General features: G+C 47.8%; 3 protein-coding genes across 6 annotated transcripts in view; 1 reads left to right on the top strand and 2 right to left on the bottom strand.

Annotated features, from left to right (window-relative positions):
* The window catches only part of Slc36a2 (solute carrier family 36 member 2), a 12,570-nt gene extending 5,040 nt beyond the window's left edge, over nt 1–7,530 (bottom strand). For 2 of the 3 annotated variants that reach the window (XM_041664971.1, XM_041664970.1), the window contains exons 1-4: nt 7,240–7,530; nt 4,402–4,620; nt 2,786–2,884; nt 568–734 (exon numbers count right to left, since the gene is read on the bottom strand). In XM_041664971.1, coding sequence (XP_041520905.1) covers nt 568–734; nt 2,786–2,884; nt 4,402–4,620; nt 7,240–7,383 — 629 coding nt within the window. In that variant the 5' untranslated portion in view covers nt 7,384–7,530. The remainder of the gene's footprint in view (nt 1–567; nt 735–2,785; nt 2,885–4,401; nt 4,621–7,239) is intronic. The other variant, XM_041664972.1, reaches the window with a different exon arrangement.
* A 31,649-nt stretch (nt 7,531–39,179) lies between these two features.
* Nucleotides 39,180–73,363, top strand: LOC121456411 (proton-coupled amino acid transporter 1). 2 transcript variants are annotated; one of them, XM_041664523.1, is made up of 11 exons: nt 39,180–39,315; nt 50,519–50,663; nt 56,654–56,744; nt 57,207–57,295; nt 58,099–58,194; nt 59,781–59,865; nt 61,101–61,319; nt 63,055–63,153; nt 64,084–64,250; nt 66,167–66,336; nt 69,676–73,363. In XM_041664523.1, the coding sequence occupies exons 2-11, from the start codon at nt 50,524–50,526 to the stop codon at nt 69,945–69,947; spliced, it is 1,428 nt and encodes a 475-aa protein (XP_041520457.1). In that variant the 5' UTR covers nt 39,180–39,315; nt 50,519–50,523; the 3' UTR covers nt 69,948–73,363. The 2 variants fall into 2 exon arrangements, with proteins under 2 accessions (XP_041520457.1, XP_041520458.1); XM_041664524.1 differs by lacking the exons at nt 39,180–39,315; nt 50,519–50,663 and having other exon boundaries at nt 56,654–56,803.
* Nucleotides 73,364–79,826: 6,463 nt separating this feature from the next.
* Nucleotides 79,827–141,825, bottom strand: Fat2 (FAT atypical cadherin 2). The gene is made up of 23 exons (XM_041665178.1): nt 138,567–141,825; nt 130,047–130,361; nt 125,933–125,991; nt 123,870–124,181; nt 121,816–122,026; nt 121,000–121,139; nt 119,118–119,399; nt 117,603–117,813; nt 110,501–114,559; nt 108,401–108,597; nt 105,520–105,673; nt 103,367–103,600; nt 100,602–100,985; nt 99,741–99,955; nt 98,420–98,557; nt 97,822–97,965; nt 96,742–96,939; nt 93,435–94,245; nt 90,337–90,482; nt 86,164–86,605; nt 85,772–85,925; nt 82,734–83,191; nt 79,827–81,738 (listed from the first exon to the last, which is right to left on the bottom strand). The coding sequence occupies exons 1-23, from the start codon at nt 141,823–141,825 to the stop codon at nt 81,206–81,208; spliced, it is 13,056 nt and encodes a 4,351-aa protein (XP_041521112.1). The 3' UTR covers nt 79,827–81,205.
* Between the last annotated feature and the right edge of the window lie 948 nt (nt 141,826–142,773).

Here is a 142,773-nt window from a genome sequence, read left to right as displayed (position 1 = left end):
TTCTGGTTCTACCTTCCCAGCGCTAGGATTATGGGCACTTGCCACATGCCTAGCTTTTGGGGGGAGTGTTGCAATCAGATTCAGGGTGCTCCTGCTTGTGTATCAATTCTCTTACCTGCTGAACCTTCTCCATAGCACTGCCTCAAGTTTTCAACACTAGTTCCCCTGACGTGTGTGTGTGCGTGCGCGCGCAGGTGTGTGCGTGGTGGGGTGGCAGCAGAGACTTACTCGTGAGCCTGGGAAGGGGAACAAGAAGGTTCCGAACCACAGATAGAATCCTATGCTTTCTCCCAGCACTCCCTTCTCCTCCCCTGAGGTGACCAAGGACTCTGCCTCACTGCTGTCCCTTTCCTTTTAGTTGTGAGGCCTTCATGCTAAGATACCAAGACCCGACTCAACCTGGAGGCGGCTGCTGACACATCTCTATAGCCCACGGTTCCAGAGCTGGCTCCACCTCTCCCAGTGGGAGTGTCTCTAGACCTGGGCCTCCCTGCTCTGATGGGCAGAGGAAGAGACACACATATCTACACATCTCTCCATCCTGACCACCCAGAGCCGTGAAGGTACCAACAGTTGGGCAGGTTAAGCGTGATGCTGGCTTTGATGTCATCTCCAAACCGCAGGTAGCCCAAGGTCCCGATGGCAATGTACAGGGTGGTGATGATGGACATCCCCAGAGACAGAATGGTTGGGAAGCGGCGGGCATCCTTCATCTGGTTTTCCAGAGGCAGCACCTGAAGGAGCATCCCATTGTAAGGAGCAGGATAACAACAGCGATAGCAGTAACAGCATCGACACAGCACAAACAAGAGAAAATCTTGCTGCCTCTGACGTGTTCATCAATGAATCAAAGAAGGGACTTGAAAAAGTGTTTGTATGCCCTTGCTCTTGTCAATATTAGTCATGATCAAAAGGTGGGAGGCAGACAAATGTCCATCCTTAGAAAATGAGTAAACAAAATGTCATACATTCATGCAATGGAATATTATACAGCCTTTAAAAAGAAGAAAATTCGGGGACTCAGTGGTGAAGAACACTGGTGCTCTTGTAGGGGACCAGACTCAGTTCCCAGAGGCTAGATCAGACAGCTCACAACTACCTGTAACTCCAGCTCCATGTGATCTGACATCCTCTTCTGGCCTCTGCTGGACATAGACATGCATGCAGTGTATGTGTGTGTGTGTGTGTGTGTGTGTGTGTGTAGGCAAAACACTCATACTCTTAGAATAAAAATAAATAAATCTGTTTTAAAACTAAGGAAATTCTGAGTCATTGCAGTGCCTGTGGAGGCCAGAAGAGGATGATGGATCTCCTGGAGCTGGAGTTATAAGCTGATGTGGATGCTGGGAGCTGAATCTTGATTCCCTCCAAGAGCAGCCAGTGCTCTGAACTGCAGAGCCGTCTTTACGCTTCTGATTTAGGACAACAGCCATTTGGACAGGGGTGAGGAGATCCCTCACTGTGATGCACCCAATGGCTAACGAGAAGGTGCAGATTCTCATATACTTGTTGGTCATTTGTAGTTTTTCTCGAAGAAGTCTCCACTTGGGTCATTCACCCATTTTGCAACTGGATTACTTTGCTGTTGTTTGCCGGGTTCCTTAAACATCCTGGGTGTCAGCCCTCATCCCAAGTGTCAGCCCTCATCCCGGGTGTCAGCCCTCATCCCGAGTGTCAGCCCTCATCCCGAGTGTCAGCCCTCATCCCGGGTGTCAGCCCTCATCCCGGGTGTCGTCAGCTCTCATCCCGGGTATCGTCAGCCCTCATCCCGGGTGTCGTCAGCCCTCATCCTGGGTGTCAGCCCTCATCCTGGGTGTCAGCCCTCATCCCGGGTGTCAGCCCTCCCTGGTGTCAGCCCTCTCACCCGTGAGCACATGCCTCCCTTTCTGAAGGCTGTCTCTCCTCCGCTTCCTTGCTTTGCCTTACAGATGCTCTTTAGTTAGAGAAGCCCCATTTCTCAGTTTGCTTTTGTTCTCTATGCCTTTGGAGTCCTATCCAGAGAAATCATTCCCTGGACCTACCGCTGTGTCTAACCATCCTGCACATCATTCTCTTCTAGAAGTTTGAGGGTTTCGAGTCTTCCATTACATTTATTTCTTATTTGTTTGTTTCATATGTGTGCAGAGATCGGAGGACAATCTGGCAGGCCCACAGAAAGCTGGGCATGGTGGCATACGTCTGTAATCCTGGCACTCCTAAGGTGAGATGGGAGGCAGAGCAGGAGAACTTGCAGAAAGCTCACAGGCCAGCTAGCCTGAAGGTCCGAGAGCAGCCAAAGCAGTAAGAGAGACACCTCAAAAGGTGAAGGGAGAACTGAGTCCTGACTCCACAGAGTAGGTTTCTTCTGACAAGGTTCTTAAAACAGGGTTTCTCTGTAGCTTTGAAGCCTGTCCTGGAACTCACTCTGTAGACCAAGCTGACCTCAAACTCGTAGAGATCCTCCTAGCTTTGCCACTAGAGTTCTGAAATTAAAGGCATGCACCACCACTACCTGATTATTTTTGTTGTTGTTTTTTGACTAGTCTTGATTTTAAAAAGACTAGGAAACTCATATTGCTCAGAAGATAAACACTGGATAGAGACATTGACAAACATAATCTGCTGATTGCTTCTCTGCCATAGCCTACTTTTTATCTGCTGGTGGCAACTGATCCAGATGAGACCAGATGTTGCTTTATCCCACGTGTAATTCCCACAGGTCTAACCCAATAGCCAAGAGTTCTTAGCTCCGTCCCAGAAACTGGTTCACAGGTCCATGGAAAGGCCACCTTCATCCCAACCTTACCACGCCGATGCTTTCAAACGAGAAAATGGCTGTTCCAAAGAAGAGAGGGTAGGTCTTCCAGCTTGCTACCAGTGGCAACTGGCTAGGGTCTGGGATTCCCTACAGAAGAGAGAAATACAAGATTGTCACTCCATGTGAACACTTGAGCTCCTCCAAGCAAGAAGGACTCTGAGAGGAGAGCTGGATTTGAGAACACTGAATGTTAAAAAGTTCAGCAAGCCTTTCGAATGAGGTAAACATGATAAATATTGACTTTAATATTGCACATTACCAACAAGTCAGAGGGCAGGAGCATGCAGGTATTGTTAAAAAAATGGAAGATCTGTGTCTCTTGAAGGGAGCGGGTTTACCAGAAGTCTCTAAATGATGGAGGAGGGTCATCTGTCTATTTGTTATTTTCATTGGTTAATAAAGAAACTGCCTTGGCTTTTTGATAGGGCAGGATTTAGATAGGTGGAGTAGACAGAACAGAATTCTGGGAGAAAGAAAGCTGAGTCAAGCAGACGCTATAGCTCTCCTCTCCAAGATGGACGCAGGTTAAGAATCTTCCTGGTAAGCCACCACCTCATGGTGCTACACAGATTAATAGAAATGGGTTAATCAAGATGTAAGAGTTAGCCAATAAGAGGCTAGAGCTAATGGGCCAAGCAGTGTTTAAAAGAATACAATTTGTGTGTTGTTATTTTGGGTATAAAGCTAGTCGTGCGGGAGCTGGGCGGGAACGCAGCCCGCTGCTCCTACAACATCTAAAAGCATACTGTATGTATCACAGATTAGTGACATCCAACAGCACCCAAGAACCTCTATGAGTGGAGAGTGAGCATGAGTTTTAGAAGTTATTGTAATATAGTTATAGAATATCCTAGGGAGCCCAACATAGTTGAATGTACATATCTGCTTTTCCCTTCCTGAGCTGTAGATTAAAGGGGAGAACAGAACAGGTGGAGTAGATACTCTACTTAGCCCGTGGTCCAGAACGTTAAAAGAAACAGGATTGTTTTTATGATGGAAGATTCCTGGAACAGCCCCCACATAAAGAAGAAGTAGCATATGTGTGTACAGGAGTGCATGCACATGTGTGGGCGCATGTGGAGGCCAAAGGTCAATGTGAAGGGTCTTCATTGGTCCCTCTCCACTTTAATTTTCGACTCAGGGTCTCTCATTAAACCTGGAGCCCATCAATTTGGCTAGACTGGTTGTCAGGCAGCTTCGGAATCCTCCTGTTTGCTGCTCTGCTTACTCTAACTCCCCCACTCAGTGTTGGAATCACAAGCATGTTCTACAGTACCCTGGCTCTTACACAATAGGTTCTGGGGTCTCAACTCAGGTCTTCATGCTTGTGGGGCAAATGGTTTCCTAATGGAGCTGTCTTTACAACCCTAAAAACATAGCTTTTTAAAAATCCGGATTTGATATTTAAAACAGTCATTTGGCGACACAGAAGGAATGAGGCAGCTAAAAAAAAAGATGAGCTGGAACAAAGAGGGAACATTACAGCAAGATGGGTCCTAGGCTGAAGGGTGAGGAGCATACCCACCCTAGGACTTGGGACCTGATGCCTCATGTGGATACCAGTGTCCTGTCTCCTGGGGAGTCAGTGGATGCTATGCACCAACCTGGATGATGTACTGGGCAATGATGACCAGGCTGACAAACATGCTGATGTTGGCCAACATGGAGAAGATGGTAAGGATACGGAGGTTCCAAATGAAGACCAGAAGCCCCAGAATGGGCAGGAAGGCGAGCATGTAGAGTCGTGAATCCATGGTGGGTGTCAGATCTATGGTCTCGTTGTAGTGGCAGCTGATGGTTGTGCCATTAACAGCTTCTACTACCTAAGGAGGAAATGGGAAAGCAAGAGGAGGAAGACATTTGAGCATGTGGTAGACTGGGTGCTTTTCCCAGAATCAGACTGTAACTTGAAGGTGTGAGCTAAAATACACTCATTCTCCTTTGTTTCCTTTTGTCGAGGTATCTTATCACAACAACAAAAATGGAACTACAACAATCTCCTAACACACAGTATACACGTCCCTTCCCTACAAGGTCAGGGTGGACGAATGGTCAACCCTATGTTTAAAATCAGCATAACTCTAATACAAGCAATACCATTGTTCAGACAATAGGATTCATGGCAGAACAATTAGAATCTAGAATCATGTAAGAAGAAAATATAAAGCTGTTACTGACATCAGCACTGGTGGAGAAAGCATGGACTCCTCTCTAATATATTCGTCCATGTATTTTCTACTCAACATCACAAGTTACACGATGAAGATGCATTTTATTTTGTAAGATGGCAATCACTGTATCCATTCTTATCTTGAAACCTTATTTTCACTTAAGCACACATTGTGGATACATAAATATGAGTTGTTTCCTCTACTTCGTGTGTGTGTGTGTGTGTGTGTGTGTGTGTGTGTGTGTTGCTGGGCTGAAACCCTGGGGCTCAAGCAAGCAGAGCAAGCCCTGTGCCACTGAGTTTCTTAGCTTGCTTTTTTTTTTTTTTTTTTTTTTTTTTTTGGTGAGGCAAGATCTCACCATATAGCTCAGATTGGCCTCAAACTTTCTATGTGGCTAAGGATAACCTTGAACTTCTGATCCTCCTGCCTCCATCTTCCCCATTTGTGAGGTGCTGGAGACTGAACCCAGAGACTTGGGAATGTTAGGCAATCAATTGGCCAACTGAGCTACATCCCAGCTCTTTGACCTTTTATTTGTTTGTTTATTTAATGATTCCTTCCTACAGTAGAAAACATCCCCAGATGATTAGTGTGGTAGTTTGAATGTAACTGCCCCCTTAAGCTCATAGAGAGTGGTACTATTAGAGCTGTGGCCTTGTTGGAGGAAGTGTCTTACCATGGGGGCGGGCTTTGAGGTATCCTATGCTCAAGCTACATCTAGCTCAGTTCAACTTCCTGTTGCCTGTGGATCAAGATGTAAGACTCTCAGCTCTTTCTCCAGCACCATGTCTGCCTGCACAGCTCCATATCCTGCTATGATGATAATGGACTAAACCTCTGAATTTTAAGCCACCCCAATTAAACATTTTCCTTTATAAGAGTTGCCATGGTTGGACTGGAAAGATGTTTCAGTGGTTAGGAGCACTGTCTGCTCTTCCAGAGGACCTGAGTTCAATTCCCAGTACCCACATGGTGGCTCACAACCATCTGTAATGAGATCTGATGCCCTCTTCTGGCCTTCAGGCATAAGTATATTAAAAAAAAAAAAGAGTTGCCATGGTCATGGTGTCTCTTCACAGCAATAGAAGCCCTAACTAAGAAAATTAGCCAGGTACTCAGAAACCTCCATAAAAGGTCTTTGTCCAGTGGTCAGGATTTTTCCTCAATGCAACCACCGTTGTCTTCCATGACCAGTAGAATTGCTTCTCTAGGGACAGTCCATGTTTTCCTGCCTGGAAGGTTTTTCAAGGTCTTTCTCCCTAGTTTGGATGCTACCACTCTGCAAGGCTGCCCAAGCATGCCCAGCTCACATATGGCTCCTAGAGGAAGCCTTCTGTGATGCCAGGGGCTACACAATGATGCTACTAGACCACAGTGCGCATTCCCGACACCTGAGCTGCCTCCTAGATGTCACATGGAAATTTGCCCGCTGTGTTTTAGAACCACCCACTTAGCTTGCAACCCACTCAAGACAGTGCATGTGCTTGCCCTAATAGGCAGCAGATAAAAATGCAGACCATGAGCAACAGATCATAAATAGAGGTTTGCCAGATAGCAGCTTGCTTTCTGAAGAGCCTCTATACAGTGAGCTTGAGGCTAGCTCGGGCTATATGAGAGTCTACCTCCAACAATAAAATAAAGATAATATAAACAATAACATCGTTGGCCCGGGAATATGGCTTAGCTAGTAGAGTGCTTACTGGCCACACATGAAGTTCTGGATTTGATTTCAAGCATTGCATAAACCAGGCGTTCTGGAAGACACCTGAAATCCCAACACTTGGTGGGAATAAAATTCAGCAGCAGAATTCAGATCATGTTATGATCATTCTTAGTGATAAACTGCTTCGAGCTATTTGAAATGTGAGAACCTGGCAAAATGTGAATCAGTTATGAGAGCCAGGTTTTCATTGCTATAAATAAATATTATAACATATAAATTATAATATAATAAAACACCTGAGATGATAAACTTTTTAAGAGAAAAAGTATGGGCTCCGAAGATGGCCTGGACAGGTACACACACACACACACACACACACACACACACATACACACACACACACACACACACACACACACACACGGTAATGTAGACATCTGTAGCTATATGAAGGGTGGGGGAGGCTAAGCTACCCGATAGCATGGTTTTCCCTTCCCGTGTTGTACTAATGAGCTTTTGAGGACTCAGATGAAGCAATGTAGGTGAACAACCTGGTAGAGAAGCTTCCTTCTGTGTCTTCCCCTTCCCATCCACCTTGTCTAAAGTACCTGTTTTAAATTGTCCGCCAGAAACACAATGTACACACAACAGAAGCCCAGTTGGGTGACAATGAGGAAGAAGATCACGATGTACCTGGTGGAAGGAGGAGGAGAGAGAGACTTGTTATAAAAGGCATTGACTTTTCTGTTCATTTCCTGCCATTCTACCCTCTGTCCCCAAGGGCTGGTGGCCTTGTACCAGCCCCCTGCATCTTTCTGCCACTCTCAAGAGGGCAGGAAGGAGGGAGGTGACAACAGTTCTTTGTGAACAGCTGTTGTGTGGAGGCCCACAGACGTGAGTCCTGTTCCACCTTGACTGGAGGTCAGAGAGTGTGAGTTTATTTTTGCTCTTTCAAAGTTGTTGACAACAGGCGTGGCTACAAACAAGAGATCCTGACCTTGGGTGTGGTTAATTAGTATTTTGAGTATAGAGGTGAATCCACTCCACCTTGCTATTCCTGCTCCTTCAAAGGAGATTAGCAGGAGGTTCCAGGGAGTAGCTGCCTGCAGGACACTTGGTCTATTCCTTATATTATGTTAATGAAGACTGTTGCCTCCCCCCACCCCTTTTGGAGTGGAGTATATAAGCATGTGGAAAATAACTGTGGTCAGGTTCAGTATTCACTGAGTGTCCCGCCTGGTGTTGTTCTGTGTCTCTCTCTTTTATTTCTCTCATATCTCTGTCCCCTCTGCTTAATAATTCTAATTCTCACGCTCCTACCCTGGAACATGCTCATTTCATCAAGGCTGGACCTCTATACTGTTGAACACTCACAGCCTGCTGTGGTCAAGTTCCCAGGATGGAACCCTGTGCCCCACCCGACTCCATGGCATTCTTCATCCCTGCCTCTCACTATAACTGATAACAAACACACAGCGTTTATCAGCTGCCCAGAACACACAGAGTGTTTTTCCTAACAGGTGTCAGACACTTCATTAGGTATTGAAGATACACAGACAACCCGGGGCCTCTTGTTCTGGTAGTTTATAATTGAATGGTTTGTAACAAGGGCAGAAATTAGCATTACAGGGGCTGAAGAAATGATGCTATTTCTCACTTGCTCACAAGCAAGAGGACCTGTATTCAGATCCCTAGCATCTATGTAAAAGTCAGGTGTGGTGGGGCACATTTGTAACCATAGCACTGGGAAGGTGGAGACGGAAGTGTTCCTGGAGCTTGCTGCCTGGCCAATGTAGCCAAATCAGTGAGTTCTAGGTTCAATGAGAGACCCTGCATATGTGTGTGTATGTGTGTATGTATGTATATTTATATACATATACATATATATGCATAAAGAAAATGAGAAAAACACCAGATATTGACCTCTGGCCTCCACATGCACAAGTATATACACATACATGTTCATGAACATTCACACCACAGACATGTGCATGCGCACATAAACATTCACTCACACATATGCACAGAAAGAAATTAACATTATACTGTGGCTCTAGGGGCCATGGTGAAAACAGACATAGTGTTATGAAAACCATTATTTCGTATAAATATGCACTCAAGAATATTCACATCAAAGGTAAGAAGTCTAAATAAATGTACAAATTCCAATAATTTATCCCTAATCTGTCTTCATTCCCTTAACATGGTTATCTTTAATCCTAAAGGGGAGAGAATAAGGGGGGGGTGGGAGAGAGAGAGAGAAAGAGAGAGAGAGAGAGAGAGAGAGAGAGAGAGAGAGAGAGCTGGAGAGATGGCTCAGTAGTCAAAGTGCCGTCCAGATCCCCAGAATCCACATGAATGCCAGGTGTGCATGTTGTTCTTCCAGCCTTGAAAGATGGAGATGGGATCGCCATAGCAAGATGGTTAATGAAATTAGCCATATCAGCAAGCTCTGGGTTTGATTGAGAGACCCTGCCCCAAGAGTGATGGAGGATGATGCTGACATCAACCTCAGGCTTCCACATGCGTGAGCACACATGCACTACATGTACTACTTGCCTGAAAATCAGAGTGCAGAGCTAAGCCACTAGAGGCCAGGCAGTGGTGGCACCCACTTTTAATCCATCCCAGGACTTGGGAGACAGACAGACAGATCTTGGTGAGTTCAAAGCCACCCTGGGCTACAGGAGATTGATCCAGTTTCAGAGAGAAACAGAGCTCACACAAAGGTGATCCCAGCACTTGGGATCCCACGCCTTTAATCCCAGCATTAAGGAGGTGGAGACAGGAGTGATATGGCTGGGCAGAGAGAGGAATATAAGGCAGGAGGAGACGGGTTCATTGCAGTCTGAGGCAGTCAGTCTGAGGACGCAGTCTGAGGACAGGATCACCCCTTTGGTCTGAGCATTGGTAGAGGTAAGAGCTCTAGCGGCTGGCTACTCTGTTTCTCTGGTCCTTCAGCTTTCACTGACAGCTGACTTTGATTTTTTATTATTAAGACCAATTAGAATACGTGTTACATCAATGTGTGTATGAATGTTCAATGTGTGTGAGTATACGCATGTTCACTGTGTGTATGCACTGCGTATGCATGTTTACTGTGTATATGTGTGTTCACTCTGTGTGTGTGTGTGTGCACTGTGTGTGTATGTGTGTGTAGAGGGTAGAGGTTGATGTCACGTGTCCTCCTCCACCACTTTCCACTTTATATTTTCAAGGAAAGGTTTGTCACTGAACCTAAAATTCAGTAATTCCTCTAATCTGGTTACACCAGCTCCCCCCAGCGAATCCGTATATGCCTCCCAAATACATTCCTGGTGGGCTACCTTGCCGGTCTGGCTTTTATATGGCAAGCTCTCTATCCACTGAGCCATCTCCCCAGTCCTTGGCCCAGTCTTATGAAGCCAGACAGTCAAGCCCCAAGCAGTGGTACACACCAGGTTCAAAATGTGGATGCAATGTTGAAAGTACCACCTGACCCTCTGCAGGTACACTGGAGGTCTTGTGTGTTAACTCGACACAAGCTAGAGTCACCAAGGAAGGAGCCTCAGTTGAGGAAATGCCTCGAAGAGACCCAGCTGCAGGAATTTTCTCATTTAGTGATCAATGTGGGAGGCCCCAGCCCATTGTGGGTGGTGTCATCCCTGGGCAGGTGGTCCTGAGTTCTACAAGATGGTAGACTGAGCAAGACAGGGGAAGCAAGCTAATACGCAGCATCCTCCATGGCCTCTGCATCAGCTTCTGCCTCTAAGATCCTGCCCTGTTGAGTTCTTGTCTTGATTTCCTTCAATGCTGAACAGCAATGCCCAAGTGTAAGCCAAATAAACCCTTTCCTCCCCAACTTGCTTTCTGGTTATGGTGTTTTGTCCCAGCAATAGAAACACCAACTAAGACAAATTGGTACCAGTATCGTGTGGTATTGCTTTGACAGACATGGCCATCTTTGGGGAGGATTGTGGAAGGACTTTGGAACTTTGGGCTAGAAGAGCCATTGAGTATTGAGACCTCAGTGGGATGTTCTGTGGGAACTTGGAAAGATAAGAATATTGAGTGAAGTGTAGACGATGGAGGCCTGGCTCGCAAAGTTTCAGAGGAAAGCTTAAAGACTCTATCAGGGCCATTTGCTATTTGGAATTAAGATCCTGTGGTTCTGGTTAGCTGGGGCTGAAGAATCAGCTGTGTTTAATAAGATCCCAGAACTACTGAGGTGAAACCTTGATGTCGCTGGGACAACTGATTCTGGTCAGCAGGAGCTAAGAAATTAGCGGTGATTAAGAGGAGACCGGTACCCCTGGTGAAATCTTCTGCAAGTGTTTCCTGAGAGCACAGAGAAGCTGTGTTCTGGAGGCAGCCAAGGCTGTACCTTGTGATGGCAGCCGGACTTGGTAATGTGGAAGACTTGCAAAGAAGCTGAGGCTTGGGACCATGAGGAGAGCCTATGAGAGGCTGTTGGTGAAAGTACAGCCCGGCTGAAGCAGAAGACCCCCCGTTTTTGAGATGCCAGTACCATGGGATGACCGCCAAGAACAGCAGTAACCATGGAGTGAGACCAGCCGGAGCCCAGCAATGTCACAGCAGTGGAAACCCCACGACAGCATTTGGCAGCTATCCTGTGGATAACTCTGTATCAAGTGCTCAGATTGTGGCTATGTGACACGCTGAAGTCTACAAAGGTTGATTCATCAGTTTCATTATTGGTAAGGAAGCGATACAAGGCCACAGTAGGTGTCGAGAATGGGCCCCCACCAGTGAGCCTGCAAATAGAAGAGGAGCAAGTGGTTGGTGCTGAGCAAACAGACGGCAGATGGGGTGAAATAGGCCCAGAGGCAGAAGCAGAGGCGTGAACTTAAATTCGGGCAGCAGACAGGCGTGTCATCCCTGAGAGCTAACAGCTGGGCCTTAGGGAGGAACTGCTCAGCGCAACCAAGTGTCCTAAAATCTGGGTCTTTCTGTTCTTTTTGTTTTCCGTTCTTTCCTCAAGACTTCCTTTCTCCCTGGCCTCGTGACTGCTGGCTTTAGTCTGTAAGACTGGCATTTCTACCCAGTGCAGTCTCCCCTCAAATGTCACCGCAGACCCAGGTTGTCCAAAACAGAAGTGGGTAGAAGTTTGAGCCGTTCTGTCTCTTTCCTGTTTTCATTCATCCGTGTGTGCACGCGTGAATATGCACGCGCATGTGTACATGCATGTGGCACATGAGCGGCCCGTGGGTGTGGAGACAGAATCATTCTCCGATGCTCTCCCACCTAATTCATTGAGTTAGGGTCGCTCAATCAAACCTAGAGCTCCCTGATAGTCCTGCTAGCCAGTCTGCTCTTGGGAATCCCGCCTCCTCTTTCTGAGGCTGGAACTATATAGGTGGCCCACCACCCACACCCGCATGCACGTGGGTTCTGGAGATCTGAACTCTGGTCCTCACGCTTGCACAACAAATGCGTTGGCTGATGAGCCACGCCCCCAGCCCCAACTCTTCCCTTGGCTTTCAGCTACCCTCTTGCTGAGACACCTTTCTTCATTTCCCGTTGTCACCATCAGAGTGGACATCATCTGCTCCGAAACCTCTTCAGGGCTCGGAAAGTCTGCCCTTGGCTCCCTTATCATCTCCTCTCACAGAAGCTCGATGACCCTTTCAGGAACGTACATTAAAGAATGCTTTAAAATGAAAAGCTCTCTTGGCTTTCTGCTTTCTTAAGAAAGGGGCTGACAAGGTCGCTCCATGGTTAAGAGCATAAACTGCTTTTGCAGAGGACCAGAGTTTGGCTCCCAGCCCCTGCATCATAACCACCTGTAACTGTAGCTCCAGAGGATCCAATGTTTCTGGCCTTTTGGGGCATTTGCACTCATATGCCATACCCCACCCATATATAATTAAAAGTATTACAAATAAATGTTGTTTTTAAAAACATAACAAAATCTTAGAGAGGGTCTAGAACACACAATGTGGGCCAGTGAGACGGTTCAGTAAACAATGATGCTCACCGCCAGACCCAATGACCTGAGTTCCATCCTTGGGACCCACGTGGTAGGAGGAGAGAACTGACTCCTGGGCTGTCTTCTGGCCTCGACATAAACCCCTCCCCCCAAACGATTAACTACATATTAAATCAATAAAAATAAACTAGACGATGTGACTGGGCACCTTCCTCAGTTTCCACACCCTGACTCTGCCTTCATGCCACCTGGACTTTCTGTAGCGTGAACCTGTCACATCCCCGTGTGGCCTGCACCCCAGCTCGGCCCCCTTCCCAGAAGGCCCTTCAGGCCTGGCCTTCTCTGCCCTAAGTAACTCCTCAGCCTTCAAGGCTACGTCGTGCAGCATCCATCTCAGCGTTCCAGTGAAGCCACCCTGGCCCTGACACGCCCCTCTTCCCCCGGTCCCCGGTAACCCTCTACCCGTTTGGTAGTAGCCAGAACCTCTTTCATGTGTGTCCCATGTGGATTGCATAATCAAGCCATAGACGGCTGCCCTTCCCAGTGGACCATGGGTAGTGAAAGAGCAAAGCCTTGCTGCCTGCTTCCTTCCCTGTGCTGTCTACAGTGATAAGGGGGGTTTCCTAAGAACGTATGGTAAATGAACACCTATCACAAGAGTTACACGAGAACTGGAAAACTGATGTTGGCAGTGACCCTCCTCCCTGCGGAAAGTCTGACTTTGGAGCTACCTTGGCAGGGAAGAAGAAATTCCCTGACAGTATGTTTTCTCCTTCCATAGCCTAACCCATTGTAAACAAAGGGAGAACAAGGTACCTCCCCCAGTGGGCGTGGTTTTGCAGCCAGGCATTGGGACTAGCTTCCAGTCCATGCATCACTGTGTCCCCATAGTCCATGAAGGGCTTGTTGAGTCTGTAGGACAAAGCACATACATTGTAAGAGACAAAGGAATCTAAGATTATGACTTTGGGGAGATGAGAAGCCAAACTGGGCAGATGCCATATAACATGAGGACCTGAGTTCAAATCCCAGAAACCACATAAAAGCCAGGTCTGTAATTCCTGCAGAATGAAAGGCAGGAACAGGAGGATCCTTGAATCCCTGGCATTGTGTTGGCTGTATAGCCTGGAATATACAGCAGCAGACAAGACACCTTTTTTTTTCAAACAAGGTGGAAGGCCAGGACTCACAGCTAGACTGTCCTCTGACCTCCCCTGTGTGCTGTGTCACTTGTACACATGCATGCATGCACGCATACACTTCCCGCCATGCTCTGCACTGCTCCAGGGATTGACCTAACTGGGATGATGGGGGAAAAGGACAGAGCCATGTTCAGAAAAGCCGGGATCCAGTGGGCTGTGCTTACTCGGATGTGTGGCATCAGCCACAGCAGCCCAGAAACCCAGAGCATGTATCGTAGACAACTGAGGAGCCAGGCTTCGCATGCACAGCTGTACAGGAGGCAGGTTTCCCTACTCTGGGTAGGTGGTCCCTGTAGGGGAGCAGCCTCAGGCTGCAGTCATCCCAGAAGAGGAAGCTGTGCTTGGCAGTTGCTACACACACTGTCAACAGGCCCATTTGGAGCAGAGGAAGGTTTTGTTATCTCTTTGAGCCTCACCTTGGGAAGGCTGTGGGGACATTGGGGAACTCGACATGGCTGTCCTCATGTTGAAATGACACACCCACTCAGGGCTTCCTCCACTCCTTACACACCTACTCAAGGATGCCTCCACCGCCCACAGCTCACAGGTTAAAAAAAAAAAAAAACAAGTCCAGAGATCCAGACCAAAGCCTCACAGATAAAAGGTAGAGAGAACATTGAGCCAACACAGCAGGTTCTCATGGACGCTGTGAGGTCTGGTTGTAATGCCACTGTGCCTTGTTCTCCCCTGTAAACTGAGGAGCTGTCACACAACATGAGTAACAACACAGCCTGGTGTGGGTATAGTGGTGCCTAAACCCATGGCCCTCACTGAACTGGGTTCTACTCTTAGAGGCAGGAGCAGGCAAAGGTTATTTATACCCACTCTACAGGTGGGCTGACCAGACAAGCTAAAAAAATAAAAAGCCAGATTGAGGTCACCTAAGCAGCCGTGTGTCCTGACCTCCCCTGAAGTCTCCCCAACCCTGAAGCTCTTTTTCTTGGCAATCATGGGAACCATGGAGAAGGAAGCTCTTCTAATGTAAGATGTTTGGGGGAATGTCCCCGAGAACCCACGCATGGGACATTACTCACCTGTGACAGAAGCGCTGGGCACACCTGACCAGGATGTGCATACAGTGGCAGGCGATGAGGCCCATCACCAGCAGACTGAGCGGGCCCATCTGCAGGCAGGGCAGACATGAGCGAGGCAGGAGAGAAGACAACTTAGTAGTGCAAATACTGCTGAGGACTCAAGAGTCTCTCTCTCTCTCTCTCTCTCTCTCTCTCTCTCTCTCTCTCTCAGTTACTATTTGGGGATGCAGGCTCCAGGATGCCACAGTATGTGCAGGTTAGAGGACAGAAGTCAGGAGTTCTTTCTCTCTCTTTCTATCATGTGGGTCCCAGGGATCAAACTCGGTTCCTTGGACATGGCTGCCAGCGCCTTTATCTACTGAACCATTTGCTAGTTCTGAAATAACTTTCTAGAAAACTGAGTGGAAAGGCATTTTGCTAATCTTTCCAAAAGCAATCTATGTAATGCCCCAAAAGTACATGAAGCAATCATGATGAAGTTTGTGATGGGAGTAAGGGACCCAATGTCTTGACTACATATCCCTCTAGTGGCCTCTGAGGTATCCTCAAGGACACGTAGGCTCTGTAAAGCCAGACTGGATAACTGGTCCAGCTCCAACCTTACATTCTATAAAAGAGGAAGCTGAGGCCTGAGAGTGGATAAAAAGGACCCCTGGAACATGTGGCCAAGGCAGAACTGAGACTCAGACTTGATGTTTAGATTCTAGGTCCATTTTGGGTTCAGTTACCATCCCAGGAAACACTTCTCTTAACCCATTACCGTCTCCTCCCGCACCCCACAGATCTTACCAAGATGCCTGCATTCTTCACAGCCAAGGGGAGTCCCAGGATCCCCGTGCCCATGTTGCCTTTGACCAGGTGAACCAATGTCTGGAACCCTCTGCAGGAGGAGAAGGACGTAAGAGGCCATGGAAGTGGGGAAGGGAAAGAATCTAGAAACCATTCCCTCATCGCCTGTCAACACCTCAATTAAACTGGGCAGGTAAGTTCATGGCCACCTTGATGCTCCTATATCCTTGCTTGGCACACGTGGGTCTCCTGGAAGGTGACTACCCATCTCAAGTTGTCCAGAATTGTCCTGGCATTAGCAACTCTGTGCCATGAAGCACTAACTGTATGAGACACTGTACTAAAAGTTTATATATAACATCTTATTTGATCTTTTTGGCAAGACAATAAAGTAGGCACTGATGGGGGTTTTAGTTTACAGATAGGAAGTGGAGGCACAAAAGTACCTAAATGATTTGTCCACAGCTACACTGGGAAGCTGGGGCTGGAAGCCAAGCCGCTTCACAGTCGTCTTTCACTGTTGCTGAACTCTAAGAGGCGGATCCAAGGCAAGGGAAGAAAGGCAGCCCAGAGTCATCACGGAGGAAACTGAGGCCCAGAGACCAACCTGGCTTCCCAAGTTGTGGCAGAGACAGGATTGCACTCCAAGAATGGGGGAAAGGCAGATAGGAAAAATAAAGGTCCCTGTGACTTCTTAGTAATAGGTCAGGGGACCTGGGTCATCTGAGGATTGATCTCCAGAGAGGTTTTCTTTTTCTTCTTAGTCCAGGACATTAAGCCTGGGGAATGGCATGACCCCTAACCCAGTAAAACCCAAACTAAAGCAAAGGACTCCCTCTCTTTTTGTTATTGCTTACTTATGGTGTTCAGGATCACACCAGGGCCTTGTATATGTTAAGCAAGTGTTCTGCTACTGGGAGGTGCCCTCAGCAATCACCCATGATTTCTTCTTTCTTTTTCTTTCTTTCCTTCCCTTCCTTCTACTCTTTCTCCTCCTCCATTTCTCCTCCTCCTCTCTTTCTCGAGACAGAGTCTCATGTAGCACAGGCTGACCTCAAACTCACTATGTAGCCATGGGTGACCTTGAATTTCTGATTGTCCATCCTCCACCTCTCCAGGGCCATAGGTGTGTGCCACCATGCCCACTTCATGAAGTACTGGGGATCAAACCCAGGGCCTCGTGCCCTCTCCACAGGAATTCTACCAACTGAGTTGTGTCCATAGCCCTGCTTTGCTATTTCTTTAGGAGAGATGTGAAGTTGATTTGGAGAACAAGGTCATTAAGGGAGAAAAATTCCAAGTTGGGACTTTCTCTCTCAGTGAATTTCAAACCCAGCATTCTTCTAGATGCCTCTGTATCCTGACCTTGTGAAACAGAGTCCTTGGCTTTTATCTAATCCTTCAGAAGCCTTAGAAATTCCCCCAAAAGCCCTTGCAGCCAGCCCGTCGTCTTAAGCCAGTGACAGGAGCCTGGAAGGAGCCTGGGTTTTGGAATCGCACAAACCAGGATTACAACCCAAGGCTGCTACTTATCCAGCTCTGTCATTTTGTGGGAGCACATGTCTGACTCTGGAGAGCCTCTGAAAATGTTAAGAAGAACAAAGCTATTCTGAAAGACTTCACCCAACTCCCAGTCTCTGCATTAACCCCCAGGTCCTCTAGCATCGGAAGAACTCCTCGTGGATTGGTAGGAGTTAAAGAACAATTGGAGGAGAAAGGGGGTGGAGAGCCCTGCATGCCTTTCCCTTTCCCTGTGGGTGTCAACATTGCTGACAGAGAACTATACCCCCTGGCCCCCATGATGGGCTTGTTTTGCAACTGGGAAGGGGTCAGCGGGTCACTTAGGAAATTTCTAACTAGAGGACTTAGGAAATCAGAATTTAGCTTGCAGCCGTTCTGCCAGGTCGCAGTGTGTTAAGCCATGCAACGTGTTGGATCAGGAGCCAGGAGGCCTGGGTTCCATCTCTGACTGCTGTGGTGACCTGGAGCCACCATCAGAGATGAGAGTACACTGGTACTACGCTTGGGGGCTTCATGCTCACATCGAAGGCACAGCCATCCTGGGAGGAGCAAGCCATGGTTTATAGACTCTATCACTTTCTCCAGCTGGTAAGTGGGGACTGAACCCAGGAGGCCAGACTCCATCACCTGCATGCCTACCCAGCCTGTGTGACTTGTCTCCAAGCCCCACAGGTCCTCTCTGGCTAGTGCTTGCTTTATTCTCTCGAGTTTTAAGTAACTGAAATTGCCACCTCAACCACCCAGGACACAGATGAGAGTCAGCTGGTTCTCAAAAGTTGAGAAATACCCCTGCTCTTCTGCAGGTGACCTGCGGGCCTTGACAGCTTGCTCTAATGATCTCTAGCACGTAGAAGGCCCAGGACCAGTTCCAGAGACAAAGGATCCACGTCATCCTGCCAGCAACCATTGAGTCCATTCCTGCAGTGTCTTGTGGGTGGTGTGGAGAAACTGAGTCTATCCCTTCAGCACCTTCTCCCCTTCTGCCACACATTCTCTTCCTCCACATTCACCTTTAGTTTACACACACACACACACACACACACACACACACACACACACACTTCTTTAATGTCCTGGGTCATACCTGCTCCTCCCTGCTTTACATATGAGGAAAGATGATTTGTAGGAGAGAAGGGCAGGCTTCCACCTGAACCCAGTCCTTCTGGTCCTCTGTGAAGTGCCATACTATACGGATGATGTCACACTTGACTCTTACAGCCTGAGCCTAAGCTAAGCTAGCTGGACTGCTGTATTGGTGAAGTTAAAGGAGGGAGAAAATGCCGGAGCACTGCAGCTTGTCATGTTCTGAAAACCTTTGCCAATGTCCCCTGCTCCAGACTCCATCTTTCAGGAACTGGAAGAAGCTAGCTAGAATCTTCTACATGTTCTTCTTTGAGCAGTACCATTGCAACCTTAGTGGCAGCAAAGGCCAGGCTTGCTGCAGGGAGAGGCTTGCTTGTGGGTTGGTGAGGACACTGTGGTCTTATGTGCTGATCCCAACTTCCTTCCAAGTTCTGCCTCCCTTCTTAGACACCAAAAGCCCCAAATGGCACTATATTCTAGCCTCGTCTCTGTCTGTAAACCTAAGCATGTGGCTTAAAGCCGTTGGGCCTCAGTTTCCCTCTCAGGGCTTTTCAAATTCTAAACCTGGCTTCAGTGAGATTTCCTATTTGACACAGCCCATGGCTGCCACTTTTTCCTCTTTAGTGTTCCTGGTGGCATAGTAGGTTGAGGGTCAGACACACCCACCTCGAGGTCCAGACTGGAAGCTGATGGGAGCAGACATGGGGTGGCAGGGAGCGGCACTCACGTTATGCCCTTGGTCTTCTTTGATGACTCTGAGGCGCTCCCATTCCCAAGACTAGGATCCTGGCTCTGCACCTTCTTGGTACTCTCAAGAGACGACACGTGGTCCAGCTTGATAGTGGTGGCTACCTGGGGATCCCCAGCACTCTTGGTCACAGACATGACAGCTTCAGAAAGGGCAAGCTCAGGATAGAGAAGGGGCAGTTGGGGAGGTGTGGATGCAGGTGCAAGCTGGGCTCAGTGGATCTGGCCTCAGAGCTTGCTCTGGCTGGGCTGGAATGAGACCACGCCCACCTGCCTGGGTGCCCCGCCTCCTCTTGCCTGAAGAAACTGGGTAGGAGAGAAAGGCGGGATTCGGGGAGGGAGTTGTGAGCTGTGTTGGTATTGCCCAATCCCAGGAAAGGAGACAACAACGGCGGCGCAGCTGCCTTGCCTTTTTTTTTTTTTTTTTTTTTTTTTAATTTTATTTTATTTTGTGAGACAGGGTCCCCTGTAGCCCAGAGTGGCCTCCCTTACCTGGTAGCCAAGGATCACCTTGAACTTTTGACCCCTTTGCCTCTACTTCCCGAGTGCTGGGATTACAGACTTGTACACTGCCACCTCGTGTGCCCCATCTCAAGGCAGGCTTCCCACATCCTGCCAGCCTGCTGTCTGCGCTAAGACCAGAGGGACAACCAGCCCCTCACCTAGAGCTGTGATTCACAACTTCCTATGCTGCGACTCTTGATACAGTTCCTCACGTTGTGATGACCCCGCAACCATAAAATCATGCTGTTGCTACTTCATAACTGTGGTAATTTTACCTCTGTCACGAATCACAGTGTAACTATCTGATATGCGACCCATAGGGCGAGAATCCCTGAAGAGGCTTTTTTGCTTTCAGGAGACTCCATGAAAGGACAGAGCTTCCTTGGAGATGAGAAGAGCCAAATGCTGCACGATCCCCAGGAACGTTTTCCTGGGCAGGCCTTGGCTCAGGGATGGGGTGTGATTTGCTTAAGGTTACATGTGGCTTTCAGATTAGAGCTCTGGGGACTGAGGACCGTCTAAGGAGTTTCTTGGGATTCCATTCTCTGTCATTATCTCTGCTTGGTGCAGATGAAGCAGCCAACTCTCCTCCGTCTACAAATTACAGCATTGTTCTCAGGCCGGGCCCATCTCCCCACCATCGTCTCATCTCCAGAAAGCAGCACCGACTGAGGCCTTACTATGTGCCAACGGTGCAATTTAACGTAATTTAAAACACCTCACGGGTAACAGGAACACTGGAAACAGATTCTGAAGGGCAGGTCCCTTCCCAGGTCCCGTGTGGATTTGTGGTGTGTCTGTGTGTTGTATGTATGTAAGCATGGTGTGTGCCTGTGGAAGGAAGAGGTGGATTTTCATCAAGCATTCTTCATTTTTTTTTTTTTGAGACACTATGGAACCCTGACTGTACTGGAACTCTGTAGATCAGGCTGGCCTTCAGCTCACAGAGATCCACCTGCCTCTGCCTCCCAAGTGCTGGGGTTAAAGACCTGCACCACTACACCTGGTTCCACCTTGTGGTATTTTGACCCTGGAGTTTAGCAAATCCAGCTGGTCATTGAGCTCCAGCATCCCACACGTCTCTGACGTCTCTGCCTCCCACACCCCGCTCCCAACAGTGGGGTAACGTCCATGTGCAGCTGGGCCTGGCTCTTCTGTGGGTCCTGGGGGTCCAAATCAAGACCTCTTGTTTACACAGCAAACACTTCACTGATGAGTCATCTTCCCAGCTCCTGGTTTTGTTTTGTTTTCCCCTTTCCTAAGGAGTCTCACCCCAGGCTGGGAGATGGCTCCTCAGTAAAGGTGCTAGCTGCCAAGCCTGATAACCAGAATTTGATCCCTAGGGCCCACTTGGTAGAAGGAGAAAATTGATTCATTCCTGTAAGCTGTCCTCTGACCTCCATGTTTATCCCAGGCACAAACAAATAAACAAATGTAATTTTAAAAACTCCAAAGAGGGTCACCCAACCCCTTACTCTCCTTCCTCCATCCCCAGTGGTGTGTGTCGGACTCCACAAAGCCTGGCTACTTCTCTGGGGAGCATCATTGCTTTGCTTTTTGGAAACTGAGGCTCTGAAAGACAAAGAGCAGTTTGACGGAGGTCACATCCCTTGGCTGAGTCCCTGCTGTACCCCAGCCAGGTCCTTGTGTGTCTGCTGCCTGAAGCTTTGATCACAGCACAGACCCTTGGGTGAATGCTGGCCCCACCCTTAACGTTCTTGCCCTGAGTCCACTGTGGCCCTGGCTGTGGCTTGCAAAATGTCCTTTCTTCTCTTGTCTGGCACCAACACACTGTGCTATTCCTGGTCTGTGGAGTAGCAGGCTGTATTCTGGGGCCTGCAATTGAAATTCCACAGTTCGACTCTAATTTTAGATTTCATCTTGCCGATAGAGCTCGGCTCCCTCCAGACAACGGGATCTGTACATTCAGAGTGTCAGGGATTTGGGGTGAAATCGGTTTTGCTTTCCACCCCAGATTGATTAAGAATCTGGGATTAATCTTCAGACCTTTTGGATAGGGGTGAGTAGAATAGTGGTGTTTGACACAGGGTCTTTCATGGACATCACAGCCCAAAGAAACTTTGCTGGGTGGGGTGAAGTTGTACGCTCCTAACTTGCAACACCACTGGTCAGACAAGAGTTGAGCCACCAGGAGCCAGCATTTGTTGAGCTGGATTCCAATGTTTCACCACCATGAAGCCTTTGGGACCCTGAGAAGGACACTTTCCCACTCGGAGCCTCCCCTCACCTCATGAAGTAGATACTAGAGCACAGGTGACTTCTAAAGGCCTGGGGACCAGAGGGACATCGGTGGGGTCTCTGTAAGCTGACCAACAGGTCTAGCTCCTCATGGCCACTGTACTCTGTATGAGTACAGTGTGCCCAGCTGAGAGCTGTGTAGAGGGTGGGAGAAGTGAATATAACTTAATTACACTTTAAAAAAATTTATGTGTGTGTGTGTGTGTGTGTGTGTGTGTGTGTGTGTATGCATGCACAGGAGTATGCCTCGGCTTCAGTGTGGAAGTCAGAGGACAACTTGCAGGAACTGGTTCTATATTTCCACATGCGGGCTACCACTCTTATCTTCTAGCTTGGAGCCAGGTGCCTTTACTCTCTGAAGTATCTTGCTGACCCCAAGTGCAATTTAAATGATGATAATATATATAGTTTTGTGACTCTGGAGAGTTGAGAGGGTGTGGGGGACTTCTTTCATTCTCGTATGGCAGTTTGATGCATAGGGTCTTGAGGTGTACCAAATAGTCTAGGGAGATAGTGAGGAAAATGGGCATGGGTGCTTAAAGGGGTTGAGGATATGGGCTGCGTGTGTGTCTCCTAAATTCTCTGGACTGTTTTGAATCTGTCCCTGGAGCTGCACTGCTCAACAGGGCAAGAGTTATCTCTCTACCTTTTAAACAAACATAACAGCATCTTCATGGGTACAGTGTGGTGTTCTTCGGTATGAATAGATTCCAATTGAGCAACTCAGGGCACGTAGATTGTTCACCATTTCAAACATCTATTATTTCTTTGCGACAAGACATTAGAAATATTCTGGCCTGATGTGATAAAGCACGCCTTTAACTCCAGCCCTTGTGGATGCAGAGGAAGGTGGATCTCTGAGCTGGAGGCCATAGGGAGTCCCAGGCCAGCTAGGGCTACCTAATGAAACCCTTTCATTTTTTTTTATAGGTATCCTCTTGTAACTATTTTACATGATACAAGATGGCTGACCACAAGCAGCCTTCTGTAACAGTCAGAAGTCTACTCCTCTGCTGTTACATTGTTACCTGCTGTATTTCTCTGTGGTTACACTGTTACCTGTTAACCAGTGTTCTTTGCCCAGCCTCCCTACGCTTCCTGGCCTCCAGTGACTTCTCCTATGTTCTCTAGTTTAGGATTCCTGTGTCTGATTTGATCCCCATGTTGTCACAAATGACACAATGCATTCCTTCAAATGGCTCAGTGGTACTCTCCATATTTATGACCTTATATATAGAATTGTCCATTCATTCTTTGATCACCTTGCGTGACTCCATACCTTGCCTGTGTGAACAATGCTATAATAAGTAGCTTCCTAGTGTATTAAAAAACTGAGACGAGGACCTGGGAGTGGCTCACCTGTGATCGAGTAATCTGGTCCAAACATTAGTACTCCTTTGGGTTAGAAGATGGTGACTTACCTAAAAGGGAATTCATTGCCTCATCCATATTCCACTGGGAACTTCCTCCAGCCTGTGGGTTCAGACCTAGGATATCACTTGAGGTAGGTAGTATTATTATCTCCAATTTGACAGATGAGAAAACTGAGCCCAGAGGAATCATTTTATGGTTAAAGTGACCAAGTTGGGGCTACAGGCGGAGTTTTGGTGTGAGTGCAGAACTCTTGAGATGTGTCTCTGAAGCAACTCTTTCATTATCTCCATGCCTGCCTGGCACCTTATAGAAACTCAGCAACTCAGCCATAACTAAAACTCCTCCTGAAGGAATAGCCTATGCAGTCCAAAGCTTTGGGGCTTGGGGTATTACCCAATTCTCCAAATAAAGTTTAAGAGCAGCATAAATGGCCAAGTTCTCATTGCTTTCTCTAAGAACCTTTTCATTTTTTTTTGTTCTTTCTCCTCCTCCCCTTTCTCCTCTTCCTCTTCTTCTTGGCAGGGTTTTGTGGAGCCCAGGCTGGCCTCCACCTTGCTATGCAGTCAATACTGGCCTTGAACTCCCGAAGCTATCACTCCCAAGTGCTGAGATCACAGCCATATACCACTGTGCTGGGTTTATTTTTTATTTTTATTTTTATGGCTATGGATGTATCTGTGTGTCTGCCATGTGCCGGAAGAGTGCACTGGATTCCTTGGAACTGGAGCTATAGGTGACATGAGCTGCCCTTGGTGCTGGTGTCTTAGCAAGAGTTCCTATTTCTGTGAAGAGACAACATGATGATGGCAACTCTAATAAAGAAAAAGACATTTAATTGGGGTGGCTTACATTTTCAGAGGTTCAGACCATTATCACCATGGTGGGGAGCATGGCAGCATACAGGCAGACATGGTGTTGGCTAAATCTTGATATGCAGGTAACCTGAAGGGATTTGAGACACTGAGTGTGGTTTGAGCATATCTGAGACCTCAGAGCCTGCCTCCACAGTGACACATTTCCTCCAGCGAGACCACATCTCCTAATAGTGCCATTCCTTTTGGCACTATTTTCCTTTCAAACTACCATGGCTGGGGTCTGAACCCTGGAAGAGCAGCCAGAGTGCTCAGCTGCTGAGCCATTTCTCCAGTCTCACTATTATTATTTCTTAAAAGGAAGGTTGTTTCAGTCTCCCAAAGCTGGGAGGGCAGGGTAGAGGAGGGGCATAGGGAGGGCGAAGTGACACCAAAGAATGATACTCTCAGCCACTAGTGTCCCTCCTTTGGGGGTCACCACGTGCCATGCCAGTTATAAAATAATGATGGGCAAGCCTATCAGCAGGTGTGAGATGGGTGTGACATTGGTTTTCTGCCCAGAGAGGTCATCAGGGTTTGCGTGTTTGTTTTATGATTTGTTTTTCCATTTTCACGTGTGTGTGTGTGTGTGTGTGTGTGTAATGTGAATGTGTGTATACATGTTTGCCTGTGTGTATGCATGAAAAGGGCTGAGACTGATGTTGAAATCAGTCTTGATCACTCTTCTGCCTTTTTCACCGAGGCAGGGTCTCTCCATCTAACCTAGAGCTGGTCAGTATGACCAGTCTCTACAGTCAGCTTGTTCTGGTGATCCCTCTTGATCTGGAATCACAGGAGGGCCTCCATGCCCACTTGGCACTTACATGGTTTCTGCAGCTCAGGTCTCCAGTCTTCATGCTTATACAGCCAGGGCTTAGCCACTGAGCTACATCCTCACCCAGCAACAACATATATGTGATCACTTGTGACTGGAGAGAACTTGGGGTCGTTTTGTTGAGTTGTACTGTGCTGGGGAAACTGAGGCCCAGAGACGGAAAGGGATGCAGTGACCGAAGAGTGATTCTATGGTGTGTCAGTGGTGCTGGGATAACAACAGCTCACAGCAACAATAATCTGCTGTGTTCTTTTCAGAGACCGCCACACAGTTGAAATAGGTTTGTGTCTTCAACGAGAAGAGCTCCAAGGCTAGCCAAACAAAGCACAGTTTGGTTTTGTTAAGAATAGAGAGAAAGGGACTCAGAAAAGAGGCTCCGAGAACACAGGTGTCATGGCTGTGGTCTCTCAAGGGAGAGTTACAATGAGGTCTCACTCTTTTTAAAAATTATTTACTTTTATTTTATGTGCATTGGTGTCTTGCCTGCAAGTATGTCTGTGTAAGGGTGTTGAGTCCCCTGGAACTGGAGTAATAGACAGCTGTGAACTGCCATGTGGGTTCTGGGGATTGAACCCAGGTCTTCTGAACGAATAGCCAGTGCTCTCAACCACAGATCCCTCTCTCCAACCCCATGATGTCTCTATATAAGGGTTTTTTGCAGCTCTTAAGTTATATCTTCAGAGGTGGCTAAGTATCCCCTTCTTCTTCTTCTTCTTCTTCTTCTTCTTCTTCTTCTTCTTCTCCTTCTCCTTCTCCTTCTTCTCCTTCTCCTCCTCCTCCTCCTTCTTTTCTTCTTCTTCTTCTTCTTCTTCTTCTTCTTCTTCTTCTTCTTCCTCTTCTTCCTCTTCCTCCTCTTCCTCCTCCTCCTCCTCCTCCTCCTCCTCCTCCTCCTCCTCTTCTTCTTCTTCTTCTTCTTCTTCTTCTTCTTCTTCTTCTTCTCTCTACTCCCTCTCTTAGTTGAAAAGAGATTTTTCTCCATACAATACGTCCTGACTATAGTCTACTCCTCCCAGCTGTCCCCACCTCTCCTCTCCCGCAGATCCACTCCCCTTCCATTTCCCTTCAGAAAACAGCAGGCCTCCAAGAGAAAACAACCAAACATGATAAAACAAGATACAATAAAATGGGGCAAAAGCCCTCATATTGAGGCTGGACAAGGCAACCCAATAGGAAGAAAAGATTCCCAAAAGCAGGCAAAAGAGTCAGAGACACACCCACCCCCACAAAGGGAGCTAGGAGTTAGGAGTCCCACGAAACCATCAAGCTAACAGTCATAACATACATGTAGAGGACCTGGCACAGACCTCTGTGGGCCCTGGGCTAGCTGTTTCAGTCTCTGTGAGCCCATGTGAGCCCTGCAGAGTTGATTCAGCGGGCCATGTTCTCCTGGTGTTCTCCATCTCCTCTAACTCCTACAATCTTTCCTCCCCCTTTTCCCTGGGGTTGCCCCGAGCTCTGAGGGGAGGGACCCGATGGAGACCTCCAATTTAGACTCTCTCTGCATAATGTCTGGCTGTGGGCTTTTGCATCTGCTCCCACCCGAAAGCATTTTCTTTTGTAGACAACATGTTAGGGGGGTATTGTTTAGGTTTCGGAAAGGGCTAGAAGCTCAGGATTCTACATCATTTGGGCACCAAGTGAGTTCAGATGTCTTCTGGGAAAGATACACTATCACCTTGTATAATTAGGGCATTATCATCAGTGTCAAAAATCTTCTGCCTTTCTCAACAGAAAAGCCCCACAGGGATGAAGGGCTATTCTCTTTCCCATGCTTTCCTTCACATGTCCATAGGGTTTTCTGTCTTTCTACCCTGGGAATTGTGACCCCGCCCTGGGCCCATTCCTACTACCCAAGCAAATGAGGATACATGGTTGCCTTGTGACTTGCTGCAGGGATGAGAAGAGACATTCTTCCATCTAGGACTGACCAAGTCTTCCTCAGCCTGGAGTAGGGGAAGGAGTCATGTGGCTGTCTCTTCTTGCTTTCTTCAATTTAGCTTTCCATATTTCCATATTTAGCCTGATATCACCTGGATTCCTCAGGTCTGGTGGGGGTAGTTTGGGGTCTGGATAGGGTTCTGTGGGCAAAGATTGCTGGAGGAGCAGCTGGCGCTGTGCCCTCCTTGCTCTGTTTCTGCTTTTGTGTCGACGTGCCTTGTCTTCTCTCATGGGTAGACAGGCACCAAGGGTTACGTCACAGTTCTGCAACAACCACTGCTGAGGCAATGTCTGTGTGCTCAAGCCCAGGTACAAAAGCTCATCCCAGAGAAAAGCCAGTGCCCCAAAATCCAAGGGACAAACACTGGGGTCCAAAAGGCCTTTATTCGCTGGGCGATGGTAGCGCACAACTTTAATCCCAGCACTTGGGAGGCAGAGGCAGACAGATCTCTGTGAGTTCAAGACCAACCTGGTCTACAAGAGCTAGTTCCAGGACAGGCTCCAAAGCTACAGAGAAACCCTGAAACCCTGTCAAAAAAAAAAAAAGTAGAACAGGGGTGGGATATGGGGATGGGGCTTGCTTAGGAGTTAACTTCTAAGCCAGCAGTTTGGGGAGTTACAGACAGGGTAAGAATAGGGTCAGGGCAGGCTAGTGAAGGGGAGGGATGTGTATGCTCGCTCCTTCTGGGAAGAGGTGGAGACCTTCCAGAAAGTGGACACTACCTTTCCTTGCTTTCTTCCTGGTGTTTACAGTCACAGTGGCCTATAAGTGGTTTGAGCCTTGGAGGGAAGGAGGTAAGAAGTTAGACAAGTCTAGGTGGAGTTAACCCTGTATTATACTTCGGGACAAAATATTTCTCAAATGGCCAACATGTCTACAGGCGAGGCTGAGTGGGCGCTAATGTGATGTTCAAGGTCGATGAGACAGATACAACATGATATGTGTTATTTTCTTGTTTTGTTTCCTCGGGCTTCTGCAGGCCAAAATATAAAGTTGTTATTTAAGCAAAAATGGCCTTCAAGACTCCAAAGAACAAACTAGATGATTGTTATTTCCATAAGCTACATGCCAGGGCTAGTGAGATGGCTCAGCGGATAAAGGCGCTTGCTGCCAAGCCCAAAGACCTCTGATTTGCAAGATGGCTCAGCAGATAAATGGGCCCGCCATGCCAGCCCAACAACCTGAGTTTGATCTCCAGAGTGGAAGGAAGAGAATCATTTCTGTGAAGCTGTCCTCTGACCTGCGCATGTGCTCTGCAGCAAGCTTCTGCAACTCACGCGCACGCACGTGGATGTGCGCACACACACATACAAATGAAAACTAAAAACAAGAAAAACCATGCCTGTGAAGAATCACTAGCTCAATACAAATACACACGGGTGTATCAGTTATGCACATAAACACAGCAGTATATCAATTATGTACATAAACACACCAGTGTATCAATTACACACATAAACACACCAGTGTATCAATGATTCACATAAACACACTGGTGTATCAATTACACACATACATATATGCCCTGAAGAAGCAGGAGACTTCATGGAGGGCTAGGCTGAAATTTCACATTAACTTTGACACTTTCGACTTTTGAAGTCACGTGGAGTTTTTTGTTACACAACCAAAACCTTTAAAGGACAGATTGAGAATACAGGGAAGCCCAACAAAAGACTGTGGGAGAAAGAGACGGGCTGGAAGGGCTTCTGTTCTCAGCCCCCCCCCCCCCCCCGGGGGAGCCACTGATGTTTGCGGGAGGTGAAATATGTTTTGATCACCTTCGCTTATTTCTTTTGCTACACACTCCTCCCCTTGAGGCCCCTCTTCTTTCCTACCCTTTACTTTTTGAGACTGAATCTCATGTAGCCCAAGCTATCTTGAACTCCCCTGCAGCGGAAGATGGCTTAAGTTTTTGATCCTCCTGCCTCAGCCTCACTGGTAGAAGGTTTTTAGGAAGCTGAGGATGTAACCCAGGGTTTCATGTGTGCTAGGCAGACACTACCCACTGAGTTCCATCCCCAGCCCTCCTTTTCCTTCTCGGTGTTGTGTCTGGCGCACACTGTGCCTTTAATGTGCTGTGTTATTCTCCTGAATTGACTCTTTCAAGAACTGGTTGTCGTTCTGAAGTCTACAGAGGAGAATGTCAAACACTGAAGCCCAGATTTGAGCCCCACCCTCCCACCCACTCCCAGAGACAGAGATGGAAGGAGTTCAGAAAATCCTCCCACGTCTAAGTTCAAGGCTAAGAAGCATGTAGTTGGACAGAGAGCTCCACGAAGTCAAGCAAGGGATAGGAAGCTGGAGGCATTTCCCCCTCACCTTTAAGCACAGACCGCATCTTTCCTTTTATTTCGAGTTTCTTTGTTCAAAGATGCAGACCAAATAAGGGAAGGGGGGGAGAGAGAGGTTATTTGGGATCTAAGGAAAACAGCAGACAGACTGTGCCTGTGGGTGCTTGGCTACTTCGGTCCCCAGTGTCTCCAGGTGTGCAAGTCACCCAGAGTCCCATGGACATCCACCCTAGGAAGAAGACAGGTAGGGAGTGTGGTTTTCCCGATACAGATGAGGACCATGAAGCCAGGGAGGTGTGACGGCATGCCCAAGAGAGGTGGGGAAAACCTGGCAAACGGGTATGCTCAATGCTGGTCCATCTGACTCAGGATGCTGCCCAGGTATCCGGTGCTGTGTCTCTGCACTTACGGCATCTTCAGCCAGGATGCTAACATTCCTCTCAAGAAGCTGGCTCATTGAGCTGAAGCCTGGAAGGAAGCTAGCTAGCACTGGCCCAACAGACCACGGCCAGGTTAACCTCCCGCTAAGAAGTGCTGGAGACTAGAAAAGCAGAGGTGGTGGGACACACGCACACACTCACACACTCACATATGCACACATAGGCACACACAAACAAATGAACGTAAAAAAAAAATAAAGGGAAAAGACAACTGAGATTGTGCAAGCCTCCTTGCAGGGGTTGCACTTTGTGCTCAGCCCAACAGAGGGCGCACCCTCAGGGTTAAGGCTCAAGGTGACTCGGCAAGCATTGTGTGGAGAGACTATCTTAGCCACGAGACGCTGTAACGTCTCTCTATCAATGCATGGAGAAGCAGCAGAAGCTACCCTGACCCAAAGACTGATGCAAACCTTCCAGTCCTTATTTGTGATGTTGGCTGTTTAGAAAACTCACCAAGCTCGTCTTTGTTCCTGGGTGCCTGCTGTCTGTGCACAAGTTTCTAAGAGGTGATGTGGAGCATGAGTCTGGCTCACCTCCTGCTGCCAAAGGAGGACCAAAGGAAGCTGTTGAAAAGGAGCGTGAGGGGCGGACACTGCAGAGCACAGAGCACTTGCCACACGTGCGTAGGATCCTAGGCCCAGCCCCCTGTCAGACCTTAGAAGGAGCAAGAAGAGGATGGGAGGACCTGCCAAGGCCAGCATGCGGCCCGCACCCAGACAGTGGGACTGTAATTCCTGATTTTGGAACTGAACAGCTTTGTTGTCTTAGACAGTGCTTCGCTTAGAGTTATTTATGCGTAGATGGGGTGGCCTCCAGGGGCCACGGTTCTGACACAGCGCTGGATCCTACATTCCCACTGTCAGCACTCAATTGTTTCTGTGGGTATGCATTTTAATGTACGTTGCTATTACATATGTTCATATATATTAATACATATTCTCACACATATTTTCTGTGCCTAGCATTTTTTTTTCTTTTTGTTTTGTTTTGGTTTTTTGAGACAGGGTTTCTCAGTGTAGCCTTGGCGGTCCTAGAACTTGCTTTGTAGACCAGGCTGGCCTTGAACTCACAGAAATCCGCCTGCCTCTGCCTCCTGAGTGCTGGGATGAAAGGCATGTGCCACCACCACCTGGCGTGTCTAGTATTTTTTGAGTCATGTAAGAACACCTCTGATGAGTTTTATTACTTATTAATTTACTATTATTCTAAAACCTATTTGTATTTTTACTTGCATGTATGTGTGTGTGGATATGCACATGACTGCGGGTTCCTGCAGAGGCAGGAGAGGGCATCAGATTCCCCTGGAGCTGGAGTTACAGACGGCTGTGGACACTGATGTGGGTGCTGGAAACTGAGCTCAGGTCTCTAGAGAAGCTGAGAGCTCTCAACTACGGAATCAGTTCTCTAAGCTCCTCTCCACTGTTACTTTTAATCTTTTATTTATTCTTTGATAATTTCATATATGTATACAATGTATTTTTATCATACTCCCACTCTTAACTCCTAAACCTCCTGACCCTTCAACATGATACCCTTTAATTTCATGTTCTCTCCTCTCTCCCATTTTTTTTTTTTTGTAATCCACTGAGTCCAGTTAGTACTGTCTGCTGGCATGTTGACTGATCTCATGCAGGTAGCCAGAGATGCAATGTGGTCATGGTGCAATGGCCTGTCATGTCTGGAAGGCAAGGTTTCATAGCACCTCTCCCCCTTCTGGCTCTTACACGCTTCCCGTTATGTTGACTAAGGTTTCTGTCCTGCCCCATCCCACAGTCATTAAGTCCCAAAGAAATCACACAGAGGTCTACATTAGTTATAAACTGATTGGCCCATTAGCTCAGTCTTCTTATTAACTCTTATACCTTATATTAGTCCATAATCCTTGTCTGAGTTATGATGGGGGAGAGTCTTCTGTTTTGTGTTAACTTCATTGGTTAAATAAAGAGACTGGCTTGACCCTTTAATAGGACATAAAATTAGGTAGGCGGAGCAAACAGAACAGAATGCTGGGAGAAAGAAGCTGAGTCAAGGAGTTGCCATGATTCTCCTACTGGACACAGATGCAGGTTAAGATCTTCCCTGGTAAGACACCTCGTGGTGTTACAGGGATATTAGAAATGGGTTAGATCGATATGTAAAAGCTAGCCAATAAGAGGCTGGAACTAATGGGCCAGGCAATGTTTAAAAGAATACAGTTTCCATGTAATTATTTCCGGTATAAAGCTAGCCGTGCGGGTGGCTGGGTGGCCGGACACAGCCCTGCTGCTCCTATTACAACAGAGTTAGCCACGTGACTTGGTACCTTATTCAGCAAGGCAGTCACATCTTGCTTCTTCTGTGGCTGGGTCACGACTGCAGAATTAGCTTTCCTCTTCCCAGAATTCTCCTGTTTTTGTCCCCCCCCCACCTCTACTTCCTGCCTGGTTGTCCCACCTATACTTCCTGCCTGGCTACTACTGGCCAATCAGCATTTTTATTAAAATACGATTGACAAGGTACAAGCCATCGTCCCACAGCACCGTTATACTTTCATTCAAAAGGTTTGTAGATGAGAAAGACTTGAAGCTGATTTTGGACTGCCTTCCAGTGCTGACTTCTTAATTAACGTTCTCATGCCAGTGTCCACATATGCCAGTTGAAGATGTTCCAAAGTCTATAGAAACTTAGTTTGAATACCATGGTTCTGGAATTACCACACAAGGCCTTTCCATTCTCCTGATCCACAAATGGATAAAAAGACCACTAAGAGATGTTCCCAGCATCCCACAGCTTTCTCTTACTTTATTATTAATGCCCCACTAATCATAAAAGTTATTAGGGTTCACTGTCTTTACACACACACACACACACACACTCACGCACAGCATGTGCGGATCCTGTCCATTCATTCCTCCACCCTCATCTCCCCTTTCCCTCCCCTCCCTGCCAGCATCCTCCCTAGTCTCTAGAAGTCTGTGCTACTTTGTGCTGTTGTGATGAAATGCCACGACACCTACACACGTGGCAGAGGGAAAGATAAGACCCACACAATGTGTCATAGTGTGTCCTGATTACTCAGCCAATGAGGAGATGGAGGGAGGGGCTTGTATTAGGGCTGTAGAAACTGCTCTCTGTGCTAAATCAATGCCTATCATTCCGGCCTGACTCCTGGCCTTGCTAAGATAGACAGCCCCAGTGTCGCTTCTCTGAGTCCTCAGTCACTTCTTATGAAGTCAATGTCTTTGTCACCATTATGAGGTAATGCCAGGTCTGCCAAACCCACAGCTGGGGATTTAGGGCTTGCTCTACATTTCATAACCCGCCTGGACCCGACCCCTGGAATAGTCCTCTTCACCAGTATTTTTTTTTCCTGCTAGTTGGCCCAGAAGACTGAGAGTCAGGAAGCCGTGGGCTGAGTAAGAGGTGAGGGAATTGGAGGGACAGAGGGAGGGACTAAGCGTGTAAACATTTTCAGCTATGGTGTGTCTAGACCAGGGGAGATCCTGAGACACACAATATGCTCTTGGAGATGTGCCCAGCACAGCCTGACTTTAAAGACGTATTTTATTATTCAGGTGTCTGTGCACATGAAGTGCAGGTGCCCTTGGGGCAGAGGGGCAAGTTGGATCCCTGGAGTTAAGGATGGATGATTGTGAGCCTTCATACATGAGTTCTGGGAACTGATCGTGGGCCCTCTGCACACATACTTGAAAGCGGAGCATCTCTCCTGTGCCCAAACTTGTAATAAATAGAACTTGTTCGGATTTCCTACTCTTTCTATCATAACTACACGCAGATTTTGTTTATTTATTTATTTTTGAGGCAGGGTCTTTTTGTGACTTGTTTTTTTTATTGTTTTTATTGTGCTATACACTTTTCTCCACTCCCTTCCTCCCCTCTCCCCTTCTACCTCTCCCGTGACCTCCACACTTCCAATTTACTCAGGAGGTCTTGTCTTTTTCTCCTTCCTATTTAGATCCATGTACGTCTCTCTCAGGGTCCTGTTTGTTGTCTAGGTTCTCTGGGGCAGCTACGCACAGATTTCTAAAACACAAGTTTATTCACTCACAGTGCCAGAAGTTGGGCGTCCAAAAGCCATGGTGTCCTCGGGACTCAGTCATTCTGAGACTTTAAGGAAGATGCCACTGCTCTTCAGCTTTGAAGGCTCCCGTAGACACTAGGCTCATGGCTCCTCCTCCTAGCCTCCCAACTGGTAGGAGACCATCTTCCTATTCCACACTCCTCCCTCCTATACGCCTAGATAGTTCTGGATAGTCTCACTACAAACTCTTTAACTGAGTCATATCCACAAAGCCCCTTTGCCATCTAAGAGAGAACCTAGAAGGTTCTGAGGTTAGGAGCCAACTCTGGAGGCCATCTTGTCTACGTTAGAGTTTCTTTTTTTTTTTTTTTTTTAAAGATTTATTTATTTATTTTTATTATGTATACAACCTTCTGCCTCCATATATGCCTGTGTTCCAGAAGAGGGCGCCAGATCTCCTTACAGATGGTTGTGAGCCACCATGTGGTTGCTGGGAATTGAACTCAGGACCTCTGGAAGAGCAGCCTGTGCTCTTAACCACTGAGCCATCTCTCCAGCCCTACGTTAGAGTTTCTTAAACTTCGTGTCAACTCTGACCCTCTAATGGCTTTCTGCCCGTGAAAGGTTTTGTGTGTGTGTGTGTGTGTGTGTGTGTGTGTGTGTCAACGTGGGTATACAGGCATCTAAAGTAGATATAAGCATCAAATGTTTACTAGTAACAAATTATAAACACATTTACTTTAAAACTGTTCTGTCTCTGGGCATGGTGGCTCATGCCTTTAATCCCAGCACCCAGGAGGCAGGGATAGGTGAATCTCTGTGGGTTTGAGGCCAGCCTGGGCTACAGAGTGAGTTCCAGGACAGTCAGTACTACGCAAAGCATTGCTTCTCAACCTGTGGGTCCCAACCCCTTTAGGGGCCCGAATAACCCTCTCACAGGGATTGTATATCAGATATCCTGCATATCAGATATTTACATTACAATTCATAACAGTAGCAAAATTACAGTTATGAAGTAGCAACAAAAAGAATTTTATGGTTGAGGGTCACCACAACATGAGGAACTGTATTCAATGTTTGAAGCATTAGCAAGGTTGAGAAATGACACAGAGAAACCATCTTAAAAAAACAAAACAAAACAAAATTGTTCTGCCAATCTTACAATCGTCAATTCTGAGAATGTTGCTTTGGATGAATCCATAGTATGAAATGGTAGAAGTATGTGTAGGGTCACTTCAGAAATTGTTAGAAAATTTGTTTTATCTCAAGTCAAGATATTTAATGCTTTTTAAAGATGACACTTATGTCAGCAACTAAATCAGTTTGAGACGTTAGAAAGAATTACATGTATGTGTGTGTTTGCTTGCCTATATATGCACCACACGTGTGTGTAGGAGCCATGGAGTGTTGCAGGCTTTCTTGGACCACCAGGCCCCAAATCATAACACAGAGACTTATTAAATATGAATGCTTAGCCTTAGCTTAGACTTGTTTTAGCTAGCTCTTAAAAAAACAACAACCTTAAATTAGCTCATTTCTATAATCTGTGTGCTGCCCCGAGCACATTTGCCTCATCTGTATACTGTCCATCCCGCCTTCCTGCTTCCTCCGTGTCTGTCTGTCTGGCCCTCATCTGGCTAGCTGACTCCTCCTTTCTCTCTGGTCACCAACCCTGCCTATCCCTCCTTTGCTTAGCTTTTGGCTGTTGAGCTTTTCATTAGACCAATCAGGTGCCTTAGGCAGGCAAGGTAAAACAGCAACACATCTTTACATAGTTCAACAAATGCAGCATCAACAAAAGCAGCACATCTTTACACAACGAAACAAATATTCTATTCCACAACAATGGAGGGCAGAAAAGAGCATGGGGTCCCCTGGGACCGAAATTAGTGGTAACTGTGAGCTGCTGTGGAGGTGTCGGGAACTGAGCCTGGGTTCCTTTCGAGAACAGAAAGAACTTTTCTTAGCTATTTCTCCAGTCCTGAAAACCCAATTTTAAAAATTAGATCTCCTAGTCCAATCCAATTGAAAGACAGACTGATCTGACACTCACATACTGAGGAATGATCCTAGGGAAATATTAAAAGTCTTTTCTTTTTTTTAACTGTTAGTATTTTTTTATTGATTTTTATTGAGGTCTACATTTTTCTATGTTCCCTCCCTGCCTCTCCCCTCCCCCTTCAACCCTCTCCCAAGGTCCCCATGCTCCCAATTTACTCAAGAGATCTTGTCTTTTTCTACTTGTCTCTCTTAGGGTCCTCATTGTTGTCTAGGTTTTCTGGGATTGTGATTTGTGGGCTGGTTTTCTTTGCTTTCTGTTTAAAAACCACCTATGAGTGAGTACATGTGTTAATTGTCTTTCTGTGTCTGGGTTACCTCACTCAAAATGATGTTCTTTTCATAATTCACCTTTATGATTCTGTAAGAGCAGTAACTGAATGCACAGTAAAAACATTGCTGTTTATGACATACACCACAAACACGTGAGCTATAACTGAGCTGTTTCAGGCTATGCGCAGTGATGTTGTGTACCATGACCAGGGGCACGACAGGCATGTCACGTGCTCAGAGCTCATCCGTTCGATATGGCTATGGGAAGCACTCACAGAAGTGCTCCAGATTCAGCATAAATTTGATTTTGAAGTAATTTTTTTTTGTCACTGCACACTTAGAAACCTTTGACCAGTTCTAAGTTTTCACAACCCCCACAGTTAGTTACATGATGTCATACAGGGCCACAACCCACAGTTTAGGTAGCTGTGCTTTCCCCCATACATGCCTGATTACCTATGACAATTCCATTATAATCCTGATGGCCACACAGCCTCTTTGATTCTCATGTCGCCACTTGAACAAAACATACTTAGGATACTTCTCTTACACAGGGCTTTCCTGATTTGTCAACATCTCAGCAGGCAGTAAATGACAATGTTTTGAGAGCTCTTGATGTAAAAGAACAAGGCTGATGTTGGCTAGGCATAACTGTCTCAGGAGCTCCAGCTACCTTAGGACCTGTCAATTGTGCCAACCTTGGTTTGGTGCCAAGGACAGGATGGTGCCTCACCTAGGTCCACGTGCTCTGACACTCCTGTCATTTGATGCCTGCCCCTTGGCATTTTGGCATCATGCTCCCTACCCCAGGCCTCTGCTCCTACAGGATTCTTCTTCATATTAAGTGGGGGAGTGTTGGGGTTACTGCCAGGACAGGCTGATTTAACCCCAGAACAAATGGAATCTTGAATAGTTGGCATTTTTCCTAGGACCTTGATTGCTATGTCTGCAACTTTAATAGCTTAAAAAGAAAAAAAAAAACCGGCACTAGAACCCAGGTGCTTCTAGTGACAATCAGCTGTGTTGTATCACATGACATGGTGCTGCACACACACACACACACACACACACACACACACACACACACACACCAGGCAGACTCTCAGTCCTTGAGTGGCAGCCCCAGCCTTGACTGTGTCTTTTATACTTTGCCATAATGTATCCTCAAATACTTTGCTGCAAAAATATTAGTGGCAGTCCTTTTTTAAAAATTGCATTGTCTCCTTTCATGGTCTCAAAAACCATAAGAAAAGAGTCAGAACAGGTTAGGGAGATGGCTCGGCTGAGAAAGTGCTTATTGTGCAAGTTTGAAGCCCATAGGGGCACTGGTTTGTAACCCAGTACTGGAAAGGTGAAGATGGGCTCCCTGGACACCCAATCTAGTTTACTTTGTGAGTTCCAGGCCGAGAGACCCTCTGAAGGCTGACGGAAGGGTTGACCGGGTAACTGGGGGCAGACACCCCCCGGTCCTGCCGCTCTGGCACCAGTCCTTCCTGAAGTTTGCTCCTCGGGTGTCGTTCTTGCTTCTAAGGCCATCTTCATTTCCTCAGTACCGCTGCTCGCTTGCTTTGAGGCAGAGTCCCGCCATGTCACCAGCTCACAACGTCCTCATGGTGCCTGGCCTTCTCCATGACCATTTTATCTTTTCTCATTGTTGTTCCCAAATGAAAGTGTGTCTACTTCATTCACATCACGTAATGAGCTTTTGAACCGTGTTGTTGTGGCTTCCAAGTATTTGAAACTCGAGCAGTGCTGAGTGCTCCTGCTATAGCAGAGTTCCATGAGTGTTAACAGTGACTCCGCTCTTGGGACTCTGATAAAGGGCCTGGACGTCTGTGTCCCGGCCACAGCGGTTACTGTCCTGCAATAGCAGCAAAGTGTTCACTGCCGCCAGGGCCTGGAAGCTTGCTCTGGGAAAGTGGACGCTGGATTGACCTCTGCCAGTGTTCTGGCATGTATCATGAGGGTCCACACGGTGATCAAATCAGTTAATGTACAAGGAAACTTTGCACGGGCCCAGGCCACTGTGAGATACAAGACCTTCAGCGGAGAGGATGGAAGCAGAGTGTACCCAGATAGACCAGAGAACCATGGACCTGCAAAGGAGAGCGGATCTGAGTAGAGTTCATATGATATTTCAGGACGCATTGCCCTTGAGGGTGGGGTTTGGGGGAGAACAGAAGTGATCCCCTACTGTTAGGGGCAGAAGGGGTTATCTCCAAAATCTCTCTGTAGCATGACCCCTTTAGGTGACAGATCTTATGTGACCAGCAAACCACCAGGGGAGGGGAAGAACTGAGCAATGCTTCCATCTGAGCTTTCTAGATGGGGAACCCAAAGGGAGTTCTGAAGCCACTCAGCGCGAAGTGAAGGGGATCAGGCCTCGGGGTTACTCTCTGCCACACTGTAGGAGTGCTAGACAACATATAACACATCAAGCCAGTCCTGTGATGTGGGGCTCTCAGCAGAAGGGGAATCCCAATCTCCCCATGTCTTTGCGGATATCACTCCTGGGTGATATCCAGCAAGTGTGAAGAGGGACTCTGGAAGTTGTATTGCTTTTTCTTTTCCTTTCTTAAAAATAGTATTTCCCATTTATTTATTAAATACTGAGTGTGTAGGGAGTATATGCATTTATGTATCTCTGTGTGGCGTATGGAGCATATGCTTGTGTGTATGGTGTATGGAGTGTATGCTTGTGTGTGTATGGTGTGTATAGTATATGCATGCATGTGTATGTCTGTGCATCTGTGTGTATGGTGTATGTAGTATATGCATGTGTGTATGTATGTATCTCTGTGTATGGTGTATGGAGCATATGCTTGTGTGTGGTGTACAGAGTGTATACTTGTGTGTATATGGTGTGTGGAGTATATGCATGCATGTGTATGTGTGTGTATCTCTATGTACATGTGTGGTGCATGGGGTAAAAATGCATGTCTATGTGTGTGTCTGTATGGACTAAATGTATGTGAGTGTGTACGTAAGGGTAGGGCAGAGAAAAGTCAGACAGTGACATTCTTTGTCTCCTGGAGTCGCCCCCTCCATCTTATTGTTTTCAGACAAGGTCTCTCTCTCACTGAACCTGGAGCCCACTGTTTTAGCTAGATCAGTTAGTTGCTGAAGAGGCACAGAGATCTTTCTGCCTCGGGTCCCAAACCCTGGTGTTATGGTATACATTGTCATGCCTGACTTTTTTTTTTTTTTTTTAATGTGGCTACTTTGCAAAAATGGGGACAGCCCATCCCAAGTCAAGGTCGCCTTTGCTGTGGCGGTCCCAGAGGGCAGCCTTTTCTGCAGCTTTTCTGCAGCGGCAGCTGAAGGCCGCTAGGTGACGCTGCGGAACAAGGATCTGGGAGGAGGAGCGTGGAGCGCGACAGCACATGACTTGGGCTGGGGAGCCGGCGTCACGTGACGGGGTCCGGAAGCGGCTGTCCAGCAGACTTAAAAAGGATGGCTAGGGGTCGGCGCTGAGGCTGCGCGGGGTGGGTTGAGCTGGAGCCGGAGCCTGGGCTGGACAGGGTCGAGCCACCGGTGAGTAGTGCACGCCCTGCGCTGCAGTCCGGAGACAAGTCCTGCTGTAGCGCCAGGCGCCCGGTCCTCCCGCTAAGCGAACGCTGCTGCTCAGGGACCGGTCACCCGTGGGGTGGGGTTTCCCGAGCCCTTTTGACAGGTGTGCAGTCGCGGTTTCCAGGTGGAGAGGGTCTCACGGATGCCCTGCTCTGGTCAACCCCATGTTTCCTAATGCGGCTGGACAAGCCATGCCCTTGCCTTGGGTCACAGGATACCAAACTGCAACTCCCCTCCTCCGATAGGAGGGGAAACAGGCTCGGGGCTGTACGGGGGGCTTCTGAGATATTCTCGCCGCAGGGTGTCAGCTCCGGCAGCTGTTAGCCTCCTGCCACGTCGTCTTCTGCGGGGAAACTCGCCCTGCGAAGGGCCACTTGTCCCTTCCGCTGTGGGTCGCGTCCTTGTTTAGCTCTGCTCTGCCTGGGTTCTCCACGCCAGTCTTGGGCTCTGGGTGTGGTTCTGTTCGCTGACGGTTTTTCTTTTTTGCACACTCATCACTCTGTAGGCTTCGTTTCTAACCGTTCTCCTGTTTTGTGGAAGTCACACAGAAAAATGAAATAGGAGCTGGAATAGGCTAGAGGGGCCAGGGCGTGGAGAAGCCCTGATGTGATCTTGAAGACCATTTGCTTTGTTTTGTTTCCCATAATTAGATTTTGGTAGCGACTGCTTATGTGGATGGATTTTTTTGGCGCGGGGGTGTGTGTGGGGGGACCTGGGGCGGGAGCTTGTTGGTACAGGATAGCAACATAGTGTCCTGTAAGGAACTGACTGACCCTTGGGAATCGCCTAGTGTTTTAGCTTTTGCCTCTTGCTTGACGCCTAAGGAGACTGGGAATCCTCAGCTGGGTTTACATTTTTCAGTGTATGGCAATAGGGCTGATTGAGTCCCCGGGCGTCCTTTTGTTCTGACATTCTCATCATTGGGGTCTGTTTGCTGTTATTCGGAGAGATTTCTCACTCCTTGTGTACAAGGGCTAGATCTCGTTCTGGAAGGAGTTTTACCTATACTTATTCCTGATTGTCTTGAATGCACAAGCCCCGCCCCCCTACGGCCCCCATTATGGCTAAGTAGACAACTGGCAACTTATCTTTCTCAGGACCAAGACCTCTTTTGGCTCTTGCTTGCATTCTAATTTACTAATTAACAGGTATATTTAGCATATAGGGTTTTTGTTTGGATGGATGGAACCCGGGCCCTTGGACATACTGAGCAAGCACTCTTCCAGTAGTCTGCATCCCATACCTTAATTTTCGACTATGGACCATGTTTCTTTAAAGATGTTCTTGAGGTTGAAAGTAGGAGGTGCCGCTGGCTCTCAGCACTTAGCGCTAACTTGAGGCTGTGTGATGTATGTGCTCGCTGCAGCCTCTTTGTTTTTGTCTCTACGTTCTCTTTAACCCCGTGGCTGTTCGTTTGGCCTCATCCATGTTTTGCTGTCTTTGTCTAGCCCTGAGTCTAGGAGAGAGGGCATTTGTTTATTTTATTATTCTGGAGACTACAGTTGAGATCAGTGCAGTCCGGGAAGTGGTTTGAGTATGAAAACTTTCAAGGAATCAGTTCTCTTTTGTGTTAGACACAGTGTGGAGTTCCTTGTCGCCACATGGAATTATCATTGGGCATTTAATTGATTACCTTGGTTTCTTTGCAGGTGAATCTCTAGTTGGCTAGAGAACTGACCTAAATACAGCTGTGTTTTCCTTACCTCTCCTCTCCTCTCCTTTTCCCTCTTTCTCAACCCCTTTTCCCCTCCTGCCCTCTCTTCCCCTTTCCCTTTCCTTCCATCCTCCCTCTTCCTTTCTCTGTGTGTTTGTGCACATGCATGAGTGTGTGCATGTGTGTGTGTGTGAAATCAGAACACAACCTGAGGTGATGTTCCCCAGGCGCTATCTACCTTTGCTGAGACAGTCTCCTTGGCCTGTAGCTGGCTGATTGTTTAGGTTGGGTTGGCCGTGAGCCCGGTGGATTCACCTGTCTCCATCTCCCAAGCACCTGAATTATGAGGAAATCATTGTGCTGGCTTTTCCCCTTGGATTCGGGAATTGAACTCAGGCCCTTGTGTTTGCAAGGCAAGATTTTGCTGACAGCTAACTTGCCAGCACCTCGTTTCCTTCCTTTTGCCTCAGCTCCCACCTCATGAGGGTCTCGGCTCTTTAGAGCCGGCTTCTTGTTGCTCCTTCCCTGTCTTGAAGCCAGACCCTGGGCTGGGCTGGTGAATTTTTTTTTTCTGCTTTCACCTGCCCCAAAGCTGCTGCTAACCATTTCTAGAACCATGTTCCTGAAGTGATTTTTCTTTTTCCTGTGAAGGAGAGTCCCATTTCGTCTGTTGACCTGAGCCCAGGCCTTGAGAGTCTCATGCCTCCTTCCTTTGGCCAGATGCAAAATGCAGACCTCCGCCTCATGGTTTGGCATGTAAGCTGCTTAGCATGGAAGCCACAGGATGCTGTTTGTGAGGCTACCCCAAATACATTGCTCTTGGAAGCCTAGACATCCAAGCCAGGACTCAATGACCTGCTTGTGTGTGTGTGTGTGTGTGTGTGTGTGTGTGTGTGTATGTGTGTGTATGCGTGGCAGGGTCTCCTCTGTGCTGCCTTTCTCTGTGAATTCAGCAGTCTGTCTGTGCAGGGCATTGCAGGCCTTTGGTATTAGCTCAACATTTTCAAGTTAGGGACCCATCTCAGTCCTTGTCCTTGTTTGCTCTCTGTTGCTGTGATAAACATCACAGCCCAAAGCAACTTGGGGAGGAAAGGCTTTGTTACATCTTATAGCTTATGATGAAGGGCATAAATGGGGCAGGAACTCAGTGAGGGAGGACCTGAAGCCGAGGCCATGGAGGAACACTGCTTATGGGCTTGGTCCCCATGATTGCCCAGCCTGCTTCCTTACACCAACCAGGACCACCTGCTCATGGGTGGCACCACCTCCTGTGAACCGGGCCCTCCCACATCAATCATTAATCAAGGAAATGCTTCACATTCACAGACTTGCCTGCAGGAATCGGATGTAGGCATTTTCTCCATTGAGATTCCCTTCTCCCGGCGGTGTGCTGGCCATTCTTGGTTGTCTACGTGACTACAACGGAAATTAACCAAAACTAAACAGCTGGGTACACCCGTGAGGGATTTTCTTCTCTTAATTAAATCATTTGAAATGGCAAGCCCTACTTTTCACCCAGATCTTTTGAGATGGGAAGATCTGCCTTTAATCTGGGTCACACCTGCTGGCAGCCTGTATAAAGGACATGGAAGAAGGAAGAGCTCTCTGCCTGCTTGCTCTTGCTAGGAAGTCCATTCCTTCACTGTAATGAAAGCCTGCTTCTTCGGGATTCTGGCATATACCGAAGACCAGCCGAGACATTCCACCTTGTGGGCTGAACAATGACTGGATCCTTGTCAGTTCTGCCCCTCTAGAGAATTCCGGCTAATGCAGTGACCCTGGCTTAAGGTGCCGAGTTGACAGAAACCTGGCCAGTCCTGTAGAGTGTTAACCAGCACTACAAAGTTTGTGTAAAGAATCTTTCTCTGGTCCAGGGTGTCTCCATGGTAACAGTCACTACCATCACTGAGTGTCAGGCAAAGCACCTGGGCTTTATCTTATCTTCCTAATAGTACTACGTACTGGGGACCGTCTCTCAGGTGAAGGAGTTCAGATAGAAGCAGAGAGAGTAACTTTGCTGGAGTTCCTTCCTGATGCTAGCCTGTATATATCATGCTCTAGGACCAATTTGGGGCTAGGCATTTTAGAGCCTGTACCATCTGGTGGTAGAAGGTTATTGGTCTGGAACTGTGGTTTGCTGACCTGGAATTGCAGGTAACCTTTCTGCATCTGGCAGTTGGATGGGGCCTTCTCTGCATAGGCTATGATTTGCCTCTGGATGTAGGTTCTTGTAAAGTCACGCCTGGCCCTGGCACTTGGTGTGTGTGGGTAAAAACTAACCAAGCTTGCCTGTCCCTTAGTCACCGTACACTGCTGACAACAGCAGCTGTCCCGTGGCTGCCCCAGCATGGGACTCCTTCGGGCACGAGGCTGGATTGCAGAATACACTGTGGTGGCTTTGGTGGAGCGCCTCCCAGTGCTGTTTCTAACTGTTCTTGTAGATGGAAGAAATTTTCACTTCCCTCCCGCTAGACCACATTGGGCAACCCAGTCTGTGTCTTCTGTTCTTTTCTATAGAATTTTAGTACCAGAGAAAAGAATGTACTGCTTGCTCTGGGTTCTAGAATCCAACTCATGGCCTTAAAATAATAGACCACTTAGTTTGCAAGTACTCACCATAGTGGACTGGAGAGATGGCTCAGAGGTTAAGTGCATTTGCTCCTCTGCCCAGAGGGCCAAGCTTGGTTCCCAGCCCTTATGCGGGAGGGACATAGCTGCGTGGAACTCCAGCTCCAGGGACTCTGATGCCCTTTTCTGACATATATTCACACAAAATGCACGCGCATACACATCAGTAAAATAAGTCTTAAAAGCTGTTTTTAAAAATTACTACCGGTTCCTAACTGTGGTGGGAGGTGAGTCCGGAAGTATAGGCATCATGATAAGATTATATATTTTGAAGTGCTTTGTGTAAATGATTGTAATCAGGGTCACTCGGGAAGCCCAATAAAACCAAAGCTGCTGAGTGTTGGGGTGCTGTAACCCAGTACTTGGGTGGCTGACACAGTGGAGAGAGACCTGTCTGAGTTACAGAGAGAGGAGAGCCTGAGTCCAGAAGAAAAAAATAAAAATAAAACAAGGCTTCCTAGCCTTGGCTGAGCAGAGCCGCTAGGTAGCATGCACATTCTCTCTGCTTTCTAAATATAATGTAATAACATTAAAATCTAGAAAATTTTTTTTGCAGTTTCTACATCTGATCTTAGCCAAAACGCCAAATAGCATTCTTTGCATTTTATTTTTATTTTTTAAATATTTATTTATTTATTTATTATGTATACAATATTCTGTCTGTGTGTATGCCTGCAGGCCAGGAGAGGGCACCAGACCTCATTACAGATAGTTGTGAGCCACCATGTGGTTGCTGGGAATTGAACTCAGGACCTTTGGAAGAGCAGGCAATGCTCTTAACCTCTGAGCCATCTCTCCAGCCCCCATTCTTTGCATTTTAATATTTAACTGAATATATTCCAAAGTAATATCACTGTAACACATAGACCACATAAAAATTTAAATTCACGAGGTATTGCGTCATTTTTATTCTAGTGTGTTCAGGGTTCAGCTTTGATCCCTGGGTTTGTTTTGTCTCACTTTGTAGCCCGTCCTGGTAATTCTGCCTTAACTTCCCTATGGGTCCTGTTGAGTGGAGACTTCGCCTTGTGTTGACGGACCACACATAATCCATAAACTGTTGCTGTCCTCAAGAACCTGAAAGACAAGCCTGCTTCAACTTTCTCGCATTACATAACCCCCATTTCACGTTAACAGGTCCCATTAAATCTCCCAAGGGGGCAGGGGTTGGCAGTTGCTGGAGTTGACGTGGATGACAGGCTTCCTCAAGGGAGCCTAGGGGGTGGGTGGCACAGCAGGGGAGCAGGAAAAGGAAGAGGAAGGAGAGGCCTTGTGTAGAATGGGGTGACTGTGTCCACCCTCCCCAGTGTGCCAACTGGGAGTGGGGTATTGCCTAGCCTTGCCGGAGATGAATCTCTCTGTTCTCCCTCCCTTTCTCAAACAGGGTCTCCTGTAGCCCAGGCCAGCCTTGGAGGACCTTGAGTTTGTGAGCCTTCTTGTCTGCATCTCCTGAGTGCTGGATTGCAGACCTGCACTCCATACTGGTGCTGAAGAGGGAGCCAGGGCCTTGTGCATGCTGTGCCAGGCAAACTGCCTACCAGCTGGGCCCCATCCCGAGCCCTGGGAAACATGCCTTCTCCCAGACTGGTCTTGTCTGTTTGGACAACTGTGCAAATATAATAGAAAGTTCTTCCTGAACAACCAAGTCTCTTTGGGCTCTTTGCTCTTTTGATAGCCCACCACCCAGCTCCAAATAAGCACATGGAAGCTTATTATTACTTATAAATGCCTGACCTTAGCTTGGCTTATTTCTAGCCAGCTTTCCTTAACTTAAATTATCCCATCCACCTTTTGCCTCTGGGCCTTTTCCTTTTCTTACTTCTGTTTATGACTTTCGCTCTTACTCTATGACTGCCTGGGTGGCTGGCCCCTAGCGTCCCCCTCTCCTTGTTCTTTTGCTCCTTGATCCTCCTCCTCTTTATTCTCTCTGCCTGCCGACCCCACCTATCTTCTCTCCTGCCTTGCTATTGGCCTTTTAGCTCTTTATTAGATCAGTCAGGTGTTTTATACAGGCCAAGTAACGCAGCTTCACAGAGTTAAACAAATGCAACATAAAAGAACGCAAGACATCTTTGCATCATTAAACAAATGTTCCACGGCATGAACACATCTTAAAATAATATTCTACAATAACCAGGTACCTCCCTCCTCCTTCCCAACTGCCAGTCTCTGCGCTAAAGGATCCTCAAGGTTCCAAAGGAAATGTCTAATGCTTGTGGCAGCCCTTTGACTTTCAGTGGCCTGGCCTGAGGGTATAGGCCTGTAATCCCAGCTACTTGGGAGGCTGAGGCCAGAAAATCTCAAGAGTGAGTTCAAGGGCAAGACTCTGTCTCATCAACAACAACAACAAAATGGGGGTAAGAGGGATGCTTGTGGTACAACCCAGTGGTAGAGCGCTTCTTAGCCTGTGTGATTCTGTCACTTTGATCCCCACCCCCAAAACAAAAACAAGCCCAAAACAAAACAAGTGTTGTAGTTCTTAAGTCATAAGGGTGGACGTTCTCATGGCCTCCTTTATCAGATTTCCACCCCTTTCCTGCTCCTGGCCCTGAGCCCTGGATATATATACAGTGTGTTCTAACTTCATGATTCTTTCAGTGGGTTGCCTGGTACACAATGCAATGCCCAAGCCTCTGCAACTCTTTGCCTGCTTCCCTTCCCATCCTGGTGTAGCCTGGAATCACCCGTTTCTGTAGCATGTATTATTATGTTATTCATTTAAGTTTATCATTAACCAGTGCCTATAAACGGCATCTCCCCCATCATCACTATGCACACCGTTGCTAAGCCACATCCCCCGTATCAGTAGCCACTCATTAGACCTCAGATCTAGAGATTTCAGGTTAGTTTTGAGCAGTTGCCTTCGCTTCATTCTGCTGTGGGGAACTTCACTTTTGACACATGGCATAGAGAAACCTCTTTACAGTGTCAGGGACAAACTGAGAATCTGTGCCACAGCAGACTCTTTAACATAAATTTCCTGTATTTTATTATTAAATGAAATTAATTATTATTATTTTTTTAGACAATGTCTCAATATGTACCCCTGGCTAGCCTGGAACTCGCTGAGATCCATCTGCCTTTGTCTCCCAAGTGCTGGCATTAAAGGCGTGAGTCACCATATCCAGTTTAATTAGGTTTGAGACAGGGTCTTACTGTATTGCCCAGGCTGGCCTTGAATTTGTAACCTGTCTCCTGACTGCTGGGATTATAGGTTGAGTCACCACACCCTGGCCACACTTGGTTTGTGCTGGGTTGGTCTTGGGGAATTTATCATCATCCTGTTTTGCCTCTGCCTTCAGTAATATTCACAGCTCGCATACAGGTTCTATTTAGATGCGTGGGGTGTGCTGGAAGAGACTAAAAATAAGTTGCTATTCACATAGGCAGTTCCATCCTTTGATTGACACCTCAGAGCTACAGGGGGCCCCGGTCTGTGTCCCACTCTCCTTTTTATGTTTGCAAACTAAGATCATAGGGAAGAAAATTGTTCGGTTACCAAGCAAATTGGTGACAGAGGCCAGCTTCCCACCCAGGCCTCCTGGGTAATCATTGACTCATTATTAGCTTTTGCTCGTATGACAAAGGTTTTCCGCTTTCTACATCAATGTAGGCTTTTGCTTCCCCCAGATGTGCTTGAGTCTCTGTGTCCCATGAGTCAATGCAATCCTTGGGCTCTCAGTGGGAGCCGGTGACAGTAGAGCAGGGGGTTCCTCCCTGGGGTTACAGGCACTGTGTGGAGTCAATGTGCTTTATCCACACCAAACATCATGTTGAGGCTCCATCCCCAAGGTGATGGTGTTGAGGAATGTTGGGGTCTCTAACAGACCCACGGGACACTACTGTCATGGAGGGGTTGATGTAGTTGCCCAGTGAGTGGGTTAGTAACCTTGGGAACAGTTAGGAAGTGAGCATGACTCTTCCCTTTGGTCTCTTCTCACCTTGTGATCTTGCCTCCTCACTCTTGTGACAGTTCTTCCTCACTTCCTATGGGTTTCTGGTTTTCTGCCATGAATAAAGCAGGGTGAGACCCTTGAGGGAAGCAATAGATACTTGAACACTCAGAACTGTGAGCTCTTTCCTTCCTTCCTTCCTTCCTTCCTTCCTCCCTTCCTCTCCCCTCCCTCCCTTCCCTCTCTCCCTCCCTCCCTTCCTTCTAAAAGATTTATTTTATGCAGTGTGCTCTATCTGCATGTACATCTTTATGCCAGAAGAGGGCACCAGATCCCACTAGAGATGGTTGCGATGTGGTTGCTGGGAATTGAACTCAGGACCTCTGGAAGATTAGCCAGTGCTCTCAACCACTGAGCCATCTTTCCAGCCCCTGCTCATTTATTAATAAATCACCTAGCTTCAGATAGTTTGTTAAAGCGACAGAAAATGGAGTAAGAGCCCTTCACTGGCTTTCCACTATGCAGTTCCCTTGTGAGGATGTGCGGCTCCTTTCCTGGCTCACAGTTGGTAGAAGATGATGTGTCCCTGGATCACTCTTGTGCTGGAGGTAGGGCTGGTTTTCAGGCGTCCGCAGAGGGGAGCCCTGAGCAGAGAGACATCCTCTGGGCAGCTGGTGTTGGGGTGGCAGTTGGAGAGCCAGCTTCTCACCCAAGCCAGGCTGGTGTCTGCTTGCTGGGGGAGAGCCTGGTGGAGAAGGAATGGGTTTTCTTGATCATTTTTTATTGCTAATGTACTTTCCCACCCTTATTAGACTGCGGATCCTTGAAGAATAGGGACCTGACTGTTTTCTGTTTAGATCCCACAGCACCTGGTACTGTTACCAGGACACATTTCCACACCAACAGGCAGCCAGGAGGGAGATACACTTCTGGCCTTGCTACTGCTTGGCAGTTTGGGGGAGAGCCTTCCTCTATGCAATGAGTAGTTTAAGGTGAAGGCTCCTTAGCACCGGGCTAGGGTTCTGGGGGCTTCCACGACTTTCCCCTGGCTGAGAAAAGCCCTTCCCTCTGTTCTTCTTCCCTCTTCTCTTCCCCAGAGCCATGTGGAGAGGACACAGCCTCACCATCCCTCATCAGCACACAGCAGGGAGGGTTACTTCTTTCACCAGCCGTTAAACATGAGCAAATTCATAAACATTTAAGAGAAGGCATGGGGCTGGAAAGGTGTCACACTGTCCTCCCTGTCATGAAGGTTATGATCAATGTTCCTGTAAGAAGATGGCTTTAATGAGGGTGTGAGTATTTATTTAGTCAACATTTTATGTGACATGGGAGCCTTCTAAGGAAAATATGGAAGGGCCCAGGGGGTTCCGTTCACTTTGAGCTCACATTCCCGATTATACGTTCCAATTTGCTGAAGTATGGGCAGTTGTGTGGAAAAACTGGCCACAGTGTGTGGTAGAGGAAGCCAACTGAGCTACACCCCACCCGTCTGACCATTCAGATTCTGTCTGCCTCTGTGTGGAACTTTCCCTCCTTCCAGGACAGGACAAAGAAAACAGAAGGGGTAGAATGGCCATTTTAGGTCTCATGGCTGCTTGGCAGAGAGGGGAAGAATTCTGGTGTCTGAGATTCACTTCGGGGACAGAGGTTGGGAGGAAGGCATGGAGCAGGAGAAGGTCACCGGACTTGTTGTTGGGGCAGCTCCTGTGCCCTTCAGGCCTCCTCCTTTAGTTCACACTGCTTGGTTGCCAAAGCTGTGCCTTTTATATTGGACTTTGGGAACCATTTTATGAGCCCCCAACATAGCATCATGGAGAGGAGCTACTGAGACAAAGATGGGGTAGGTATCTCATGGTCTTTCCTGCTCGCATTCCTCTTCCTCTGAGCTGTGGTCAGCCACCATATTCCAACACTCAGGTTAGTGGCAAGAAGAGCCCAGGGTGAGGACATGAGTCTTTCTGATCACCCCGACCTAGTTTCATCCCTGTTGCTCTGATGAAGGCGCCCATGCGAACAAACTGGAGGAGAAAGGGTTAATTTTAACTCAGAATTTCAGGTTCTAGTCATTTGTTTCAGGGATGTCAAAGTGGCAGAAACTTGAAACAGTTAACTGTATCCACAGTCAAGAGCAAAGAGAAATGAATGCGGACATGCTCCCACGCTTGTTTGTGCTCAGCTTGATTTTCCTAAGGAATGGTGTTGCCCATAGTGGGCAGTGTCTTCCCACATCAGTTAACTTAAGACGGTTCCCCTATAGACGTTCCCCGCAGGCCAACCTGACCTAGACAGACCTTCACTGAGATTCTCTTTTTAAGGGGATTGTAGGATGTGTCAAGGTGTCGATTAAAATTAACCATTACAGCTTCCAAAGAGTAGGAGATGGGCGGAGCTCATGGTGGGAAAGAGAGAGTTGTTTGTGGTCTGGGACCCTGTGGAGCTGGAGGAGAATTGGATGGCCCTGAGGGATCTCATGACTAACACCATGCTGTCTGCTCAAGGCAGAGGATTAAAAAGGACACCCGAAGAAACATCTAGGTTCATGTCATCTGAGAGCTCGCTCTTGGGGAAGGCGTGTGATTTAACTACTGTTTGAGGTCCAAGAGATAAGCTCAGAGGAGGGTGGGGGTGAACCCAGCCAGAAGACCAGGGAAGGCTCCTTGGAAGTGCACACTTGCATTACCCCACCCTGCCCAGCGACTTTACTTATTCATTGCCCAGGTGCCCTAGAATTAATTTAGAAATTTATGAGCATGGCACCATGTGGGAAGGTGGGGAGGCAGAGGCCACACAGGCCCAGCCTGCCCTGTGGACTTCGTGCCTCTTGCGTTCTCCTTGGTTGGGACTGGCCACTCCAGTCAGACTCACTCTGTGATGCATCTGTCACTGGGAACAGCTGTGACAATGGCTACCGCAGTGTCTGAGCCCACCCCACACCTGGAGATGAAGGCCCCAGCTACTGGAGGTCTTAACGCCGCCTCTGTCCCCACAGCTACCATGTCCACGCAGAGACTTCGGAACGAAGATTATCACGACTATAGTTCCACAGACGTGAGCCCTGAGGAGACCCCATCTGAAGGCCTTGGTAACTTCTCCCCTGGCTCCTACCAGCGCTTAGGGGAGAGCAATAGCACAACGTGAGTACTTGTGACCCCTGCCATGGAGTGGGTTTTCCTGTCCCCAAGTCTCCCCGGGAACGAACTGTGCCTCCATCTTCCCATTGGACATCATACCCAGCTTGACAGAGGAAAGGGCTCTGCCCTTCCTGGTCATTTCTCATTCCTTGTTAGTTCCAGAAGGCTGGTGGCCAGGAAGAGCGTTGACTTAAAAGCCTCTAGAGGCATAATCTCTTGGGCTAGAACCAAGTGTCAGATGCGCCTGGCCCCATTAACGCCTCCTTGGCAGAGCCTCATGGGACTCCTGTCCCATCACCAGGCGGCAGACGTGAGGAAAGGGAGTGGCAGCGGTTTTTAAGAACCCTCCAGAGTAGGTAGGGAAGAGAGATCCACTTTGCCTTCCTTAAGGAGGCTGCAGTCTTGAGCCTGGAAGCTGTACTGCTCTCATCGGGGCCAAATTTGGCCTTCTTTGGTCCTCAGTTTCTCCAGATATAAGGACCGGTTGAGAAGCACACTGGGCAACTGGGCTGGCTGTGTGAGGTTCGAACTGCAAACTTCAGAGGGAGGGGTTCTGTTCTCAGTTTCCCAGCATGTCCCTGGCCCTTTTCAAAGTCCCAGGATCCTGTCCTTGGCAGCCCTGTCATTTATCCCCAATCTCAGCTGTCACCCTTCCTGGGTTCCATTGTGGGTTGGATGTAACTTCCCGAGGGCTGCTTGTGCCTACATGTTCCCACTCTCTGTGACTGCTCAAGAGAATGTGGACGTTGTGGGGACATGCCCTCTGCCTGCAGTCTCTCCTGGGAGGGACGTTTTCCACTGAGAACTGAGGTGGGCATGGAAAATAGCCTGTTCACATGGGCTGGCTCCTTGCCACAGCTAACACAAAGGTTTTGGCTTTTAGCTTATCACCCATACAAGATACTGCTATAGATTCCCAATTGATTTGCAATTTAGCTGGAGGAAAAGATTGCCTAAGGTGCTGCTGCTGGCAGCCAGGACCTCCTTCCTGTCTTTCCTCTGACCTCATCCACCCCATCAGTGTCTCCCAGGGAGGAGGAAGTCCCTTCAGGGGTTGTGAAAGGCTTCTAATCATCAACTTGTTTGCACAGAACTTTCTGTGCTCACTCTAAATTTTCACTTTTAGAGAGACCTTTCTGAAACTCGACCTGTGGCTGGCCTTTCCAGGTCACCATTCAAGGGTGCATGCCTGGACTGCCCTCCATGCTGCTTTTATCACTGTCCGTGGTTTCTTGGATGAAGCCAAGCAGATAGCACCTTCCATTGGCTTGTGTTAGGACATTTTCTAAGGGGAAAGTATTTATTTGGTCACTCCAGCCTGGGGACAGGACCTACCCAGGCATTTATTCAGGAAGCATGCCAGGTGGGCCAAGGCTGATTGAGGACTCTTGTTAATCTCTCCTAGGTAGTGTGAGGGAGTGATTTAAAGCCTTTTACCCTTCCTCGTTATCTACTTTAGTAGGGAGCAAAGGACCTTGGAAGAGCTGCTTAACCACACCCGGCTCTTCTAGCCTTTAAAAGATCATTAAAAGCCCAAAATATTGAGTACAATAAAGTAGAGACCTTAGGCATTTCTGTGACAGAGTAGGGCACATTTCCCTTCTTTTTGCCCTGTTGAGTAGTAGTAACCGCTCTCTACCCCACCTCAGTGGTGCTTCCCCAGACCAGCAGGCTGAGCACCAGCTAGCTGCCTGCTGGCCTTTGTTAACTTGGAACAGACATTTGCCGAATATGGTCTGCAGAGCTTTTGGGGTCCCAAGAACCTTTCTCTTCCTAAAAGTGCTAAGATGTCATTTACCTTTCATTCTGTTCACATGTGCACGAGGATGCAGGAGCAGTGTGTGTGCAGCTTCCTCCCCCTCAACCCCCACACACCTGCATTATCCTAGTCACTTGTGAGTAGCAGGAAGAGGTCATTTCTGCTTAAGATTGTCCTTGACGGGGCTGGAGAGATGGCTCAGAGGTTAAGAGCAGTGCCTGCTCTTCCAAAGGTCCTGAGTTCAATTCCCAGCAACCACATGGTGGCTCACAACCATCTGTAATGGGGTCTGGTGCCCTCTTCTGGCCTGCGGTCATACACACAGACAGAATATTGTATACATAATAAATAAATAAACAAATAAATAAATAAATATTTTTTAAAAAAAAGATTGTCCTTGGCAATGGCTGGGGCTGAGTGCTTGCCTAGCATGCCCTGGGCCCCTGGGTCTCATTCCCAGCAACACACACACACTCAGTGTGGTGGCACTTGGGAGTCGGAGGCCAGAGGATCAGAAGTTCAGAGTCATCCTGGACTGCATAGGGAGTTCAAGGCCAGCCTGGGATGCATGAGAGCCTATCTCCAATAACCAAAAAGTCCTTGATGAGATAGTGAGACCATTAATTCTTACTAAATTGCAACCTTTAGCGTGGGTCTCTCAGTTGTCACTATAAAAAAATACCAGATACCATAGTGTGAGTATTGGCAGTTGTCAACTTAACTAACTGGAGTTCTTGTTCATTATTTTTTTTAATAGAAAAGGTTTGTTTTACTAGAAAGAGCAACCAGCTAACTAGGTTTTCAGACCCTAGTGTTTGCATTTCCTTTGAAAATGAAAGAAACGGACTTATTAATTCAAGAAAAACCACCAACAGTGTTTTTGTGGCTCACATGAAATTTGAGCTTTCAAGCAAAATTAAAGAAAAACAAAAAACAAAAAGCCAAACAAACAAACAAGCCGAACATCCAACCCACTCTCATGTCTGGCACCGTGTGCTCACAAATACTTTCTGGTGAGGTCAAAGCTTTGCTTTGAGCTGATATAATGCAAGAGGTTAGTATTCAGATCCTCCACAAATGTGAGGGATTGTGCGTGAGTGACAGGTTCCTGCCAACAGCTGCAACAGTGGTTAAGGGAACGGGGCATGGGAGGGACAGAGTCCATGCTGCAGCTAACAGATGCATTTTGGAGTGATGTTAGAGAAGAATTGCCACAGTTGAAATGTTCCTTCTTTTTCCAGTATACGTCTAGGGAGAGCACACTTTCTCATAGTCTTTCACCAAAGCAATTCAACTGAATGTTGAAACAGAGACCCAGCTGGCTTCTGTAGGATGAGACATTTAGGAGGTGTTTTAAACAGTGATGGAGGAGGCGGTGCTGGAACCTGGATCGCAGGCTCTATGGTGATGGAGGAGGTGGTGCTGGAATGTAGGCCCTGTGGTGATGGAGGAGAAGGTGCTGGAGCACAGGCTCCGTGGTGATGGAGGAGGTGGTGCTGGAGCCCAGGCCTTGTGGTGATGGAGGAGGCGGTGCTGGAGCCCAGGCCCTGTGGTGATGGAGGAGGCGGTGCTGGAGCCCAGGCTCTGTGGTGAAGAGCATTTGTTGCCCTTGCAGAGGACCTGAGCTCTGGTTCCAACACCCATACTGGGCAGCTCACAATTACCTATAACTCCAGCTTTAGGGAATCCCATACCTTCTTCTGGCCTTTGAGGGCATTCTCACTCATACACACACACACACACACACACACACACACACACACACACATGCACGTGTGTGCACACACACAGAGGGGGGAATACAAGCACACATGTGCATACATGTGTGCAAAAAAATTTTTTTTTAAAAGGAGTGGCTGGAGATCTAGATGGTTGCTGCTCCTTCAGGGGACCAGGTTTGATACTCAACACCCAAATGGTGGCTCAAACGTCCATAACTCCAGTCCCAGGAGACCCAACACTCTCTCTGGTCTCTGAGGGCAGTACACTTCTGTGGGTCAAAGACATGCATGCTAACAAAACACCCATACACATAAATTAAAAATTAATTCCCATATTTAACTTCAATCATTAAACTATTAGTATCTATTAAATTTACTGTTATTTTAAATTGTAAATTGTAAAATTTGAGTTTTAGTAATACAACTTTTCTGCAGATTGAACCTACATAAGCAAAGATATTAGGGTCCTTAATTCATCAGAGAATGCAGAAGAAGACGGGGGGCGGGTGGAGCCTAAGAGCTACTGATAGCACAAATGAAAACTAGATGGATCTGGTTGGTGTCTCTCCCTTCTGTCTTCAGAAACTAACCCACCCTGTGGTATGGCTAAAATGTCACAGCCATGGGTGATACTGTGATGCCTACCTGGTGTTGGGGTGACATCACCTTGGGCAATTTTGACCCTGGGCCTAGAAGCTTGATGTTTCTGAACTGAAGGGACTTGAGGATTACCTGCCCTGGTCCCGTTACTTCACAGTTCAGGTGAGATAACAGTTTCCAGAACGGGAGGGAATGGCCACGCAGAGTGACAGTCAGCCAAGTCGGAAGCCCAGCACAGGGGCATTTTGGGAAGACTTTGGGAAGGAGGGAGGATGTAATACAAGCTTACCTTTGCACTTTAGTGGGTTAAACATTTGTTTGCCAAGGTAGAGATTTAACAGGCCCGTTGTCCTCCTGGCTACTGGCTGCTGATAATGCGGTTGGACCCTTGCAGGACTCTGGGCTGTGGCTCGGAGCATAGGCACACATCTCTCCTGGGAGTCAAAGGCCTTTTTCTTGATGGTCCATCCTACAGATCCAGACTGGCCCGATGACCTTCCTGGTAGACTGGAGGGAATGGCCTTTGTGGGCAGCAAGTGCTGTTGGCTTTCGGTTTCTGCCAAATGCAGATTTGTGTGTGAGCACCCGTTTTGAGGGATCCTGAGGGCTGTTTGTGCAAAAGGATTTTTATGTCCAGGGTCAAGTCTTGAGTGATTGGAGGCACCTCACTTGAGCTGTTTCTTACTCTGTCACGGGGAACAAAAGACAAAAGAGAGGCCACAACAGCACACTCCTCTGTAGTCTGGGATGAATCTGCTGCCTTCCTGTGGCAGTGGCATCCCCCTCACCTTCTGGCCTCAGGTTTCTGCCCTCCACTCTCATGCCTCAGTTCTCCCTGGCAGTGTCCCCCACCCTTAATCTCGTGTTTCCCTCCAGATAGTACATGTCCGCAGAGGCTGGCATCCATGTCTGACTCATCCAGACCCGCCCAAGTATTTGTTGAGTGAAAAAAAAAATGAATGAGAACACATGAGAGGCTTTATATGAAGTCATGAAATAATGGGGACAATCCGTACAAATTTAGAGGGACCGCTGTCCTTAAGGTATGGGGTAAACCAGGGATCCCCTGAAGAGGGCTTCTCTGGTCCTGGGACTGGAGAAGCAGCTGGCCTCTATTTTTTTCAAACACAAAATCCAATAGCAACTCTTTGTTGTTGCTGTTTTGAGACAGGGTCTCTCTATTTAACCTTGGCCCTTCTGGAACTTATGTAGACCAGGGCTGGCCCTGAACTCACAGAGATTCTTCTGCCTCTGCCTTCCAAGTGCTGGGATTAAAGGCATGCACCACCATGCCTGGCCTAGTAGGAATGTTGAGACCCACCGGGTATTGTGTAGTAGAGGGGCTGGACTTTATTTTATTCATTTATTTAGTGGGTTTTTTTTGTTTGTTTATTTGGTTTTTGTTTTTAAGACAGAGACTCACTATATTGTTAGTCCTGGCTGGCCTGGCACTGGGTGTGTGAATCAGGCTAGCCTTGGACTCTTGAAGATTGACCTATCTCTGCCTCCTAGGTGCTGGTATTAAGTGTTACCACCACATCTAGCTTGGACTTTATTTTTTGGTTACCCCTGTTTTCCCACACATCCTACATCTTGTTATCCTCTGTGTCATTTCGGGAGGCATCAGTCATCACTCAGTGGTCTAATCTAGCTCTGAATGCAGCCGGAAAAGATAGAATGCCATCATCCCTCTGTACTGGCTTCTAAGAGAGGAGAGTCAGGAAGTACTGTCATTGAGCACACATTCAAAGTGTGCTCTTTGAACTCTTTGGTCCCTCATGTATGAAATCAAATGTCGTAAGACTGTTTGGGAAATTAGGTAAAATATTGTGAGGGCTCTTCATGTTGGGGCCTTGCAGATAGGCATTGGCCACATTGTAACTGATGCTTCCCTCTTGGCCTTCCTACCTCAGATGGTTCCAGACCTTGATCCACCTACTAAAAGGCAACATTGGCACCGGACTCCTGGGGCTGCCACTGGCAGTGAAGAATGCAGGCCTCTTGGTAAGGGTTTCAGAAATCCATGCATCGAAAGTTATGCATTAGGGCCCTCTGTGTACCAGGCACTTCCTAGGCCCTGAGATTGGCTCAGTGACTTTAGCTGGCAGTCCTGCCCTCCCTTTGACTCTCCACACATAATCTGCTTGCCCAGCGCCATCACGGATTCAGTGATGTTGACCATCCAAGTGTTGACTTTGCTGATCACCCGCAGGATAACTTCCCTCCTACATCCCAGAGCCCACCGGGAACTTCTGCTCTGTGGATCCATTGTCCGCAAGATTAACTGTCTGGACCAGGTCTGAGGGCACACAGATCCAATCTCCTGAACCATCTCTCTCTGTTGGTCAGAGCTATGTCCCTAGAAGTGCCTCAGTAGCATTTTATCACCTGTGCATCCGATCCCTCTTGGACTTTCTCCTAATTCTGCCTGCTTCTTTTTCTTTTGTCTGCAACCTCGGTCACTAGTTGGGTCCTCTCAGTCTGCTGGTGATTGGCATCGTGGCTGTGCACTGCATGGGGATTCTGGTGAAGTGTGCTCATCACTTATGCCGCAGGTAAGAGCCCTGAGTCATTTCCTGAGGGACATAGATTGCTAGCATGGGTCCTTTGTCAGTCTGAAAGTGGGTTGTACAGCTCCTCTGGGCTTGTCACCTAGCTGGGGATGGCTGCTGTCACTGTGGTGTTGCCTTCCCCTGCTTAATATTAATATTATTATTATTATTATTATTATTATTAGGTTTGTCTATTAAATTTATACTTGTCCAACAAACAGAGAGCACATCCTAACTTCTGTGCTTGCTCATTATTGCCCTGAAATACTTACCTCTACCAGGTGCTTCTGGATTGCGATGAAGATTCCATGTCATTTGCTTAATACCTGTGACCCAGGAGTTGGAAGAGGGCTCATTTGGTAAAATGCGTAATGTGTAGGAAGGGCATCTGAGTTCAGAAACCCAGTAACCATGTTAAAACAAGCAAACAAAACCAAAAAGACGCTGGGTGCAGAGGTGAGCTCCTGCAGCGCTGCACTGGAGAAGCAGAGACAGGAAGTTCCTGAGGCTTCCTGGACAGCCATTCTAATAGTAGGCAAACTCCAAGCCCAGGAAGAAGGCCTGTCTCAAAAGTAAATGGGAGAGAGTGATTGGGGAAGACATCCAGTCTTCCTCGTATGGCCTCCATGTATGTGCACCTATACATACGTGAACATGTATGCATGTACATACACAGATGTACATGCACCCCACATGTGAACCTTGCAGGGCTCAAAGGTCCCCTAGGGTGTCTCCATTTGTTCTTTTACTGTCGTTGTCTAACCCATCCATTCTGCTTTTCCTGTATCCCACCCCTCCCCCCCCAGACTGAACAAACCCTTTTTGGACTATGGGGACACAGTGATGTATGGACTGGAATGCAACCCCAGCGCCTGGGTCCGGAGCCACTCCCACTGGGGAAGGTAACTGACTGCCCTTGTTCCTCTTGGCCACAGCTCCCAACGTGGGGACCAGAGACAAGCGGGCATGATGTGGGGACAGTGCCTTGAGTGGAGGGTAGCGTTGGGGTTGGCTCCACAAATGGTAGGCTGTGAGCCCAGCCTTCTCTGGGCCTCAGTTTCCTCATCTTTAACATACGGAGCCTGATCTACAGGACCAACCCTGAGAGCCTCAGGCTGTGAGGGCTCTGGTTTGTTCAACAAATGTATTTCATGTCATCTCTTATAAATGGCACAAAAGTATTTCTAGCTTAGAAAAGGAGCTTCTCTGGTGTGAACTGTGTTATCCCCACACTGCAGGGACTTGTGGCCTTTGTAGGGTGAAAGATGCATGGGAAGAGAAGAGAAGCTGGGACCAAGGAAGAGGACAGCAATGGAGCGTGGCTAAGAGGCCCCAGGATGGAGTCTGGCTGTGTGGGATGAAGGGCGTGGGATGGGCAAGAGCAGTGTCCAGAGCAGGTGGGGAACCTAGGAGAATTTCTCCCGACTTTTCAGGTGACTGGAGAGAAACAACCCAGTTTTCGTTCCTGTCTGGATGTAGAGAATTCACATTGTCACGGGTCTGAAGCCTTACTTTTGTCAAAGTGAAACAATGCTTGCTGTCATTTATAGCCCCACCCCATACTAGGGCGTGTAACTTTCTTCTCCTTCCCTCTTTCCTTCCTTTATTCTCTCTCTCTCTCTCTCTCTCTCTCTGTCTCTCTGTCTCTCTCTCTCCTTTGGCAAAATCATCTGTTGAGGAGCAGCCAGGCTGCCAAGTGTCCACCATAGTTTGTCTGTTCCTTCCTCCCTCCTTTCCCTCCATTTTCCCGCACACCCTTCCTTATTCTCATAGGAAGAACATTGTTTGCACTTGGCAAGAGGACACAGTTTGAAAAATAGAATTAAATGCTGGTCATAGTCCAGCGGCACGGGTACCCTTCTGTTTTTTTTTTTTTTCTGGAGCTTTCTGTGTTCATATACACATGCAGATGCTCTTGCATTTACCCCTTTTTGGCAAGCGGCTCTTCCTGTGTGTGCCATTTGGAAACTTGCTTTGTCTCCTTTGATGCCTTGGATAAGGTTCCTCCAGAACCAGTTCCAGGTCTGACCCATTCTTTCTAACTGCTGTGCCCTGTTCCATCAAGAAGGGTCTGTAAGCCTGTTTCTTTCGCTGGGGCTTCAGATAGTCACCAGCGGTGGCCAAGTGCTTCAGCCAGCAGTCTGCTTTGGTACGTCGGCATATTTCCCTGCAGCTCGATGTAGGAGGAGGCTGAGAAGGGCCTGCTTCCTGGTCTTTCATGCCAAGGGCTCTCTGTAGCTTTAGGAAGGAAGACTTGCGCTTGGTGGATGGGCAGGAGAAGGCCAGACTGGGCTGTACTCTGGCGATGCTGTGAGCTCATGTAGAAAGGTGAAGGAAGGGACTTGCAGCGTATAGATAGCCCCTCCACACCCTCCTCCCTAGATTCTGGACAGGTGACACCACAGCTCGTCCTGATCACCTGCTCAGATGGTCGTCTCCGGGGAAGCCTTCGGATCTGATGGCCTTTGTTCCTCTCGCCCCTCTGCAGGCGCATCGTGGACTTCTTTCTCATTGTCACTCAGCTGGGATTCTGCTGCGTCTACTTTGTGTTTCTGGCTGACAATTTTAAACAGGTAGAGTTCTTCTGAAGGGAAGGGTGGGAATGGAGTGATTTTGTTCAAGGCCCCTCCCAAGCCAAATTTGTTTGGGTTTGAACCTTTGGTGTCTGATTCTCATCTGAAAACCTGTCGTGGAAAGAGACCTTGACTTTCCTCGCCTGTGTTGTCATCAGCTGGCGAGAGGTCTTTTGACTCTACCTGGCTGAAGTCTTCCCTACCTAAGGAGAAGCTCCTCGTGGGCTGGTCTTTTGTAATCCTAGGCAACAGGCGGAGGAAGCCGCAGTATGTGGCACCCCCTAGTGTTACTTCTGTGAAAGTCTTTAGTAAAGGGACCTTTTTCTGTAGAAGTGCTCAGCTCTGTAGAGGCTGCTGGGCAGGCTTAGGGGCCAGGGTCCATCAGCTCTTGACGGAAGCCAGGCTTGTATCTCTCAGACATAGGGTGTCTGAGACCCTTGGCCCTAAAGGCTGTGTTAATGAGTTAGGGTCAGAGCCTATGTCCCAGCTCTCTGATAAGCCAGGTTCAGCCACCTGTCCTGAATCAGTCAATTAAAAGAGTAGACTTGATAATGAAGAACAGAAAAGGACATATTCCATATGGCCTCTCTGAGAGGAAGGGCCCGTGGATCCCCACCAAGTGCATCTTCAGGGTCCTGACAGGAGATTAAAGTTCAAATAGAAGGAAGGAGATAGGAATAATTACTAGCCCTGGTCAAGGTGCTCCTGGCCCATCGTTGTCTGTGCTCCAGTCTCCCCTGCAAGGTGGTTTGACAAGTTGTCTTGTTGGCACAGTGTGGAATCCCTTCCATTTTCCAGGAGACCAGTTCCCCATCTGGCTGGCACCAGGTCCTCATGTTCTCAGTGGGGGATTCCTGGGGGGAATTCCAGCTGTCTAAGATTCCAGAGTCCAGATAGCCAGAACAAGGACTCAAGTGTTTCTTTAGCGTGTTCCCTTTCATTTCAGGCATGCTAGTTACAGCTGGATCAGGGCCTGCAGGCTTTCCCCTCTGTTTCCTGAGCACCAGCAGGAATGCTTAGGATCAGAATGTGAAAGAACTCAACACTATCTTTCTGTCTGTCTCCCACATCCTTCTGTCTTTTGTGAGACATGATCAATCCAGACTTAACTGGTTCGCAACAATGAAGACTCCCAGAGAGGTTCCTCAGTCACAGGTGCCTACATAAAGACCCTCTCTGGCTGGATACCTACTGGCTCTGTCACCGAGGACTTTCCTCTTTTCTTCTCATTCCAGGTGATAGAGGCGGCCAACGGGACCACCACCAACTGTCACAACAATGAGACTGTGGTCCTGGTGCCCACCATGGACTCTCGACTCTACATGCTCGTCTTCCTGCCCTTCCTGGTGCTGCTGACTTTCATTAGGAACCTGCGCATCCTGTCCATCTTCTCCCTGCTGGCCAATGTCAGCATGCTGGTCAGTCTGGTCACAATCTACCAGTTCATCGTCCAGGTACAGTCCCAGACCCTTCCCCATCCTGTGGAATAGGGAAATCAAATGAAGTGGTCATACACTACTTACATGCGGTGTATGTAGTCTGGATGTGGCACAGTTTCCTGGGGAGGTGGGAGCAGATGTTTACTCCAGTGACAGACCAAAGAAATTATCCCACCTCGGTTTTTTGATCTATATATTTTATGACATTTTTCTTGAGCTTTTATTTTGTTGGTATTGTTGTAGAGTTAAGCTTGTGTTTATAATTGGCAAGCTCCTCTGTATAGGGAACTTTCTCTGCTTCCTTAGTTGGGTTGTAGATCGGCATCGCCAGCATCAGTCACTCAACTGATGGAATGATGGCTGTCCTTCCCACCTGTCTCAGTCACCAGCACCCATAGCTGGGAATCGTGACACTCCCTACCCGCAGCTCCATCTGATGATAGATGAACCTGGTAGCTGTCTGTCACTAGCCCACGGTAGCACTGGTTTCTAGTTTCTTTTCATCTGCGACTCAGGAATAGTTTCTAGATGATCTTGTGCTCAGGTCTCATCTTAGAGCAGAGATACCTATTTGTCTATATCCTGCATACTAAAATGCTTCTCTTTTTCCTTAGAGTCGAAATTTAAAAATTAAAATGATAGATTTACATGTGGGTATATGAACATGAGTACAGGTGCTGTAGAGGCCACAAGAGGGCGCCAGGTCTTCCTGGTGTCACATAATAGTAGTGAGACATTCAGTGTAGGTGCTGGGAATTGAACTTGGGTCTTCTGCAAGAGTAGTGTGTGCTCTTAACGATGGAGCCACCCTCACCCTCAGCTTTGACTTTTATGTTTTTAAAAAAATCATTTTGCTGCCTTTGCTCAGCATTCCTCAACATTCTTCTCTTGTGCTTCTTGATAGTTGGAAGTGCTCAGCCTAGCGGATGAAAGAAAAGGTGGGGGAGGAAGAGACTAATCTAGAAATCATGTCTTCCAGGTTTATCTCTGTGGATGTTTGCAGAGTTGCATCGCCATTATTATATAACTGTGTGGTTGTGGTTGATTTGTTTTTTAGACCAGGTAGCCCAGGCTGGCCTCAAACTCACTATAACCATAGGTTGACCTTGAACTCTTGATCCTCCTGCCTCAGCCTCCTAAGGACTGAGATTACAGATGTAAGTCACAGCACCTGACTATACTGAATTAGTAATGTTTCCTCAATATTATTTCATAGTCAATTTTTCATGTTCTTCTTTACTATCTCATGTACAGAGTCCAAGCTGATTTTGAACTCCTGATCTTCTAAAGTTCTGGGTTTACAAGCATGTACTCCAATGTCTGCCTTTAACTTTTACTTTTTGTTTAGTGTGTAATATTCTGTGATGGGTTTGGCATGTGGCTAATCGATCTCTTCTCTTGGAGTATTTAAGATGGTTTTTCATTTCTTTGCTAGGTAGCTTTGACAGTTTCTTTATCTCTTGAGTTTCTTCTTTTGTATCAGATGTCTGGGGATGGGATCACCGAGCGAGAGTGGTGCTTTATGCAGGTGTCAGCATGTGGGCAGTTATGCTATACTGGGCAGATCTTTATCCAGAGCAAGCAGGGGCTTCCCAGTCTGAAGAGAGAGAAAGCTTGACTGTTTGTTAGCTTCTTCCTTTTTTTTTTTTTTTTTTTTTTTTTTTTTGATATCTTGGATTTAGGAGTGCTCTGACTTTCGATTCAAAGCCCCAATCTCTGAGTAGCCCTTGGCTTTGTTCATCTTTTTCAGAGTATCCCGGACCCCAGCCACCTCCCCTTGGTGGCTCCATGGAAGACCTACCCTCTGTTCTTCGGCACAGCAATTTTTGCTTTTGAAGGCATCGGCGTGGTAAGAGGGGCACTATGGTGTGGGCCTGAGTGCTTGCTAGCACCCCAGTCTCCCCACTGTCTGCTTTAGTGCTTAGGAACCCCCATTGGAAATCATCTCTGGAGCTGCATGTGGTGGCACGTGCCCTTAGTCACAGCACTCGGGAAGTGGGGATGAGAGGATCAGGAGTTTGGGTCATCACTGGCTACATAGCTACCCCCACAAAAAGCAAGGAAGGGAAGCTCATCCTTAGGAAAATTGGCTGGAGGCAGCAAGCTCAGGACAAGTGTCAGAGTCTTGCTGGGGGCCATGCTGCTGTGAGGTGAAGGACACCCCCAGCCTCTGACGTCTCACCTCTCCCCACTCCTCGTTAGACAGTGGGTTCTGAAGCCCTTTGTGTGCCTGAGAGTGTAGTGCTGATCGATTAGCTGATTCACTGTGCACTAAAGGAGAGTGTACTTGGGGCTTTGGCAATAAAGAGTCTATTTTCTTTCAAGATGTCGTGTGTGTGTGTGTGTGTGTGTGTGTGTGTGTGTGTGTTTTCATGTGCATGTGTTCACCTGTGCGTGTGTGTGTGTTTGTGCACACACACGAGTGTGTATGCTTTTGTGTTTGGAGGTCAGAAGTCAACATCAGGTGTTTCCATCTTGCATGTCCATTTTGGGACCTAACCTCTGTCACTGAACTTAGGATTTCCTGTGTTACCTAGACTGTTGTCAGGCCAGCGAGCTCCACTGATCAGCCTGTCCTCCTCCCCCACCCTCCCTCTGCCAGGTGCTGGGGTCACAGATTCACGCCACCACACCTGGCTCTTTTGTGGGTTCTGGGCATCTGAACTCAGGTTCTCGTGCATGCACAGCAAAGCTCCCCAGGCCCCTGATGATGCTAGTTTTGTGGTGTGCCCACTTTTCTTTCTCACGTGCTTTCTTTCCCCTTACGACTTTTTTGTAGGTGCTACCCCTTGAGAACAAAATGAAGGACTCACAGAAGTTTCCGTTCATCCTGTATTTCGGGATGGCCATTGTCACTGCACTCTACATCAGCCTGGGGAGCCTGGGGTACCTGCAGTTTGGAGCTAGTATTAAGGGCAGCATCACACTCAACCTGCCCAACTGCTGGTATGTGGTGGGGGGGAGACTGGAAGCTTCTAGAAGGTGATGGGTCAGAATGTTGCATTTCCTTGTCACTTGGCTACCCTGACCTTGTGATTCCTGCAGCAGCTTGTACCAAATTCATGTGTGAATCATCCGTCTGATGAGGCTTTCTCCTGGGAAATATGGAGCCCAAAAGAACTGAGTATCCAATCTATACTTAGTCATTCCAGACACCTGTGGAGGAGGGCAGACCTGTCTGGGCAGTCACAGACTGCTGTGTCGGTGGGCTGCTGGTTCTTGGGAGTCCTTTCTCGAGTGTCTTTCCTAGGCGGACATGCTATAGGAAAACGCTAAGACCTGCAGAAGTGTCTGGATGTCCCAGAGCGTGGGCTAAGCAGTCTCTGGTTGGAAGTTGAAAACCCCATTGTAGAGAGCCCCTGTTCTGCTCACACTGAGAAACACCCAGGGACCGAGAGCAGACTTTCCTTCCATACAGCCGATTTGAGTGGAGAGACTGGATGAGGACAAATAGAGAAAATTGCTGACTCAGTAGGGCCGGTGTGTAGCCCAGGATCCTAGGCAGCAGGCATCTGAGGGTCCCCCCAGCTGTCTTCGCCCCACTCAGCTGCCTTCAACTCACCCTGCGCTTCTGTAAGGTGCATTTACATGGATATGCCTGCAGGGGACGCTCCTGACTCCGGATTTAGCAGCTCTCTGGAGGGCTCAGGGTCTTAACTAAGGGCACTGCCCGATGACTGTTTTCCCCCCTCAAAGAGTTTGTATTGCTTACACTTAGCAAGAGAGACTTTTTTACCCACCCTAGTCTTTTCCAGGGTGTCCTCACAGCTTAAGAGCCTCATCTAGGCGTTTAGTTCAACTACAGCAATGACTTGTTCACATAGCACACATAAGACATTTTAATCAAGCCCAGAGCGGCCAGTGGCTCTTGCTGCTCTATGCACAGGTCTTGATGAAGGTGGGTTTCTGCTGAAGACAGAGTGGCCCTTCCTGTGTGTACTGAGTCGGGTTCAAAAGCACTGTGCTCTGGGGTGCTAAGTTGGAGTACCCCATGGTATGTCAGTGGCCTCCGTGGGGAGTTTCTGAGGTCTGTGGTAAAAGGCATCTCTGTTGGGATGGGGAGGGGCCTATGCTCCTTTCTGCCTCTCCCCTCCCCCGCCACCACCACAAACTGATTCTAAGATGCGCTGAATTGCATGGGAAGGGCAAAAGTGGCTTGTTGGAGTCCAGTAGTTATTTTTGAAAGGTATTTGCTCATGCGCAGAGGGCAAAGATCCCAGATATACAGAAGGTGTAAAAAGAATGTTTTACTACACCATGGGGCACAGTCTCTGCATTCACAGTGTGTCACTCAGTGGTGTGTAAGTGTGTATGTATTGTGTGTGTAGGTTTTCTTTCCTTCTCTTTCTTTCTTTCTTTCTTTCTTTCTTTCTTTCTTTCTTTCTTTCTTTCAAAGTTCTCATGCAGCCCAGACTTGTCATGTAGCAGAGACTGATCTTGGACTCTTAATCTCCCTGCTTCCTTCTCCAGAGTGCTAGGATTATGATGTACCTGGCTCGCCTCCTCATTTTGAAGAGCTATGTGAGGGTACTGTGATTTAGTCAGTTTTCTGTGAATTAATGTTTCATTTTTTTATAATCTTTCCTTACACAAAAGCTATGGAGGACTAATTTTTAAAAATTAATTTGCATTTAATCTGTGTATGCGTGTGTGTGTGCATGGGAGAAGGAGAGAGGGAGGGGAGAGAGAGAGAGAGAAGAGAGAGAGAAGAGAGAAGAGAAAGCCAGGCCTAAAGCTTCTGAATCTGAAGACCCTGTGGGTTGGTGACCTTTCCAGTTGTGCAGGGTGCAGGGTGGCTTTGGCCTCTGTCCAGGGCTGTCGGAGTGCGCTGCCAGGCTCCTGAGAGCACCCACTCTCTGCAGGTTGTACCAGTCTGTGAAGCTGCTGTACTCCATAGGCATCTTCTTCACATACGCTCTCCAGTTCTACGTCGCGGCTGAGATCGTCATTCCCATCATTGAGTCCCGAGTGCCTGAGCGTTGCAAGATGGTGGTGGACCTTTGTGTACGCACTGCGATGGTCTGCATCACATGTGAGTAGAAGACATTATTTCTGCATTTATTTAAAGCAGTAGTTCTCAACCTGTGGGCTGTGACCTCCTCAGGGGTCACCTATTGGATATCCTGCATATCAGATGCTTACATTATGATTCATAACAGTAGCAAAATTACAGTTAGGAAGTAACAACAAAAAAAATTTATGGTTGCAGTCATCACAACATGAAGAACTGTATTAAAAGGTCGCAGCATTAGGAAGGTTGAGAACCACTTACTTAAAGCCTAGAGGACATCTGAATCCCCACTGAGAGCCTGGCACACAGCCACGCTACTGAAGTTGACGCATGAAGAATTGGTTCTCAGCGATCCCCAGAGATTTCTGAAGTAGGGACGGTAGTTTATAGATGAGGTCTAAAGTACAATAGAGAACAAAGACACACTGCTATTGTCCCAACTGAAATGGGTAACAATCTAAAAACCTCTTCAGGGGGCTGGGGATGTAGCTCAGTTTGCAGCATGATTACCGAGCATACATGAAGCCCTGGGGTTCCATCATGAGCACTACTGATGTGTGGTGTGCACCTGCAAGTCCAGCACTGAGGAGGTAGAGGCAGGAGGATTAGAGGTTTGAGGTCAACCTGGGATATATGAGACCCTATTTCAATATATGATAGACAGACAGACAGACAGAAGATCAAGGGTTTGAGTTCAGCCTGGGATATATGAGACTCTGTTTCAGTAGATGATAGATAGGTAGGTAGGTAGGTAGATAGATAGATGATGGATAAATGGGTAGGTGGCTGGGTGGATGGATAGATAGATGAATGGATGGGCGGATGGATAGATAACTGGATAAAAGGATGGATAGAAGGATGGATGATGAATTGACAGATAGATGGATAACTGCTTCAATCACATCCATTAGGATGTCTAGGCAGGATGGTCAAGAGCTCAGGGCTAGCCTGGGATACACAAAACCTTGTCTCTCTCTGTCAATCAATAGCTAGCCACTTTACCTTCTCTGCAATGAAGACTCATTAGTTTGATTGAAGGTATGTGTTTGTTGTTTTAAATAGCTGTCCATCCTGAGCTGGGGAAATGACCCTAGATTTTTTTTTATATATTCATCTTTGAACGTCTGTCAATTAACCTGATTGTTTACCTCTGTTTTTTTTTTTATTTCCCCTATACCCTATCCTGAGCCAAGTGGTATAAGTTAAACATTAAAATCAGAATATAACCTATGTTCTGTTTGTTGAAAGCAAGGTCAATTTTTAAAAATTAACTTTTCCTCATTGCTTCTGTGAGTTAAAATGGGGAATTCATAACCAACTGGCCCCTAATTTCCGGTTTGAATCTTCAGGAGATTTGCAGTTTTCCAAATTAAGCTTTTGTGTTAGTTTTATTGTTTTGGGTCATACATCTCAGTACTTATTATATCAAGACGTTCCCTAAAATGTCCTTAAATTACTTAATCCTAGCCTCTACCTTTGGGATAAATATGGACCTATATGATTTTTCTTCTCCCTCCTCAAGCTCATCCACACATACATACACACACACACACACACACACACACACACACACACATATATATATATATTCAGTTTGTAAACTGAACCGAAGTTAAATTGGTTTTGTTATTGTTGTTGTCTTATTTACTATTATATGCACACATGGTGGTGGGACCCATGTAGAGGGCAGAGGACAGCTTGTGTTAAATGACCTAGAACCTCTGACCTTACTGCCCCCACCATATTTGACTCACCATTGTTTTCCTGCAAGGACAGTGAGTAGAAGGCCAGCCTTCTTGACATCTATGTAGAAAGAACTCTGTAGAACTAAGGGGGTGACCTTGATCCTCTAACTTAACCTTGGGCAGCTCTCCTGAGGATTTCTTGCAGACTGAGTCTGGTCATCGTGGGTCCCCCAGCTTTTTGGAGCATGCCTAACCCTGAGAACTCTGGCTTCTCCTGCTCTTTGGCAGACTCCAGCCTGTCTCCTGGCAGAAACAGCCCTGGAGACAGATAAACTAAGACGCAACCAACCACACAGACTACACTGTGATCTCACCCTCTGCAGCGGCTCCCGGTGCCCACTCTGTGTGTCCGCCATGGTTTAGCTCAAATGTTGAGTAGTGCTTCTGTGTGCACAGTGGCTTGTCTCGTCAGTTCTGAGGGCCTGCTTCTTGAATCTAAAGGGTTTTGCAAGATAGGGTATGGAGCATTCAAATAACTTGCCTTCCCAATGCAGATCCTCCAGAAAAAAATAGGTTTGTCTCTGTAAAATGTCCCGAAGCATAGGGCTTACTTTCCGAAAGGCTTATTCCTATGCTATCCTGCAGGAACTGGCAATCCCTGGCTCCAGACCTCATCCTGTCCTTAGATTCTCTAGGTTTTTCTGCTGTGTTTTTCCTGGCTCTGTCTGGGCCTCACTGTCCTTTGTACTGAAGGGCACTCACAGGGACGGGCTATGTTTGATCTTTGAGAGCATATTCCGCACTCCCATCTCCTGTGATCTGTTCGGGTCCTTTGTCCTATGAAAGGAGGCAGCCCCTTCATCTTTGCCAGCTCCATAGCTTTTCCCCACTTCCCTGGAGACTTTGAAGTAATTGTGGAAGGCAGAAGAGAGGCCTCTCAGGGTAGCACCAGCTCAAATGTACTTGTGTGGGTTCATTTTGTTCTTTCTTCTCTGTGTATTCAATTCTTGTGGTAAAGTTGATTGGTGAGTCACTTTGCATCTTGATGTGGCTATTTTCAGTTATATCCGCGTACTTTATGGGCAGCCTTTTTTTTATTGCTGTCTCTAATGTTTTCTTTAGTTTTCCTTCCCTTCATCAACTTATATATCCAAGAAAAATAGGGAGATTTCAGCCCAGTCTCTTATTATTTCAATTTTATGTGTTTGGATATTTTACCATGTGTGTCTGGTGCCTGGGCATCAGATCTCCGAGAACTAGAGTTATAAGCACCATATGGGATCCATCAGTGTAAGGAAGTGAGTGGTCCCTCAGGAAGGCCCACCCACTTTTCTCTACCCCGCCCTTTCCTTTGGGAGAGACTCAATAGAAGACCAGCTTGGAGAGTGGCTGCAATCCTAGTGTTTGGAGGCTGAGGCAGGAAGATCTCCAGTTCAGTGGCAACCTAGAATACATACTAAGGCAATCGTAACGTAGTAACTCGTGATGGTGCTGTCACAAGCCTGGAGAGCATAGTAATTCTACATCTCTGGTCATGTATTGCCCAGAGATTGGACTAGATAGCATCTTGATCTCCTTTGAGCCCTGTGTTCCAAATGTGGACCCAGGCTGAATTTTCTGGCCAGTGAGCATAGTCCCAGACATTCTTCACCAAAGATGTCCCCTCTCTCTGCAGGTGTTCTGGCCATCCTCATCCCACGCCTGGACCTGGTCATCTCCCTGGTGGGCTCTGTAAGCAGCAGTGCCCTGGCCCTCATCATCCCACCCCTGCTGGAGGTGACCACCTACTATGGGGAGGGCATGAGCCCCCTGACCATCATCAAGGATGCCCTCATCAGCATCCTGGGCTTTGTGGGCTTCGTGGTGGGGACCTACGAGTCTCTGTGTGAGCTGATCCAGCCAAGCCATGGCGAGATCTCCACCAATTCCACCAGTGCCTTCCTATAAGGATCTGGGTGTGTTCCCTGCACCTGCCAAGCCCCCACTCTTGTGTGTCTCCCAGTAGTGTCCCCACAGCCTCAGGTATGGTTCAGCCTCTGGAGAAAGGCAAGGTTGCTGCCTGGGTACTCCTCCACCTGGCATTGGACCCTGGGGTACCTTGAGTTTGGGAGGAGGGAGAGGAGCAGACATTCCACTTGTGATGGTGCAGTCCCTGCTTTCCTCTTCACACCTCCTCCCTCAGCCTGGTCTCCCCCATCTGACCGCCACACCTAAATTCCCACAGCACAGCTCACTTTATTTACAAGGTAATGTCCTGCTCCTGGCTTTAATGTCCTGCTCCTGGCATTTCCTCCTTCCCAGGGATAGGGCTAGATTAAGTAAGTGGGGGACTCTGATGTTTCACAAAGCCAGGCCTCTTTCTCATCAGGCTCCCAAATGCTGTGTACCTCACTCTCCCACCCAGCTGAGTCCTGAGAGGCTTCTGGACCCCCAAACCCTCAGACCATACCACCGTAGCTCTCACTTCCTGTGTAGGTCACAATACTGCCCTCTTCATTCCTTTAGCTCTTAAAGATAATGAGATGCTGCCCCTATTGGAGGTATTTATAATTTATTTAAGCTTACATTTGGGGATCTGACTTCAGACCCGGCATCATGGTGGGTTACTTCTTCAGCAGCTTGCACTTGGCTTCTCTTGCCACAAAGAAACCTGCTCCAGGGGACCATGGTATACATCCTTCACCCTCTTGGCTGTGTGGCCTAGGGGCCATTCTTTTTGTTTGTCTTGTTTTGTTTTTTTGTTTTTGTTTTCTGAGACAGGGTCTCATGGCACCAAAGTTGGCTTTGAACTTGCTGTGTCAAGGATAACCTTGAACTCTTAGTCCTCCTACCCCTGCCTCAAGTATTGAGATTACTAGCAGGAGCTGCCCCACCCAGCTGGCTCAGAGACCTTAAGTGTGAGCCTGCACCGCCTCTAGGAGATCCATGCATACGTGGACTTCCTTTTATGAGACTGAATCCATATGGGCATTTGGAAGTACTTGTGGTGTGTTAGCTGAGACAGGGGTGTGGGTTCTGACTTTCTCTTTGTGACACTATGCACAAGGGTCATTGTTTACAGTTTCCTGGGGAGAGAGCAGAAGCCCTGTTTTGTCCCAAGCTGCCTCTGTATCCTAGGCTTCCAAGAAACCACTAAACACTATTTGTGATCTGTATTGTCCCCCATCACACCTCTTATAGAGTCACGTGGCTTTTAGGTCTGTCACCTCCGGGTGGGACAGGATTTGCCTTGAACCCCAGTTTAGAGAAAGGAGCAAGAATTGAACAGGGTCTTGCTTTTGTGTTTGACAGAAGCTAGAAGGGCTGTAGCCTGACCTTGCAGCCAAGTCTTTTCCTGCTGTTCTGCCCAGAGCCTGCTATGTGACTTCCAGGTCAAAGGATGGGAAGGGTGGCCTCTGACTTACAGCAGCATCTGGCCCACGCAGTGATGCTAAGAGGAAGCATTGCAGTCTCGCTGCCCCTTAGCCCTTAGGAGAGCGGTGCCTTTCACATCATTCTTTCTGCTCATTTGCATCTCCACGGGTGCTTATGCGGCTAGGTGCCAGCCGGGTTTCACAGATGCCTTTCTGAAGTCTCAGGCTGGAAAATGAACCAAGTAGGTTCAGACACTGACCTGATATTTCTGGGCTTGGGCTCCAGCAGCCCAGCTGTAGGCCAGGCTCTCTCCTAGAAGTCAGCTGAGCATGGCTTCCTGGATGGAGGGACAGTGTATTCAGAACTGTTAGAGGTTTTAGAAGTCAAAACCAAGCCCAGCAATCATTTCAGGGCCCCTGGCCTGAGACCGTGTGGAGTACCTTCTTTAGCACTAGGCTAGGGGCAGCTTCCCTGGTGTGACCTCTTGCTGTGCTCCTGAGGCACTGCTAGTTTGGTGGCTGAACTCTTTCAGGAAGATCAGGGCCTTTCTGGATGACACCAGGCAGCTGCTAAGCATGTGGTTCCAGGGGGAAGAGGAGGCGGGTCCTCGGCTGCACACAGCCTACGGTTCCCAGGAGCCCTGAGTCAGGCCTCTCCTGCTGTCACTGGGGAACCAGATGGCCCCTGGTGAGGAAACACTCAGATAAATGGAAGGTTGAGGGGAAGAACAGGCAAGGCCAGATGCCCCAAGGGCAGACAGACTGCCTGGTCCTATCAGCCTGGTCCTTGCCTGTACCCACAGTTCAGAGACCCGTTATCCCAGCCTTGAATGTGAGCACTGGCTGGGAAGAGTGTGATCTAGCCTGTGCGGCTCACCCTGCCCCAACTAGAGCGGCATCATTTGTAATGTGGTGATGTCTGGGGTTAGGAGAGGTATGGGTTAGCTTAGCCCCGCCCACCTCACCTCTGGGCAGGTAGGTGCTCACTGTCTGCCCTTCACTCATGGAAGTCATGGCTTAAGAGTGGTCGGTGGTCTGAAGGCAGATCCCAGGGCCTGTCCTTAGGCTCGCTCATCCTCAGACTTCTTCCCCTATTCGGTGGCATGTCTTCGGGCACTGCCGTTTCTCCTGATCTTCCCAGGAAGTACGGAGCTCCACTCATGTTTACAGCACTCTCTGTCCTCTATGCGCATGGAGGACAGGGCTTTGCTCTCCCTACCGGCCAGCCCCAGCCACCGCTCCCACTGGGACACTGAGGCTTGCAGAGACCTGATATGGGAACCAGACAGGATGGTGGGAGCTGGCAATCAGGAGGGTGGCGCCAAGTGGACTTTAGAATTTCATTTTCTAAAGTGCATTACAAATCAGATACCATTAGGGGGAAGCGAGCCGTCTGGCTGCCTTGGAAACTGTGGTCAATATTGAAGCCACTTTAGCCCTGCTGGCGGCGCCGGCTTCCACCTGGCCGGTTCCTTCCCTTTCTGTGTATCCTGAGTCATTCCCTGGCCAGGGACATTAAACAGTGCTCAGAGGCAGTTATCAGAAAGAAAAAAAAAAAGGGGAAAATGAGACTGGAAGGTGGCTGGTGTTCGCCCTGTGCTTTGGTTTAAATCAAGGTGATGTTAAAGAAGCTATTTTCTTTCTTTCTTTTTTTTTTTAATGAACAATAAAATCCCATGTCTGTATTGTAACTGTCAGTGAATGTACGAATCAAGGACCGAGAGCGCTGCCATGCAGGGTGCGATAGCCAGACAGCACCATGTGTCCTGTACCTCCCTGGATGTGATTTCAGTAGGGTAAGCACACACATGTGGCTCGTGTCAGAACGCTGCCATGCAGGGTGCGATAGCCAGACAGCACCGTGTGTCCTGTACCTCCCTGGATGTGATTTCAGTAGGGTAAGCACAGACATGTGGCTCATGTCAGAATGTCTAGGTCTCAGTTGGGTTGAACACATGGATCTTGTGTTAAATTTCCACTTCAATAAATGAATTTATTTTTTATTTTTGAGAGGTTGCAATTTGTGTCTTTGTTTTCACACTCCAAAAAATAAATCACTTGGGATAGGCCCATCTGTTGGAGGGAGAGGAGATCTGAGAAAGGGTCTGCAGATTTTTTTTTTTTTTCTGTTAAGCAATCCTGACTCCCTAAATCAACTTAGCATTCATTCCCCTGGAATCCTGGGTAGAAATTTCCAATGCCTTCTGCATATGCCAGTAGGTAGTTTTAGGTGCCAGCTTGGTTTTGGGGGCACATAAGAGCCTAGGTGTTTGCAAATGTTAGCATCTACAGCAGTTGGCTGAGTACAGATTGCCCTTGCTAGTAGGGAGCTTCATCTCGACTCTTGAACTGTGGCTTCCCTAAGGAGGAATCCTGTCTTGGGCCACAGTGTCAACTTCTGACCCTACACAATTGACTGAGACCAGCCCGCCTTGGGAATTTTATTCCTGTCTGCCACAGCCAAGGCAGTTCTCTGAAATCTGTGTTTATGCATGCACGCTCTCTGTATACACGAAGAGCTTGCTTACCCTAACTGAGGTGGCTACTAATTCACTGTTGTGTGTGTGCCCCATCATTGATGGCTCTGTGTGTGCACATAGACTGAGTCAACCCCAAGGCCTCGAGACACACACTGGCCACTTGCTGGTACAAGGAACTACAACACAGTGGGTTTTTGTGTCAGAATTCAAGTGCTTCTCAAGGTACCTGCCTCTTCTCTTTGCTTCCAGCCTGGGGGGGGGGGGGTGTTTTGAGGGTAAAGGGAGTAACAAAAAAAGATGAAAAGGTTTAGAAATATTTTTGGAAATATTAGTTGGAAGAAGTCAAAGCACTTTACATGATGCGCATCAAGGTGTCATTTGTGTCTTGTGGCTCCCAGATCTCCAAGTCCCTCAAGCTAAGCCTGTTGCTCTGATAGAGACATACATGTGGGTGACAGTGAGCTGACCCTGGTTTTCTAGGTGGACAGCTACCCCTTTGTGGATGCGCTTGGAGACTGGGAACCGTGAGTGGTGTGCTTTCCTAGACCATGACTGCTAGTCTCCACCTTTCTAAAAAAAAAAAAAAAAAAAAAAAAAAAAATGGATTCTAATCTACATTAAGAAAAATTTGCCAGTTTTTTAGTGTACAACTTGATGCATTGAGACCATCAATAAAAATGTATAACATTGCCTTGGTCTTAAATGTTCACTTATTTGTTTATTGTGCGTGTGTGTGTGTGCGCGTGTGCGTGCGCGTGTGCATGCCTGAATGTTGGGCATTCTGCTTACTCCCTAGAGACAGGGTTTCTCACTGAACCTGGAGCTGGGCGGGCAGCTAGGCAGATCCAGGGATCCTCTTGTCTCTGCCCCGTGATGCTGCAGTTAAAAGCATGTACATGGCTACCTTAGGTTTTTACGTGGGCTCTGGGGATCTGAACTCAGATCCTCCTGCTTGTGCAGCAAGTGTTCTTACCCGCTGAGCCCGCTCCCCAGGTCCAGCATTTTGTAACCTCCCCTCTCCCCACAACACTCTGCCCTTGACCTTGGAACAAAGGTGTGTGGCTGTGGGGACCACACAGAGTTTGCCTTTTCAATGGTAAGGGTAGAATAGTGGGTTGGGACTTTTTTTTTTTTTAGTCAATGACAGTCAACAGTTTTCTATACAGCATCTCATTTAATATTCAGAGCCAGTGAAAGAAACTTCTGGCAATATGCCCTTTGCAAACAGAAGCATTAAGAGGTTTTAAAATCTTACCCAAGATTCACATTTTCTAACTAGCCAGGTCTCTCACCTCGTGTCTTTGCCATGGAGATCCGAGGCTCCTGCTTTCATCCCTTCTTATCTGTCCTCCCTCAGTGAACACAGAGAAACCTCCCTGTCTGCCCCCACAGCCTGCTGGGTACCTAGGCCACCCCCACTGTGCTCTGTTTCCATCCTGTTAGTCCTCCATGGTCTGTGAGAATGACCCTGCTGTCCACATTCCCAGTCCCTGTGCCTTCTCATTGCTGGCTCCTGACCTAGCTGGCTGCCCTTGTCTCTGCTCAACCTGGGCCTCAACTTTTACCACCCAGACCAGCTGGCTGCTTGTCTCTGGAATCTTCCCTGGCTAGTTTGGTGGGAATTTATGGCTCCTTCCTCAGCTACGTTCTGTTATTTGTTGCACTTTATAACTTACCTGTGCTTGGGAGATGTGACTCCATCAACCCTTCATGGTCTGTAGGTGTCTCAGCTGTAGATTCAACCAACTCAATGTAAGAAACACAAGGAAAAATTATACTTAATATTGGACATGTATAGATTTTATGGTTCCCTCACCTCTCATCCGCATGATCTTAGGTATGAGAAACAGTCTAGAGAGGGTGTAGAGTATGTAGGAAGACCTGTGTAGGTTACAGGCAAATAGCACACTGTTTTATGCAAGGCACTAAAGCTTCCAAAGTTGGGTATCCTTGGTGGGCCCTAGAACCAATGCCCCGGGGATAATGAGGGTCTCTGCACTTGGCCCCTTGCCTAAGTCCTAAGCTTCTAAGAGCATTAACTAAAAGAGACCACCTCCCTTCCTCATCATATGCCCCAGGGGTGAACTTGTCCCTGAATTGGTTTGGGGACTCAGTGTAACCTATAGTGAGTAGCGTCCTGGACAGGTAAGTTGCTTTTATTAAGTCTTTTAATTTCATGTTAATCTCACCCAGCAGTTTCCTTGGCTGGGACCTTAGAGATTGATTGGAGAATTTAAGACAATACTAGACTTGTCTTTGCTGACCTGGGTCCCAGAGAGCACTCCTTCATCTCAGGAGGCAGCCCAGGCTGTCAGTCAACACCAGATCATTGCCCCAGTGTGGCAGCTTACCAACTCTCTGTGTCCTACAGTGACAAATGACTGTCCTTTTGTCCTGAAGCAGTTGTGGGCCCAAGTTTGATGGGAGGATTGGTTCTGAAGGCCAGAGAGCCCTCTGGTGGCCAATCTGGGGAGGTGCATAAAGGAAGGGAGGGGTTTGGGTCTTTGGGATAGGAGGTAGCCATAGTGCTACTCTGTGGACTTTGGAGTAAGGTCCAAGGTTTCAGTGTTTCCCAAACAGTTCTTTTTATCCAAATAGGAATTTTGCTTGTGTTAGAAGAAAGTAACTGGTGGCTGGGATGTAGCTTTCCTGATGGACTGCTGACCTGACATTTGATCCCCAGTACTGTGTGAACCTGGTGTGGTGGTAAAAGTAGGAAGACCAGAAGTTCAAGGTCATCTTCAGCTACATAGCACATTCAAGGCCAGCCTAGGCTGCACGAGGCCTTGTCTAAAAAACACTTTAAAAAGAAAAACAAAAAATAATAACTCTTGGTGTCCTGTCTGTGACAGTTGCTATGAACTAGCTACCATTGCTGTTTACAACGGTCAACCTTCACTGTCAAGCTGGCTAGATTTAGAATCACTCAGGAGACACACCTCTGGGCATGTCTTGGGAATTTCCGAAGCGACTTAACTGAGGAGGACAAACCCACCCTGGAGATGTCTTTGAATTGATTCCCGATCCCATCGGGTTGCCAATATTAGCCATCACGGGAACCAGTGTGATGTTACTGACTGCCTTTGTTTACATAAAAAATAAGAAGCCCAGCAGGACTTTGGCAAAGAAGTAAAGGGAGTCACGGGTGCAGAGATGGTCTTCTCAACAAGTGGCACTGAAGGTTGGGTGTCTACATCTAGAGAGCTGAGTAAGATTCAGGCCCATTAGTAAGGCATAAAACTATAAAGGATATTGTAAAACCATAGACGAAATCATACAAAAAGTACAAAGCATCTTTGGTTTGACACTGACTTTGTTTTAAGAATCAGGAGACATACTGGGCATGCATTTGAGGGGGTTTCCAAAGAGGTTTAACTGAGTGGGAGACCCTCCCTGTCTGTGGATGGCACCATCCCATAGGGTGGAGTTTCAGACTGGGGATAGAACAGGGAAAGTAGAAGCCAGCTGTACAGCAGCATTCTATTCTCTCTGCCCCCCGATCCACCCAGATGTGTGCATCTGGGTAGTTAGGCACAGCACCAAATGTGCCACACATGAGGAAAAGAATTGCTAAGTCATGCTGCCTTAAAATAAAAACTTGCCATGTTTTGTAATGTGTGCTCTAATCCCAGTATTTGAGAGGCAGAGGCAGGAGGATCAAAGTTTGAGGCCAGTCTATGATACATAGGTAAGTTCAAGACCAGCTGGGCTAAATGGTGGGCCTATCTCAGAGTGAGTGAGAGAGAGAGAGAGAGAGAGAGAGAGAGAGAGAGAGACAGAGAGAGAGACAGAGACAGAGAGAGAGACAGAGAGAGACAGAGACAGAGAGACAGAGACAGAGAGGCAGACACAGGGAGAGACAGAGAAAGGGAGAAATTTTCTATGAAAGACACTCAAGTTGTTATGTGAATGTTAAGGGGGGGAAAGGCACAGGCTTGGAGGAAATGTCTACAGAAAACCTTCCCCAGCAAAGAACTGTTTATCTAAAATAGGTAATGAACTCTTAAAATTCAACAATAAGATAATACACAACCTTACTTTTAAAACTGGGCCAATGGCTGGATGGTGGTGGCCCACATCCTTAATCCCAGTATTCAGGAGGCAGAGGCAGGCAGGTCTATAGAGTGAGTTCCAGGACTGTTTCAGAGAAATCCTGTCTCAAAAACAAACAAACAAACAAACAAACAAACAAACCCTGGGCCAATGCCCTGAACAGCCATCTCACTAAAGGAGATTTGAAGATGGCAATAAATAAATAAACACAATGACTCTCTACATCATGTGCCATCTAGGAAACACATATTTGGACAAATACCGAGACAGCATTGCAGGCTTAGGAGAATGACCCAGACTGAGGGCGGAACAGCCATGCTGTTTGCTGTAAGGATGTGGTGGACAGCAATGCTCCCTCATTGCTAGTAGAATTGCAAACAGTACAGATGCTTTGATAGCTTCTTATAAAACTGAACCTACTCTTTATTGTCTCACTTACAAACCAGCTACACTCTGACATTTTCCTGAAGGAACCAAACACCTGATGACAGAAACACCAGCTCATGAGGTTTTAGTGGCTAAAACATGGAAGCAACTGAGATGTTCTCCAGTAGGCAAGTGGATGAACAAACTGCCGTATCTGAATCATGGCACAGATGTCAAAAGGAGATATGCTATCTAGCCACACAGAGAAGTGGTGGGAACTTAAATGCATGCTACCCAGTGCTACACAGCGAGATGCTATGATCTGAAATGGCCCCTTGAGGTGTGGTTCTGACTCTGGCCTTCTATAAAGGGCAGAACTGTGGAGACATGTCAGTGGCTGCCAGGGGCTAAGAGACTGGGTGACTGGCAGAATTCTTAGATCAGCTAAGTTGCTCCACACGATACCATCATGGTGGGTGTCCCGTTACCCCACCAGGAGTGAGCCCTACTCTGTGCTGTGCACTTTGGCTAGCGGCATGCCTACATTGGTCACCCATGTCAAAACTTGGATGATACTTCCTGTCTTCCATGCAACTGTGCTGTGAAAGGCCCATGAGGTTCTCTTTGACAAGAACTGGGGATGTGGCTCAGTTGGTAGAGTGTTTGCCTAGCATTCATGCAGGCCTGGGTTCTACTCCAGGACTGCATAAACTGGGCATAATGACCTTCACCCAGTACTCAGGAAATGGAGCAGGAGGATGGGAAGTTTGAGGCCGTCCTTGGTTGCATACTGAACTGGGCTGCTTATAGCCTGAGCAACCTGGGGGCTAAAAAGACATTCTCAAAACATGTCTTTAAAACGAGAGGCAAGTGAAGCTGCTCAGGAATGTGTTAGTGTGCAATGGAGCCGGGCAAGAAGCCTACCTGCCTGACTCTAGAAACTCCAGTCCGCTTGGATGTCTCACACCAGCAATCTCTGGGCTTTCCAGTCTCAGGTCATGACAGGTCCCAAGAGAAGTACCATAAAGCAGTGGGGCAGTAGTTGTTGGCTCCCCAAGACTGTGATAGCGGGGCTCCTACTGTGGCCATCCCATGCGGTGCTGGGAACCAAACTTGAGCCTTGGGCTTTTGGCATGCCTACTGCTTACAGCCTATGCCCCAGAACCTTAGTTTTCTCATCTTTAAATGCGCTTGGAGCTGGTAAAATAGCTCAGCTCGTAGGGGCGCTCGCCACCAAGCCTGACAACCTGAGTTCAATTCCTGGGAGCTGCAAGACGGAAGGAGAGAATTAACTCCCATGAGTTGCCCTCTGACCTCCAAACACACGTGCAAATAGATTATAAATAATAATAGTGGGTATCTTTTTTAATTGAAGAACTTGAGAAGGCACTTCTCCAAAATAGTGTCCTGGGCCCTATTCAGACCTCTGACTGCACGTCTGGTTAAGCTCAAGAGTCTGGCTTAGCAGGTATCAGGTGAAGAGCCCTTCCAGCTCCTAAATTCTTTATGAACCTGGACTTGGACCTGACCCTGACCCAGCCTGAAGCAATTCTAAGTGACACAGAAAATAACAGTAAAAAAAGATATTTATTGTTAAAAAAAAAAATCAAATGGCCAACAAAGCCACTCGTGCAATCAATCACTCACACCCACAGTCACACGGGGCACACTAGTGCTTCCTCCCCACACAGCTGTCTTCGTGGACAGCCCCGTGGGTAAGAGTCTCTGCGACTCTTCCTTTTGACTTCCGACTTGAAAACCACACACGTGAAAAGGCAGTGGACCAGAGAGGGACTGGCAGAGGACGGAGTTGCTCAGGCCACCACAGGTCTCCCTGGCTTCCGGTCTCTGCTACTCCGAGCTACATAACTTTCTACACCTGTGCACATACACTGTCCATGGGTACGCACATGTGTAGACATGTGCCCACCCTGACCCTCCATGCGTAGGCTTGAGTCAGTGTGGGTAACACTTGATTGGCAGACATCTGTGAGGAAGAAGAGGGAGGGGGCAGGGTGTCTGGCCTGGATCTGCTGGCTGGCTCTCCACCTTCACCTGGCCCTGAATAAGTTGAGTTCCTTGTGTCCAGACAAGAAGAACCCCTTTGGGAAAACACATCCAGACAGCAAGGTTGAAAAGTGCCTAAGAGTTTTTCAAATGAACTTCTTCCTTCTTGCTTTTGGCCAAAAGTGCCTGGGAAACTTGGGACAATTAACTCTGCATTACACAAGATCTGAATTCTTCAACGCAGAAGGTTCTGGGCAAGATCCCACTAGCAGAGGTGGGACAAGTCCTTCTGAAGCTTCAGCAACAAGACTTCCAGGAGTTGGAGGTCTAAGTGACTCATCTCCCAAGGACGCTATTGCTCCCAGTGCCCAGGATGGCGCTGACTTGAGACACTTGGCATAGACGGCCCAAACGTACACACCAAGCTGATAGTCAGGTGATGGAGTACCTGCTGGAAGGCTGATCACTCTTCAGCTCCTTCAGAGGTCACTGCATGGATCTCAGAAGACCCTGGGTCTTCCCTCCACAGCAGATGCATGCATGGTTGCCTTTTGGGCACAAACTTGGCTCCTGCACTATGGGCCTGAGAGCAGCTCCGAGGATGTGGCCCAAATATGCTGAGCCAGTAGTTGGCGCTCTTTCTTGTTGGGGCTGGGAGACCATCCACCTGAGGGATTGCCCTCCTAGGTCTCACCCCAGCGCGCACCTGTCTGGGCATCCCCTCTTCTCTGGGGCCCTACCGCTCTTTTTACAGCTCTACCCTCAGCTTCCCTCCACCCTCCAGGACAAGCTGCGGATCCAAAGAGCACATTTGAAGAGATGGCCTTCTGGACTGGGGATGTAGTGGCTTCCTTTTCTCTCCCAGTCAAACCCAACTTACTCCCCATGAGACTAGAAGACAGTGCAGGGCCTGGGACTCCCCGTGCCTTCCTCTGAGAGCCGGAAGCTAGAACATGACTTCCTCACAGCTCCCATAGTCACTCTCTACCATGTCCGAGCCCTCATAATTGGGGGGTGCACGAGGTTGGCTCCGACCTGTCGCGGGTCCACTGTTCACTTCACAGTCAGCATAGGAGGGCCCGGCTCTGCTGAGGCGCATGCTCACTCCCTTATAGCCCCCCTCGGCCAGGCAGGGCCCACCCCCTCCTTGGCGGAACTGGGAGTGGTAGTAGCTGATGGCTGTGTACTCGTTGAGACAGGGGGCGAGCAGGTGTTCACGGGGACTTGGGGGTCGTGGAGGCATCAGGTCCTCCAGGTTCTGGTTGCTGTAACGGGGTGGGAGGGGTGCCCGCTTGTTTTCCAGTTCCAGCGGGAAAGGGAAGCCACCATAGAGACCCGTGGGATCTGGCATCACTGCAGGGCTGACATGGCGGTGAGGAGAGGGTGGCAGAGGACCCTGCATTGCTTCGGGCTGTGGGTATTCCCAATGCTCCTTCCGGGAGTAAGTTGGGGGCCAGACCGCAGCTCCGCTTGGGTATACTGAAAGAGAACAGTAAGACTTGGTGAGTCTGTGTTTCCATGGTAGTCATTCCAGCAAGCTGGCCAGAGGCTATCAATGACTCGACATTTGGTGGGGATTGCCCAGCAAGCTATTGGACTCGTGACAGATCTGTGCATATTGTCTGTGGAAGCTTGGATGAATCTACAATGCAGTGAGGACAAGTGGAAACCCCAAGGTTAGACTCAAAGCCAGCCCACCTTGCAGATAGATCTTTACTATCAACCTGTGCCAGGGAGAAGGGAGGATTAGAGAGAACCGCGGGCAATTCTAAGCCATTCACACTGCTACCAGACAGCTGCAACTCTTCCCAAGACTGACTGGGAAGTTTCATTTCTGAACTGAAGGAAAAAGATGCAGTGTGAACTTGGTGATGGCACCGTGTCTGTCCCAGGGGGTGGTGGAATGAGGGGAGGCTTGGAAGGAGTCCCCATCTCTGCCACTAAGAGCAACTCATTTCATTTATGACCTCAGTGACATATACCATGACCAGACCTGTTGTAACTGCTGGGGAGCACAGCAGATAAACAGAAAGTGCTTTACAAATCTACCTCCTTCTCAGCCAAAGACGAGAGCGGCTTTGGTTCCCTACTCTTGGCCAGCCAAATCTCACTTCCAGATTGGATGGCTGAAACCTTTTCCATTTCCAGAACAGCACAAAGGTGCAGGCGTCCCCCCTTCATCCCCAAGTCTCCCCAAGACCATTCAAGTCTACGTTTCGTGGTATGCTTGGGAATTAAGAGAAGTTGGTCATGGAACAGGCATGATGAGCCACAAACTCTGGGTCAAGAGATTTGGCATCTTCTCCAGTCAGCTGTGCATGGTCACCTGGCATGCATCCCTTCATATCCCATACGCAGGGATTGGTTTGACCAGTGGCTGTTCCATTGTATGACAATGTGTATACCAACAGAATGTTTTGGGGCTCCCACCTTTCCATCCATCCCTGATCAACAGAGCTTCTGGTTATACTGACCCAGTTCCTCGCGTGACCAGGTTCTCTTGATGATGGGTTCATGGCCAGGGTGTGAGGAGACAGCGGCTGGTGGGAGCCTGGGAGGCACGCTGCACACCATTGGCCGCTGTTTAGAGCTAGTTCCGAAGGTGACAAGTTCACTTGGAACTGAGGTCTTGCTGGGCTCTTGTTGGTTCAAGTTGTTGCAGGAGCTGGTGCTCAGGGGGTCGAGCTCAATGGCAGGTGAAGCTTGGGTGTCGACGCCAATGCTCCTGGCTAGGAGGTCTGGGTCCTCCATGGCCACCGGCTTGTGAGACTTGCAGCGACGGCAGTAGAGAAGGAGCCCCACGGTGGCAATGATGATGAGAGGTAAGGCTACTATGATGATCAGAAACTCCTGCTGTCCCCAGTCCCCTCTCTTAATCTCAGGAGTAATAAGGCAGTGTCCTCCGGAGCAACCCCGTGCTTCCATCTCGCACCTGCAGAGACGGAGAAGTACTTAGCAGATATTTGAAGGTCCCCCTTTAGAGAGTTATTTGTTGAATGTAGGAATATTTTGTCTGCATGTATGTTTGTGTACCACGTGAGTGCCTGATGCCTTCTGGGGCCTGAAGCGGGAAGAAGATCCTGCAGATTGCTTGTGAGCCACCATGTGGGTGCTAGGAATCAAACCCAGGTCTTCTAGAAGACCAATAAATGCTCTTAACCACTGAGCTATTTTTCCAGCCCCCTAACAGTCCTATGGGATAAGGTCCTCACCCCCAGTTTACGTGACTTCCTACCAAAAGTCAAAGGGAATTGTTGAACACACCAACACATTGTTATCAGAACCAGCCCCACTAGTGAGTCTGTGTGTGCAGCCTGGGGCTGAGTACATAGCTCAGTGAGTAAGGGCACTTATTGTTCAAGTATGAGGAACTGGGTTTGAATCACCAACACCCACATACAAAGCTGTGTTGGCCCCAAACTGTGAGGGGCCGAGATAGGCAGATCGCTGAGACTTATTGATGCCTCTCTGCCCCCAATCCAGTGGGACCGTCTCTTGAGAATAAGGTAGAGAGTGATGATAGAGTAGAACACTAGGCATCCTCCTCTGGACCATTTCATGTTTCTGGGTGCGTGTATCCCTAGATACACAAAACTGTGTGCAAGTGTGTGTGTGTATACATGTGCCAGCAAGGTTCTGTGCTGCTTAGCTGTGTTACATGCTACATCTGCTTGGAGAAAGTATTAATTGTCAAACTGTCAGAATCTTGACTCATCCCCGAGACAGATGGCTATGTGGGCATACCTGTGTGGAATTACTATGATTGCATTCACTGAGGTGAGAAGACATGCCCACTGTGGGTGGGCACCATTCCCTGGCTAGGATGTTGGGCTGTACCAATGGAGAAAGGGAACTGAGCAGCAGCATGGATGCATCTCTCTCTGCTTCCTGACTCTGGAAGTCATGTGACCAGCTGCTTCAAGCTCCTGCCCCATTGGCTTCCTCACCATAACAGACCATACCTGTGAGCTGTGGGCCCAAATAAGCCCTTTCTCCCTTAAGTTGCTTTAGTCAGAATATTTTATCAGCAACAGGAAAAGAAACCAAGACACTGTGCGGCCTCCCAAGCTAGCTTCAGCTTGGCATTGCCTGGCATAGGGCCCTTAGAGAACATCTATTGCAAGGTTTCCACTTTGGAGGATCTGGGGGAAAAGTTCCCCCCGACCCCAGCTGAGTCCCAAATACATCTCAGTGCTAAGAATTTCACCACAAGCAGCTTGTTCTGAAGTGTGATGCTGCATTCCCTCCAAATTCCTCTCTTAAAACACAAATGCCACTTTCCTGGCTTGCTCCCACCCACCCTCCAATGACCCTGATGAGTGACATTCTTATATCCAAGCAGGCAGTGATCAGAGCAAGAACAATGGCTGCTGAGAAGGACTTGAGTCATTGGCACATTGGGTGATCTTGGGTAAGCCCTTTCCCTCTCTGGGTCTCAGTTTCCCCCATCTACAAAATGGTGGCAGGACGATGTTATTGAGGGGTTTTGTTTGTTTGTTGTCGTTTGTTTGTTTTTAAGATGGGGTATGTTATAATCCACATTCCCAAGCTGGGGTGTTCCAACACTAGATACTGTAATGGTTGTTCTATCTCTTTAAGAGAAAAGCCACGCCCACTCCCTCCCCCATCCCCTGAGGCAGGCAGATCTTCCTTCCTGCTTGCAGCCTAAGTCTCTCTCTCTTTTCCATCCCTACTTCTCCCCTTCTGTCTCTCCCCTCTCTCTTTCTCTCTCTTTCTGCTCTTCTTCCCTTCTCCCTTCCCCCTCCATAACCCTCTGAATAAATATCCAACCTCACTCTGCATGGCATGCCTATACATGTCTCTGTCTCTTGCCTGCCCGCCATGTGTCTCCCTGCTGGGGACCAGCCACCGCTCAGGGACCTGAAACCATCTCTGCCTGGGACTGGCTGCTCTCAGGGCCTCCTGCCTGCTGCCACATGGCCCGCTACCACCACTTGGAAACCTACAGCATTTCTGCTGCCTGCTCCCACCAGGGATCCTGTAGAATCTTTAATTTTTTTTTTTATTACAGATACTGCTTCAAATGCTTTGCTTCTAGGTTTCCAGAATGTGTCTCCTTTGCCAGCACCCTCATGACCTAGCCTAGTCAGTGGCAAGGTGCAGAGATTTGCAGGGCGGGAGTCTGAGACATAGCTGTTCCTAGGCCCAGGAGAATCAGTTTCCCCAAGTGTGTCTGGGACACATGGAAGAAAGCAAATGCAGTCATTTCTCTGCAGATGTCATCCAGGGTTGATATGCCCTAAGAGCTGGTAAGATGTGTGGCTTCCAGGCCCCTTATTTGTGGGTCTGGTTCAGAAGGTTGGGGATTGGGTTTGGGAAATGACCCTTTCCATGAGCATTCCTTCCCGCAGTGTCCTGATGAAGTGAAGTCACTGGAGGAAAGGACCAGAGGCCTGGCTTTTGGACTCACATTGACCTCTCTAGAGGTCAGAAAGCAAAGCTCATTCCCCCATGCTCCATGATAAGGAGCCAGTGGCCTCTCTGGGCTTACCTGTCACCTGTGTAAGGGTGAGGACAGTTACAGGAAGTGCCTTCTGGGGAGGAGACACATGTGCCACCTTCCTGGCAGGGCACAGAAGTGCAGTTCTCCCTTCCATGTTCACAGTTCCTGCCAGAGAACGGAGGGGGGCATCTGCACAGGTAGCCTGGGGGAGAGAGGAAGGTGAGTGAGTGACCAGCTACTGAGCGGGGGCCCCAGGGACACCTGCGCCTCTGTGCTGCAGTTCAAGAACCGTTTGTCTGCTAGATACCTGTGGCTGACCCAAGATCACCCTGGGCCGTGGTGAGAGACCCTACCCTGTCGACGCTACAGTGAGACACAAGGGCTACATCACAATCAGGGGTCTTTGGAATAAACCTTGGGGTCACCATCTCAGTCTTTACCTGATCCAAGGGCAGGGGAGCAGCTCCCGCCATTGAGGCATGGGTTCTGGCTGCAGGCAGTGCCGGGCCAGCAGCATTGGGTGAGGGCCTGTCTCTCCAGCCAGCCCACTGTCTTCTTTCCGTGGCCAAGTGGCTCTAACCTCTCACCATTGACCACAACAGCATCCAGGCAGCCTTCAAAGCCCAAGGAAACATTCAAGGAAGGATTTGAGGGGACAAGGCCACCCAGCAGTAGTTGTCTTTCTGTCCTCAGACTCTGACATTCCTCTGGGATGACAAGGGAGGTGTTGTCTGTAGTGTCGACCAATAGATGAACAGAAGCGTCCCTCTCCTCCAACAGCATGGAGTGCCACTGTCCATTATTCACAGGATGCTGGGAAGAAAGGTTTCCATAGAAACCGCCTGGACAGCCATATTCCAGCTGGAGGAAGCCATTGGCCAACTGCAAAGAGAGCACAGACAGCCGTCAGCAAAACAAGAATTCTGTAATTCTGCTGATCGGCCTTCAGTTGCCAGAGTGCGACTGTTGTTTTCTCTCTCATCCCTTTTTGCTCTGTAGCCAAGGATGACCTTGAACTCCTGATCCTCATGCCTCTATTTCCTAATTTGCTGGCATTACAGTTGTTTACCACCACGTCTCATTTACACTGTGCCGGGGGTTGAATCTAAGTCTTCCTGCACGCCAGACACGTGGTCTACCAATTGAGAGCCACGTCCCCATTTACAAGCATTTCCAAATGCTTCTGGCATTGCCTCTGAAGAATCCAAACACCCTCAGAATCCCATCCCAGTCCTCACCATATTCTCTGGGTTGATCAAGATCCCATTTGACAGCTGAGAAACCCGAGGCCCAAAGAAACCTTACTGACAGGACCCTGTGGTTTTGATCATTCGAGAAACTGCATGGATCAGCTAGCCTAGCCTAGGGGTTGAGCTCCAGACTTGTGAGAAACTGAAATGACCAAGGTGGATGGTACCCAAGGAGCAACACCCAAGGTTGCCCCGTGGCCTCTGAACATGTGCTTGCACGCACATAAATCCTCAAAGTTAAAATGACGGAGGACCTCTAGTTAGCATTACTCTCAACAGGTAGACCTGCTTATAGAGCACTGGGTCAGCCTGGGGTACACAGAGAGACCCTGCTTCCAAACAGAGAGAGAACAGCTGGGCTATGTAGCTTAGTGAGGGTGTGCTTGACTAGCAAGCCTCCCATTCAAAGTTCAATCCCCTGTGTTGATGTTGTACTAGAAAAAAAAATCTAGGTGTGCTTAGGATGAAATATTTTACTGTTTATTATGGGCAAGTCAGTTCCTTCAGTTCCTTTAGAAAAATTTGAACATAGTTGGAGAAAATGATGTCTTTCTTTGTCCTCACCCACTGCCTAGGCTTTCAGCCCATGACCTTTAGCACAGATGAGCCCCTGGCTGCCCAGCATCAGATCAACCCGTCGTGACTGAGCACTTCTCTCCTAAGACAGCACTCGCAGCTGCAGCTGATGGCCTCGTTTCCCACTGAAGGCACCAGAGGGGCTCGCAGGCTCTCTGACATCACAACTGTCCTCTTCAGCTAAAGCTGGTCCCTCTAATGATCCATGTCCCCTTCACCTCCTCCAACACTAGGTTCTCTGGCCTCCCTTCTCTCCTGCATCTGCATCGTGTCCATTCATTCCCCCACTGGATCATCTCAGCTGGTGCACAAACACAGTCAGTCCTCACATCTTAAAAGAAGTAAGTTGTCTTGAGCTTGGAATAATTTTCTTCCTTGGCTCCCAAATGGACCCATGTCTCCTGTGCTGAAAACCACTGATGTCGAGTGTTCCGGGTTGCTGAGTCAAATGACGGGCCTCCCCTTCTGCTCCCTCTCAGCTAACCACTGCCTCTTCTGTCCACTATTCCTCCTCTTCTCCTCTTCCTCTTTCTGCTCTTTCTTCACCTCCTTTACTTCCTCCTCCTCTCCTCTTTCACCTTTTCCTTCTTCCTCCTTCACCTTTCCTTATCTTTTTCTTCTTCTTTTCTTGCCTCCTCTTTACCTTCCTCCTCATCTTACTTCCCCTTCCTCTTCTCCCTCCTCTTCCTCTTCCCTATTCCTCTTAGAATAAATCCAGGGTCTTGCCCACACTAAGTAAGCTCTCCCCCTTTAAGCCACACCTCTAGCTTCTTTCTGATCCAAGTTCACTTGTCTTCCTGGATATACTATTCTGTTTTATTTGAAGGTTCATGTTTTGTGTCCTCTGTCGGCCCCCTGTCTTCTTTCTGCCCTCTTCATGGGCTGTGCCCTCAGGGTTCTCCTCAGCCTCTTTTCTGAGCTGCCCTCCCTAGTGCTCTCACGCAGCCTCCTGGTTTTCAGTAGCACACATGTGCTTTGACCCCGTGTCTCCCCAGCCCAGCCCAGCCCTCTCTCACAGCACTAGACTGATTCTGCTAGCTTCTGGAAGCCTCATGGGCATTTCAAGGCTGTATGTCTAACCAGCTTCCAATATTCCCCAACCTCCTCCACCCACACCCTTCCCCAGGTCTGTTGGCAGCAATTCCCCCCTTCCAGTGGCTTGGGCCAAACTTCACCCCCATGCTCTTTCTACTCCCTCTGTATTGGAAAAGGCTGTTGGCTTGAAATTCCTTCCTGAATCTGACACTTTCGTCACAGCCCACTGTCATCACCCTGGTCCCCATAGCCACCCTCACAACACCTGAGTTATTGCCTCAGCTTCCTGTCTGAGTCTCTCTGTTTCTGTTTCTCTTCCTATAAACTCCATTCTCAATGTAGGCGCCATGGTGACAATAAAGTCAGATTGCTGTGTTTGCTCAGATGAAAGCAAAGTCCTTTGAGGGGTTGCTGAGACCTTCAGTGATATGCCCCCACATTCCATTACACCTTAGACCCCAACCATGAGGTCTGTCCACCTTGTTCATGTCACTGGAGCCGTGTGGGACTCTGGGCTGTTGTTTAAGAATGCCAACAGCCTCTTGTTGTTAATCTAACTGGCCATGACTCCCGGCATGGCCATGAAGCTGCCTCCCTGTGATGTTTCCTCTCCATCTTCTCCACTTGATGGGACTGGGAATCACCATGGACACACGCATCTGGGTGTGTCTATGAAGGAGTTTCTAGAAAGACTTAACCGAGTTGCAAAGACCCTCTTTGAATGTGGGAATGGGGTCCTGGGCTGGGTCAAAGGAGAAAGAGATCTGAGCACCAGCATCCGTCTCTCTGCTTCCCGACTATGGATGCCACGTGACCAGCCGTCTCCCACTCCCACCACCATGCCTTTCCTGCCTTTTGAAAATACAAGGCAAAATAGACCCTTTATTCTTGAAGTGCTCGCGTGAGGAACTTTGTCACAGCAATAGGAAATATATCTCATGCATTTCTTCATCCTCCTCGAATTACTGCACATCACCACCTCCCTGACCACCTCTTTGCCCCGCACCTCCCATCTCCTGTGCCCGCAGGATTTCCCACATTCAAACAAACTCTGAAATCTCTGTGTTTTATCACCAGTCTCCTTTGTGCTTAACAAAAACTCCAAGAGGGATTTCAGTTCCATACACCAATGAGATTCAAGTGCACAGAACAAAGTCTGTCACCCTGTCACCCAGTGCCCGTGCTTAGCAGATATGTGTTGAGCAAACTGAATTCACGGAAATAGTTGCCCAGTGGTTGTGATGGAATTGTTAATCCAGGCAGCGAGCAACGTCACTTTCATAGGAAGCACCAAGGGACTGAGCATAAATTAGTATGTTTTCCTTGTGATTCCATGAGGCTTTGCCTTGGGTTTGTCATCTGAGTACTCCCAGTGGAAGCCATCCTCCACCCACCCTCTACCAACACACATATACTGTGAGACATACTGGCTCTTCTGTACACACACTAAAAACATTCTCACAGGGCCAGAGTTGTGTGGGCTCACATTTCTCTCACTATCTTCCAGGGATCTCTCATCCCACTGAGCAAGCAGCCCCATCCCCGGATGACCTGGGATGTGTATCTCCAGGTAGAATGGCTGTGGCAGAGAGTCCCGTGTCCTGTGTGTTCTGGCTGATAGTCACACCCAACACCCTTGAAAGCCACAAGGGGATTCTTTGCCAGGAATAGGCTCAGCAGACATCCTCAGAGCACACCCCTCTTCCCAGTACAGAGTGCCCATGGCAGCCATTCTGGTGGGAATCGCCTTACCTTCAGGGAAAGGGAGATTGTTTCGTTGGTGAACATTAGAACGGCCCATGGCTGGAGCGTTTTCAGGTAGAAGTGGACCTGCCAGTTCTGAGCCTCTAGGGACCTGTACCGCATGTAGCTCTGGCCACTGAACCTCAAGGTGGTACCTGCAAAGGAACCCGAGGTGTCACCATCCTTGAACTGTTCCGGATCCCTTAGATCAATTTCGTTTCATTCGACCCTTGGGTGACAAACAGGCCACTTCTCACATCTGTTACATGAAGAGCCCAGGCTAGGTGAAGTGGATGACTTTTCCAGAGCCACGCATAATGAAAAGGGGCTAGCGATGGATGGAGGAATCCGGGCTTCTGTCAAGTCCAGCATCCCCCAGCCTGGTTACTGATTTCTAATGCCAAGTTCCTCAGACAAGTCTGAGAGTTTATCTGGGCAAGGGGGTGGGGTGCGGGACCCCAGCTTGGCTTGTTTGACCACAATGCATGCTTAGGTGGTGATCTTTGGAAATGTGTGCTTTGGGAAATGTGACATCATATAAATACCCCCTTCCCTAGTCCTGGACTCAACTATGATGCTTTCAGTCCCCCAGTGTGAAGAAGCTGCCTGTTCATCCTCAGGACAAAGAATGAATGATGTAGGCTCCTGATATCCAGGGAAGAGAGACTGTCAGAGAGGGGAATAAAGGAAGGGATTGGGCTGCAGCTTGAGGTACAAGGAATCCCAAGGCACAAAGATTCTATCACACATGAAATTTAATCCCCCCCAACCTGGTCGTTCCATTGTAGTGGGTGCTAATGGACAGGAGATGGAAATTGATTCAGACCAAGAATTCGCAAATGTGGCCGGACTGGCTGGGGACTCACTTAAAACATAGCATCCCAGATGCCCTTTCGGTACAGTCTGCTTCAAATGCTCAAGGTGGGCGGGGGATGTGGCTCAGTTGGTAGAGTATCTGGAAGGCTCCATTCCCGGGACTACAAAACTGAGCACGGTGGCCCGTGCCCATAATCCCAGCACTTAGGAGGTGGGGGCAGGAGGATCAGGAGTTCACGGTCATGCTTGCTTACTCAGCCAGCTGAAGGCCAGCCAAAATTAAAAAATCTTCCCATGGCGGGTGTTGAGGAAGGGAGCCTCCTTTCAAGACGCTGGACACATTCTAAGCCTTGACTGAGGTTTGAGCTACGCTGATACATTGGATTTTGGAAAACACATGGAGGTGCTTGCATACAAAACATAAATTAATTTTGGGGGTGTCCTACTTTTCTAAAACGTTAACAAAACAGCCCTCTGCCAAGTGATTCTGGCAGTCAACAAGCCCAGCTAGGGTTTCTCAAAGTGCAGCCCTGGGACCACGTGTTTCCAGTTGAATGCCCAAGGAAGGGCTCCCTGGAGGCTTTACAATGAAAACATCTAGCAGCTCGCGCAGAGCAGTCTCTGAGCATCCCCCCCCCAACCCCGTGCTGTGCATAGTAGGACTACCTTTTACAAGTTTTGCTGTCTGCTGCCAGATGGCCCAGAGGGAGCCTTCAGCTGGCCTTGGGGCACAAGGCAGAGAGGGGACTCGCTTACCCTCTAGCCTAGGCCCACTATTCCCTGGCAGTCTCTAAATCTGAACCACAGTCTCCCTAATGCAAGCTGGATGGGTCCCTCACAGGAAGGTCAGGCCATGTCACTTTCGTGAGAGTGTGTGTGTGTGTATGTGTGTGCTCACGTATGTGTGCGTGTGTGTATATGTGTGTGCTCACGTGTGTGTGTGCGTGTGTGTGCATGTGAGGGCCAGAGGTTGACATTCGCTCTCTTCCTCAATTGCTCTCCCCTTTATTTTTTAAGCCAGTGTCCCTGACTGAACTAAAGCTGGTTGATCTGGCTGGGCTGTCTGGCCAGTGAGTCATGGAGATCCTCCTGTCTCCACCCCCCCAGCAGGGCGTTACAGGTACATGCTTCTGTATCTGAAGCTAGGCTTCCGAACTCACATCCCCATACTGGAATGTGAGCAATTTACCAACTGAACTATTTCCCAGCTTCCGTCAGTTTCCTTTTGACAATGCCGAGCTGACCCAGGGTGTGGGTCTTCATGCCGGGGGTACTGGGTGAGTTTTTTCAGAAAGCTGAATTCCTGGGTTCGCTTAGTGCAGAGTTTAGGCTCTGAATAGGACACACTGGGGCTTGAATAACTTGGCCTCTATTGGAGGCTGGAGAGTGTCAGGCAAAACAGCACCCGTCTTTCACACAGAAGGAACTGATGACCCACATGGAGCCTGCACACAGCAGACTCTCTATAGCACTGTCTACTCCCATGTGAGTGACAGCCAGTACCTCACTGGACTTACTGTGGCCAGCCATGGGCTACGCACTATTACTATTACTATAATATTACATATTATTATGTAATTTATTCCCTAAACCAGCTGAAGGGGAGGAGTGTTGTTTATAGATGGGCAGCAGGAGACGGCGGACTTTACAGACTTTATACCCAAGGACACACCACTAGTAAGTGATGGGGCTGTGTGGTTGGCAGCGGGGGCATCAGTAACTGACATGTCTGCAGTAGCTATCCTTTGTCAGGCTTTTTTTTCCCCAGGAGTACCTGATATGTTAAACTCAGTCCTTATAATAGCAAAGCCCATAGGCATAGAGAGGTTCAAAGAATTCCCTCTAGTCATCTGGCCGGACAGCGGCAGAGCAAAGACGCGGACTGCGCCAGCCTGATGCCCCAGTCTATGCTTTTAGCTACTGTGTCTTTTGTACTTGACTGTTACTTTCAAAATACCAGAAAGTTGATGGGCAGTGGTGGCGCCTTTAATCCCAGCACTTGGGAGGCAGAGGCAGGTGGATTTCTGTGAATTCAAGACCAGCTGGTCTGCAAGAGCTAGTTCCAAGATAGGCTCCAAAGCTGTCTTGAAAAACAAAAAACAAAACAAAACAAAAAATCCAGAAAGTGGAGAGAACTTGGTTAGTGTCCCACAACTAAATTTTGGGGCATCACTCCCAATGTTATGCTGACCTGTGGCATTTAGTTTGATTATAGCCATGCTTGTGAACCTCTGTGGGAGTTCACATAGAGGCCGGCAGCCAGGGCCCTGCAACACAGCCCCAGGCCTTACCATTGCAGGAGCAGTTCCTCCCCAGGTGGTGTCGTGGTGTCAGGATGCTGAGCCGGGCTGTGCTGTAAGTCGGCCCAATCCTGGGCTCCAGGGACACTGTCTCTCGGCAGGTTTGATCTTGGCAGCTTGGCCCTTGGCATGGCACCACGGGTAGAGCGGACCTCATCTGAATTCCCACCAAGTGTTCCATCTCTTTGGCTGAATGAACTATGGCAGAGGCCAACTCCTCGAGGTCATAGGAGGTTCCGGAATGCCCCTCAAAGACCAGAAGCACATCCACGCCAGCCGTGGCCTCTGCAGGCTGCAGGCTGGCCAGGTGGATGTTGGCTCGTTTGATGTCCAGGGTATTGCTGAGGAATCTCTGCAGGTTGCGCCAGTGGTCGCTCACCAGTTCTTCAGGGCTGACCTGATGAAAGCCCAGCCACACGGCTTGTGGAGGAGCCTCCTGCACCATGTGCCATACGTGGACGTGGACCCCAGTGGTGGTGGTGAAGGTCCCGTCACTGACTGTGACGTTGAGGGAGTATCGGCCACGAGGCAGTCCTTGGGAGGCGATAATCTTACCATCTGATGCACCCACTGAGAAGTACCTGCCCAGGCTTTCCTTTCGCTCCAGGCTGTAGCTCAGTGTGTCCTGTGGGTCTCGGTCTGTGGCATGGATTTTACCTACCATGCCACCCTGGAATTCCTCCTCTGCCACTGTGATGAAGATCTCCAGTGGGAGTGTGAAGGGTGGGTAGCGGCTCTGCTCTGTCACGTGTACTCTGACCAGTGTGGAAGATGACAAGGGCGGGAGGCCACTATCTGAGGCCTGTGGGTAAGACGAACAGTGTTGGTACCCAGCTGAGGCTGTTCCCTCTACCAACCTAGTCTCCCTTCCCCACACCCGCCGAGACGGGTGATGCACACTGCCATGCTTGGAAAAAAAAATCAACTTCAAAGCCCAAGGATGCGCTAGAGATTTTCTTAAGGTTTTGTAGAAAACAGGGAAACAGTAAAACAGCTCAACTTCCCCAAGCCTCATGGGCCCTGAGCTTCTTCCTAAATCGCTCCAACCAAATCTCCACGTGTGTGCTCACACATGTATGTGCTTATTTGTGTGTGCATGCATGTGCTGACTGAGCCAACTCTCCAGCACAGGCCCATCTTTCCAGGCCTCTTCCCTTCTGAGCCCTCTACCCCCCATCTCCGGCCCAGACCTGGCTAAGTCAGCAGGCACCTCCGAGAGGTCTTCACGCCCCTCCACGGTTGCTACCTCGCTGAAGGAGAGCTGCTCTGGGACTCTCTTTCCTACACATCGGAGCAGGAGTGAGAACTCACTCTCTGGGCCAGATGAATACTTTCTGGGCGGGGCCTCTGCTCTAATCTGGACAGGCAGGGTGAGTGATCAAACATGCAAGAGGCTAGCGGCTTGGACGCAGTGAAGAAAACAGATGTGAGAAGATGGTGAGGGGTCTGACTTAGGTCAGGTAAAAGGGATGCCGTCTCTGAAGCGGGGGAGTGTGGCAGGGCCCTCAGGGTGGGCAAGAAGTGGCATGCCAATTAAACAGGAAGGCACTGGAACAAATGGGGGGAATGCTGGCTCCACAATGGACTGAGGAGCACAGGCTGGGGCTCATGTCACAGTTGTGAAAAGCTTGTGGAGACTTTAAACAAGGGTGAAATGATCTCTTTATATAAGAAAATCAGGGCTGGAGAGACAACGCAGGGTTTAGGGCTTGCTGCTCCTGTGGAGGCCCCAAGCTTTGTTCTCAGCACCCACAGTGGGAGGCTCATAACCACCTGCAATTCCAGTTCCAGGGAAGCCAAACAAGTATGTAAACAAATGTAAACACACACACACACACTAGAGTGCCTATTCAACTTGGCTTGCCAAGGCTAGCTTGGAATGTTCTTGGCTGTGGTTCAGTTGTCACCAATGTTTCGTATTTCTGCCCATTCAAAATTCAAATGTTAAAATACAATTCCCATTGCCTCTAAGTGGAGCCTTTGGGAAGTAAGAGCAGAGCCGTGGGGCCTTTGTGAAGATGATCAGTGCCTTTAAACAAATAAACAAACAAACAAAAGCCCTTTTTTTAATTTTACAAGACAGGATCTGGCTCTATAACTCAGGTTGGCCTCAGGACTTACAATCCAATCCTCCTGTCTCAGCCTTCCAAGTCATGAAATTATAGGTGTGTACAACTCTTTTGCTTTGTTTTAACACATGGTCTAGACATGTAACCCAGACTGCCCTAGAAATCTGTTTTTGCTCAGATTGATCTCATACTTATAATTCTCCTGCCTCAGCCCGCCCAGTACTAGGTAGGGCTACAGGGAAGTAACACTCCTCTGGCTAAAGGAACATCAGTGCCTTTATAAGTAGTTGCCACCGGCTTGCTGTCTTCCTGCCATGTTAGAAAGAGGTCCCTCACCAGGGTCTGCTCACAACTTCATTCTGATCTTGGCCTTCAGCCCCCAGAACTGTGAAAGGTCTGATCATTAGCATGTATCTGTAGCATATATATCTGCTGGAGTAGCCAGTTGAACTAGTCAGCACTTCTGTCACTCAAAATATCACAGTTTGGACCTCAGCTATCAGTCGTCCATAAAATGAACAATCCTCCTGCCTCACTATGATTGATCAGCCTTATCTATGCTTCAATTTCCTTCCTGACATCACTTCCTTTTTTGATCACGGGTCACTCTAACTCTTACCCAGCTTGAGTCCTTGTCCATCTTACTCTTCCTGCCTGGAATGCTCTCCTGCCCACTGTCCTTCAGGCCCCCTCAGGTCTCCACTCAGATGTCACACATGTGACATATCTGTGTGTACCTTGCCTTGAGTCTCTTGTTACCTTATTGACTTAAGTCCTAAGGTGTGACTCTCCCATTTATCTACTCAGTGTTTATCTTCATACTCAGAATGGAACGCCCACATGTAAAGGAGCAATCCCCTTCACATTCCATGCTAAGGATGTCCTCGAGCCTCCACATGCATGTACACACATGGATAGTCAAGCACATGTATGCACATATACACACAGACACATAGACACATATACACAAGCACATACAGACACACATACACATGCATATACAGACACACAAATACACACAAACTTACAGATATGCACACACACACACACACACACACACACGTGCACACACAAGGATGAGAAAAGGTATTCCTGCAGGGCTCAGTGTGAAGTCCCTAGTCCACTGCCAGGTCCACACACACTCAAACACCACCAGAGTGTCTACCAGCAGGTGTCCTGTCTCCAAGGCTATCACCGCACACACTAGCTCGGATTCACCCAGCACCCACCTCGATGTGAAGCTGATACCACTCCTGGGCCCTCCTGCTCAGGCCCGCAGCTGTCACTAGCCATCCATCTGGCGTCACTCGGAACACAGACCCAGTGTTCCCCTTAGTGATCCGGAAGGAGTAAGGGGGTCCATTCTGTGGAGAGTCAGGATCATCCAGGATCAGCTGCAGGACTTTGACGCCAATGGGGGAGTTCTCCTGTGACCGAGAATGACAGGAAGCCAGAGAGTGGTGTAAGTCATGGCCCCTCAGGTCCTTCCTTTGTGGTCCCACTTTCCAGGGACCAGTCTTTATTCCTTTGCCCACAGACTGAGCCTAGGCTGAATGCTGGCCAGGTAGTTTTCCCTCCATGTCCCTGAGCACAGCACCGGGTCTTAGAAGGGCTCTTAAACACTGAGGGTCAAACCCTTATCCTATAGAGGAGGCCAGTGCCTGACCTTACATCCGACAGACTACAAGTGCTTAGAATCCATGGGTGCATGGTGGCGGCACTTCTATTTTTTAATCGTTAATTTTTTAGCTAGAAAACAAAATAATGGGTTTCTTTATGATATTATATATATGCACATAAGCATGTGAGTGTGTGTGCACACACATATAATTTTATCTTATTTTCAATACACCTCCTTATTACCCTTCTAGTCCTTTCTTCTTCCCCATCTCACTGGTCTTCCTTCTTCCCAAATAGTCTCCTTTCTGTTTTCATTACACGTGTGAATATATATGCACACAAATCTACATATATGTACATAGTTAAAGCTAGATTCACATTTGAGAGTTAACATGAAGTATGCTGCCTTTCTTCCCCCATGTACCATTATGTCTGAAATCTCTGAGGTGGACTCTACCCACTTCAACGACTGTGGTGAACCCCAAATAAGACAGGATAACAGTCCTGTAAAAGCCTAACAAGGGGCCTGTTTCTTTTCTGTCCCTTAACCACGGCCCACTTTGGTTCTCTGTATTCCCTTTAGGGACAGCAGAGGGAAAAAAATCAGTTGGTTGGGTGGACTGATATCCCCGGGAAGCTCCTCTCATTGAGAGGGACACAAGAGGAGGGTAGGTTCAGGATGCCCTTACCTGGACAGCGGTGCTGTAGTTGAGCTGGAAGAACCTGGGTGGGTTGTCATTGACATCAACCACCTCAACAGCCACCTCTGTGTCCTCATGCAACGGGGGCTGCCCGCTGTCTGTGGCTCGGAGCCTCAGAGAATAGCTGGGTGTCTGTGGCAAGATGCGCAGCCGGGGAATTAGAGATATAGCCCCTGGTGTCTGTCCCTTGGGGTATTGCCTACTCCGAGGGGCCTCCCATAGCACTAGAGTTCAGGTGTCAGAATAGTATAGATAGAGTGGTTTGCAACCCAGTAGCTCCTCACTATGGGGCCCTGGGAAGAGGACTGAGCTGGGGAAGAGGGTAAAGTCAGGTCATGCTTCCTAGAATGGCTGTGGGCATCAAATGGTGAGATTCTCTTAAGGCATCCAGCAAAGGGCCTGAGGCCAGGAACTGATCTCAGTCCATGGTAGCAATCACTGCATTGATGCCTTGTCAGCCTGCCTCTCGCCTCAAAGTTCACAGAGGAATCACTCTAGGGACTTTCTGGACATCAGGATGGGGTGTGTTTGCCCTTTACCCTCTGGGCCTGCCATAGGGCCATGCTTCTGCTTAGCCTGGATTCACCTGTTCCCAGTCCAGTGCCTTGGCCACCTGAAGCTTCCCCTTCTTTGGGTTAATGGTGAAATGTCCAAGCTGGTTCCCTCCGACCAGGCTGTAGGTAATGGCACTATTTACAGGGCCATCGTCATCAGATGCTGATACCTGTAACAGAGGAAAGATTGTAAATTCAGGCACAAGAGTGACCAGAAAGGGATCTTAGCCCTAGCATGATGGCGATGTTCCTACCCCAGTGGCTACCACTGAGTCGGTAGTCCCCAACCCAAGAGTATCTCTTGTGATCTCAGTATACCATGGATTCACTTATTGGCCCATTCTCTCCAGGGACAAGGTACACAAGGGCTGGTTCCAGGAGGCCAGAATGTAAGGAACATATAAAATGGTGCACCCTTAGAAAGTGTTGTGGCTGGTGTTGTGGGTGATTCCCATCACGGTGGTCCTCATGGGAGTAGAGTAGACTGACATCCAGGAAGGTTATAAGAGAATTCACAGAACTCTGGAGGATGGGGGAGGGTCTGGGCATAGAAAGAACATCCAGGCAGAGGAAAGGGTATGGCCAAAGAAGTGTGGAGGTGTGTTCAGGAAGGAACGGTATAGCCAAGGAGTTGTGCAGATGTGTTCAGGAAGAAAGGGTATGACCAAGGAAGTGTGGAGGTGTGTTCAGGAAGGAGTGGTATGGCCAAAGAAATGGAAGGCAAATCCTGGTTTGCATTTAGTGCCCAGGATGCACACGGAGGCAGAAGGAGAGATCAGAAGGAGAGGGAGATGGAGAGGAGTCCTGAAGAACTAAACGTGAATATGTTTTATGGATGGAGGGAGCAACTGTATATTTAGAAGCAAAGAAATATAATGCGGTGTGTCCTCTGTTCCTATCTCCCACCCACTGGCTCTTCATGCCACTCCCTGCATAGACTGCCATAGGCATTGGGCGAACCTCTGGAGTCATACTCTTTTTGGCTCTTCTATTGAACATTACCAATCCTGTGCCCCCACTAAATCAGCCTGACACTTATGTGTGGCACAGTTTTCCTGGGGAGTCACAAGTCATGTACTATAGAATGCTGGATTATGATAGAGCGCTGGCTTATGATAGAGCACTGACTCATGATAGAACGCTGGCTTATGATAGAGCGCTGGCTTATGATAGAGCACTGACTCATGATAGAACGCTGGCTTATGATAGAGCGCTGACTTATGATAGAGCGCTGGCTTATGATAGAGCGCTGGCTTATGATCCATGCTTATGATGACTGAGGACCTATAGGGAGTGAAGCAAGAGCCACCCCAGAAACTATACCCCACAAAGAGTGAAGCCAGGGTTCCTTACGGTCAAGATGGCATCACCGACAGCAGCGTTCTCTAAGACCCTCACAGTGTACAAGTCATGGGTGAATCTGGGGTGGTGTTCATTAACATCAGTGACATTAACCACAATGGTGGTCACATCACTGAGGGAGGAAGAGCTCTTCCGGCTGCATTCAATAGACAGGAAGTACTTGGGAGTTGTCTCATAGTCCAGGTTCCCGTTGACATATAGGATGCCTGAGGAGAGAAGAAGTGATGGAGGAGAGGCAGCTGGAACCATAGGGCAGAGTTTTGAGGGATTGGGAGCTAGGTTCTGTGCATTGGGGTGCCTGGGAGGACTCTGCATGAGATGCAGTGGGGTCCTTCCATGGGTCCCCTTGGGTTTGACTCTGGCTCCATAGCTAGGAGGAGAAAATAGATAGTTTCCATATTCTGCATTTCCTCATGATCATAGTGGAAAATCCAGGGGTGTCAAGAACTTGGCTGGGCAGAGAGAGGGTGGTTTTAAGATAGGCAGCGAGTCCCACACTACTTGAGAACTTGATTTTAGCAAGTGTTTGGTTCAGGGAAGAAGTGAGGCATGCCAAGCCTCTTGGGCTATGCTGAGACCAGGAAGCCACCACCAGATGGGTTGATGGATCACGGAGGATCACAGACAGAGTACTAAGTGAAGCTATGACGGAATAATGACCCTCTCAGGTAAGCGAGGCCCACATGTAAAAAGGGCCCAGCTTATGGGTCTATGGAGAAATGTGGGCAGTGTATATATAATCAAAGGATCCAGTTGCAGGGATGGGAAGGCTGTGTGGACAGATGTTCCTTGTACATGAAAAACTAATATACTCCACTAATGAAGGGTTGAGCAGGCTCTGGCCCATCTCACCTGTGTGAGCATCCAGTCGGAACTTCCCCTGCTCATTCCCACCCGTGATGCGGTAACCAGTCTTCTCTGAGCCCGGGCGTGTGAGGGTAGCCAGCTGCAGTATCTCCGTGTCTATCACAGCATCCTCTGGCACCTGCGTGCTGTGCTCCGCATTCAGGAAGATGGGAAGGTAGTCTTCCAGGCCCACCACGGAGACTGTGACAGTGCCCAAGGTGGAGAGTGGTATTGGGATGCCTAGGTCTGAGGCCTGGACTGTGAGCTCCAGAGCTGAGTTTGATCTGACCTGCAGAGGCTTCTCCAGACGAATCACCCCCGAAGTAGCATCAATGGAGAACTGGCCATCAGCAGAGTCCGTCAGTGAGTACATCACCTGGGCATTGGTACCTGTGGAGACCAGGGCTGAGAGTTACACTGAAGATATCCAAGGCAGGACTTTGGAGAGGCTCCTAAAAGCTAGTGTACTCGGGGCATGTCAAGAGTGAGAATCTCAGTCAGCAGCTCCAAGCCCTCACCAAAATAAATAAATAAATAAATAAATAAATAAATAAATAATTTTTAAAAAATTAAAAAAAATCTTGGGAGGATGACAGCTTATTCATAAACTAGTTGGCAACTTTCTGTGAGCCTATAATTAATAAAAGGTTAAGAAAACAGGGCTGGATGGGTGGCTTGTTTGACAAAGTGCTTGTCACCCCAGCGTGAGGACCTGAGTTTGATCCCCGGAATGCACGCCAAAAGCAAGCATGGTGAGGCGTGCCTTGATCCTAGCACCAGGGAGGAAGAGACTGACGGATCTCTGGGGCCTGCTGGAGAGTCACCCTAGTCTGACTGACTAACTCCATGCCAATGAAGGGCCCCTGTATCCGAAAACAAAGTGGATGGCACACAGGGCATGATGCCTGATGTTGACTTCCAGCCTCCACACATACATGCACACATGTGCACATGTGCCCACGCATACATGTCCACCTCCATCATGAACATGGGTGAAGGTTTCCCAGCTCCGGCTTCTCTGTCTTTGGATTGATAGTTCACCCTCCCTAGAATACGCTCTCTTGCCTCCTGCAATGCCAAGCTAAGATCTAGGATGTGTTCAGTTTACATTGCTGGAGGGGTATGGTTCTGCTTTTATCGCTATCATCTTAACTGGCTACTGGGACTGTTAGGGCATGTTTTAGCCTACCCAGATTATCAATGATAAAATTTGACTTAGAAAAATGGATCAAATTAGAATGTTTCAGGATGGTAGATGCTATAACTGGTACAGGTGTGGGACAAAAACACAATGATGGATCTAATTCACTGTGTGCCTTGGTTTGAATGTGACCTTCACCGTTCATGTATTGAAAACTCGGTCCCTAATTCGTGTGTGGATGATGTCGGGAAGTCACTGAGACTAGATGAGGTCATAAAGGTGTGGCTACCAGGATGGCATTAGTGGCTTCACAAGAAGCAGAAGACTAAGCCAAGATACCATAGTTGTCACTGGTCTCCCTGCAATGTCTTCTGTTGTATTGTCATATAACTGAAAACCCTCCCCAGATGCTGGTACTACATTCTTGGACTTTCCAACCTCTATAACTGTAAGTCAGATAAGCTTCTATTTTCTTTTTTGGTGTGTGCATATTTCTGTGTGTGCAGGGGTGCATGTATGTGCACGTGCATATGGAAGCTAGACATCATCTTAAGGTGTCATTTCTCAGAAGCCATCTTTTCTGAGACAGGGTCTCCCACTGGTGTGGGATTCACTTATTCAGCTAGGCCAGTTGACCAGCAAATCCCAAATATCCTCCTGTCTCCCCCTGCCCAGCACTGGGATTACAAGTATCTCTCTAGCCCTGAACCACCTAGTCCATGATATTCAAAAACATCAATCAAAAGCACACTAGAAGACCTTGCAGATATCACATGGCAAAGAATGAAAACAAAGTTATTGAAATAAAAATGTAGACTCTTAGGGCTGAGGCTACAGCTTAGTGGCTGTGGTTTGAGTGTGAACTGTGCTCCCATAGGTTCACGTGTTTGAACACTTGGTACCCAGCGTGTAGAGCTGTTTTGAAAGACTGTATAACCTTTAGGAGGTAGAGTTCACTAGAGGAAGTAGGTCATTGAAGGCAAAACTTGAGGCTTGATAACCGGGCCCTACTTCCTGTCTGCTCTCTGCTTCCTGAATGTGGACACAGTATGACAAGCCACCTCAAGTCCTATGGCCAAGGTGGACCTATTTCTTCTCAAATCATCAAAGTGAACTCTCGCTTCCTGAAGCTGTTTTTGTCAGGTACTTTTGTCACAGCAGCAGAAAAGGTACTGATACAGTGGTAGGCAGCTTGCTTAGCATACCTAAAATAAAGGAAAATTGTGTAAACAGTTCATCTTTACTGTTTGATTAAAGGACTTTAATAAGTATAATGGACTCGGCTCAAAGTTTCTTTCTTATGTAAATTAATGAATTGAAGAATTGGCTTGCAGATTTCTGATTAACTATATTCAAAATGACCTTGAGAAAATAGTGCTTTTGGGCGTTGGTGGTAACAGGAAGGTTCTGAGGATCTAAGTGGCAGAAGGGAAACTGTCTATAATCCTTTGTGCCTGTCTCAGATGCCACTAAAGCCACTTGCCACAGTTCCAGGTGTGTAGCTGTCTACAGATCTTTTCCACCCTGGAGTAGTCACAGACTCATCAAGGGGTCTTAGTCTATACCTTTCCCAGAGGACACAGAGAATGCTTCCGTAGTGCAGGTGGCCACCAGTCCTTCACATACTTACCCTGGTCAGGGTCCCGGGCAAAGACCACAGCCACCGGGGTCTTAACTGTGGTGTTGTCAAAGACAGCCACTGTGCAGTGGCTGGGGAAGAACCTTGGGGCGTTGTCATTCACATCCTCAATGTGGAGAGTCACATCTGCCTGGCATGATTGGCCCCCTCCATCTGTTGCCTTAGCAACCAGGTTGTATATATCCTTCTTTTCCCGGTCCAGGGCTGTGAATGTGGTCAGCTCTCCTGCCAGGAGAAATGACAGAGGTTGAGCGCCTTCTAGAGGACACACATGCACATTACAGTGACGGTCCTAGCCACAGTTTCTAGCACAGCAGAGTGAAGCTGGTCTGTGTTCATGCTGCAGGGAAGAAGCCCTAGCACCCACAATCTAATTCTCCCACAATACTCCACGACCATCATCACCTATCTAAGGCCACCAGAAATAAGATACAAAGAAGCACATTTTGAGAGGCCAATTAGGCAACTTTAGAACATAGAAAATGTTCTAAAAAATTTGGCCCAAAATTTCATTTGTGTTAGGTATGGTGGTGCACACCTTTAGTTCCAGCACTCAGGAGTCAGGACAGCCAGGACTACACAGAGAACCCCTTTCTTGGGAAACAAAAACAAAATTTTACTTGTAGGAATGAATTTGTGTGTGTGTGTGTGTGTGTGTGTGTGTGTGTGTGTGTGTATAAAACAGAATAATTAACCCAATGCTAAAAATATATGATGTATATGTTCATGTGGTGACACATGCTTTTAATCCTAGAGATAGGCAGATCTCTGTGAGTTAGAGTCCAGCATGGTCTGAACAGTGAATTCCAGAACAGTTATAACTTTTCTAAGACACTCTCACAAAAAAACAAAAAGCAAATACATGTGTAAAGATGTCCTCTGAGGTATTGTTTATAATAATGGCATATTTAAATCACCGTATGTGCTTTTCAAATAGAAATTGATTAATATGTTATGGTTTAGCCATATAGGAAAGCAATATGTGATGGTTAGTTTTAATTGTCAGTGTGACACAACCTGGGATCACGGTTGAGAAGAGCATCTCAATGAGGGGCTGTCCACATAGGTTTACCTATGGGAGTGTCTGTGAGGGACTGTCCTAAGTTAACTGATGTGGGAAGACCGAGCCTACTGTGGGAGGCACCATTCCCTAGGCAGGGCTCCTGAACTACGTAAGAGAGTAGGGAAAGCCAGCTGAACACAAATGATCATGCATGCATACAGTTCTTGTTGCTTTTGACTGTAGATGTGCTGTGACTAGCTATTTGAAGCTCCCACAATAACGGACTGTAATATGGGATTGCGAGCTGAAATAATAAACCCTGCCTCCCTTACGTTTCTTGGTGTTGGGGTATTTTATCACAGCAACAGAAATGAAACAGATGTAGTATGTAACCAGGAATGACTGAAGACAACTTTACAGTCTTCCTTGCAAACCCCCGCAGGCTGTCACTAAGGGGAGAACATCAGAGGAACAGTGGCAGAGAGATTGGGGAGGTGCGTGGGAAGGCCGGCCGGCCGCCTGCACACTGAGTGGGCTTTGGTGAGGCCTTATCATGTGGGCTTTCTGACTCCTGTGGTATCCTGCGGGATACCTGCAGTGGTTTTTAATCTGTAACTGAGCATGCATCAATTTCATAGCCTGGAAAAAAAGCCCAGTTGGTTTTTCTTTTAAGTCCTCATGGGCAGTGCTGCAGCTGAGCAAACAGCGGCCGCAAAAGACAAGCTTCCCGAATCACTTTACATGCTGGGCAGGGGGCAGGAAGCACAATGTGGTGTCTGATCCACCCAGACGGCTTCCTGGGACACATCTCTCTCTGCCACCTCCCACCCTCCCACCACCTACCCTTCCCTGCTCAGGAATCTCTGAGTCATCTTTGGAGCTATGGATTGAAGCCGAAGAATGGCAGCTGGTTCCTGTGCCTGGCTGCCACCAGCCACCTGTTTCCCACAGCAGCAGGACAGCAATCACCTTTCCCTCTGGATGATAAAAAGCTGAATGTGAACTTATCCATCCTTTCCTTATGTCCCCAGTTGCTGGTATCTGCGGGTGGGTGGGCAAGTGGGTGAGTGAATTTCTGCTTTGGAGCCTACCATGGCACAGGCACAGAGTCTTGGCTTCATTCAGCATCTCTAAGGCTTACCTGTGTGAGGGTCCAGCTTGAATTCCTGGGCCCCGGGTCCATGCAGAGAGTATGTGATCTGAGCATTGGTGTCCATGTCTGCATCTATGGCAGAAACTTTCAAGATGAAGTGTCCAGGAGTGACGTCTTCACGGACTCTGCCAGTGTAGAGAAGCTGAGGACAGAAAGGTTGGCATGAGGCATCTGAAGCGTTAGATCCAGAGGTGAGGAGTGAGGGAAGGAGGTGGGCAGAGAGATGACTCAAGTGAAAACAGACAGAGTCAGGGGAGACAGAGAAGGAAGCAATGAGGGAAAGTGAGGTGGGGGTCACATAGAGACACCAGGCGGAGGGGATTGTTGTGTAATCCCAGTACTGAGGAAGCAGAGACAGTAGGGTCAGGAGTTCAAGTTCATTTTTTGACTTCATAGTGGATTTGAGGCCAGCCTGGGCTATATGACTCCCTGATTTGTTTGTTTGTTTTAAAGAGATATACAAGGAAAATGGAGATTTAAAAGCCAGAGGCCTGAAAAGATGTCCCAGTGGGCAATGGGACTGCCGTACAATCCTAAAACCTGAGCTTTGTCCCTGGAGCCCATATGAAGGCGAAAGGAGAGAAATGGCTCACAAAGCTGCCTTCTGGCCTCCACGTGAGCATCCTCCTACCTGCCCCTGCATCAGACACACAAACACAATGATAATGTCATTATTTTTAAAGCTAGAAGAGAGAGCTGAGACAATGGCTCAGTGGGTAAAGTACCTGTCACAAAGCAGAAGATCTGAGTTGGAGCCATAGAACCGACATCAAAAGTAGAAAGGAGAGCTCCTGCAGTCTTAGCACTGGCGAGGGGCGTTAGAAGTAGGTAGATCCCTGAGGGTCATTGGCCCTAAGCTGGGTAGCTTGGTTGAATCAATGAACTTCAGGTTCACTGAGAGACCCTGTCTCCAAAAATAAAGATGGAAACCGACCAAGGAAAGACACCCAACATTGATGATCTCTGGCCCTTACACACACACACACACACACACACACACACACACACACACACACCAAACAAACAAACAAACAAACAATAATAAAACAAAAACTTAATAAGAAGTCAGAATATGGCCTACAAGCAGCCACCATTGCGAAGTCAATGCCCAGGGCCGGAAGGACCCACCACAGCCCACTTGGAGGGGTCATGGGTCGTCAGTGAGGAGGGATGGCTGAGGCAGGTCTGGCAGTCGATGATGCAGAGTCTCAAGTCAAACTCTGCCAACCTCCATCCCTGCCTCTGTTGTTATCCCAGGCTGCCAAGTTCACCTACCTGCTCATATTCCCAGGACAGACCACTGGTCTTTAAGGTGGACCTCAGTGGCTCTACCACTGCCTCGCCCTTCCCTCCATCCCCTGCAGGACACACAGTGGCTGGGAACTGGGAAACAACTGGAGCCCCTGAGAACTTGGTGTCTGCTTGGCATCCTCCTTTGCACCACTCGGGATGCAGGTGAGCACAGGCTCTGGGCATTCTCTGAATGGACACATCGTGCCCACCTAGACTGTGTGGGACCAGTTTTCAGTTCTCCCTCCCTTGGCTTTGATGACATTATGGGCCACCTGGGAAAGGCTAGACTGAGCCTGACCCTAGCCTCTTCCAGCACAGAAGAAGAGGGAGGTCCTAAGCATGATCAAATGGGAAAGAGAAAAACAATGGCCACCTTTGTCCCCAAGAACGAAGCTGTCTTTTTGAGACCACTCAACATGAGCTCATATGGGATCCCAGCTTACAAATCTCCCAAGCTCTCTTCTATGTGACAAAAGAGAGGAAAGAAGGAAAAGAGACAGGGTATACACATTCATGTTTGCTGCACGGCACTATATGTGCATTTGCGGACACAAGCAGGTGGAAGTGTGCATGCACGCAAGTATATGCATGGGTATAGTTGCATGAAATACATATGTACACATTTGCAAATATGGTGAGCAAATGTGGCAGCTAGGTAGGTATGTGCTTATGTGGACATGAGTTCATTTGTGCAGGTATTTGTCGGTGTGTGGAGGAGTTGTGGCTGACCAGCTGTGCAGATGTGTATCTGTATGTATAAGTGTGCACTGATGTGTGTATTGGCTAGATTTTCACTAGACACAAATCATTTGTAGTTGAGATGTTCTAAAATTAAAATGTTTATAGTTTTGGAAATTCTCTTGAAAGTTAAAAACTAGTTATTGTTTTAAAAAATAGACATAAAGGGAAAAATCTCTGGCTGTTTTATTGCATTGATTTGTATGTGCATACATATGTATATTCATGTGTGTGCCATAGCTTATATAGAGAGGTCAAAAGACAAGTTTCGTGAGTTGGTTCTCTCCCTGCACCATGTGGGTCCTGGGGATCAAACTTAGGTTGTCAAGCTTGGTGACAGGAAGATGTATTGTCACTCCACCTCTGGGTTTGTGTTGCACAAAAGTGGCCTTTGTATGATATGTAAAGAGACTGATTCGCACCATGATTCCTGAAGAGTTTGCTGTATTGATATGGCTAGAAGCAAAGAGTTGCCCAAAGTGATTGCTGCCTATGGACACCAGCCTAAGGTCTGCTCAGAAGATGCCAAGGCAGGCATGGACAGGGATAGCCAATGAAAGCTTGTACTCCGTGTGTGTGTGTGTGTGTGTGTGTGTGTGTGTGTGTGTGCATGTGTGTGTGTGGTTTTTCAAGACAGGACTTCGTGTAGCCCTGGCTGTCCTGGAACTCTCTCTGTAAACCAATCTGGCCTCAAACTCACAGATCCACCTGCCTCTGCCTCCTGAATCCTGGGATTAAAGCTGTGAACTGCACTATCAGCAAAACTTTGTCTCTATTCTCCTAACTTCTCCCAACCTTCCTTGCCTCTACCTCCCCTGACAACATTCCCAGGGCTCACCTGTGAGCACTGTGGGCTGTTATCATTGATGTCCAGGACGAAGACCTCTACAGGGACTGAAGTCTGGAACTTGCCATCTGACGCTGTGATTCTGAGTAGATACTTGGCTATGTGCTCTCGGTCCAGAGTCTTCTTTGAGGAGATCCTCCATTCATCCCCAACTTGACTGATGCCAAACTGACCCAAGGGGTCTCCCTCTAAAAAGAAGGGGTGCAGTTATCAGGTCCTGAGAACAGGGATGAACTGGGCTCTGTGTCCTAGATGGTTGCACCCCCGAGTCTTCTTTCAGAATTGCTGGGGAAGGCAGAATTTTCATCCCTGAATCAGGGACCCACAATTCTACACCGAGTCTGTTTTGCAAAGTTAGAAAGCTTCTCCTAACTTAAGGGTGTCCTGTGAAGTGAGATGGCTTCTACAGGAAGCACCAGTACAAATGTGGCTGGTAGAGGAAACAAGGATTTTATTACTTGTGATCAGGAAAGCATTATGGGATGTCTGAGGGAGGCAAATTTCAGTCTGTACAAGAACTGTCTAGGCTCTACTGTGATGCTGTAGCCCACTGGGCAAAGATTTCAATGATGCTAACTCTAGGGTTAAATACACAGCTAAAGGCACACACAAAATGGAGGGCGTAGGATCATCTCCCAACACGGGTGTGGAAAGATGGAATCTCCCTCAGAGTCTAAGATTTCCCCGTGATTCTGCTTTTATAAGAGCCGACTGTCTGTTGTTATTCTCTTACTCCCGGGTTTTAAGACTTTGATGTTTGTCAGTGTCTGATGTCACAAGATTGTAGCGGTCTTTTTTTTCCCCCCCAAGTGGTTCTGATTGTCTGTCTCAGGAAATCTGGGGTTCTTGGTTGGAACTTCAGACTCATCAATGCTCCCCTAAACAGCTGTGTTGGCAGAGCGAACCATGTTTATGGAACGGGAGCAGGGGGATGGTGCTGAGAAGGAGAAGAAAAGGACATTCTGTGTGAAGGTTCGTCTCTGTTTTCATCTTGGCTGGGTTTAGAGGCACCCAAGGGACGACCCTCTGTGAGTATCTGTGAGAGCATTTCCAGAGAGGTCTAACTGGAGAGGAGAAACCCACCCTGAATGTGGGCAGCACCAGCCTGTAGACTGGGGGGCAAAAATTGAGTTAAAAAAAAAGAGTGTAAGCAGAGCCCCAGCATTCATCTCTGGATGCAGTGTGACTAGCCGCCTCACACACCTGGTCTCATGTCTTCCTGCCACTGTGGATTGCAGCCCTTTCTAAGCTGCGAACTAAACAAGCCTTTCCTTACTCCTATTGCTTTGACCACATATTTTTGTCATAGCGGTGAGGGATACGACTAACACTCTTAGTGAAGAACCCTCTCACATGCTTGTCCTTGGCATGGCACAATTCCACAAAGATGGGCAGTTGCCAGAATTTTTATGAGTCACAATTACTGGGGACCTTGACATCTAACAGTGATGGGGAGTTTGAACGAGAATGGCCCCTTAGGCTCACAGACTTGGACGCTTAGTCAGGAAGCAGAAATGTTTGGGTAGGACTAAGAGTCATGGCTTTGCTGGAAGTGCTGGGTTACTGGGGATGGGCTTTGAGGTTTCAATAGCCCACACCAGGCCCAGTCTCCTGCTGCTGGATACCTGCAGGAAGCAAAGCTCTCAGTTTCTGCTTCAGTGCCATGCCTGTCTGCTTCCTTCCACGGTGATCGTGACTAGCCCTCTAAAACTGCAAGCCAGCCCCCAATTAAATGTGTTCTTTTATAAGAAGTCACCTTGGCCGTGGTGTCTCTTCACAGAAAGAGAATAGTGACTAAGACAAGTAGGTATAGTATGATCCTTTGATCCCATCTCCTCACCTGAAGGAATAATGATCACCTCTTTGCAAACTACTTTCTAATTCATGGGTGACTTTAGGAGTTTCCCACAGTTGGGTTTTCCCAGTATCTCTGAAGCGTGGGTGAAAACTGGCATTGCCACGTCTCTGAATGGGACCATGGATAGCCTAGGGGAACAAGTGACTAAAAAGTGTCATCTTCATCTCAGAGTGCCTCCTGCTAGGCTTTCGCAATGTACCCCAAAGCCCCCAGTCCATGCTAGGCATTCTTACCTGTGATGTAGCAGGTCACCTGCCGGTTCTGCTCCGAGATGTCAGCATCCAAAGTTTTCAGAGTGGCCACAAGCTCACCAGGCTCGCTGTTCTCCACCACAGAGCCTCTATAGTCTTCAAAAGCAAACCGAGGGGGGTTGTCGTTCTCGTCTGTGACGGATACCTCGACCAGGGCTTGAGAAGACAGCTGGATGGTCTGTCCATGGTCAAAGGCCACCACATGGAAACGATAAGTCTGTTGAGTCTCACAGTCGAGTTCCTGGAGTGTGGTGATCCAGCCACTCTCACTGTCAACAGCAAAGAGTTCATGGATGCTGCTCCCGGGCTCCACGGACATTCTGTAGCTCACCTGTCCATCACTCCCAGTGTCCTGGTCATTGGCAGTCACCTGGATGACTGTGGTCCCTCCTGGCATATTCTCAGTGAGGAAAGCCTTATATGGATCAGCCTCAAATACAGGCCTATTGTCATTGACATCTTCCACTTGAATGTTGACAGAGACCAATGAAACCAAGTCAGTATCCTCATGAGGGCAATGCGCCATCAGGTCAATCTGATACCATTTAGTAGACTCGTGGTCCATGGCCTTCCTCACCTTCAGGACGCCCGTGTCTTGGTCCAAGGAGAAGACACCATCCCTGTTGCTCTCTGGAGTGGTACCCTGAACCAGACTGTAGATGACTGGATCTTGAGCAGCTACGGCTTTCACAAACCCAATTTCAGAACCTTCTGGAAGATCTTCAGATGCAGAGAAAGTATACAGAGGTTCAGAAAACTTGGGCAAAGGTACTTCATTAGGAACCACTTGCAGTCGTACTGGTACCAGAGAGTCCCAGTGTGGAGGGCCACCATCCTGGGCTTTGATGTTGAAGTCAACAGCCCTGTTTTCCAGCCCCACCAGGCTCTCCTTCACCTTGATTACACCAGTGGTGGGATTGACTTCAATGATCTCATCAGCCAGGTCCTCAGCCGAGTCTACTGAATAGGTGACATCTGCATTCCGACCTTCATCTGCATCATAAGCCAGTACTTGGATGACAGGGGAGTCTCTGCTGACATTGGATGGGATAGACACAGTGTACCCAGATGCTTTGAATTGTGGGGCATTGTCATTTTCATCAGTGAGAATGATTTTCACAGTGCAGAAGGCCACTTTCCCCCCTCCATCCCTTGCCATAACCTTAATAGCAATCACCCTTTCGGTTGAATTTTCCCGGTCCAGTTTCTGTAGAGTGGTGATCTGGCCACGGGGATTTATGAAGAACCTTTCCCCTGCTAGCTTATTGATGATGGTGTAATCCACTGTACCGTATGGACCACTGTCTTTGTCTATGGCCAGCAACTCAATCACCTTTGTCCCCACTCTTGCATTCTCAGCTAATTCGGCTTCATAGACATGTTGCTGGAACTCGGGGCTATACTTGTTGGCATTGGTGGTGTTGATATATACCGGCACAGTTGCTCGGAAGACCCCATCAGAAGCCCCTACCCTCAAGTTGTAAGACGAGCCCAGCTGCTTTTTGCAAAGGTTGAACATAGAAATGATTCCTGATGAGCTATTGATGGAGAAATGTCGGTCCTGGTTGCCAGAAAGAATCAGGTACTCCAGGCGGGAGGTGTCCCCCACATCAGGGTCAAGGGCTTGAACTTTTAAAACCAGATGGCCACAGGTGGCTAGCTCACTGACGTTGGCTTCATACTGAGGTTCTCTGAACTCTGGGGGGTTGTCATTGATATCAGACACATTGACGACCACAAGGGTTTCGCCGGTGAGGGGGGGATCGCCTCTATCCATAGCCCTGACTTTCACGTGAAAGTGCTGTTGGGCTTCATAGTCCAGCTCTCGCATGGTGAACATCTCCCCCGTGCTCCCATTGATCTGGAAGAACTTAGAGACATCTGAGCCATCCTCCACAATCTGATAGGAGACATCTTGGTTCTGTCCCGAGTCTTGGTCAGAAGCCAACAGTTGGATCACGGGGGTCTGAGCAGGTAAGCCCTCAGAAACCGAAGTGGTATATACCATTTGGGGGAAAGTAGGAGGGTTGTCATTGATATCCTCAACTAAGACTTCTACTGTGGCTTCAGAAAAGGACCCCAGAGCCGTGTCTGTGGCTCTTACTGTGAACACATGTTTGTTCTTAGATTCATAGTCCAGAGGTCCTGTCACCATAAGGACACCAGTCTTAAAGTCTGTGGTGAATAGCATCAAAGGCTCTTCCTCGACAATGGTGTAGATGAGCCGCAGTCCCTCCGGACTCCGGGCCTGTGTGTGGAGAATCGGGGTGTAGAGGGTAATATTTTCAGGGACTTTGACTCTGTAGTAAGGACTCTGAAACAATGGGTTCGATTTATTTCTGACGGTGACATGCACCTCTACCTCAGTTTGGAGGGGTGGGGTACCTGCATCCCGAGCAATGACTTTGAGGTGATACTTATTCAAAGCTTGATAATCAAAGGGCTTCTTAAGCGATATGTCCCCAACATAGGGGTCAATTCGGAAATAGGCATAATCTTCTGCAAACCCATATGTGACTGTCCCATTGGCTCCCAAATCCTTATCAGTGGCAGATACCTGAAAGAGGACATCCCCGGGTTCGGTGCCATCTTGGATGACTGTGTAATAGGGCAGATGCTGAAACTCAGGGGCGTTGTCATTGACATCCTCAACAGAGACCCTAACTAGAGCCTGAGCCACTCGCTGCGGGACCCGGTTGTCCCTCACTTCCACTACCACTTCATGAGTATCCTGCTGCTCCCGATCAAATGTCACTCCTCTGGTTTGCAGCACACCTGCAGACTTGACCACATGAAATAAGTCTGTGCCGTTCAAGAGGAAGTAGGAAAGGGTGTCATTCAAATGGTTTCCATGGACACCAAGAATCACCAGTGCCTTTCTGTGTGGTATATTCTCCTTCACTCTTGCCCTGTAGATATCCTGATCAAACCGCAAGCTTTTGTCAAGGACTTGGGTCAACGATATTTTTACCAGTGCCGTGTCTTGATACAGACCATCAGAAGCCTTGATGGTGAGCTTCCGGGAAAACCCCAAAACAGCAGGATTAACCACAGTTATTTGGCCTGTCAGGGGGTGAATGGCAACAGCTTCATCCATGTCGCCAGTTTTAATGCTGTAGGTAACTTCTGAGTCATCATCCTTGGCCTGCACCATGAGAAGCTTCATGCCAGGGTGGACAGGTCCCACAACCACCACTTCGTATATCTGCTCTGAGAACCTGGGGGGAGAGTCATTCACGTCTCGGACATGGATGGTGACCTTAGCAGGTCTGGGCGCAAATAAGATGGGCGTTCCTTGGTCATGAACATAGATGTTGAATTGGAACAAGGGTGTGGTCTCGTAATCCAGCTCTGAAGTGATGGTTAGGGTTCCCATACTAGGGTCAACTTTGAAAAACTTTAAAACTTCTGGCTCTAAGATTTTATAGACCAACAAGGAATTGGCTTCCTGGTCACTGTCAGAGGCACGGATCACTAAGGGGCTGTTGTCTTCATCCAGGATCATACTGTGTGGAGGAGCTGCTTCACTGATGTGGCCCACAAAGGTCGATTTTAGGAACGCAGGAGCATTGTCGTTCTCATCGATGATGTAGACAAGAGCCACCACATCCGTGAACACACCAGCTGTGTTGCTGCCTCGGATCTTCAGTTGGTAGGATGACATTTTCTCATGGTCTAAGCGCTTCTTGGTGGAGATGAGGCCGGAATAGGAGTTCATGGCAAACACACCACCCTTGTTCCCCTCTCTTAACTCATAGGTGACTTCAGAGGAGCTTGTGGCAGAGATGAGGAGGATCGGGGAACCAACAGGGACCGATTCTGAGATCTCTATGAAATACTCATCTTTTGAAAAGATGGGAGCGCTGTTGTCGGAGGGGTGGACATGAATGACCACCACAGCCAGGTCATGCCGCTGGGGGGAGCCTTGATCTTCTGCCTTCACAGTTAACGTATACCTTGTGTGGTGGACATGATCCAGTCTCTGGGCTACTGTGATGGTGCCTAGGAAGGTGTCGATGTTGAAGAAACCTTCACTGTTCCCTGAAACAGAGAATAGGACAAACTGAAGTCTGCCACACTCTCAAGAGACACCAGCTAGGCTTTTTATGTCAGTCATGAGGCCATGGCACAAAACAGAACAGGACAAAATCTGCATGTAGTCACTCTGGATTTAGTATATCATATATAGAGCAAATGCACACTACACAGTTCTGAAGGCCTCCACCGTAGTTGCTTTCTAAACAGAAGTGTTAAGGATTAGAAAGTCTCTGGGATACAACTTGAAGGACAAACCGAAGCTGTCATCAATAAGGCATTGGAGCCAAGGAAGGGGACTTACGCTTTGTAAGTGCTTCACCCTGAATTTCACTGATGTCTCTTGTAGGAAGAGCTTCATATGGAAAACTGTTTAAAGGCATCCTTTGAATTGCTTTCAATAGCTCTGCTTGCAACCTTAAAAGGTGGATCTGCACACATGGAGTCAGGCTGCCAACACAGACAGAGACTAAAGCCACTCTTCCCTTTATGGCCTCACATTAGAAAGCCTCTCACCACACTTGAAGAGTAAAGTCACGAGTGGAGTGGGGAAATGCACAATAGCCAGACCACGAGGCTTCTGCATCAGCGCCTCCACCACACCCAGATCGCCTAATCGTGGCCAGTCTCACATCATTTTGACAATTTCTTTCCAATATTTAGCCTTTGGCCAATCATGCTATAATAGTATTTCATGAATATTTCCCTTTAAATATATTCACTCCAGACTCAACATGTTTTTAGAAGGCAATTTCGTACTGATCTTTTTAAAAAGAAAATCATTTTGGCTATAACTCAGAAGGTTATCATAATTCAACAAAAAAACAAATTAAACTCTATAAAAAGATATTCCTTACTATAGAGTATATGGCCTGAGATCAATCTTCTATCTTTGGTTAAACAAAACAAAACTAAACTAAATAACAACAAAAACCCAAGTGATAGATAAGGGCTGGGGATTCTCAAACCCTACTGAGGCTTGTAACAGAATTTTATCAGGAAGTCTGAGTGGGAACCAGAAGTATGTGCTTCCTTCCTGTAGGAGTACCTGAGTGATAGGGTCCTGGTTTTGTCACCACCAGAAGCACAGGTCCCATGTGGAGGCAGGGAAGCGTTCCCTTTTTTTTCTATTATGCATGCTTTATATGGCCAAACAGCTGAGCCTCATCATAAAACCTCCCAGCTGACTCTCACACTCTTCAGACCCTTCTCACAGGACGATGGGGGGCTAGGGGGTGCATGAGTCAACAGCAGGCTTAGGTCACTCATCAAATGTAGTTAAGTTAGCCAGGGATGGTGGTGCATGCCTGTAATCCCAGCACTTGAGCAGAAGGCAGGAGGATGAGGAATTCAGTCCTTGGCCACATAGTGAGTTTCAGAGCAGCCAGGGCTATATGAGACCCTGTCTCAAAAATGAAACAAAGCAAGGAGTACCTAAGTTAACTATCTAAATAGAATTCTACCTATTTCTCATATTATACTGTCAAGATAAAGAAGTCAGGGCATGAAATTATAGACTCATTATAATCTCAATACTATCAAAGATGCTCGGGAAGATGGACGGGAAGTACACTGACAGTTATCTCTGGGTGTTTTCTCATTTAGCGTTGTACCTTATTTTTTCATACATTCTTATATCTTCCGTGTTTTCAAAAATGAACATGAGTGGTTTCTATAATCCAAAGAATATTTAAAACTAATATTTCAACATTTTGTTACAGTTATTCATATTGGATGTGCGTGGCACTTGAAGGCCATCATGTGGGCGGGGGGGGGGGAGGTCAGAGGATGACTTGAGGCAATCAGCTATGTCCTTCCACCATGCAGGTCCTAGGGAGTGAACTCAAGTCATATGGTTTGGAGACAAGTACCTTTACCCAATGAGTCACCTCACCAGCCCCTTAAAACTAATCTTTATCTGTAAAATAAATCTCCATTATGAGGGATACCAATAAGATGAATTGAGATAAACTATGTGATTCTATTTCATAATCATTTCTGAAATAATTGTTTATTTCAGAAAATAAACAATGAATGTCTCATGATTTATATTCTTTTTCTATAATGTTCTCCTGTCATGTGGGGCATACATGTATGCCCCACATTAACTATTTCTCCCAAAAGAGGGAAAGTAAAAATCTCTGATTTTTAAAGATCCACTCAACTAGCATTATGCTCTGAGAGGGTAGTGAATAAGTCTTGATTATCTTTCTCCTTCTGTAGTATCTACTTCTGTGAAATATCATCATGAAAAAATAATACTTAAGATGTCATTAATTATGCATTGTATCTTATAAATGATCACTGGCAATTTGTGGGATACTGGATATTATCACTTTTTTTGTCACATCACTTCGATTTTTTAAAGGTTTATTTATTTTTAATGTGTGTGTGTGTTTGTGTGTGTGTGATTGCAATGCCTGCAGAGGGGGTATCAGATCCCCTCTCCCTCTGGAGTTACAGGTGAGAAACCCAATCAATGTGGGTAGCACTAAACTTGGATCCTCCCCCACATTAGCAAATAACTGATACTTCTCAATGACCGTGAAACTCCTGGCATTTGCACATTTTATAATTTATGTCACATAAACATTTGTCTTTGGATTCTAACAGTCTTATAACAAAGGTGATATTCTCAGTTTTTAGAGGAAGAAAATCACATAACAGACGCCAAGTCAATAAGTGATCTGAGCAGAAAATAAAAGTTACTCCTAAAATGATGACATGACCCTGGTGACATACTTTCATTTCCCTTCTCACACAAGTGCACGAAGTCATATTCTAACACATTTACAGGCTCTATAAACATTTCATACGGTCTCCAGTGGCTTGTATCATATTATTCACAAATTTCCCCATAACTTGAGAGTACCTTTGCTATTTTAATTACCATTTTTTGGAAGAACATTGACACATAGAATGTTCTAGAATGGTCATCTGTCACTGCTTAGAGAGCTTGTACTTGAATAATCTGTAGAGTTGTGTCTCTACTGCTGACCCTTATCCTAAACCCTTGTCTCATCCCCTAAGTTTACAACCAGGGCCTCACCTTTTAGGAAGGAATAATGGACTTCAGCGTTGGCTCCCCGGTCAGCATCCACAGCTCGGACCTGCAGCAGCTCCGTGCCAGGGGCAGTGGTGTCAGGAACATTTGCCTCATAATGGGGCTGAGTGAAGTGAGGTGAGTGGAGGTTTCCATCCTCCACATGAATGGTCACCCACACAAAGTTCCTCTTGATGGGCATCTCTTGGTCTCGGACCTAAAACAGGGTTCAGCAGAATGAGCAGCAAACAGAGTCAGAGGAGCTAAGGTCAGAGTCAGGCCAAAGAGACAGAATGCCAATGAACAGGCTACCTAACTTCTGTGGATTCCTTTAAGTCTTTCTCCAGTCTATGCTGTTAGACACATCTCAGCTAGTTATCGCAGGGCTTAGCTGTTTCTATGGATACTTCCACTTTAGGAGAAAGGTTTACGAGGCAGAAACACAGCAGGTCTCAGACTACGAGCTCTTTAAGATGGTAACACATTAATGAGTTCTGTGGTCATGTAGATTTGGGAGGCACTGAACTCAGTGAAGTCATAGGGCTTTCTTGGTGGCAGGAATTCTCGAATCCTTCAGTGTACACTAATATCCCCAGAGGATGGTCAATTGGCTTGTAAGAATCCTGACCCTGAGACAGGAGGTGAAACCCTCACTCCGGCTTTCTCAAAAATAACTGTGTGGTAGTTAGCAAATCTTTCTTCCCCTGTGGGCTGCAGGTATGGGTAAGAGGTATGAGCTGGGGTAAGTGGAGAATGTAGTGTGCAGAATTCAAGGAGGCTCTGACTCTCAGAGTCACAGAAAGATCGGCATGTGACCGAGACAGTGAGTCCTCCTTAAATGTTATAGCCTACAGGCTTGCTTGCTTGCTTGCTTGATTCTTCTTTTTGCCTTGGGCTGGAGCATCTCTGGGTCTCTCCCAGAACTGATAACACATAAATCTAGAGGTCAGCCATAATAAAATCACAGAGTGGGCAAAGATCTGTTGTAGGTATTTGGGGTGAGTCCAGAGAAAGCTGAGGCTGATGGAAGATTCCTTGGCTAGTCCACTTCTCTGCTTCACTCCAGGCATCCCTCAGAGAAGGTGCTCTGGCCAGCTGTGAGATACCACACCACTATCCCATTCTATCTACCTGCATGCAAGTTCCTTGTGTAGGGTTTGAATGTGAAATGACCCCATAGAATCATGTGTCTGAATACTTGTTGCTGAGATTGGGGAGGTGGTGGAAGCTTTATGTGGGGAAGGTGTGTGGGAGGAAGTGGGTCATGGGGGTGGGTCTTGAGGCTTTTAAGCCTGGCCTCACTTTCTGCTCACCCTCTGTTTCTTGAGGGCAGACTCAATGTGACCAGCCAGCCTCCTGCTTCTGTTGCCTGCCTTCCCTGCCTGCAGCCATGTCTTCTCTTCCATGATGGACTGGACCTTCTGGAACTTTCTCTCTTAAGTTGCTTTTGTCAGAGTAGTTCATTAGAGTGAGGAGAATGCAGATAAGATTTCACTCCTCATCCATTCTGAGTTTACTCACCATGACCATCAGAATGTGCTGAGAAGGCCAGGAGAGCAGGTCCAATCTCCCCACTGTCACCAACACTCCACTGCTTGGGTCCAGCTGGAAGAGGCTGGCACTTCCAGGATCCTGGCTGCTGTGGATGGTATAAATGAGGCCTTTGCCATTGTCTTGATCCGAGGCCTGGACCTGGAGGAGTTCTACCCCAGGCAGTGTGTCCTGGGGGACTGTGACTTCATAGTGATCCCGCAGAAACTGAGGCCGATGGCGGTTGATGTTGGCAATCATGAAGATGTGGACCTGGGCAGGGGGACAAGACACAAAGAGACCGATTGGACTGCATGGACACAGGGATGGTGCCTGCTGGGACTTCACTGTCCCTCCCATCTTTGTTGGCAGTGTCTGGCAAGCAGCTGCCATTCTACTTAGTAAATAGCTATTGAAGGTATGGTAGAATTTCAAAATAACAAGCTTTCAGATACCAAACTGCCTAGTAGATTTTGCTGTTTTTTTTTTCAAGGCAGGGTTTCTCTGTATAATAGTTTTAGCTGTCCTAGAACACACTTTATAGACTAGGCTGGCCTCTAATTCACAGAGATCTAACTGCCTCTGCCTCCTGAGTACTGGGATTAAAGGTGTGCACCTCTATACCTGGTGCCTAGTAGATATTTTTTCTTTTTCTTTTCTCCTTTTTCTTTTCCTTCCTTCCTTCCTTTCTTTTCCTTCCTTCCTTCCTTTCTTTTACTTCCTTTCTTTCTTTCTTTCTTTCTTTCTCTCTTTCTTTCTTTTTTGAGACAAGGTTTCTCGGAGTAGCCCTAGCTATCCTGTAATTTGCTCTGTAGATCAGGCTAGCCTCAAACTCAGAAATCCTCCTGCTTCTGCTTCCTGAATGTTGGGACTAGAGGTGTACACCACCATGTCCATCTTTTTGTCACTAATTTAAAAAACGAATATATTTAAACTGGACAAGTTGGTGCTCACATAGAAATACAGTAGATGATAGTCTGAAGCAGAATTACCATGATTTGATGCCATATTGGGCTGTACGGTGAGTTCCAGGCCAGTCTGGCTACAGAGTAAGTCCCTGTGATTGTTAGTGTTAATTGTGAACTTGACACAAAGTAGAATGACCTGGGAATGGCATTTCAAGGAGGTATTGTCTAGACTAGTTGTCTCATAGACATGTCTGTGAGGGATTATCCTAATTATATCAGTTGAGGTAGGAAGACCAACCCAATATGGCACCATGCCCAAGGCAAGGGATCCTGAACTATATAATAGCAGAGAAAACAAGTAAACTCTAGCATGCATGTGTTTACTCATTGCTTTCTACTCTTGACTTGAATAGAATGTGACCAGCTGCTTCAAAGTTCCTGCTGCTGAGTTCCCTGCACTGAAGAGATGTAACCTGGAACTGGGAGCCAAATCAACCCCATCTTTCTTAAGCTGCTTTTGTCATGATGTCTTACCACAGCCACAGGAAGATACCCTGTCTCAAAACAAAAACAACAACAACAAAACAGAACAATTTCATTGGGCCATTTCTTCAAGCAAAATGTGTAAAATTCCAGTGTATGATGTAGCATTACTCTACAACAGTCAGAGTAGAAGCTGAAAGCCTCATGACTTGTCATTTCTCATACCCACTGGAGTCCTTCTGGCAGACTATCTTTAATTAAAACTGTTTGTGTAAATTCTTTCAATATATAGAGATGTAGAATGGGGAAAAATTCTCCCACAACCACAGAAGTGGAGTGTGTATCAAGTAAGACTGGTATCCAGAACTCAGATTCCAACTTCTTTGAGGAGCCTCACATCAATCAAAAGTCTTTAATAGCCTTACTCCGAGTTCCCCTCTCATTTTGTTCTGAAACAGGAGCTCTTGACCAAGGCCTCTTACCTGGGTGGCAATTGTGTGGAACCCATCCGTCACCTCCACAGTCAAGTTATAGCTTGACTTTCTCCTCGTATCAAGAGGCCTGGCTATGGCAATGCTGCCCGTGGTCTTCTCAATGTCAAAGTCCATGTCCTTATCCCCATCTGGAGGAGGGAAGGAGCAGATACGACACCAGTAACTTAGGCAGCTCTAGCCTAGCTTGGGTTTGACCACAGATCTAGAGCACATGGTAAATGCAATCTTAGCTGACTTTGGCTGTCAAGACTGTGGGTATCCAAGGAAGAGGCCGAGCAAGAGTCTAAGACTATTTGGGAATGGTAACTACCTGGTGACAGATTGGATCGTATTTCCTTAGGTGGCCCCCCAAAATGCTACATTATCTGTCCAACTTATCAAGTGATCTAGCAAAAAGCAGGGATGTGGGGGCTGAAGAGTCCTGTAGGAAAATCAAAAGCTGCTGTAGAATTTATTCTGTTTCTGGGATTGTTGGGGCTTGAACACGTAGTATGCCCCATGGCCCAGGACTTGAATGCCTGGTCTTCAGATAGTGGCACTCTTTTTGGGAGGGTGTGGAACTCAGGAGATTCAGGAGATGGATCCTTGGGGGAATCCCTGGGTCCACCTGAGGTCTTAGCTATAACAAAAGAGGCTCCACAGATGTGTTGTCCCTTTTATACAATGTCCCAAAGAACCAGAGAAGAGGTGATCACCACTCAGAACAAAAGGAGGAGATGTCAAGGAGCATGACCTTGAGAGGGAGAGAATATTGCACCAGGGGGGAATATAAAAATAGAAGGATTTGTCCTCTTTGGTCCTCACTTGAGATGTGGAACCAGAAGAGGCCAGGCCGCCCTTCTACACTGATGACTCCCACCATGTGGTTCACAGGGTCCGTTTCCATGACCGTGAAGCTGTAGTGGGGCTCATCAAAGGACAGTGGGATGGAGGATGGCCGAGGCTGGGGAATCCATTCAATGTGAAGTCGGACACTGGTGGAGAGGGCTGGCTGCCCACTGTCTGTTGCCTTGATCTAAGGAGACACCAAAAGCCAAGCTGAGTCACCATGGAAGAGGCCTTCCACTCACTCACTCATTCACCCATGGGGCACACACTTGAATGGCAATGATAGGCAAGAGTTCTGTTAGTTACTAGGTGAAAAAAAATCTAGCTTATCTTCTAGAATCTCTTGTTGGCGGGGGTGGGGGAGAAGCAAAAAGCACAAGGGCAGCTAATATTGGTTGTCACCTTGATTGGTGTGTCAGTTTGAACGAGTAATGTCTATCTTTGGCTCAGATATTTGAACACTTGATCCCCAGTAGACAACACTGTTTGATGAAGTTGGGTACCTCCATCTGTCAGTAGGTACAGCCTTGCTGGAGAAAGTATGTCACTGGGAGGTGGGCTTTATGGTGAGTTTATCAGTTTGCCCCACTTCCTGTGCTCTCTCTGCTTCCTGTGTGTGGATGACATGCGATTTTTCTGCTTCCTGCTTTCTGCTTCTACTTCCTTGCCATTTATAGACTTTATCTCTCTGGAACCATAAGCTAAAACAAACTCTTTCTTCTTGTTTTTTGGTCATTTTTCTTTGTTTTTGTCTTTTTATCTGTGTGTTGTCCTCCCACTCCCCACAACAACAGGAGTAACTAATACAACTGAGCCGTGCTTAGGAGACAGTAAAGTGTGCCCTTGGCGTATCTGTGATAGCATTTCCAGAAAAGATTAGACTGTAAGGGAGCTGACCTAATCAGTGGGTCAGTCTCTTGTTGGGTTCTTGATATGTAGCTTGGAATGATGGGAGCTGGTGAGAGGTAGGGGTGGACTGAGTTGGAGGTCACCAGGGCCACATCTTTGGGGACCATATCTTGCCTTGGACCCCACCTGAATCTCCTTTTCTCAGCTCCCTGGTTAGCCATGAAAGTCAATACTTCACCTTTGCCACATAATCCTTCCACCATGGTTGCCCAAATGGGCGTGGCAAAGAAATCACTGACAAAATCCTCAATCTTTCCTCCCTTAAGCTGCTCCCGTCAGGAATCTGATCACAGTGGTGAGGAGGACTAGCCAAGACAACCGCCATACCTTGCTGCATACTGATTCCTAAGCTGAAGTTTATATTCATTGGCCGCATATCACTGCCAACAAACACAAGCACGATGAGCCAGACTCACTGAGCTCTGCGATGATCAGTCCTCAATCTAAGAGCTCTGGGTGCAGCGTTCAACCCTCACGGTAGCCCTGGTATAATTTTTCTCCCCTCTGTAGGCAGAAATGGGGACTCCATATGATGAAGTCGTACCCTGAGTCATGTGACCCTCCAGCAACAAGGCTGTGTTCAGTTTAGCAGTGCGGTGTGAGAACTTGTGATCTGCCTTTTGACACACTAGCATCTTAAGCTCAGTTTATAGAGATTCAAAAGCCTTAAATAACTTGTCCGAATAAGGCGAAGGAATCAAGGTTGCCCAGGGAAGCTGTTGCCCTTCACCCAAGAGGGCCCTATTTCTCAGTGCTAACTTCCCAAGAACGCATGCATGTGCACACACATGCACACACTCACACACATGCACACACACTCAAAGTGGAGTTTAGTGACCATCTTTGGGGATGCAACCCTCCGGAATGTATTAATGCTGGTTCAGCAGAGTAGGCTGAGAGTGTCTCTCAGGAGTGAGTCTGGCCCCGCCTTCTCTTTATAAGCTAAAGCAGGCAAAAAAAAAAAAAAAGAAGGAGGAGGAGGAGAAGAAGAAGAAGAAGAAGAAGGAGAAGGAGGAGAGGGAAGGGAAGGGAAGGGAAGGGAAGGGAAGGGAAGGGAAGGGAAGAGAGACAGGAAAATCAGCAGCCACTCCCTCTGACTCTGCAAACCCTCAGTCGCTCACCGTTAGGATATTGTATTCTCCTGCCGCAAAAGTGCTGCTGGAGGATACAACCCCCGTGACAGGGTCAATTCTGAAGCCCTCCTCATCACTCTCCTCAATGCTGTAGGTGATGTCGCCGTTGAGACCTTCATCTGGATCTGAAGCCACCAGCCTGTACACAGGCTTCGAGGACAAGGGGCTCAGTCTCTCAGGAAGGCGGACATTGAAGAGCTTGTGGGAGAACCCGGGCGGGTTGTCATTGACATCCAAGACACACACCACCACTCTGGAGGTGGACTTTAGAGGGGGCTCCCCGTTATCCAGCACAGTCACCTGTAGACAGAAAGGTGTGTGAGCTCCTGTGACGTCACTGGGAAGCAGTGCCTAGGACTGCCACGGTCCTACCATGGCTACCACCAGCCCACGAGTAGCCGCAGTTAGAGCTGATGGCTGCTACTGCAATGATCTGACCTTGGAGCAGTAAGAACAAAAAGAAACCACACAGAACCAGAAGCAGTCATGGTTAGAATCTGCTGTGAAAGCCTGGCATTCACGTAGAAGACTCCTGGGCCTCTTCCATCATCATCATCATCATCATCATCATCATCATCATCATCATCATTTATTATTTGGCTTGTGACTGACAGAAGTTTTGTTCTCTGCTTGCATTAGAAGGCATTTTGCAGGAATGGGTAAAACCCAGGTCAGACACGCCACCCAATACATGAAATAAAATCTAACGTCAGAATCACGCTCTGTTGTCACAGGGACCTAACCCGCTGAGACATCCATAGTCCTGAGGAAATGGTACGAGACAAGGCATTTCCACTCACAGTAGCTCAGAGGTCGGAAGGTGGCTCAGTGGTAGAGCACTCGTCTAGCATGTATGAGGTCCTAGGTTTGATTCCCCACTCTGCACTGTAGAAGTACTTCCAGAGCCGTGGCTCTCAGCTGCCCTCATGCTGTGACCCTTTAACACAGTTCCTCGTGCTGTGATTACTCCAACCATAAAATTATTATCATTGCTACTTCCCAAATGTAATGTTTGCTACTGTTATAAATTTCAATGTAAATATCTATGTTTTCCAATGGTGACCCTTGTGAAAAGGTCATTCTGCCCCAAGGGGGTTGTGACCCACAGGTTGAGAACCAGCTGTTCTAGACTTTAAAGATAACTGAACTGGGAATTCAAGGCCACTTGCTCTTAGTGACAGACGCCTTTCCTTCGTCTTTCTTTCTTGATTTTTGTTGTTGTTAGTCAAGGATGTCAACCCAGGGCCTCATGCATGCTACAAATATGCTCTCCCAGTGACCTGTGCCCTCCTTTTTTCTCTATTGTTTCTCTCGAGACAGGTCTCTCACTAGGTTGCAGACTTCCCTGAATTCCTGTAACCAAAACTGACTTTGAACTTGAGAGTCTCCTCCTAAATAGCTGGGACCACAGGGAAAGAGAATTTCAGAGCCTGTATTATAGAAAAGCAAATATGCATCCTGCCCTCCGGGAGCCCTTAAGGCCAGAAGAGATGCGTGTGGGTGAGTCGTGGGCTGCTCAGGAGGGGAAAGAACTAGATTTGTAGCCTCTGCTAATTTACTCCCCTCTAGAATACTCCTTGTAGGAGGCTGAGCGTCAGGGGTGCTTGGGCGATATTACAGACACCCTAGAAAGAACACAGATCCAGAAAACAAAAAAATGTTTATCCTGGCCCCACATCAACTGTAGTAAAGGACCATTGAGTGGTTTTCTCTCCAAGGCAGGAGGGATGGGTTAGAAACTAGACCTGACAAGCATGTATTCCCACTTCCAGCACTTCCTTCAGGAACTACACATTAACCCAGCCATCCTCCCATGCTTGGATCTGTTTTCAGATTCCTTCCTTCCTCAGTACCAAAGAGCCAGTGAAGGCTGAAGGACTCTTACCACTAGTCACAGAAAGACTGTACTGGAATAGGTTGTCCTGTCCCACCTCAGCCCTACACCCCAGCCACAGCCACAGACACAGTGCTGGGGCCATGCAGCTGGCTGCCTACAGCCCAGCCTCCTTCTGGGGCTCCCAAAGGCAGTGCCCAGACTCCCCACCACTTACCTCCAGGACATGCTCGTCTTTGCTCTCTCGGTCCAGCTGTCTGGCAGTGGAGAGCAGACCTGGAAAGGGACGGATGGAGAACAATATGAATGAAGGGCTGTTACTGGGGTGGGCTCAATGTCACACGTAACTCTCAGATGAGAGTCCTGGGTTTGTTGCTTTGTTTTTTGTTTGTTTGTTGGGGTGGGGGGACTTTTAGAGCTCTGGAGAAATGGAAGGTGTGGTGAGGAGGTGGGAGACACGAAGAGAGAACGTGCTAACTAAAGTTCCCACCTAAGTCCATTTTCACTATGAGGCACTGATGGGTCCAAAACTCAGCAATCCACACAGTATCACCAGCTTGCCCAGTCAGACACTGGCTTCATTCTCCTGCGAGCTGGGATTCGAGGTATAGAACCACTATGCTCAGCCCTGTTTTGTCTCTGCCTTGAACTTTCTCTCCCCACCTCCTCCTTCACCCTTTAAGGTCCTGTGTTCCTGAAACCGCTGCCCTGAAACTTCCTGAGTCTACCTCTTAGTTTCTCTCTGACAGCCGTGTCTGGATTCCCAGAGAATACTCATGAAGGTGAGACATGGCTGAGGCCCCGCGTAGGGATTGAAGCATCCACTGAGCCTGTGTGGTGGAAGTCCCTGCCTCTCCCAGCCTAAGCTGACACTCTAGTTAAATTAACAAAGCTTCCCCATCAGTCCACCTTAGGGTCACCCTTTTCCCTCTCCATCTGCCCCCTAGGTAGTCCAGAAACGTTCCCAAGACCTCACCAGTTATGCGGGGTGGAAATGTGCTATCTGCAGATTGTGACCTCCATCCACAATGACCAGGAGGTTCTCAGGTCACCCTCCCTGTCCTTGTCCCCTCTGAGACTACTGCTTATCCCCACTTCCTTCATTAGGCCATCACAGTTTGGCCACACCCAGCAGCTTTTTCCCTCCCCCGAGCACCAAAAGCACCTATCTACCTGCATATACTTTACTTTTTGGTGCTATTCCTACAGTATTTATCCCTAAATATCTATGGTTCTCATGGGCCGACTTCCCCAAGGCCTAGAACAAGATCAGATTTCTCTTTACATCTCTCTACAGCACACGATTTTAAGGCCTCGCAGGGGACAACGTCTATAAGCATTTGCTGGGTAAGGGTATGGATCACAAACAAGAACTCATTCATCCATTTAAAAGTTACTTGTTGAGCGTCTACTGTACTCTGTGGTAGCGCCAGGTACTGAAGACACTAAGACAGGCAAAAGCAGTCAGTTTCCCTTTTTCAGAGACCTGTTGAAGTCCAAGTGGACATGGAGAGTTAGTGGAACAATCACTTGAATGGATACAGTGGACTGTGTGGTATGTTAGCAGTGCCGGCAGGTGTGTTATGATATTAGGAAATACAGTTGACAGGTCTCTGTGGGACACTAGAGGTCACACAAACAAAAAGAGAGAAGCCTGATAAGTCACCAAGCCTTTTTAATCCCAGCACTCGGGAGGCAGAGGCAGGCAGATCTCTGTGAGTTCAAGGCCAGCCTGATCTACTTAGCAAGTTCCAGGTCTACCAGGGCTGCACAGTGAGAGAGAGGGCAGTGAGTTCCGACTGGAACAGTAGCAGGTGCCAAACCCCATGGGAAGAGCCTCTGTAGTCCACAGCAGCCATGAATGAAAATTCCTGAAGGAGCTGTGTCTGGGTGTGAACAACAGCAAAAATCTCCTGGAAGGAGTCTGTCGGCAGAGACTGATGGGCCAACTGGAATTTCAGTCCTGTGGGGAGATTGGAACTTTGTAGGTTCAGAGGCGAATTACTTTATCTCAGGCAGGTTTTAGCTTTCTTGTCTCACTCTGTATCTGAACTATAACACCTTGTGATAATAAATAGAAACCTCTGAGAAGCTATTAACTTAGCAGAACACTAGCTTCCACCAATCCAAGAGCTAAGAATGTTGTCAGACAGCATCTTGGGTCTATAAAAAAATCTTCCCCTTCTCTCTGTGTGCCTCTCTGGTGTACCCACCAATATAGTTTATAGTTGCCTAGATTTATGGCTGTCTTTGTTTCATAGAACTATAAAAACCCTGTGAAACTGCATCTGTGTTGGAATGTGGAATTTGATTGGTGTTGCCTAAATCCACATTCTCTGGCCATGGTCACTCAGAATGGCTCCGGAGTAAACCATCTCTTATTCCCTTTAAGATGAGAGCTGCGGTTTTTATGTTGACAGGCAGGTAGCTGGAGCCAACAGAGGTACCGTGAGAGGGGTAAGGTGAAGCCAGAGAGGTCAGTGGGGCCGGTTTAGGCACCAGCTTCATGGACACAGGGGACCCTGACTTCATCTCAAGGACATAGAGAGACCTTTCAGGCTTCTGCAGTGGAGACGCGGAAGACGTGGTCAATGTGAGGAAGTGGGTTGGGGGCTGATGGCGGGTACAATTATCATGGTAAAAGTAAGAGTTGAGACTAGTCACGATTTCTTCTGCCTGTCTGCAGGGAAGCTGGGAGTGCCTCTGCCTGCAAGGGCATCTTGCCACGCCTGCTGCCAGAGGCCTGTTGACGGTACATAGAAGGGGGTTGGGAAAAGCTGAGGAGTTAATGCCTTAGGTGAGGAGTGGGGAGGAGAGCTGTGGGGGTAGGACCTTGGTGACAGGGGTGAGCCTGAGGGGTGAACTTGCTTAGACTCGTTTTCTCAAAGAAAAGCCTCCTCGCCTCCGAAAGAAGAGGATGTAGCTACAACCTGATGTCAAAGGTTAACATTCCCTGCCAAGACTGTATGCCTCAGGGCTCCTGGGAAAATTGATAAGCTATTCCCCTTTCCCCTCTACTGTCTGTCCTTATGGGGCAAAAGCACATTGTGGGGCCAGAATGAAGGGGTCACATGGAAATGTCAGACTTCTGTGGAACAAGAGCGGCAGGTGTCCTAACTGGAGGGATCAGACTGGGACTGAGACAACAGGGGTCAGGAAGGGGACTGTGGGGGCCAAAGATTGTATGTGTGAGGTGCTGTCAGTCTCCGGTACACAGTGGCCCTGTGGGAATAGGAAGAGAACGTGGTCAGAGCATGCTATCTTTGAAGACCATCCAGAGATCTGGAATGTTTTATGGAATTTGCCAATGTGAACTACAACTTAGCAAATTTGTGCTTAAAGTTAGTGTGAATCAAACCAACTATCTTTGGAAGGCTCTCCCTGGGTCATTGCTGCTATGGGGTTACCGCTGGATTCCCCTGAACCTTCTACTATCCTTGGCCCGTGAGGAGGCTGATGGGATGTGGGTGAAATCACAATTGTCACTGTTTTGTGGACAGATCTGAGACTAGTCTGCAGTAAGGGCTGTCCCAGTTAGCTTTAGTCGTTGACTTGACACAGCCTAGAGTCGTTTGCAAGAAAAGCCTCAGTTGAGGAATTGCCAAATCGTATTGGCCTGTGTGTGTGTGTCTGTGGAGGGTTGGCTTGACAGTTACTGGACGTAGAAGGGTCGGCTCACTGCAGGGGGCACCACTCCCTAGACAGGCAATCCTGGACTGCATAAGAAAGCCAGCTAAACAGAAGCCTGTGAGCAAGTCAGAGAGCCAGTAGGCGGCATTCCTCCACGACTCCTGCCTTCAGTTCCTAGTCTGACTTCCCTCAGTGATGAACTACGACCTGGAAGTATAAACCAAGAAGATATCTTTATGGGCTAAACCCTTTCCTCCCCTAAGTTGCTTCTGATGAAAATATTTTTTACCACAGCAACAGAAAGAAGTAGAACAAAAGCTAATGATGGCTCTGGCCGTGGCTATGGCTTGGGGGCAGGGTCAGTTGGAGAACATTTGAAGGTCTGAACTAATCTCAGCTTGACCTCTGGGTGGCCTGTTGAACCCCAAGGCAAGGAAGATTTCAACAAGTTGTCACTTTCTTGTGGAGATGGCATGGTTGAAAAGCATATCAACTTTGGCACCCGTAAGAATGCTGTGTTTGCATTGCTAAAACATACATGTCTGGAGTCTGCCTCAGATCGTGCACTGGAAAGGTCTAGATGGGGGCCTGAGAATTGGAATTTCCAAGCTGTCTGCAGGTAATGTTGCTGCTGCCCCAGGAACACTCCGAGAACCTTCTTGTAGATGTATACCCCGTCCCTCTGGCTCTCCAGGCCTCACCTGTGGAAGGATGAATGACGAAGTACCCCATGTGGTTCCCACTGGTAAGGTTGAAGGTCAGCTTCCCTTGAGAGCTGGAGTCTGGGTCCCAGGCCTCCAGCTGAAGCACGGAGGTACCCAAGGGGGCATCTTCCTGGACAGAGGGGTAGAACACAGGCTGCAACATGTAGGGTATGTTGTCGTTGATGTCCGTAACCTCAATGTAGACTTCGGTGATGGCAGAGAGGGGAACGGAGCCCTTGTCCACAGCCAGTACCGTCAACCAGTAGAAGGGTGTGAATTCTCGGTCCAGAGGTGCCAGAGTCTCGAGCATTCCTGGAGATAGCAAGTGATGAAACCCAATATACTCAGGTCTCAGAGAGGTTTAGAAACTACCCTACCAAGGGCTGGGGAGAGGGTTCTGTGAACTACCTGCTATATGAGTATGAACCTGAATTCAGATCTCCAACACCCACATAAGAGTTGGGTATGGTGGTGGGTGCCCATCACTTTAACACTGGGGAAGAGGGGTGGAGGAGGCAGAGGATTCTGTAGGGCTTGTTGTCTGCCAAGCTAGCTGAATCAGTGAGCCTTGGGGTTCCATAACAGACTGTCTCCAACAAGTAAGTGGAGATCAACAGAGGATGAAACCTATCATCAGCCTCTGGCCTCGATGTGCCCGCCCACATACATGGGCACATTCACACACGTATATACAATGCACACACACATAAGCACGTGTTCAGATATACATACACACAGATACATGAGCACAGACCCACACACAAATTGAACAAGAACAAAAATCACCCTACCCAACATCCACTGATCAGTGCTGTGGAAAGGATGCTGACTGACAACCCAGGGAAAGCAGGTAGGGCTGTTAGCATGAGATGGGAGATGCTGAGTTGGACACAGGGGGAACTATCTCTGCTCAAACGGCCCTTGCTTCTGGCATGCAGACATATACAAGGCGTCCAGAAGACAGTGACAGTTTACCAGCTATGCCCAACTGCTGCAACCCAAGTTCAAGTTCCAGCTAGCTTCCTTACATTCTGTAAGTGGGATGTCCTACCATTGGCCTTAACCTGATCCCAACAGTCCTTCAGTCCTGGTGGATCCTCACATTGAAGGTTAGAGGTGTGAGGAATATGTTTCTGCTCTCTACTTCATCACTTCATGGCTTTAGGGACCTAGCTCCGGTCTTTACTTCATGTACTCTACAAACTACCTAAAAGGGCCAGCTCTGCTCTGGGACGTGAGGTTCTAACAGTGGGCACAAGAAGCCTGTACCTTAAGTTCTCACTGGTCACTTTCAGCTGACAAGGTCTGCACAAGGGGCAGGGTCTAGACTCACAATCAAAGCAGAGCCTGCCAGAGGTAACAAATGGGGAAACTGAGGCCCAGATAGGGAGAATAAATTTGGTCCAGATTATATAGTGAGTAAGAAGGGCTGGGGCTGAGCATGATATTGACCTTTAGTATCTCAGCACTTGGGAAACAGAGACAGATAAATCTTTGTGAGATCGAGGCCAGCCTGATCTACATAGACAGTTCCAGGCCAGCCAAGGCTACACAGAAAAACCCTGGAGAGAGAAGAAGAAGGGTGAAAAGAGGAGGAGGAAAGAGAGACTGAGAGAGCTGGGTCTAGAGTCTGTTAAATGGAATACTCTTGCCACCACACTACCCTGTCCTTTGCCCAGGAAACAAACTATAATTCAAGACTTTAAGATATATTACAGAACCAGAGTAGTGAAATAATATGGTATTGGCACAAAACCAGACTGATGTGGGAGTGTCATATATCAATCTGTTGATTTCATTGGTTAAGCAATAAAGAAACTGCTTGGCCCTGATAGGTTAAAACATAGGTGGGAGGAGTAAACAGAACAGAATGCTGGAAGGAAGAGGAAGTGAGCTCAGAGAGACGCCATGCTCCCCTCTCCAGATGCGATAGCTCTGCTTTCTGAGACACACGCGATGAAGTTCTGACCCAGGGTGGACATAGGCTAGAATCTTCCTGGTAAGCGCACCTAGCTGTGCTACACAGATGATTAGAAATGGGCTAAATTAATATGTGAGAATTAGCCTAGAAGAGACTAGATAGAAATGGGCCAAGCAGTGTTTAAAAGAATACAGTTTGTGTGTTGTTATTTCGGAGCATAAGCTATCCAGGTGGCCAGGGTGCTGGGGACTCAGCCCCGCCGCTCTTATTACTACAGAATGGCACCAAACGTGATGGACTAAATCCACTTAAAAACCTGAGAAGGCTTAAAAATAAGGGAGAGAGAGTTTAACACAGATTTTTGCTGTTTGTTGGTGGCGTGCTATCGAGAGATTTCCTGATTCAGCAACAGCAGCAGAAAAAACACTGCGTCATTTTAAAGCGCAGCATCAGCCGGGCGATGGTGGCGCACGCCTTTAATCCCAGCACTCGGGAGGTAGAGGTAGGCGGATCTCTGTGAGTTCGAGACCAGCCTGGTCTAGTTCCAGGACAGGCTCCAAAGCCACAGAGAAACCCTGTCTCGAAAAACAAAAAAACAAACAAATAAAGCGCAGCATCTTGGGGCTGTGCTGCCAGCGTGAACTCTGGCTTTAAAGCATTTCAATGGCTTTTATGGGACTGGATGTTTGTGTTCCCGCATGGGATCCAAAGGAGAGTGCTCTGAGACCGTGCTGATGGCTCAGCGCTCCCTGCCTGCACCTGGGCAAACGGCAGAATCAGGCTTAGGCAGGCGGAAGAGCATGGCGGATTCCTGCTGACATATAGAGATGTGTTTTCAGACTGTGCAGTGCTCTGTGTGTCAGATTTTGCTGTAACTTGGATGAAAAGAATTTCTGTGCTGCAGTTCAGTCTCAGAATTAAAGTGCTGAGTGCCGCTCCTACCTGGCGGCCCCAGAGCTAGCACAAAATGGTACGTCCTCCATTTTAAAATTTTCCTGACTCAGCAGCAGGAAAAAACTGGCTGTTTTAAAATGCCAGCTTTCTGGGCTGTGCCGCCATTGCGATCTCTGTCTGGCTCCTGTGGGAGACAGAGCTTTTGAATGGAGCATTTGGAGTAAAGCTCTACGGCTTGCTTGATGGCAATGTGGACTGCTGTGTGCCTGGAACTGTGTGTGGCTCAGGGGCACCAAATGGCTCTGAGGCAGGAGCGGCTTGGCTCAGCTCTGCCATGCTGAACTTTGCTGGTCTCAGGCAGGAACTACCGTAATTACTGTAATAACAGCGCAGTTAAGGTTTTGACTGGGCAGAACACAGACAGTACCGTATTACCTGTACATGGTACAACTTAAGTTTTTAAGAACTGCTTAACATTTTAAGAAATGCTCCTGGATAGTAAAAAAATGTTACAGATTCACAATAAAACAGATTCAGACATAAAAGACCACACTGTTGGATGAATGTACGTAGGCTTGAGAGAGAGAAGAAAAAGAATATAGAGAATAAAATTAATGGTTTAAAAAAAAAAAGGTAAAGTCTTTAAAGAGACAGAGTACAGATAGTTATAGATTAAGAGAAATAAAGTAAAAATAAGCCACGTAAAAATGGAAAATTCACAGAGAGTCTGGATTATGTACATTGTGTTTTCTCTAAAATTTTTGACTGTGAAGGAGCTAAGTACAGACAGACATTTTATTATATGGGCTGCTAAGCTGAACCTGCACATATGTTCTAAAGGTATCTTGACTTCAGAATTTGGATCTAAGCTTATGATGCTTTGGAAAAGTCCTTCTTTTGTTTTTGCAGAAGATGAGACCCTGTGGATTTCTTCTATCCCAATTTGGTATGATAGACCACGCCCTCCTGAAAGGTTGCTGTGAACACCCTCAAAAAAATTACTTTGCTCAACTGCCAACTGAGATGAAACTAGCACACAGGTTATACCATGAAAGACCTAATTAACGACGCCCCCATTCAGGGGGAAGCAGTTTGGAGAGAAAAAACTGTGCCCATGTTCCCAAATATGGTTTATAAACGTTCTTTTACATTTAAAGGGGGATGTGATATAGAAACGAATAATTTGCATTGATGGATTTTGCTTTAGTGATTTAAATTTAAGGTCAATTTTGTTATATGTATATGTATTTCTGATCTTTATTAAGGTATTGTGATTGTGCAGTTCATTTAAAAATGTAATGTATATAGGTTGTTAATGGATAATCATTAATAATAGTCAAGTTTGTAGTCATGTTAGTTAAGATTTTCTAGATGTGCATAGCTATATTTTAGATAGGCATTCTTCATATCTTTCAAAGATTATAGAATATGGCATTTTAAATGTTTTAATAACTTAGGGTTTTTCATGACAATGAGACATGTCTGCTCCTGGCAGCACCAATCTACTTCAAGAGGAAGATGGGCATCGAAGAGGCACGTTATGGAGTTTGATAGCCATTTGGGCAAGAAACTGCTCTTGCCTGGACTATTGCATAAACTGGAAACAGAGAACCCGCAGAGAGAGGACTACTGAACTTGCCTAAAGGTAAGATGATCTTTCGGGGTACCTGATTCACGAAGGAGTCTGCAAGACATTCTGCAGGACACAACAGATAGTGACTGAACTGACTTTGAATTTTCCTGCTTCATGGAAATGTCTGCTGGATACTATGGGCCTGAAGGCTGAAGATTGATGCCCCAACAGTACAGAGGAACTTTGGGTGACTGTACAGGCAGCGAGATGTCTCTGTCATTTCTAGAGTTTTGAAAATTGCTTACTTTTGGTTTGCTTAGGTAATATTGTATTCTTCTGGAGTCTTTGATGGAGTTGCAGAATAGATAGATAGTTATAGTTATAGTTTTCCATTGTTATGATAAAAAATAAAATAGATATAAATATTGTAACTGTAATTCTTGCTTGATAACTCTTTTGTTATATGTAATTTTGCTATGTTAAAGTTAAAGCCTTCTTTTTTTTGTTTAAACAGAAAAAGGGGAAGTGATGTGGGGGTGTCATATATCAATCTGTTGATTTCATTGGTTAAGCAATAAAGAAACTGCTTGGCCCTGATAGGTTAAAACGTAGGTGGGAGGAGTAAACAGAACAGAACGCTGGAAGGAAGAGGAAGTGAGCTCAGAGAGACGCCATGTTCCCCTCTCCAGATGCGATAGCTCTGCTCTCTGAGACACACGCGATGAAGCTCTGACCCAGGGTGGACGTAGGCTAGAATCTTCCTGGTAAGTGCACCTAGCTGTGCTACACAGATGATTAGAAATGGGCTAAATTAATATGTGAGAATTAGCCTAGAAGAGACTAGATAGAAATGGGCCAAGCAGTGTTTAAAAGAATACAGTTTGTGTGTTGTTATTTCGGAGCATAAGCTATCCAGGCGGCCAGGGTGCTGGGGACTCAGCCCCGCCGCTCTTATTACTACACCAGACATGTAGACCAAAGAAACAACATCAAAGACTCAAACATGAATGTATGTAACTTCAACTACTTAATATTTGACAAAAATGTCAAAAACATATGCTAGAGAAAGAAATCATCTTCAACTAGTGATACTGGGAAGTTTAAGGGGTCCACATGCAGAAGAACACAATTATACTCATATCTATTACCTTGCACAAAAACTGACTCCAAAGACCTAACTTTGAAGCCTAAACACTGAAACTACTAGAAGAAAACACAGGCAGGGCCTACAGGACACAGGTGTAGGGAAGGACTTCCTGAGTAAGACTCCATTTCCCAACAATTAAGGCCAACAACTGACAAGTGGGACTTCAAAAAACTACAAAGCTTTTGCACAGATAAAGAAACAATCAACTGGGTGAAGAGGAAGCCCACAGAATGGGAGAGAATCTTTGCTAGCTCTACATCTTTATATATATATATAAAACAAAAGGTAAAAACCCCAAATGACCCATTCAAAAAATAGGTCTGGGATCTCAGTAGAGAGGAAGAAGGAGGAGGAGGAGACTAATTAGGGAAATGCAATTCAAAACACCAGCCAGAATGGCAAACATCAACGGAACAACTGACAACAAATGTTGGAGGTGACATGGGGAAAGGGAGCCCTCATTCACTGTTGGTGGGATTGCAAACTGGTGCAGCCACTATGGAAATCAGGGTGGAGAATTCTCAAAAAGCTTTAATAAATCTACTCTGTGACTCAGATATGTGACTCCTGTGGCGTATTCCCAAAGGGCGCCACATCCTATCCCACAGATACTTACTCAGCCCCACTTATTGCTGCTCTAGTCACAACAGCTAGGAAACAGGAACAACCTAAATGTCCCACCACTGATGAATGGGTAGTGAAAATGTGGTGCACGCTATGGGAAACTGTTCAGCTTTAAAGAAAAATGAAAGCATGAACTTTGTAAGTAAATGGAGTGAACTAGAAAAGATCATATTGAATGATGTAACAGAGACCCAGAAAGACAACTGTTGTACATTGCCTCTTATTGGAAGCTCCAAGCTCCAAACCTTCATGTGTGAGTACATTGGCTGTAGTAACCACAGAACACAGGAAAGCATAACCGGATCATTGCCAGGATATGGGTCTTGGGGTGCGGTAGCGCAGGGAGTAGCAGTGTACACATGATCTGATCCAGGAAGTGGGAAAGGGAGGCTTCTTAGAGGGGAGGGCGTAAATATAGAAGAAGGAGGGAGGAGGGCAAAGGAGAATAGCAGGGTACAAGTGATCTGCGGAAACAGAAAAGGGGGGCTTTTAGCGAGTGGGGGAGATTAATTCAGAAGAAAAGGAAGTGGGCAAAATAACAAATAAGGATGTCTGAAAAAGCCACAAGGAATCGTGCTCTTAACTATTTACCAAAAATCAAACAAACAAAATACCCAAGCACCTAGTACACGTAATTCTGTGTATAAATATTCATGTAGAGACTTAATGAGCCTTTGTTATCTGGGCTGATGGTGCTCCCTCTAAAAGCCAAAGACCACCTAAACAAAAACCCTAACAGCAGACCCGAGAAATCCTCGTTCAAGTTGTTGGCCAGGGCTGTCCAGGAGAATCTCAAAACACACATTCTATTGCTGTTGCCCTTGGTTACTTCCCAGAGGTGGAAGGTGAGTCCTAATTGCTGAAAACACTATGCACTTCCGAAACAGGGCCCAGAGGCCCCTGAGCTGGAACTGACCCAAAAGCCCCCTCCCTGAGGACTAGCTTTCGTAGTACCAGAAGGCACCATGCAAGCTTCCAAAGGAGAGAGGCAACCAACAGTCCCAACCAGCAATGGTGCCTATGAACCACATCAGCAAGCATTATGGCACAATAACCTTAGCAGTGGCAAGCATACTTTGGTGGTAGCCAACAGCTTTCTAATTGGGCTTAAGACCTGCTCAGCAAGAGGGAGAACATGTTTGGTGCTGGAAACCTAGCTGACTATTCACTGCTGGTGAAGTCAAGGATCCTGGAGGAGAATCTACAACCACTAATTTACTAATCCAACATAATCCCTCGCCACAATCTACGCATTTGTCCGTTTATCCACAGATATGTAGAGCCTTCTTCCCTCATCAAGGAAGCGTCTCTTTGCAACAGATGAAGACCATTACAAAAAACCACAATCCATCAAAACACAGAGTTGTAGAGCCCAATCCCACTGGATGCATCTACAAAACACTCCTGCACCTAAGGCTCAAGGAACTTTGTAGGAGATTGCGTGGAAAGGGTGTAGCAGTCGGAAGGTCATGAGTTTGCTGTGAGATTGAGTTTTCTGCTAACATGAGAAGCTACATCCAGAGTCTCACTAATGTGACCACCCAAATGAGAGTTGAACAAGGACACCAAGGAGCATAGATGCCAAAATGGATGGAGAGAAGGCCTCGAGGTCTCTACACACAAAACTATAGGTAACTAAGGAAGGCTGGGAATGGGAGAAGCGGCCTTTCCCAGGGAAGGGCAGACCAATTCTTTGTCCAATGCCAAATGGTCAACCCTGAAAACTTATACACATACATTCAGGCAGCATTACATGAACTGAATATATTTAGGAATATATATGTATATATGCATATAACAATTAGTAAAAGAAAAAAAAAGAGGTCGCCGGGCAATGGTGGCACACACCTTTAACCCTAGCACTTGATGGAGCAGAGGCATGCCAATCTCTGTGAGTTCGAGGCCAGCCTGGTCTACAGAGTAAGTTCCAGGACATTTAAAATGCTGTTGCACAGAGAAACCCTGTCTCAAAAAACCAAATAAATAAATAAATAATAAAGAGGTCATGAGTTTGAAAAAGAGCAAGGAAGGGTATATGGAAGAATTTGAAGGGAGGAAATGGAAGGGGGAAATGTAATTAAATTATAGTCTCAAAAATTAAAAAAAGATAACTATCATGTATCACTTTCATATATGGGATGTTTATGATTATTATATGCATATAATATGTATTTTACACATACATGTGTATGTATATATGTGTGTGTGCCTATATAAAAAAACCTGCAGTAAAAATCCTCATAAAGACAAACCTAAAATACAAGGGTCAGGAGGGTGAATTCCCCCGTGCTGTCCCCGTGTCCCATTTCGGCCCAATGTTCTCCATGCCCCAGCACCCCATGTACCTCACCCCAGTACCTGTGTCTTGGTTGATGCTGAAGGCTTCCAGGCCAGTGCCAGCCCGTAGGAAATACTGGAGCTCTCCATCCAAGCCACTGTCATCGTCCTGGGCCGTGACTACCATGACCGCGGTCCCTGCAGGGCTGTTCTCCTGCACCTGGCCCTGATATACAAAGGATGAGAAGCGAGGAGAGTGGAGGTTCTCATTTACATCCAGGACTAATATTTCTACGTGGCAGAGGGTCCTGCGGGCTAGAGGCTTCCCACTGTCACTGGCCCAAAGGCTCAGATTGTAACCAGCCCGCCTCTCAAAGTCCAGCTCTCTTTCCAGACTCAGAGCTCCGGTCATCAGCTCCACCCGGAAGGTTCCATGAACGTCATCCACCAGGGTATATCTCACTTCACCTGCAGGGCCCAGGTCAGGGTCAGACGCATCTAGGAATGTCAAGACTGTCCCAAGGGGCATGTCCTCTGGCACCTTCAGTCTACTGTGCTGTGTGATACACTGTGGAGGGTTGTCATTGGTATCCTCCAATGTGACTATCAAGTCGGTGACAGAGAAGAGCTGGTGGCCATTCATGGGCTGGTCTCTGGCCTCTACCTTGAGTATGTACCGAGCCTCTGATTCCCGGTCGAGGTGTCCTGTGACAACCAGCTCCCCAGTGAGTGGGTGGAGAGAGAACTTCTCGGTGGGGGTTAGCAGAGTGTAGCGAACCCTCCTATTATCCTCTGAGTCAGCGTCTTTCGTCTTCAGCTCTGCGATCGTGGTTCCAATGTCTGTATCCTCAGAAATGGTGAGCTGGTACCCACCCGGAGGAAACCTGGGTGGGTTATCATTCCAGTCTTTTACGGTCACAGTCAACAGCTTCCAGGAAGACTTCTGGGGAGTGCCCAGGTCATACACAGTCACATTGAGGACGTAGAAGCTGGTGGTCTCATAGTCTAAGGCTGCTGCCACCGTGAGCAGCCCCGTCTTCAGCTCAATGTCAAAACAACCTTCCTCATTGCCATCCGCAATCACATAGACCAGACTGCCGTGAAAGCCAGCATCTGGGTCAGTGGCTGCCAGGCGGGCCAAGGGGGTGTTAATGGACACCTGCTCTAGAATGTCGATGGATTGAGGGAAGTGGTCCTCAAACTGGGGAGCGTGGTGGTTGATCTGATAGTTGCTGAGGGAGGCAAATTCCTCTTCACCCAACTCTTGGCCCTGGAGTCCGGCGGACTGGAGGATGGTTTTTGTGATATGGGTCAGCACTCCTGTTTTGTCACACCGTACAGGGACCTCAGAGTGAGGGTCCTTCACCACAGTGACTTTCAGAGTTGTGGGGGATGCATAGTTCTTACCGTCAGAGGCCGTAATCTTCAGAGAATAGTTGGTGGGTCGAACGGCAGTGAGATTCATAAAAGAGCGTTTGAGAGATATCACCCCTGAGAAATGGTTAAGATAGAAATAGTCTTGTTCATTGCCAGACACAATTTCATACCTTAGGTTCTGAAGTTCATCCATGTCTATGGCGGACACAGCCATTATCGATTTCCCGACTGGCGCATCTTGACGAAGGGACACAGTACAATTGACTTCCTCAAACATAGGCTCGTTGTCATTCAAATTCTTGAGCCTCAGAGAAACAGACACCTCCTTCTCCTGGCGAAAAGGAGACCCCCAGTCTGATGCCCGGACCCGGAAGGTATATATTCTTTTCATGAGTTCATAGTCCATGGGTTTGGTGGTGGAGATGACCCCCAGGTAAGGGTCAATAGAAAATGGGACGGTTTTAGGGCCAACAATGGAATAGGTGACATGTCCATTGTCCCCGTGGTCCTGGTCTGTGGCTGTCACGGTCAAAACACTGGTACCAGGAGGGATGTTCTCATCGAAGGTGCCTTCGTAGGAAGACCTGTTGAAGACTGGGGCGTGGTTGTTACAGTCCACAATGTCAATGATCACTGTGGTGGTAGCCAGGCCCAGGGAGGTTTTCACGTGGAGCTGGTACTGGTTTTGGTCATTGAAGTCCACACGCTTCATGGTGGTGATCAGGCCTGTGCGAGCATTGAGCTTGAATACCGTGTTCCCAGAGGATGGCTTTAGAACATAACGCAAAGTGGGGAGGGCAGTGGTGACCTTCACCAATGCCACACGACTTCCAGGAGGGGAGAATTCACTGAGCTTTACTCTGTAAACCGTCTTCTCAAATCTGAGGTTGTTCAGCCTGGAGGGTGGGAAGTGGAAAGCCCTGATGGGAGAGTGGGTGGGAGGTCTGTTCCTACTGTGGACCTGGAAGCTAAGGTTGAAGCCATGCGGGTGTTCTTCCCAGTTAATAGCCTTGACTGCCACCAAGTTGAACTTGTTGTCTTGGGCATAGGACTGGAAGGCTTTGAAGTACTTTCCAGGATCACCACCAACCACATCCAGGGAATCTACTTCAGCTCCAGAGTCATTTGTTTCCACCGTGACAGTGGCATAAATGTCACCTTCATCACCATCTGATGGAGCCATGACCACGGAGGTGATAGCTGGGGGCTTCCTGTGCACAGGCTCCACATAAATTACCAATGGAGCCAAGTTGCCAAACCCATTGCCCTCTGAGATTTTTCTCATGCGGTCCACAGCCAGCACCTGGAGCTCATACTTCCCTCGCCATGTGACATTCAGCTTCCCAGCCACAGTGACCACCCCACTGGTGGGATGGATGGCAAACACCTCTGACCTGGCATTAAAGGCATAATAGAACTCAGAGTTCTGGCCCAGATCGGCATCCGTGGCAGTCACTTTGCAGATGGGGCTCTTGAGGGGCTTGTCCTCAGAGATGGTGACTCTGTAGGAAGGTGGGGAGAAGAGGGGCTTCAGGTCATTCTGGTCCAGGATGTGGATGACCACTTGGGTCAGTGCTTCAAACTCCAGGCTCTTGTCTGACGCTTGCACTATGAGTGTGTAGCTGTCTCGTACCTCCCTGTTGAGCAGCGCCGTGTTGCTGCTCTTGGTTCTTATCCTAAGAAAGCAGAAGTTGCCCACCACGTAGTCCTCAGTCTTAAACACTCCAGCTGCATCTCCAGAGATGATCCGGTACTTCACCACCCACTGGGGATCTGCCAGGTACATGCCCATCTTCACTGGACTTTCCACGTAGGTCTTGGGAGCCGAGTTTTCATAGATGGTGGCGTTATACAGGGAATGTGTGAAGCGCCAAGCCAAGGGAGGAATGGTTTCTTCTAGGGGTTTCTCACAGGCCACACGGTGGAGCAACAGGATGGCTAGACCCAGCAGGACAAGAGTCATGGTGAAAAGCTCCTGAATAAAAAGAGGGAAAGGCTTCAAGTTGGGAAGGAAACAGCTCCCATTGCCGTGGTTCTTTCTTTTTTAAAAGCACATATTAATTGTACTTAATAACTGACTTGATTATGCCATTTTCATACTTTCATAATTATAATGTATGTAACCATGCTTACCCTCTTTTATTCCTCCTCTCATTCCCCAGATCCCCTTCCTCAATAGTGCAAGAGTGAGCGCAGAATGAAAAGCATAGCTGCACCTTCTGCCCACCCATTCCTGTGGACAGAGCCTCCAACTGACTTACTGGGGGTCAGAACACAGACAGCTGGAAATACCCTCTCAGGGGCCTCCACAGATATATCCTAGTTCTGATTACTTATTGGACACCCCCCTCCCACCAGGAACCTCTGTGGATACTCTGTGAAGGTAAAATTACTCCAACTCTTAGTCAAGGGTCCAAGTCTAGCAGTTTCTCTCAGGAAGACTCCTCCACTGGTGCCGAGCCAGAGCCATACTGAACTGTTTGTGCACACAGGGACTACAGAGAAGCGCTGCTGACAAGATCCCAGGTGTGGCACCAGGCTACCTGGATCTCAATTCCAGATCCCCATTTGCTCAGTGGGTAATCCTCCAGCTAGTCCCTGACCTCTGGGAACCTTGATTCCTATTCCACAACATAGGATAAAGATAGTCATCTAGATGGGACTGGAGAAGATGGCTCAGTGGTCAAGAGTACATACTGCTCTTGCAGGACCAGAGTTTGGCTCCCAGCGCCCACATTAAGCAGTTCACAATTGCATCTATCTCCAGCTCCAGGGAATTGGACACCTTCTTCTGGCCTCTGCAGGCACCCTTACTCACTTGCACAAACCCATACATAAACACATACATACATACATAAAATACATATATACATACATAATATACATATAACTAAAACCAAAAACATTTCAT

Source organism: Microtus oregoni, unplaced genomic scaffold, assembly GCF_018167655.1.
Source record: "Microtus oregoni isolate MIOR12 unplaced genomic scaffold, Mior012 000015F_ref0000493, whole genome shotgun sequence".
Taxonomy (NCBI): domain Eukaryota; kingdom Metazoa; phylum Chordata; class Mammalia; order Rodentia; family Cricetidae; genus Microtus; species Microtus oregoni.
Note: the sequence above shows the minus strand (reverse complement) of the source record. Positions and strands in the feature narration are given on the sequence as shown.

Excerpts from the sequence above, each read along its gene's own strand:
- LOC121456411 (XM_041664523.1), top strand. The coding sequence starts at position 50,524 with ATGTCCACGCAGAGACTTCGGAACGAAGATTATCACGACTATAGTTCC. Across the intron at positions 56,745-57,206 it reads TGAAGAATGCAGGCCTCTTG|TTGGGTCCTCTCAGTCTGCT; the intron begins GTAAGGGTTTCA and ends CTCGGTCACTAG. Across the intron at positions 64,251-66,166 it reads CTCAACCTGCCCAACTGCTG|GTTGTACCAGTCTGTGAAGC; the intron begins GTATGTGGTGGG and ends CACTCTCTGCAG.
- Fat2 (XM_041665178.1), bottom strand. The coding sequence starts at position 141,825 with ATGACTCTTGTCCTGCTGGGTCTAGCCATCCTGTTGCTCCACCGTGTG. Across the intron at positions 90,483-93,434 it reads GAGGAACTGCTCCTGCAATG|GTACCACCTTGAGGTTCAGT; the intron begins GTAAGGCCTGGG and ends GTTCCTTTGCAG. Across the intron at positions 83,192-85,771 it reads CACCCTTACACAGGTGACAG|GTGCGAGATGGAAGCACGGG; the intron begins GTAAGCCCAGAG and ends CCGTCTCTGCAG.